The sequence below is a fragment of the Microtus oregoni genome, unplaced genomic scaffold (assembly GCF_018167655.1).
Source record: "Microtus oregoni isolate MIOR12 unplaced genomic scaffold, Mior012 000044F_ref0000062, whole genome shotgun sequence".
In the NCBI taxonomy this organism is placed as follows: domain Eukaryota; kingdom Metazoa; phylum Chordata; class Mammalia; order Rodentia; family Cricetidae; genus Microtus; species Microtus oregoni.
The window spans coordinates 2,355,609-2,463,996 of record NW_024543218.1 but is presented as its reverse complement, the minus strand read 5'-3'; the positions used below and the strand labels follow the sequence as shown (position 1 = coordinate 2,463,996).

Sequence of the window (108,388 nt, the reverse complement as noted above, 5' to 3'; positions counted from 1 at the left end):
ATGTCCTAATTTACCACAATTAAAACACCTGGCAGTTTGATGTCTCCTCATTGCTTTGGAAATCGCTTCTCCTACCCAAGATTCATCATTATAGCTAAACGTCTCAACATTCATCGTATGCTGAATCCATTCATCCATAGGTGCTGATCTAGACTTTAAAGGCCCAATTATCTTTTTGCATTCTATGTTTGCATTCTCAAAAGCTAGAGATTCAAGAAGTATTCGTCTAGCTTCTGGGTCTGTTACCCCTATGTCCAGAGCCTTAATTAATCTTTGCAAAAAGTCAATAAAGGGTTCTCTCTGTCCCTGCCTAATTCTGGTATATGATTCAACCCTTTTTGCTGGATCTTGTATCCTATTCCAAGCATTTAAAGCTGCTTGGTGACATAGACACAGTACTTCATTGTCATAAAGAGCTTGGACCTGTGGATCAGCATATTCTCCTGCACCAAGACTTTGATCTTGGGAAACCTCAATACCTTTTGCTCTTCCTTGCTGTTCCATATGTTTGGATTCTTCTCTGAAATAAATTCCAAACATCAAGGAAGGTCCATTATCTAAAACTGCAGACACTAACTGATGGAAATCATGGGGAGTAGCTCTGGCATTAGAAGCCCAAGTCCTTATCATTTCCTTTACATATGCATTGTGCAAGCCAAAATTAACAACAGCTTGCTTAATTTCTTTCAGATCATTCATTGCTATTGGCGTCCATCTAGCGTCTCTGACTCCCTTTGAGCCTTTAGAAGTTGATGCTTTTTCAGAATTAAGTATAGGGTATGTCGCTAGAACCCTGGGTAAGCCAGTTCTAATAGCTGGTGGAGGCCTTGTATCCTGTCCTTGTGCCTCCTTACTCTGTTCACCAGCTGCAATAATTTCCCCAATCTTTTCAAATCTTTTTATCATTGTCTCTCTTAAATCCTGAATCTCCTGACCTGTATATATTTCCAGTGATTTCACTGAGGTATCAATTTTTTAGTCCCCATTCTGCACCTGTGATTCCAAAGCTTTAATTTTTTCCTTCAAAGATAACATGTCCTCCTTAAACTTTTCTTGTATATCATGTAGATTCCCATCTTGGAGGTACATTCTGTCTGTTACCTTATCAAAACTTTGTGATAAAGTCTGAACGTCAAATTCAACAGCCTGAACCCTTTCAGGTAACTTTCTAATACCCTTGGATATGGAATCAATTTTGTCTGTCATAGTATCCACTTGTTCAGATAACCTCTGATTTTCAATAATTTTAATCCTGTCAATTAGTTGTTCATTATTAGTTCGTAAAGATTCTATCATTCTTAGGAGTGCCATATTCTTCTGTTCATTATTAGTACGTAAAGATTCAATCGTTCTTAGTAGTGCCATATTCTTCCTTAATGATAGAATATGGAAAAGAAAACTGAAGGCTAGTAACAAGCAAATTAAGGTATCCCCATAATCATATAAACCTTGTATGATGTAATTCATTGTATTAGTAAATATAAATTTACTATTCCATTGTATTAGTGAAAACAAAGCAGTAAAATTTGCGTTAGAAACAAAAGCTGCAATATTACCTATTATCCAGCAGGTGGCGCTGTTGCAGAGTCGCGGTGAAAACATGGTCCTGTTTCAGTGCCTTAGTAGATGTTAAAAACTGGAAAATGCAAGTTTCTCAACAAAGTAAATGTAATTAAATCAATTCCTGAGACGGAACCAGAAACCCAGAATCCAGGGGTAGAGAAGAGCAATCTGGAAGCCGCTTATGCCTCCACGTGACAGAGTCACCCTGAGGGGTTGCAGCTTTCAGCAACCACGTGCTCTGGTTCGTGCCACTTAAGAGCTGTACTTGCAAGGGAGATTTAAAAATGACTCAGAAAAGAGCAAACCACGCGGCCAGAGACTACGCGGGCCTGTGGAGTTTAAATCCACGTGGGGAGTCCAAGGCCGCTGGCGGCTGAGGAAGGGGAGGGCTCCCGCCAAGCCGAACTAGAGCCCGCCAAGCCCGCGGCCGCCAAGCTGAACTTGCGCCCGCCAAGCCTGCAGCCGCCAAGCCGAACTTGGGGCCGCCAAGCCGAACTCGCTGCTGCGAGTGGGGAAAGGAGAGGTTCTAAAACCAAACGTTGGGTGCCAAAATGAAGGCGTAAGTCACAAACAATGCCACACCAATTCGGGGTTATGATTATTAGGGTGGTATTTATTTAAAGGGGAAAAAAACTTACAGATCACTGTCCCAGGCAACAGCCCTCTTCGCAACCAGGAAAGGAGTCTAGTCGCAGGCGGAGCAGGAAGTGAAGAGAGAGAGAAGAGGGAAGTGGCCGCTTTTTTAAAGGGAGAGAAACCACGCCCCAGTGGGCTGGTACCTCAGCGGTGATAGGCTGGAGGAGTGGGAGGACCTCCCGCAACACCTGTGAGTGAATCCCTGTGATAATTGTCTTTCTGTGTCTGGGTTACCTCACACGAAATAATGTTTTCCAGCTCTATCCATTTTCCTCCAAAATTTAAGCTGTCATTATTATTTTTCTGCTGTGTAGTACTCCATTATGTAAATGTACCACATTTTCCTTATCTATTCATTGGTCAAGGGGCATGTAGGTTCTTTCCATGTTCTGGCTATGACCAACAATGCTGCTATGAACATAGTTGAGCACTTGTCCTTGTGTATGTTTGAGGATCCCTTGGTTATATAGCCAAAAGTGGTATTACTGGGTCTTGAGGAAGGTTGTTTCCTAATTTTTTGAGAAACCACCGTACTGACATCCAAAGGGGCTGTACTATCTTGCATTCCCACCAGCAATGCAGGAGTGTTGCCTTTACCCCACAACTTCTCCAGCATAAGTTGTCATCAGTGTTTTTGATCTTGGCCATTCTTACTGGTGTAAGATGGAATCTCAGAGTTGTTTTGATTTGCATTTCTCTGACAACTAAGGATGTTGACCATTTCCTTAAGTGTCTTTCAGTCATTTTATATTCCTCTACTGAGAGTTCTCTGTTTAGTTCTGTGCTCAGTTTTTAATTGGATCATTTGTTCTTTTGATGAGCAATTTCTTGAGTTCTTTGTATATTCTGGAGACTGTATGATGTGGGATTAGTGAAGATATTTTCCCATTCTGCAGGCTGTCATTTTGTCTTATTAACCATGTTCTTTGATTTACAGAAGATTTTCAGTTTCAAGAGGTCCAATTTATTAATTGTTTCTCTCATTGTCTGTGCTGCTGGGGTTATATTTAAAAAACTGGTCTCCTGTGCCATTGCTTTCAAGTGTACTTCCCACTCTCTTTTCTATGAGGTTCAGTATGGCTGGCTTTATGTTGAGGTCTTGGATCCATTTTGGACTCGAGTTTTGTGCATGGTGATAGATATGGTCTATTTTCCTTCTTCTACATGTTGATATCCAGTTATGTTAGCACCATTTCTTAAATATGCTTTCTTTTTTCCATTTGATATTTTTTGTTTCTTTGTCAAAAATCAGGTGTTTGAATATGTGTGGATTAATATCTGGGTCTTCGATTCAGTTCCATTGGTCTTCCTATCTGTTCTTATGCCAGTGCCAGACAGTTTTCAGTACTGTAGCTCCTTAGTAAAGTTTGAAGTCAGGGATTGTGATTCCTCCAGAAGTTCTTTTATTGTACAGGATTATTTTGGCTGTCCTGGGATTTTTGCTTTTCTATATGATGTTGAGTACCATTCTTTTGAGGTCTGTGAAGAATTTTGCTGAGACTTTGATGAGCATCTCATTGAATCTGTAGATTGCTCTTAGTAAAGTTGCCATTTTTACTACGTTAATTCTGCCTACCCAAGAGTATAGGAGATCTTTCCACTTTCTGGTGTCTTCTTCAATTGCTTTCATCAAGGATTCAAAGTTCCTGTCATACAAGTCTTCCACTTGTTTGGTTAGAGTTATTCTGAGATATTTTATGCTACTTGTGGTTATTTTGAAGGGTGTTATTCCTCTGATTTCTTCCCCAGACATTTTATTGTCTGTGTATAGGAGGGATACTGATTATTTTTTTTAGTTGATCTTGTTTCCTGATACATTACTGAATGAAAGTCTTTATGAGTTGTAGAAGTTCCTTGGCATAATTTTTGGGATTGCTTATGTAAACTATCATGTCATCAACAAACAGTGAGAGTTTGACTTCTTCTTTTCTAAATTGTATTCCCTTGATTTCCCATTTGTATCTTATTGTTCTGGCTAGGACCTTAAGAAATACGATGAATAGATATGGAGAGAGTGGACAATCTTTTCTTGTTCTTGATTTCTGTGGAATCACTGAGAGTTTCTCTCCATTATAGTGTGTTGTTGGCTGTTGTCTTGCTGTATATTGCCTTTATTATGTTTAGCATATTCCTTGTGTCCCTGTTCTCTCCAAGATTGTTATCATTAAGAGATGTTGTATTTTGTCTAAACCTTTTTTTGACATCTAATGAGATGATCATGTGGTTTTTATTTTTCAGTTTTTTTATATGGTGGATTATTTTGACAGATTTTCATATGTTGAACCATCCTTGCATCTCTGTTATGAAGCCAACATGATAATGCTGCCTAATGGTTCTCATGTGTTCTTGGATTTGGTTTGCCAGTATTTTATTTGGTGATTTTGCATCAATGTTCACTAGTGAGATTGGTCTGTAATTCTCTTTCTTTATAATGTCTTTCTGTAGTTGGAGTATCAGTGTAATTGTAGCCTCATAAAAAGAGTTTGGCAATTTTCCTTACTTTTCTATTGTGTGGAATAATGTGAGGAATATTGGTATTGGTTCTTTGAAAGACTTGTAGAATTCTAAGCTGAAACCCTCTGGTCCTGGGTTTTTTTTTTTGTTGGGAGACTTTATTTGACAATATCTATTTATTCAGCAATTATAGGTGTGTTTAATTTGCTTATCTGGTCTTGATTTAATTTTGGTAAGTGATATGTATCCAGAAAGTTGCCCATTTTCTTTAAGTTTTCCAATTTTGTGGAGTACAAGTTTTCAAAATATGACCTGGTGATTCTCTGTATTTCCTCTGTGTCTGCAGCTATGTCCCCCTTTCATTTCTGTTTTTGTTTATTAGATATTCTCTCTCTGCCTTTTGTTAATTTGGATAAAGGTTTGTCTATTTTGTTGTTTTCTTGAAGAACCTACTCTTTATTTCATTGATTCTTTGTTATTTTTTCTTTGTTTCAATTTTGTTGATTTCAGCTCTTAATTTGATTATGTCCTGCCATCTAGATCTCTTAGGTGAGTTTGCTTCTTTTTGTTCCAAAACTTTAAATTTTCTGTTAATTCACTAGTGTGGGATTTTTCCAGTTTCTTTATGTAGGCATTTAATTCTATGAACTTTCCTGTTAACACTTCTTTCATTGTGTCCCATAAATTTGGGTATGTTGTGTGGTCATTTTCATTAAATTTTAGGAAGTTTTAATTTCCCTGACTCATTGATGATTCAGGTTAACATTGCTTAATTTCCCTGTGTTTGTAGGTTATCTGAAATTAGTATTGCTGTTTACTTCTAGTTTAAACCATGATAGTATGAGAAAGTACATTGTAGTATTCCAATTTTTTTTTGTATTTGTTGAGGTTCGGTTTGAGTATGTGGTCAGTTTTTCTATAAGTTCCATCAGGTGCTGAGAAGAAAGTATTTTCTGTTGTTTTGAATGGAATATTATGTAGATGTATGTTAAGTCCATTTGGGTCATAATATCTGTTAGTTCTCTTATGTCTCTGTTCATTTTTTGTCTGATTGACCAGGCCAGTGATGAGAGGGGAATATTGAAGTTTTCCACTATTAGTGTGTGGAGTTTAATGTATGTTTTAAGCTTTAGAAGTGTTTCTTTTACATATCAGGGTGCCCTTGCATTTGGGGCATAGATGTTCAGTAATGAGATTTCTCTTGATGGATTTTTCCTGTGACTAGTATGAAATGACCTTCTTTGTCTCTTTTGATTGATTTTAGCTTGAATTCTATTTTGTTAGATATTAGGATAGCTACACCTGATGTTTCTTATTTCCATTTGATTGGAATCCTTTTTCCTAACCTTTACTCTGAGACAGTGTCTGTCTTTGAGGTTGAGATGTGGTTGTTTTTTGTATGCAGAAGAAAAATGGATTGTGTATTCACATGCAATCTGTTAGCCTGTGTCTTTTTATAGGTGAGTTGAGTCCATTTACATTAAGGGATATTAATGACCAGTGATTGCTATCTCCTGTTAACTTTAGTATTCATTGTTGGTGATGTTAACTTGTGCATTTTCCCCTTCTTTGGAATTTGCTACTATGTGACCATCAATTGTCTATGTTTTTGTTGGTTAAGCCAATTTTCTTCAGTTGGAGTTTTCCTTTTAGTATTTTTTGTAGGGCTGAGTTTGTAGCTAGGTACTGGTTAAATCTAGTTTTTTCATGGAATGTCTTGTTTTTTTCCTTCTATGGTAATTGAAAGTTTTATTAGGTATAGTAGTCTGGGCTGGCATTTGTGGTCTCTTAATGTCTGTATAATGTTTGATCATGACCTTCTGGCTTTCACTGTCTCCAATGAGGAGTCAGGTATAATTCTGATAGGTCTACCATTATATGGTACTTGGCCATTTTCCGTTGCAGCTCTTAATATTCCTTCTTGACTCTATATGTTAATGTTTTGATTATTATGTGTTGAAGGGACTTTTTATGGATCCAGTCTATTTGGTGTTCTGTAAACTTCTTTTATCTTCATAGGTATATATTTCTTTAAGTTGAGAAAGTTTACTTCTATGATTTTTGTTAAATATATTTTGTGTGTTTTTGAGTTGAGCTTCTTTTTCTATTTTTATTATTCTTTGATTTGGCCTTTTCATGGTGTCTCATATTTCCTGGATATTTTGGGTTAAGCTTTTGATACATTTAATATTTTATTTAACTGATGAGTTTTTTTCCTGTATTATATCTTCAGTGCTTGAGCTTCTCTCTTCCATGTCTTATATACTGTTATTCATGATTGTGTTTGTGGTTCCTGATCATTTTCTCATTATTTCTTTTTCTATAATCCCCTCAGTCTGTGTTTTTTTTATTGTCTCTATTTTAGTTTTCAAGTCTTGAATAGTTTCTTTCATATGGTTGATTGCTTTTTCTTGGATTCCTTTAAGGGATTTGATGATGTCTTCCAATTTTTTTTTTGCCTTTCCCTCCAATTCTTTGGGGGAATTTCTCATTTCCTCTTTATGAGTTACAAACTCTTGAATTTATTTTTTAGGTCACTTTCTTCTGCTTCATCTATATTTTGTTGTTCAAGTCTTGCTGTTGAAGGTTCTTTAGGTTTTCCTGGTGTTTTATTGCTTTTGTGGTGTTGCATATGGTTTTACCTTTTGTACTTTTATTCCACTCTTAGGTGCATGTTGCAGCTGTCTGAGATTCTATTGATTAATATTCTAGGTGTCCATTAATCCAAAGCTCAGATGATTGTTTTGTGGTACTATCAGTACTATAGTTCTAGTTACCCCATTGGTTATCCTGTGTTCCTAGAGATAGCTCAACATTCCTGGGCTTTGCTCTGCTCACTTGGAGTTTGCTGTCTCAGGACTACTTTGGCCTAGGTTACCAGCTTTGACCTGTTTCTGTAAATTTTGGTCTGGATTTCCTCCTGCAGAAGTCCCTGGCTTGGAGTTGGTCTTGCAAATATCTTTGCCTTTGGTCTATTGCTTCAGAATTCCCAGGCTCAAGTGCGCCCAGAACAGTAGAAGACCTGGCTCAGTCTTACTCCCTCAGAGTTCTCAGATTCACACTTGGACCTGCAGAGGTTTCAGTTTCCTGTCTATTCCCTTTGATGTCCCTGACCAAGGCCCTGAGCAACAGAGGTCCTGGATCAGCATTTTTCCCTCTAAGGTCCATGACTGACACTTGGCTCTGCAGAGATCTCTGGTTCTGCTTAATCCCTCAGAGGTCCCAGATTCAGTCTCAGAGTGGCAGAGGTCCTGGCTCAGAACCATTTCCTTGGAGGTCCTAGACTCACACCAAGACAAACAGGGGGCCTGGTCTGGCTTAGGTCTACTCCCTTGAAGGTCCCAGATTTATGTCCGGACCCTCAGTGGGCTCTGGCCCTGGTTCACTCACTCTTCAGTTACTCCCCTGTACCTGTTCCAATGGAGTTTGCTGTCTCTGTTCTACCCATTGGTTTGTAATATTATACCAAGATCAGGGAACAATAATCCTACTTTTCTAATATCTAGTCCGGCTCAATTCCAGTCCTTTTATACCTTTATGTAGTACATATATGAACATGATTATGTAGACACATTCATGGCAGCATGGTGTTCTCCCCGAGTATGAACAGAGCTGGATGAATTTCTTACAGTTTAGGCAAGACTTAGACCTCCGGGAGATGTCGCCAGAGGTTGAAGTTAGGTCTGTCAAAAATCACAAGAATCCAGACCTGTCTGGTCAGAGGACACCAAACACCCTGAACAACATTAAGCTGGGGTTCCTCTTCAACCCCACCCAACAACTGCATCTTTCAGTATTCCTGATTCATCTGAGGGGGCTTGTTCTACCTGCCATCATGTTATCATTGTGCTCTATCCTAGGTAGCTGCCCAACCTCCCTAGGGTCCCTTTCTGAGAGCTTATGAGCAGTTGGAGCTTCAGAGACACTGAGGGTCTGCACTCCCCATGCACACAAGCCTCAATGGTAGGCATCATTGATTTGGGATTCCCTTCTGTATGGTAAGAACATGCTTTATTACCACTGTTTAATAAAGAATCTTTTTTGGCTTATGGCAGGGCAGACTATAGCTAGTTTGGAAAGCTAAATTGAATGGGGGCAGAAAGAAGGCAGAGTCATGCAGATGCTATGTAGCCACCCAAGAGTCATGATGTGAAGTAAGAAACCATGACCCTCATAGTAAAATATAAAATAACAGAAATGGGTTAATTTAAGATGTAAGAACTATATAGCAATATGCCTGTGCTGTTGACAAAGTAGTGTTGTAACTAATATAGTTTTGTGTGATTATTCAAGCCTGGGAGGTCAGGAAACAAAAGTACAGTCTCTATTTACACATCATCCACACCATATGGAGTGAGGTCTGACCTCCAACAGTGGTCTGCTGTTGTGGAAAATTATTTTCACTGTGTAAAGGTGCACTACATTTTTGCTGCCTTTTTAATTATGCAAATATGTTTTACATTTTTTTCTTTTTTTATTGAGAAAAGGAAAAAAACTATCCATCTCCTCCCAGCCTCCCATTTCCCTCCCACTCCTCCCAACCTTCTCCCCCTCCCCCAAACTCCTCCCCCCTTCCTCTCCAGTCCATAGAGCAGTCAGGGTTCCCTGTCCTGTGGAAAGTCCAAGGTCCGCCCCCCTCCGTCCATGTCCAGGAAGGTGAACAACCAAACTGGCTAGGCTCCCACAAAGCAAGAACATGAAGTAGGGTCAAAACCTGGTGCCATTGTCCTTGGCTTCTCATCATCCCTCATTGTTCGCCATGTTCAGAGAGTCCAGTTTTATCCCATGTTTTTTCAGTCACAGTTGAGCTGGCCTTGGTGAGCTCACAATAGATTAGCCCCATTGTCTCAGTGGATGGGTACACCCCTCGTGGTCCTGACTTCCTTGTTCATGTTCTCCCTCCTTCCACTCCTCATTGGGACCTTGGGAGGTCAGTCCAGTGCTCCAGTGTGGGTCTCTGTCTCTATCTCCATCCATCACCAGATGAAGGTTCTATGGTGGTATGCATGATATTCGTCAGTATTGCTGTAGGATAGGGTCATTTCAGGTTCCCTATCCTCAGCTGCCCAAGGGACTAACTGGGGACATCACCATGGGATCCTGGGATCCACTCTAGGGTCAAGTCTCTTGCCAACCCTAAGGTGTCTCCCTTAACTAAGAATTGTGGTTCCGTGCTCCCTTGTCCAACCTTCCTTTTTCCCAATCCTACTGTTTCCCCAAGTTCCCCCCCTCCTTCCCTTCTCACTTTTCTCTCCCCATCTCCCCTTACCCCCATCTCACCCCACCCCCAAGAACCCAATTTTCTCCCCGGCAATTTTGTCTACTTCCCATAGCCAAGAGGATAACTATATGTTTTTCTTTGGGTTCACCTTCTTATTTAGCTTCTTTAGGTTCAACAATTGTAGTCTCTGTGACCCTTATTTATGGCTAGAAACCAATTATGAGTGAGTACATCCCATGTTCATCTTTTTGGGTCTGGGATACCTCACTCAGGATAGTGCTTTCTATTTCCATCCATTTGCATGCAAAATTCGAGAAGTCATTGTTGTTTACCGCAGCGTAGTACTCTAATGTGTATATATTCCGTACTTTCTTCATCCATTCTTCCATTGAAGGGCATCTAGGTTGTTTCCAGGTTCTGGCTATTACATATAATACTGATATGACCATAGTTGAACAAATGTTTTTGTCATATGATAGGGCATCTCTTGGGTATATTCCCAAGAGTGGTATTGCTGGGTCCAGGGGTAGGTTGATCCCGAATTTCCTGAGAAACCGAAACACTGACTTCCACAGTGGTTGCACAAGATTGCATTCCCACCAGCAATAGTGGTCCCATGTCCAATAGTGGCCTGCTGTTGTAGAAAATTATTTTCACTGTGTAAAGGTGCACTACACTTTTTGCTGCCTTTTTAATGATGCAAGCATGTTTTACATTTTATGATTAAATAAAATTAACCTGTGGTTAACAGGCAACATCAGCAACCATCTGACAGGAAGCTGTAGGGAGAAACTAAGTCTAGTGAGAGTTTTTAAGTGGGGACCGTGTAGAAAGACACTCCATTTTTCATAAATGCCAACAACAAGGACACATTAGGAACTTCTTATTCAACCTTTCTGAGCCAGCAGGAATTTCCCTCAACATTTAAATCCTGAGTTCAATAGAAGGATAAGAGATTTAGATATAGATTTACTTAGTGTCTTGTTGGGATCCCCTATCTCATATCTCTGTGAGTCTGAGGCCAGTGTCTGAGGGAACAAAATTCCTTCCTCACTGTATCCCATAGCATAAACTGCTGCTGATAAGTGTGGAGTTGCAATTGCTGTTTGGGACAGAAGCTGCTTGAGGTACAGTCAGTGTATTGAATGCAAAACATCTGTGTGGCCCTCCTGCTAGCTGACTCCAGGCCACCACAGCCCCTCAAAAGCACTCTGTCTGCCCTTTTGTGTTGGCCTCTGTCCACTGGGACTCAGTGAGGCAGGCTAGAAATAGCAAGGAAATAAAGGAGCAGGGCAAGGGATAGAAGCTGCTCTCCTTGGGGTCTAGTTGGTATATTTTCCTCACTAAGAGTCAAGAAAATTTGACACAAGTGATAAAACACGGATTTTCTGCAGAGGCAGTATGTATCATTCTAAAGATATCTCAAAGAGAATGTTCAAAATGATCAAGAACTCAAGATGGGCAATGGGGTTGTATGCCTCCAATCCCTGTATTCAGGAGGGAGAGGCACAAAGATCTCAATGAGATTGAGACCAGACTGGTCTACAAAGAAAGATTCAGGACAGCCAGAGTGGTTACACAGAGAAACCTTGTTGCCAGAATAAAAATAAATGTATAAAAACCTAACTACAAAACAATCAACAACTCTCTTTAATTAGGGCCAGAATGTCTATGTCTTGCATTTTACTGTGTTAGCATACCATAATCATCTCTAAATCTAATTAATACACCTTACAATTTCATTTAAAAAGGAAATACCTGACGATGAGGAATAAAACCTGGAAGGATGACTCAGCAGTTAAGAGCACTTACTGTTCTGCAGAGGATTCACACCCACATAGCAGATCACAACATAGACCCAGGTGACCCACTGCCCTCTTTGGCCTCCACAGACTCTGCAGAAATATGATGTGCATATATATACACACACACACACACACATATATATGTGTGTGTGTGTGTGTGTGTGTGTGTGTGTGTGTGTAGGCATAAATAAGTAATTTTTAAATTTGTATACTTCTGCTTTCAATTTGTACTAAATCTTTAAGTTTTATAAATTACATTACATTATTTTTTTATTTTTTAAGACAAGGACTTTTGTAGCCCATTGCTTGTCTGGAACTCACTATGTAGACAAGTGTCAGCCTGCCTTTGTGGTATGGGAAGTCCCTCAATATACAGTTCCTTTTATTAGTTAATGAATTGATATATAGAAAGAGTAGACAGAGTCAGAGGAGAAACCATGTAGCTGCCACCAGAGACAGATGCCTCAAACTTCGGGGATTAAAGGCATATACCACTATACCCAACTATGAATTACATCCATTGAGCTATCTGACAAATATTTAAGCATCTATTGTAAGGACACCTAAGCACAGTATCTCTCTCTATGTTGTATCTATCTTAGTTATACATACTTTTTCCCTCTATGTCTTTTTGAATTTTGGTGAAAATGGTTTTCTCTTGTATAGCCAAGGATTTAATTTTACCCAAGTGGTGGTTCCTAAGTAGAGATCTCCCCAAGGGATTGGTAGCAATGCTGGACTGAATCTCCCCCACTGTAGTTGATACACACAGAGTCCCAAGGGGAAGATACCACTGCTCATAGATATCTTCTGAGCATGCACGATTAGGGGCAGCAGTGTGGCTATGCTACTTTTTATTCAGTCTCTTACAAGATACCATCTTCCCTTACACACTTAGTGAATCGGCTTTTCTTGATCATGTGCTTATTGTTAACTAAGAAGTGGAAAGGGGGCACAGCAGAGACTCGTCTCGACCCTTCCGTCGTCCGTCTTGGGTATCGTTGCAGGATTCGGAGTACGCCCGAGGACCTCAGGAACCATGCCGAAGCCACACAGCGAAGCAGGGACTGCCTTCATTCAAACCCAGCAGCTGCATGCGGCCATGGCTGACACCTTCTTGGAACATATGTGCCGCCTGGACATTGACTCCGCACCCATCACGGCCCGCAACACTGGCATCATTTGTACCATTGGTCCTGCTTCCCGGTCTGTGGAGATGCTGAAGGAGATGATCAAGTCGGGAATGAATGTGGCTCGTCTCAATTTCTCTCATGGAACTCATGAGTACCATGCGGAAACTATCAAGAACGTGCGTGCAGCCACAGAAAGCTTCGCCTCTGATCCCATTCTATACCGGCCTGTTGCCGTGGCTCTGGACACAAAGGGGCCTGAGATCATCAAAGGGAGCGGCACTGCAGAAGTGGAGCTGAAGAAGGGAGCTACCCTGAAGATCACCCTGGACAATGCCTACATGGAAAAGTGTGACGAGAACACCCTGTGGCTGGACTATAAGAACATCTGTAAGGTGGTGGAAGTGGGCAGCAAGATCTACGTAGACGATGGGCTCATTTCACTGCAGGTGAAGGAGAAAGGCGCTGACTTCCTGATAACAGAGGTGGAGAATGGTGGTTCCTTGGGCAGCAAGAAGGGGGTGAACCTCCCCGGAGCCGCTGTGGACCTCCCTGCTGTGTCAGAAAAGGACATCCAGGACCTGAAGTTTGGGGTGGAGCAGGATGTAGACATGGTGTTTGCGTCTTTCATCCGCAAGGCAGCTGATGTGCACGAGGTTAGGAAGGTCCTGGGAGAGAAGGGCAAGAACATCAAGATCATCAGCAAAATCGAGAACCACGAAGGCGTCCGCAGGTTTGATGAGATTTTGGAGGCCAGTGATGGGATCATGGTGGCTCGTGGCGATTTGGGCATTGAGATTCCTGCAGAGAAGGTCTTCCTGGCTCAGAAGGTGATGATTGGATGATGCAACCGAGCTGGGAAGCCAGTCATCTGCGCCACACAGATGCTGGAGAGCATGATCAAGAGGCCCCGCCCCACCCGTGCTGAGGGCAGTGATGTGGCCAATGCAGTCCTAGATGGAGCAGACTGCATCATGCTGTCTGGAGAGACCGCCAAAGGGGACTACCCTCTGGAAGCCGTTCGCATGCAGCACCTGATTGCCCGTGAGGCAGAGGCTGCCATCTACCACCTGCAGTTATTCGAGGAACTCCGCCGTCTGGCGCCTATCACCAGCGACCCCACAGAAGCTGCTGCCGTGGGTGCTGTGGAGGCCTCTTTCAAGTGCTGCAGTGGGGCCATTATCGTGCTCACCAAGTCTGGCAGGAGTGCTCACCAGGTGGCCAGGTACCGCCCGCGTGCGCCCATCATTGCTGTGACGCGCAATCCCCAGACAGCTCGCCAGGCCCATTTGTACCGAGGCATCTTCCCTGTGCTGTGTAAGGATGCAGTGCAGGACGCCTGGGCTGAGGATGTAGACCTCCGTGTGAATTTGGCCATGAATGTTGGCAAGGCCCGAGGCTTCTTCAAGAAGGGAGATGTGGTCATTGTGCTGACTGGGTGGTGCCCTGGCTCTGGCTTCACCAACACCATGCGTGTAGTGCCTGTGCCTTGATGGCCCTCTGGAGCCCCTCTTCTAGCCCCTGTCCCATCCCCTCCCCCATCCCATCCATTAGGCCAGTAACGCTTGTAGTGCTCACTCTGGGCCAGAGTGTGGCGCTGGTGGGCTGGGACACCCCGGAAAATTACTGTTGCTGAAACATGGAATAGAGCCCAGCTGTCTGTCTATCATATGGCCCTACCCAAACCAGGGGTGACAGAGGAATGCAGAATTGGAAACCCTCTGGCTTTATCACAAAGGGGCAGCAACATCTCTTGTGTACTTTGCTCCTGTAGAAAGTTGTCCAGAGAACTCCCAGCCCTGGCCTGGAGTCAGGAGACAGCAAGAGTAGGGGCTTAGGGCGTGGGGCCCAGGTTCCTGTGTAGATAATAACCTCTGGCCCCCAGGCCGGACTTGCTTCCCCAACAGCTTTGGCCTCCCCCACTGCTCGTTGTGCACTTCTCAGCTGTCACTGCGGTCACACCCTGCACTCTCCACCTCCGTTCTACTGTGCAGCATCTCCAGGCCTGTTGCTATAGTGCCCACCTGAGTGTCAATAAACAGCAGCTGAAGCAAAAAAAAAAAAAAAGAAGTGGAAGGGGTAATAAATCAATATAAACTTCTTAAACAGTAATTGCGAAATGAACAGACGACCTTAAATGTCAGATCTTTTCATCCTTCTCTGCCATCACTAGGAATCTAGTTTAGGAAAAAATGAAGGGCACATCGTGGTGCATAACTATAATTCTCATACTTAGGAGACAGAGATGAAGAGATTAGAAGTTAAAGAAACTCCACAAGCACAAAGTAAGGTTGAGATCAGCCTGGAATACATGAAATACATTCACACACGCACACATCCACATGCGTGCATGCATGCACATATGCACACACACACAGAGAGACATAGAAAAAAGATATCGTTAATTCAATGATTAATATGTACAAATTTTACTTACAGCACAATATATGTTAATCCACATTACAAAAAATAATGAAAATTTGATGTGCAATTTGAAAACAATGTTTAAATAAATTTCTGTGGCATTCAATGGTGGTTTTCAACAGATATGAAAAAACATTTTAAAAGAAATATTGGATTATAGAAAATTATCATAGCTTAATCAGTGGGAGGGCAAAAGGGCAAATCATCAAATATTGCATTAGCTTCTGTCCTAATCTTATTTTATAAATTATCTCTCCCATGAAAAGTTGTAATGGCGTAAATGAATGCAGACAGATTGTAAAAATATATACAGCTTTAATGGGGAAATAGACTTACAGAACCACAGGTTCCCGCGGAGAACAGGAAAGCAGAGGGGGCGGCTGGGAGCATGCAGGCAATCTTTATAAGTAAAAAATATCCTTGGGGGACCCTGCCCCCAAGTAAAGTGATTGGCTAAGTCTCCCCTACAAAAAGTCTGTAGAAAATTCTGGAAAATTGTGGTGAGATGCTCACAGTTGCTTCCACTCTGCACAAAGATAACTACTCTTCTCTTCTCCTTTTCAATACTGTTAGATATTTCTCTCTGGTTCATGTATTGAAGAGCTACTAGGCTCCATTTCAAAGCAGCTGCCTAATTTTCGAACTCAGTAGCTGTGTGTAAGATTTTTGGTTCCTTGAAATTCATAAAGATGTCTTTAAATGTTCCTTCGCATCTTTCTTTTTATTATTTTGAGCAGTTTATGAGCAATTGGTATTGTTTCTTTAAATGCTGGGTAAATTGACCAGAAAAGTAACTGGGCTTCTGCTTTTTATTATTGCCAATTCAACCTTTTTATTGAGGATAAGTTTATTGAGGATAGTTTGCTCCCAACTGCTTTGAGGAAACAACATGCCAACAAAGCACATGGGGAAGAAACAACTTATTCCATGTTCTCGAAGCAGGAACTGACGCAGGTCCCATGGTAGGGTGCTGCTTACTGGCTTGCTCCTCAGGGCTTGTTCAATCTGATTTCTTACAGCACCCAGGGACACCAGACCCAGAATGAAACCACCCACAATGGCCTGGGCCCTTCCATATGCATCATTAATCAAGAAAATGCCCTACAGAATTGTCTTCAGTCTAGCTGATGGAGGTGCTTTCTCAATTAGGTTTCTCTACCAAGACAACTCTAGCTTGTGCCAAGCTAATGGACAATTAATCAGAACAAAGTCTACTCAGAATTTCTATTTCTTCTGGGTGGGTGAGTTTGGGTGTGTGTAACATGCATGCATACATGCATATGCATGGGTGTGATTAAATGTGTATGAATGCTGGTGTGTGTGCACTTCAAGTGTTACAGCTCCAGAAGAAAAGTGTCCTAACTTGTCAGGACGTCAGGTTTTCCCTGAAAGTGTTATAACTTTGGAGAAAAAGGTATCCTAACTTGTTGGGAAGTCCAGATATGCCTACAAGTGTTATAGACATGGAACTAAAGTATCTTAACATCTCATCCACTCATGCTGTACCTACAGCAGTAAGGGAAGGTGTTCTGGGTACATCCAGCTATAAGAAGAAAGGTATCTTGACTTGTAAGAAAGGCAGGAAATATGAACAGCTGTGGAGGGAAATATCCTGTGTATGCCTACAGCTGTGAGGAGAAAGGTATCCTGATTTATTAGGAAGTGAGGCTATACCTACAACTGTGAAGGGAAAGTATCCTGTTTACCTACAAATGTATGGAAAAAGCTGTCCTGTTGTCAGGGTGTCAGGCTATAACTGCAGCTGGGATCCAGTGTAGGATGGTCTCCCAAAAAATATGGCAAACCTGCTCTTCTCTTCGAGACAGCTGATCACTACTTTGCTCCCAATGGAGACTCACATCAGAAGCACCTTTTCCTCTCAGCTACTGCCCAAGTTGTTACTTCTGCCTCACTCTGCTAAGAGAATTCCCTGAAGAAATGTAGCAATCCACTGTGGTTATAGAAAAAAAGTTATTTCTTCAGCTATGTTCCCCTGAAGGAGCTGCCAAGCAGAGATTCTGATCTGTGCCAGCAATAGAAAATCTTCACCTAAATGATTTCAAGATTCATTAGCAGAGGAAGCCAGAAATTTGAGTGACTCTACAAGAGTGTGGAAGGGAAACTCTGAACTAAGCAGACACAGAAACTTTTCTAGGGATACTTAAGGGTAGAGTTTCTCCAGGAAGATTTTCAGGAAGGGAAGTGTTCAGGTTTCAATCTCCTTGATCTTAGACAAGCTCAGATTGGATAGACTTTATACTCAGTGATTAGCTGGTTTTATGCTCAGTTATTGATGGTTTCTCTGCTATGGGAGTGTTTAGTTTTATGTTCAGTTGGTCAGAGTCTTATTTTGTTCTAATTCCAGTGTATTCTTTGGCTCAGGATGTGTTTGCTTAGTTCTGGTTTCAGGGTTAGGGTATACTTTTTTTCACTGGTTTTGGTTTCAGGAATAGGGTCAGTTTATTTCAGTGAATCAGGACTCAGAGATAGGGTGTGTTTTTTCACTGGTTATGGTTTCAGTGTCACGGTGAGTTTATTTCACTGGCACTGTGTCTAGAGTCGGGGTGCCTTCCTTTTATTGACTCTGTTCAAAGCTAGAATGGGCTTCTTTCACTGGTTCTAGTGGGCAAGGTTGGATTTCTCTGGTTCCAGGGCCAAGGTTGGTTTCTTTCACTAATTCTTATTTTGGGGCCATAATAGGATTTTTTTTACTGGTCATTTCACTCTACATGCACCTTGACACATGTGTGGAGGTCAAAGGACAAGCTTAGATGTGGATCTTTAGCTTCCTCCTGGTTTGAGATGTGGCCTCTTAGCTGTGTTCCTCTGTTACTTATCCCAAACATCCTGGCTGACTACCTCTCAGGATCCTCCCGTGTCCATTCCCTAACTCCCTGGGCAGACACAAATTTGGGGTTATAGACATGAGAAGTACAGTCAGTTTTTTTGTTTGGGTTTTGATAACTCACTGTTATGGACACTATATTTATTTGACAAGTGCTTTGACCCATCAAGCCATGTCCACAGACCTTTTCCCCTTTTCTTTCTTGGTGAGAGGACTGAAGCTGAGTTCTCATCGTTACTAGGTAAGAACATTCCTATTGATCTATATGTCAAGCCTTATTTTCCACTTTTGGTTGGAGAAAGGCTCTAACTGATTCATTCAAGATTGCCTTATACTCACTCTGTATTCTGGGAAGGTGTTTAAGTTAGAATTCTCCTGCCTCCCAGATTAGCAGATATTGCAGATTTGTGCTGAGGCCTAAGTTTGAGAAATTTTTTATTGCTTTGATAATTTTTATAGAAAATGTTCCATTTGTCTGAGTTGTCTAAATTTTTAGACTATACCTTAAATACATAGCAGCATGTTTTAATCTTATATAATGTGATGTATAAAATATATACACTATACAAATACGTTGTAAAATGTTAAATTAAACTACTTATAAAACACATTCCTTCACATATTTGGGGTAATAGATCATTATAACTACTATTTTTACACTTTTCTTTTTTTAAATAATTTATTTTATGCATAAGGGTATTTTGCTTACAAGTAATTACCAAGTACAAGCCTGGTAACTTTGCTGGCCAAAAGAGAGCAGTGAGTTCCCCAAGACAAGTATTACAAACAGTGGTGAGTTTCCATGTGGGTGCTAGGAATTGAACCTGGATCACCTGCTAGAGCAGCCAGTGCTCTGAACTGTGGAGCCATTCCTCTAACCCTACATTTACCCATGAATTGTGGCATCTTTCTCTTTCAAAATATATTACTTATAGCCACCTTCCATCCACCTTTCTCATCACCTTTCCCAAGCTTTGAGTAACCATAATGATACCCCCAACTTCTAAGGGAACTCTTTAAACACAATATACAAGTGAAGTTAGCCAGGCGGTGGTGGTGCATGCCTTTAATCCCAGCACTTGGGAGGCAGAGGCAGGTGGATCTCTGTGAGTTCGAGACCAGCCTGGTCTATAAGAGCTAGTTCCAAAACAGGCTCCAAAACCACAGAGAAACCCTGGTAGTTTCACACAAGTGAATTCAGGTGAGATTTGTCTCTTTATGCATGTCATATTTTATTGTATAAATTTGGGAGTGTTGTCTCCCATATCTTTTCTGGTTCTAATAATGAGTCTTGTTTTCTAAAGATTTACAATATGATTACTCTTTTCAAAAGAATCATATTATGACTTTATTGGTTTTCATCATTATTTTTCTATATTCTATCATTAGATTGTCTCTAATCTTTTTCCTTGCTGCTGGTAAAGACAGGAACAGAAGTAGTATAGTTGACTTCTCCTTGCTTTTACCATCAAGAAATTTAAAATACCTCATGAATTCACTAGGTTTTAGATCCCCCAAGCCCCAATTCTATTTTCTTACATAGCATGATGTGAGTTCCCAGCTTCATATTCATGTGTTATGGGAAGAGACTCAGAATCCTTGGGCAATCTGCAATCCATACTGTACCTCTCAGTTTTCAATCCATGACTTGTGCTTTAGCCAAGGCTTCCTGTGGTCTGAGGCCTTTGGGGATCTCTAAGTACATAAACCAAAGTTTTAAGGGTCTTCTGCTCATACTTCTCAGTTCCCACAGCTCCAGCTCCAAAGGTTCAACAGGAAGGCCATATTATTTTCTCTGAGTACTGTCCCTGGAAGAGTTCTGTTGCTATGGAATTTCATGCTGAGTTCCAGGATCAACATCCAAGAAGGTCAATTAGACTGTACTAATTGGTCATTGTTTTGATGATCTTTGTAATTATACAGACATCCTGCTAAGACCCAAGCTCTCACCTGAGTGCAATCATTGTTCCTCCCAACAATATGTGACTTGGATTCCAAGAAATTCCCTGACCTTACCATAAGCAATAGAAAAGAAAATCATGTTGCTCAGTATAGGGTGTAGAATAGGCTTCAGATCACTTAGGCAGTAGGCAAAATTGAGAGTGTTGGCTTTTCTCTACCTTAAGGTTTCTTAGTAGCTGCACCAGTGGTACTTTGGAGGGGATCAGTCTACCTTCATGAGGATAGTCACTCCTTTGTAAGATACTTAGTGACCTCTGATTCTTAAACAGTGTGTACTCTATCATGCTTGCAAGTTCAAACATACTTATGTTTCAAAGTGTTTTCCATAGCCAGGCGGTGGTGGCGCTCGCCTTTAATCCCAGCACTAGGGAGGCAGAGGCAGGCGGATCTCTGTGAGTTCAAGGCCAGCCTGGTCTACAAGAGCTAGTTCCAGGACAGGAACCAAAAGCTACGGAGAAACCCTGTCTCGAAAAATAAAAAAAAAAAGTGTTTTCCAAGAAAATCCCTATGCCTGACCGAAGACATCAAACCTTATTCTCAACAAGGCAGTCAATGTGATTCACAGCAGCAGAAATGAACTGTATTTATCCACCTTGACTTGTTCCTGCATTTTCAGCTTTCTGACTTCAGTGACTTTGTTGGATTTATCTTTGATTTCTCCAGAACAAAATACAGCTTGGGATACTAGGTGTGAGGTGTGGTTCTGCCCAATAATATGTCATTTCATTTTTCACTTGTGTGATATAATTTACTGACATCTGGAAAAAGTGAATCTCAACAGAGCAAAGGCTCCATCAGATCTGGCCTGTAAGGGTATTTTATGAATTAATAATTTAAGTGGAAACACCCAGACCACTGAGCATGTTGAAACCCCTGGCTAGGCTAAGCAAGACACAAGGAGCATGCCATTAAGCAGCATTCCTCTGCTTTAGTTCCTGCTGTGATTTCCTCAATAATGGGATGTGACAGGAAAATGTAAGACAAACAAGCCCTTTCCTCCTCAAGCTGCTCTGGACATTGTGGTTGAAATAACAACAGTAGAAAACAGGCACAAGTAGAAGAGAAATCACAGTCACATTTCAAGCTGCTTAGCAACCATAACAGAAATGCAGAAAGAAGAAATAGATATAGCTTCAGTGTGTAAATAAGGTCACATTTTGTTTGCTAAGTATACTAACATTGACTGCTGAGTTTTGGAGAACAGACAGTATACAGTACTCACAGGATTTCAACTGAATCATGCTGTGTCTTCTTCCTGGTCATATAATTAAGGGCTGCATTAAAGGGCAACATGAGAAGTTCTCCTTACCTATCCACTGTTCAACAGTTGCCTAGTTTGCTTTAAGTTTTGCCAATTCTGTCTGTCTGTCTGTCTGTCTGTCTTTCTTTCTTTCTTTCTTTCTTTCGTTCTTTCTTTCTTTATTCCTTCCTCTCTTTCATTTCTTTCTTTTGTGTGTAGGTGTGAAAAATTTTCAACACATAAAAAATTGAGATAAACATACAATAAATAGTTAACATTCAATAGCTGGATAATGGGTAAAGATAAAATAAACAGCTGTGATGATTGGTTTCCAGTACATGTGACAAAAGTACCCATGAGAACAACTCAAGTACAGAAAGAGATCAGGTATTCAGTAGGTCAAGTCGATGATCAAGTCAATATAGAAACACTACTCCAACCATGGAAAGGACAACTGATGGTTTACATTTCTAAACAAAATGTAAATGATCAATGGCCCAGTTACAGGTTTCACTACATTCCTTCTTCCAGGAAGAATGCGGTTTTTGAAGTTTTTATAGAAACAGAATAAAGAACAGAATAATGACATTGTTTACATTTGGAGATCATTGTCCTCATATATTGCACAGTTGTTTATTCTCTTAGTCCTCAAGTTAGATAGGTATCGAGAATTATAAATCAACAGGCATATATGTTTGGCATCTTTATATTTAGGATAATCAGCTTTTATAGATACATAGAGATTATATTTAGTATAGATAGTATATTCTTCGACCCCTTCAAAGAGCTGTAGAAAATGGCCTTTAATTTAACCTAGAATTCCATGCCAACCAGATACAATCACTCCTGGCAACACCGCTCTACTCCCGAGAGAACATTGAGCACCAGACACTCTACTGGAAGCTTGTCTTCTTGGGCAAAATGGACTTTGGGTAAAGAAAAGCCCATACTTTGACTAATGAGAAAGATACAGACTATCCATAGATAAAACAGGATTGTCTTATCTTGCCAAGACAGGGTAGGATAGTTCTAAAAAAGTTCCTTGCCTTTGATAATGGTATGTCAGTTATGTTAGGCCTTAGCCAAAGTTGGTTGACTCAACATTGCAAACGAGACTGCCCAGGTAGTCAGTTGTCTCTGTCATTTATTGCACATTTTGGAAGTTTCTCGTTTGTACTTCCTGGTTGCTTAAGTAATATTACTTCCCTTCTCAGATCTTTGATGGAGTTGAAGATTAGATAATTGGAGTTACTCTCTACATTATTTAGACTCCTTGAAAGAGAATGTTTAGTAAAACTTTTGTTACATATTTCTTGCTTAATATTGTTTGTTATTTGTAATTTTATATTTATTATTTGTTCCTATTGTATATAATTTTATTTGGTTTGGTTCTGTCTTATTTAGAAAAAAGGGGGAGATGAAGAGGAAGCCCAACCAATCACCTTGTTTGTAGGACGTGTTCCCCTTAGGCTAATATTTACTTTTAAAACTTGCAGGTGTGCTCCCTGCCTCCTCTGGTTTCCTGTGCTTTGCTGGAACTCTGGCTTTGTAAGCTTCCCTTTTCCCCCTTATTAAAGCTGAATATTTTATCGTAAAGCTAGTCTGGTTAACTCTATAGCCCACCCACCAACACTATGGCATTTGATCCTCGTACTTTCACAAACCTCCGTTCCTATCAGTTCACTCAAATTCCACACCACTTTGTCAATGCCTGATCACCTTAACCCTATACTGACTTCAGTTTTATGTCTCTGGAAGTCCTCACAACCTGGATGTCATCTTGAGTCATCACTGCTTAGAGCTCCCAACTGAATGTTTTTCAGGCACCTGGGAAAGAGAATATGATAACATTCCTACAAGGCAGGCTTCATGCCTGCAAGTTATGATTCTCTCTTTTCAAGAGGAATGAACTCCAGCACGGTAACACCTGGTATGTGAGCTTCTAGGCACCAACTGTAACCAATTGCTTTGATTAAATGGTTAATCAACTTTTAAAAACTTTACTGTTAGTGTGTATTCTGATTACTTTTTGCACTTTCCCTCATTTGGGGGAGACTTGGGCTCTGAAATTCTTTAAGAAGAAAGCCAGTCCAGGCTCTCTCTCCTCCACAGCCGAAGGACCCAGCTGGGAACATCCCCATGAACACCTGGAATCCTCTCCATAGCCAAGTCTCCTGCCAATCCCAAAACTGATCCCAAAATCAAGATATCTTCTTCCCTGCTCCCATATCCACCCCTCCTCCTTGTCTACCCTCCCAAGCTCTCCCCAATTCTCCCATCCTTCCCCTCTCTCCCTCTCTTCTCCCCTCCCCACACCCATGCTCCCAACCCCTGCCTGACAGTCTTGTCTGCTTCCAATTTCCAGGAGGATCTATATCTGTCTTTCTTTGGGTTTACCTCATTATCCAGCCTCTCCAGGCTCCTGAACTATAGGTGCAATGTCCTCTGTTTATGGCTAGAATCCACCAATGAGTGAGTACATACCATATTCATCTCTCTGGGTCTGGGTTATCACACTCAGGACAGTGTCCTCCATTTCCATCCATGCATACAAAATTCAAGAAGCCACCATTTTTTACCACCGAGCAGCACTCCAATGTGTACATGTTTGACACCTTTTTAAAATTTTTTCCATTCAAAGATTTACACTTCCTCCCCTCCTCCCATTCCCCTCGCGCTTACCCACTCCCCCTCCTCCCTCCCTCTCTTTCCTTAAGAGAGAGCAAGGAAGCCTGATCTGTGGGAAGTCCAAGGACTAGGAAGCTTTGCATCCAAATAGACCAGGGTCCTAAATAGCCAGTACATGCAGTAGCAACAAGTCCCAGTGCCTTTATCAATTGCTTCTTAGTCAACACCCATTGTCAGCCACAGAGAGTCCAGTTTTATTGAAGACTCATTCAGTTTCAGTCCAGCTGGATTTGGTGAGTTCCCATTAGAACAGGCACACTGTCTTGGTGGTGGACAAACCTCTCACGGTCCAGATTTTCTTGCTCATCTCCCTCCTTCTGCTCTTCAATTGGACCTTGGAAGCTCAGTCCGTTGCTCTGATGAGCATCTCTGTCTCTATCTCCATCCATCACCGGGCAAAGATTCTATGGTGATATTCGAGATAATCATCCGTGTGTTAGTGGGGCAAGGCCAGTTCAGACACTCTCTCCTCTGCTGTCCAAGGACCTAGCTGGGGACATCTCCATGGACACCGGGGATCCCCTCAAGTGCCAAGTCTCTTGGCAACCCTAAAATGGCTCCCTTAATATAGATATCTGATGTAGGTGGGCCTTCTACTTTCATTGGTTAATAAAGAACCAGGAATGCAGCCTCAAGCTCTTTCTACAAATGGCACCCACGTGGATAACTGCATCCACAGAAAGCCTGAGAAAGCTTGGAAAAGAATAGAGTAAAGCATGTTTTCTTGCTGGCAGCAATTTCTTGGGTCCGTTCTGCTTCCTAGAAGCAAGCAAGCACTCTCATCTAAGAGAGGCTTCCTGACTCAGTCTTAGCTGCAAAACCCTGCAGCTTCTTTTAAAGGTTCTGCCACGAAACACTTAAATGGTGTTGATGAAAAGTTGAATACATGCTTTTCGGTTTTCAGCCATAGCATGAAAAAAAGCTGAGTTGTTTTAAAATGCCAGCTTCCTGGGCCGTGCTGCCAGGACAGACTCTGACTCTGTAAGACAGACATTCTGACTGAGTGTGATCTGTGAGCAGAATGCTGCAGCTTGCTTGCTGGCAGGGACATTGAAACGCCATAGAGTTGTAGCGGTAAACACGGCTACAGCCGGTACCTCTGAAATGATGCTGGAATGCTAAGGAATGGGCTGAATCTAGGCGGCAAAGCCATGGCTTTAATCCTCTCCTTAAGGACTCATGTAGTCAGAAAAAGACAGATATACAGTAAAGAGAGATTCAAAGACAAAGAAAACCTCTAGATGATTTACAGTGTGTTAAAAATATATGCCGGCTAAAAGTTAAAGTTCTTAAAGTAAAAAGAAAAAGAGTACTTGGGTGTGGTAGTACACACCTTTAATCCCAACACTTGTGAGGCAGAAGTAGATTGACCTCTATGACTTCAAGGTGTGGTAACACACACCTTTAATCCCAATGCCTGGGAGGCAGAGACAGACAGATCTCTGAGAGTTCAAGGACAGCCTGGTCTACAGAGTTATTCCAGGACAAAGATTTACAAAGAACCTGTCTCAAAAAGTAAAAATAAATGAAATAGAGGTTAAAAATAAAGCCACACAAAGATGGAAAATACACATATTATCTTAATACTGTATGCTATTATGCTCTCATTGAATTGTTTGAATGCTGAAGATGGAGCAACAGATGCTAAAAGATATTTGTTTATGAATCCTGCTGAACTAATCCAACATACATATTTTGAAAATACCTTGACTTCAGAATTTGGATCTAAGGAGATGATGCTTTGGAAAAAAAGATTCTTCTTTTGTTTTCACAGAGAATGACACCCTGCGGATTGCTTCTATCCCAATATGGTATGATAGACCACGCCCTCCTGAAAGGTTGCTGTGAAAACCCTCAAAAAATTACTTCAGTCAACTGCTGACTGAGATGAACCTGGCACACAGGTTACACCTTAAAAGACCTGATTAACAGTGCCCCCATTCAGCACAAAGCAGTTTGGAATGAAATAAAGTGCCCATATTCCCAAATATTGTTTATCAATATTCATTTTACATTTAAAGAGAGATATGATAGAGATATGAATAATTTGCATTGGTATGGATTTGACTTTAGTGATTTAAATGTTAGGCCAATCTTGTTATATGTATATGTATTTGTGACTTTTGACTGAGGTATTGTGATTGTGTAGTTCATGTGAAAATGTAATCTATATAGGTTGTTAATGGATAGTCATCAATAATAGTCAAGTTTGTAGTCATGTTAGATTTTCTAGATGTACATAGATATATTTTAGATAGAAATTCTTCATATCTTTTAAAGACTACAGAATATGACATTTAATGTTTTAATAACTTAGGGCTTTTCATGACAATGAAAATGGCAGCACCAATTTACTTCAAGAGGAAGATGGGCATCAAAGAGGCTCCTTATGGAGTTTGACAGCCATTTGGGCAAGAAAATGCTCTTGCCTGGACTGTTGCATGAACTGGACACAGAGAACCCTCAGAGAGAGGACAGCTGAACTTGCTTAAAGGTGAGATGGTTTTTTGGGGTTCCTGATTCATGAAAGGGTCTGTGAGACATTCTGCAGGACATAGAAGTTAGTGACTGGACTCTCTTTAAAATATTTTGATTTATGGAAATGTCTCTGGATACTATGGGCCTAAAAGCCAAAGATGGATGCCCCAATGGTCCAAAAGAACTTTGGGTGACTGTCTAGGCAGTGAGATGTCTCTGTCATTTCTAGAGTTTGGAAGTTGCTTATTTCTTGTTTGCTTAGGTAATATTATATCCTTCTGGAGTCTTTGATGAAGTTAAATAATATAAAGATAGTTATAGTTTTCCTTAGTTGTGATAAAAGATAAAGTAGATGTAAATATTGTCACTTTAATTCTTGCTTTGTAACTGCTTTGTTATATGTAATTTTGCTATGTTAAAGTTAAAGTCTTACTTTTTTGTTTAAACAGAAAAAGGGGAAATGATGTAGGTGGGCCTTCTACTTTCATTGGTTAATAAAGAAACGGCCTTGGCCCTGATAGGTCAGAAAATTAGGTAGGTGGAGTAGACAGAACAGAATGCTGGGAGAAATTGAGGCAGATGCCATGCCTCTCCTCTCCAGGTCAGTTGCAACGAAGGTCCAGCCCAAGATAGACTTAGGCTAGAATCTTCCTGGTAAGCCAAACCTCATGGTGCTACAGAGATTACTAGATATGGGTTAAAACATAATATGAGAATTAGCTAGTAGGAGGCTAGAGCTAATGGGCCAGGCAATGTTTAAAAGAATACAATTTCTGTATTATTTTTTCAGGGCATAAGCTAGCCAGGTGGCCAGGCTGCAGGAATGCAACCTGAAGCTCCTTCTACAAATATCTTCTTCCCTGCTCCTATATCTGCCCTTCCTCCATCTCTACTTCCCCACTCCCCCAAAGATCTTTCCAGTCTTTCCTTTCTCCCTTCTCTCTTTCTCTTTCCCCTTCCCAGAACCCCACCCCCATGCTTCCAACTTTTGCCTGACAATATTGTTTCATTCCAATTTCCAAGAGGATCTATCTATGGTTTTCTTTGGGTTCACCTTGTTATTAGGCTTCTCTAGGCTTGCAAACTATAGGCTTAATGTCCTTTGTTTATGGCAAGAATCTCCTAATAAGTGAGTACATACCATATTCATCTTTTTGGGTCTAGGTTATTTCACTCAGGATAATGTTTTCTATTTCCATCCATTTGCATGCAAAATTCAAGATGTCATTTTTTTTTTTTACCACTGAGTAAGTAGTACACTAATGTGTATATGTTCCACACCTTCTTTATCCTTCCTTCCATTAAAGGGAATCTAGGTTGTTTTCAGGTTTTGGTTATCACAAACAATGCCACTATGATCATTGTTGAACAAATGCCTCTGTAATATGACTGGGCATCTCCTGGGTACATTCCCAAGAGTGGTATTGAGGCAGACTGACCCCCAATCCCCTGAGAAACTGCCAAAGTGGCTGCACATGCCTTCACTCCCACCAACAATGGACAAGTGCTCCCCTTTCTCCACATCCTCCCCTGCCTTGTCCCATGGTCACACTGACAGGTATCTCGCATGTTTCCATGGTTCCTTCATCTGGGGATGGAGACAGGGACCCACATTGGAGCACTGGAGTGAGCTCCCAGGGTCCAGTTGAGGGGCTGAGGGAAGCAGAGGATGAGCAAGAAGGTCAGGGCAGAGAGGGGTTGGTCCACTCACAGAGACAATGTCCCTGATCTAATGGGAGCTCACCAATTCCATCTGGACTGGGACTGAACGAGGCTGTGGTCAGGCTGGAATCTCTGGGCATGACTGATGGTGAGGGCTGGCGGAGAAGACATTGATAATGTCACTGGGACTTGTGTTTGCTGGATGAACTGGCTTTTTGGGATTCTGGTCTATTTGGATGCTTGCGTCCTTGGGACTGGATGGATGGGGGAGGGCCTTGGACTTCCAACATGATGGGGTATCCTGGGACTGGACAGGGAGGGAGGAAGATAGGTCAGGAAGTACGGGGAGGGGGTAGGTGGAAATTTTGGAATGGAAAAATTAAAAAAAAATGAAAAATAAAATAAAAAATGTCAAACAGAAAAAAAATAAAGCCATGCTACCACTCTTTTATTTCTTCTGGGTCATCAAGGCTGTGGTAAAGAACTTAGATCAACCATTCATACCACACTGGTACTGACATGTTCATGAGACTCAGCAGTTAGAACACTGATGACTTATCCACGGGGACCAACATTGATACCCAGCACCCACAAGTGTGTGTACTTCCAGTCAGAGGTGATTAGACACTGTCTCCATGTCTACGTCTAAAGTAAACTTCATTCTTTTTGAAGATAACAGGCACACAAAGAAAACCTATTATAAATAAAGAATCACATACAGACCTTTCTGTTCAGCATTTGCATATCTTGTGCCATAAGAAACCAGAATAATGTACCACATATTCAGAACCTACAATTACATGGAGTTCTGACCAATCTGAAGTGTGGGCTAGGAATCACACTTGGGTACCAAGTACTCCTGAGACCAGTACTCCTGAGACCACTCTCCAGTTCCCATATGTCATAATGCTGAAGGAGAAGGTGTCCCAGTTTCCTTCTGTCTCTTGTCTCTTGAAAGATAACATCACCTCTAGATGGTTGTCAAAGGATCTAATAGACTGAATGTGAATGGAATTTCTATATTGCTTCTTATCTTCATTGTTAAAACAGATCTCTTTATGTGAATAAAGATAAAAAACTTGGTTAAAATAAACCTGAGTCAAGCCAGATTTGATTAGGAAAAGTCCACATAGCCAGGAATTTCAAGAGTTCATGATGGGGAACAAGTTGACCTCAAACTTACTGAGATGGGCCCCACACATACTCCTGTGTGCTATGATTATAGCCATACACCTCTAAGTCCAGCTGAAATAAGTGTTTTGAAAGCACTTATCATTGAATCAGAGAAAGAAATAAAATAAGATTTAGAGGGAGCACCATTGTTTTCATGACAAGCAATATTTCTTGAAATTCTATAATATGAAGAGTCAAATAATTTCATATGTTCTCAATAATGGGTTATTTTCATTGCATTGTTAATTCCATCCATTTTAAAATGTTTGAAGTGTGACTGTGTGAATACACCTGTAATACACCTGTGCCATGATGTGTATGTAGCACTGACAGGAAAACTAACAGGGGTCTATGATCTACTTCCACTTTGTGAGTTCTAGTGATGATACCTAAGGAACAATTTGGCTGCAAGTGACCTCAATGGCACTTCTTTGTATTGAAAAATTGTTCACAAATGAGCTCATATAGAAGTGTGCACATGGAAGCACCCAAGTGAAAATATGGGAAACAACTGTAGAAGTCTTATCGGTAACCCAGAGATAGAACTCAGGTTCTCAGAATTAGCAGCAATGAACTTTACTAAATGAGACAATTCTCTGCCATATAATTTATTTTTTAAGAAAATGTTATAAATATATATTTAGCCTTCATAATGAACAAATTAGAAATGTATGGCAGTATAAATAAGTTCATATGCAAAGATTTATTATTCAAGATATCCTGGGTCCTTATACCCTTGAATGAATTTACATTTACAATCTGAAAGACAATAATTAACTGATGTACTATTTCTTCAAATCAAATTTGATCATCACTGATATAGTTCTGTGGGAAGAAACTGTTGAATACTAGGCAAGAAACCCAATATTGATCCCAGCAGAACATCAAGCTATGGTATGAGATACACAACTGATTGCTGATTATTTTGCTTTATTATATCAATATAATATAAATGAAAATATTTTTTGAATACACACATGAGGTATTTAATGTTTCTTATAATCACACTTTTCAGTCATTGTAACATTAACATTGTTAAATTGTGTTGAGAAAACAGAACACATTGGGAGTTCATCATCTACCCTTGAACTTGTGCTCAGGTGGCAGACACATAAGCATCATGACTTCAAATGTATCTCTGAATCATTACTGACATCCAAGCCAGCATGAATTATAAGCAAAAGACCTCAAGGAATTTTGTAAAAAGATGAAAGTCAAAACCAGAAACAACAACTGACCACCCTTTCACTTCCTTCAAAATTCCTTACTTGAAAATTATGATCAGACATGTTTTAATATTTTAATAACCAATGGGTCACTTCAATGATGGGGATGTCATCTTATACATTACATCATAAAAATACCTATTACTAGGGAAAGGCACAATAGAAGCTGAACAAAAGCCATAGAAGGAATATAAAGTATAAAAAATAAATTTTAGTAAATAAAGTTGTCACAATATAGAACACTTTAGTACCTACCTCAAATGTTTCAAAATAGAAACCAAAATGCAATGATTTCCACCATTAATCTTGAGTGAACATGTTACGTAATTTACTTCTTTCAAAGTTATGATGAAAAATAATTTTTCTTCAAGCTGAAGACAACATTGATGGCTAAAGTCAATAAAAATTGTTTTCTGCTTATGAGTTTGTTCCTACTTCCAAAATTCAATGTAATATAAATAGACATTAAAATATTTATAGGACTAGAGTCATGTCTAGGTGACTAAGAAATCTTCATTCCAAGGACTCAGGTCAAATTTTTAAGAGCTACCTGTAATTTCTGCTACAAGAAGATGCAAGGTGTTAACGTTTTCAGAATACAGAATGCACATTAACATTCTATCTCTCACACACACACACATACACATGCACGTCATTACAATAAAAGCAAATTGTTTAAAAAAAATTTTCACACGTGGAAATTTTTCTCCTGTAAGCATTTATTAATGTAAAAGATGAGTCCAGGCATATTACAGCTTACTTACAGAGTTTTTCTTCATGAAGTATTGGTTCATGTAAAGAGAAATCAAATTAAAACTTGAAGTAAGAGAAATAAATCCTTCTAAGTTGGTGGTATCATTTGGGAAGATTTAGGACATGCTGCACTGCTGAAGGAAATATGTCACTGAGAGTAGGCTATGAGAATTTACATTCATACGCCAGTTCCAGTTCCAACACTCTGCTTCATGTGGAAGATTACGGCTTTGAGTTCTTAAGTTCCAGCTTTAGTGCCATGACTGACACTTTTTGTCATGGCTCTTTCAGGGTGATCCTATTATCCTCTAGAACCATGGCCTGAATTATATGCTTTTATATGTTGAAAGACATTATATCACAACCGAAAAGGAGGCAGTACACATCCATAAATATTTACACCTGAATTACATATTCCATGCAGTTGAAGAGAGTATAAAATCTAAAAGGGTTACATTATTGTTCAAATTCATTTTGCAAGTCTTAAAATTCTGGAAGGAAGGATAAGCTGACTACTGAAAGTTAGGCAACACCAACAGCTGTGAAAAGAAGTTTGCCCCCACTAGACATAGCAATTCTCTTTCTCTCTTGAGAGAGAGTCATTACAGCTGGGCTCTGCTCCATTCTTCCATGAAAGCTTCCCAGCAGAAATGTCTGTTGCTGATCTGCTCCACTCTCCTAAGGGAGTCTCCCATAAGAGATGTCCATTGCTTCTGTGCTCTTCTGGGCTAAGTGAGTTTCCAAACAGTTATGTCAACTGTATCTCAGTTCAACTCCACTAAAGATTTCCTGATCCATTCCAGTGAAAGAAGGTGTTCATATAAATCTCAGTCAAGAGATTTATTTAGGAGGGAAGAATCCAGAGTGTGAGTTCCTCTGCAAGTCTGGAAAGAGGCAGCTGCCAACTGAATGAGCATATGACTCATATAGGGCTTCTTGGAGGCAGAGCAGCTCTAAGGAGATTTAGAAGGTGAGAACTGGTGAGATTTAAATGCCTGGGCTTGAACAAGCTCAGAGATGGGCTGGATTTTGTGCTCTGGAGTTGGTTGGTTTTGAGCTCAGAGAGACAAGGGTAGATTGCATTTTTTTTGCTTTGGTTTGAGAGCCAAAGCAGATTTCTTTCAGTATCCAGATTTGATGTTTGACTGTGTTTTCAGGGTGATGTTGTATCTTTCACTAGTTCTGGAATTAGGAGCAAAGGGTTTTCCTTTGTATCTCATTTCACTACCAGGTTGCGATTTTTATCTTGGCTCTATCTCCTTCCCAAAAGACTTCATAAAATCACAAATTAGGTATTGTCCATGAGTTTCCTGGTGCAAATAAAATAAAAGCTGGTATCATAATGCTTGAACAGATTGTTGACACTATCATTTTTTACAGAATAAATACTGTTGGTTAACAGACTGTAAATGTGATGGCTTAAAATTAATTTGCAATAAGAAACCCTCAGTGTCTTCTTCAGGTACCCAAAAACTTTATCAGATTGATTACACACAAAAAGTTTTACTCCTGTAACAAGTACAAAACATTTACCACACTGTTTATTTTTTTCACTACATTATGATTATTCTCATGTTTTTGAAGACTATAATCCTTAAGTTTACAGTTTCTCTCCAGGATAGTTTGTTTCATGTATTTGGAGATTATTGTGACAACAGATTTGCGAAACAAATCCATTCACAAGTTTCTTTCCAATCTGTGTCCTTTTCTGCATTTGAAGATGAATAAGACATGAAAAGACTTTTCCAAACTCATTTCATGCATACCTTTATGCACCCATGTGTGTTCTTTGATGCCTTTGAAGAGCATTGTTTTGAGCAAAGACCTTATCACACTGATTACATTCATAGGGTTTCTCTCCAGTATGTGTTCTTTCATGTATTTGAAGAGCACTGTGTTGAGCAAAGGTCTTACCACAGTGATTACATTCATAGGGTTTCTCTCCAGTATGTATTCTCTTATGCAATTGAAGAGTATGGGCCTGTCCAAATGCCTTACCACACTGATTACATTCATAGGGGTTCTCTCCAGTGTGTGTTTGCTTATGCGATTGAAGATGATTGTGTTGTGCAAAGGCTTTACCACACTGATTACAATCATAGGGTTTCTCTCCAGTATGAGTTCTTTCATGTGTTTGAAGATGACTGTGTTGAGCAAAGGCCTTACCACACTGATTACTTTCATAGGGTTTCTCTCCAGTATGTATTCTTTTATGCAATTGAAGAGTACGGGGCTGTCCAAATGCCTTACCACACTGATTACATTCATAGGGTTTCTCACTAGTATGTGTTCTTTTATGGTATTGAAGAGTATTTTGTTGAGCAAAGGCCTTACTACAGTGATTACATTCATAAGGTTTCTCTCCAGTATGTGTTCTTTTATGCACTTTAAGATGACTGTGTTGAGCAAAGGCCTTACCACACTGACTACATTCATAGGGTTTCTAGGTAGTATGTGTTTTTTTATGCAATTGAAGAGTATGAAGCTGTCCAAAGGCCGTACCACACTGATTACATTCATAGGATTTCTCTCCAGTATGTGTTCTTTTATGCTTTTGAAGAGCACTGTGTTGAGCAAAGGCCTTACCACACTGACTACATGGATAGGGTTTCTCTCCAGTATGTGTTCTTCTATGCAATTGAAGATGATTAAGTCGTGCAAAGGCCTTACCACACTGATTACATTCATAGGGTTTCTCTCCAGTATGTGTTCTTCTATGCCTTTGGAGATCACTGTGACATGCAAAGGCCTTACCACACTGATTACATTTATAGGGTTTCTCTCCAGTATGTATTCTTTTATGCAATTGAAGAGTATGGGGCCGTCCAAATGCCTTACCACACTGATTACATTCATAGGGTTTCTCTCCAGTGTGTGTTCTTTTATGCGATTGAAGATGACCGTGTCGTGCAAAGGCTTTACCACACTGATTACATTCATAGGGTTTCTCTCCAGTATGTGTTCTTTTATGGTTTTGAAGAGTATTTTGTTGAGCAAAGGCCTTATTACACTGATTACATTCATAGGGTTTCTCTCCAGTATGTTTTCTTTTATGCTCTTTAAGATGACTGTGTTGAACAAAGGCCTTACCACACTGACTACATTTATATGGTTTCTCTCCAGTGTGTGTTCTTTTATGATATTGAAGATGATCGTGTCGTGCAAAGGCCTTACCACACTGAATACATTCATAGGGTTTCTCTCCAGTATGTGTTCTTTCATGTATTTGAAGATGACTGTGTTGAGCAAAGACCTTACCACACAGAATACATTCATAGGGTTTCTCTCCAGTGTGTGTTCTTTCATGCAATTTAAGATGACCGTGTCGTGCAAAGGCCTTACCACACTGAATACATTCATAGGGTTTCTCTCCAGTATGTGTTCTTTCATGTATTTGAAGATGACTGTGTTGAGGAAAGACCTTACCACACTGAATACATTCATAGGGTTTCTCTCCAGTATGTGTTCTTTTATGCGATTGAAGATGACCGTGTTGTGCAAAAGCTTTACCACACTGATTACATGCATAGGATTTCTCTCCAGTATGTGTTCTTTCATGTATTTGAAGATGACTGTGTTGAGCAAAGGCCTTACCACACTGATTACATTCATAGGGTTTCTCTCCAGTATGTGTTCTTTTATGCCTTTGAAGATCACTCTGATATGCAAAGGCCTTACCACAGTGATTACATTCACAGGGTTTTTTTTCAGTATGTGTTCTTGTGTTCATTTGAAAAGAACTGTGATGAGCAAAGGCTTTACAACACTGATTAGATGCATAGGATTTCTCACTATAATATCTTCTTTCATTCCTCTGAAGCTGACTATCATATGCCAAGGCTTTATCACATTGAGGATGTACTGAATATTTCTTTCCAGAATTATTTCTTTTAATCCTGCAAGTATAATTGGAACACATAAAAGTTTTACCACATTCAATACACTCATGAACCTACATATCTGTATGTATTATTTTTATAATTTAGTCTAATAGTAAACAGAATTCAGATATTAAGGTTTTATAACTTTGTTTAAACTCATGCTTTCTTCTGTAATTAAGGGTTCTTTTGCATTTTTTAAGACACTTGTCATGGTAAATTCCTTTATTATGTGGTTTAAATTTTCACCTTTACAGAAACATTTTTCAATTTGACATATTTCACATATTTGAAGACAACTGAATAACCTCAGAACAACTTTATTGCATTCTTAAACTGTCCTATACTGTAAATCATACTACATTTGCTAAGTAAACTAGGACAATAAGAAGTATTTGCACAATTCTAGAACTCATGTGGCTTCTCTGCACTGTGACTTTTTTTATCTATTAACAGTTATGTGAGAAAACCAATTTTTTATATAGTTCAATCAATTTGAGAAAGGGTACTTAACATGGGGACTAATGCTTATCTTCTAATTGTTTTTAGAGAGAGATATGCTGTGATTTTCCATATTCCCATGTGCATAGGCTTGTATTGAGAGTAATTTGTGGTATACAAGGTAAAGGAAGAATCACAAACAAAAAATTTCCACACTGAATTATCACGGTGTGACATTCTGTTCCTCATAGATGTGCAGTAGAAGTTTCTTCACAACAACTGCCACTTAACTCTAACTGCTTCTGTCACCAATCTTAATATAGTAATAAGAAGTATATGAGTAATACAAGATTTACTATGTGCTCTCGATTTATTAGAAAGTCTTGCAGATATACTTATCATCACTCCAATGTATACACATTTTGTATTATGAGTAGTAAGAAATAAATGGATTGGTAGATCTACAGAATAGCTCTCATGGTTGTATGCTTCAAATGCTGATATCTGTTTAGCCATTTCTCATAACTTCTTAATTAAAAAAAAATGCCTTGAAAATGTAATTCAACTACATGAAATTCTATATGGATTTTTCAGAAGTTAATAATCATAAATGCACTTAAAGCTGTGCTTATTCACACTGTTGCTTTTATTTAAATCTTCTAGGACACATTATCAATTTATTAGAGGATCATTATTTTCAGCATGCATAAGAAAATTACCTTTCATGTCTTCTAGAATGTTGACAATGTTCTTTACTATTATGTTCTTCCCAAATGTATCCTAAAATGCAGTACCAGAAAATGTATGTTATAATATTGAATACTATGCATCATTTAAGTAACTATTTTAACTAAACCTTAGAACCATTTTGATTTATTTACCTCATTCTTATTCTCCTTTCTAAATCAAATTATTTTTTTCTCATTTTTTTTTGTTTTTTTCGAGACAGGTTTTCTCTGTAGCTTTTGGTGCCTGTCCTGGAACTAGCTCTTGTAGACCAGGCTGGCCTCGAACTCAGAGATCTGCCTGCCTCTGCCTCCCGAGTGCTGGGATAAAAGGCGTGTGCCACCACTGCCCGGCTTAAATCAAATTATTGAAGAACATCATTAACCAAGAAAAAGCTGTCCCTTTATTTTGAAACAAGAAGGAAATTAATTTTTACCTATAGTACTGAGGTTCCTGTAGGTCTCCAGCATCACATCTTTGTAGAGATTCTTCTGGGAAGGATCCAGCAAATTCCACTCTTCCCAAGTGAAGTTGATATGCACATCATCATAGGTCACTGCCTTCTAAAATATGCCATACATGATAGTGACATGATAGTGACACCATTGTAAATGTATACTTCTTTGATAGTATAGTCATAAAATTCTGGTATTCCCTAGTCATATTCTAAGACATAGACACTCACTTTAGAAGGAAAGTGTATAGGAGAGTCATCTCTGTCATTTCTTTACTCTTTGAATGAGATATCACCTTACATGTGAAATATCTATTAGCAAAGAGAAACAAGAAAACATATCAACAGTATATAGTACACATGAGAAAATTTTATGAAGATTAACTAACTACAAATAGAAAAATAAGTTGGACAACCTGGTTGTATTGACTCATGCCTTTAAGCTCAGAACTTCAAAAGCAGAGGCGGGTATATTTTTCCCTGAGTTAAATGCCAGACAAGTCTATGCAATAAGGTCCAGGAAGGTGAAAGTACATAGTAAAACCCTGTCTTCCAGGAAGTGCTGGTGCATGCCTTTAATCCTACCAATCAGGAGGCAGAGGCAGGTTGGTCTCTGTGAGTTTGAGGACAGCCTGTACTTTGAGAGATAGTTCCAGGACAGGCTCCCAAGCTACAGAGAAACCCTGACTCAAAAATCAAATAAACAATAAACAAAAAACAAACAAACAAAAAGACACTGTCTACATTGCAAATATCAGTGAATCAAGCAAGAAAAATAGAGGAACTCAGAGGTTTTTACTGGAGTTCCTACAAAGAAATATACATTCACTCCACTTCTCTATTTATCTTCCAAACATCCGAAGTGCCCTAATTTAAATTGCAATGCCAATAACATTTTACAAACAGAGCTTTATGTTTAAACAGTTACAAATGGACAGATGAAAACATTAGCAATATAAAACTTGGGCATAAGTAATAAACACAAGCTGGGAGAGGGATGACTGAGTAGTACCTAGCTTTTGATGGTCTTGAATAGATGTGGCAGAATTGCCAGTACTTATTTGGGAATCATAACTATCCATTATTCCAAGTTCACAAATTCTGTGATCCTTTGATCATGTTGAGGACCAGGTACTCATGTGGTCCATAGTCATGCCGATACATCAAGTTGTTATATTAATTTTAAAAATGTAAAGTAAGCATAACAAGCAGGAAGAAGTTCAAGCACCTACAATTCAATGACTCTGAATTCTTAGGCAGTACTAATGTCACACCTACTGAAAGACTTCCAGACCCCAAAATGGGGGAAAAAGCTACTTCTATCATAGCCAACACAGACCAGAATACCAAAGAGCAGATAGAAACCAAGGAATAAACGTGCATCCAACAAAGACAAACAGAGATACTGGCACCTAGACCTGCAGTCACCTCAGACCCAGACACCTGACAAGAGCACAATAACATGATCAACAACAGACAGAACAATATGTCACTACCATATTCCAACTCTCCTACTACAGCACACCCTGAATATTCAAACCCAGTCAAAGTACAATTAAGTTAGATCAACTATGTAGATGTTTTATGTCCTTAAGAAAGAAGTGAATGAATTTTTTAAAAAAGCAAAGGAAGAGGCGCTTTGTTTATGAGCTACCCATCTAGCACTGAGATCTGATCTGGGCACCAGGAGAGCCATCACCAGGGTGAATGAGTTTCACCTGCAGCAGCAGCCCTAGACATGGAACTCAGACATTCCTCATCCCCCTATACTTCCTGGACTTCCTGCAGGGGCTATACTCCCCAGATACTGCCTCTCTCTTTCTATCCCACCCAGCTTGCATCCAGAACCCCCCTTCTGCCTCCCTCCCCTCTTCAGGCACATTACATCACCCAGCTCAGCCTGTTTGGGCTCTGGGTCCAAATCGTGAGGGCAACCAGGCAGACAGGAGTTCCTTTGTCTCAAGAGCCTGCCTGCAACAAGAAAGGTAGGCGCTTTGTTTACGAGCTACCCAACCAGCATGGAGATCTGATCTAGGCACCAGAAGAGCCATCACTGGAGAGTGCCATCACTGGGAAGGTACATCAGTGGGCAAGGAGACCTGGTCCTGTAAAAGAAATTCCATAGGGGAGCATTTGGAGGAAGAGATGGGCAGGTGCCAATGCAAGAATTCACCCAACAATCTGAAAAACAACATGAAACCACCAGAACCCAGTGACCTCAAAACAGGAGGACATGAACACCTTAATCAAGAAAAAGTAGAAAAAATTGACTTTATGAAAGTGATTGACACCCTTAAACAGCATGTAAAAAATGCCCTTATAGAAATGGATGAGAAGTATAACAGAAAGTTTGAAGAATTGAATAAATCAGTGAATGATACCCTAGGAAACCAAGGAAAAACAATCAAACAGATAATGGAAACAGTTCAAGACATGAAAACTGAAATGGAGGGAAGGAAGAAAACACACACAGGGCCGGATGGACATGGAAAATTTAAGTAAACAAACAGAGACTACAGAAACAAACATAGCCAACAGAATACAAGGGATAAAAGAAAGAATCATAGCTTCTGAAGATATCATAGAGAAAATAAATGCTCTGATCAAAGAAAACAGCAAGTCCAACAAACTTGCATCACAAAACATTCAGGAAATCTGGGACACAATAAAAAGATCAAACCTAAGAATAATAGGAGTAGAAGAAGGAGAAGAGTCACAGCTCAAAGGCCCAGAAAATATTTTTAATAAAATTATAGAAGAAAACTTTCCCAACCTAAGGAAAGATATACCTATGAAGGTTCAGGAAGCAAACAGAACACTGAATAGGCTGGATCAAAAAAAAAAATCCCCTCACCATATAATAATCAAAACACAAAGCAAACAGAATAAAGAAAGAATATTAAGGGCTGCTAAGGAAAAAGGCCAAGTTACTTATAAAGGTAAACCTATCAGACTTACACCTGTCTTCTCCATGGAAACCATGAAAGCCAGAAGGTCCTGGATAGATGTACTGCAAAAACTGAGAGACCATGGATGCAAGACCAGACTACTATATCCAGCCAAGCTTCCGTTCACTATAAATGGAGAAAACAAATTTTCCAGGATAAAAACAAATTTAAACAATATTTATCCACAAATCCAGCCTTACAGAAAGTAATAGAAGGAAAATCACTAACCAAGGAGTCCAACAATGACCACAATAACTCAGACATCTAGAGACCCTTCACCAGCAAAACTCAAAGAAGGAAAACACACAAACCCTACTACTAAAAAAGTGACCGGAGTTAACAACCACTAGTCATTAATATCACTTAATGTCAATGGACTCAACTCACCTATAAAAAGGCACAGGAGAAGAGATTGGATACGAAAACAGGATCCAACATTCTGTTGTTTACAAGAAACACACCTCAACCACAAAGACAGGCCCCTACTCAGAGTAAAGGGCTGGGAAAAGGCTTATCAAGCAAATGGACCTAAGAAACAAGCAGGTGTGGCCATACTAATTTCTAACAAAGTTAACTTCAAACTTAAATCAATCAGAAGAGTCATTGCCAAATTCCTTTTATGAAGCTACAGTTACTCTGATACCAAAACCACACAAGGACTCAACCAAGAAAGAGAATTACAGCCAATCTCACTCATGAACATCAACGCAAAAATCCTCAATAAAATACTGGCAAACCAAATCCAAGAATACATTAGAAAAATTATCCATTATGATCAAGTAGGCTTCTTCCCAGAGATGCAGGGCTAGTTCAACATATGGAAATCTATCAATTTTTTTTTTTGATTTTGCGAGACAGGGTTTCTCCGTAGCTTTTGGTTCCTTTCCTGGAACTAGCTCTTGTAGACCAGGCTGGCCTCGAACTCATAGAGATCCGCTTGCCTCTGCCTCCCGAGTGCTGGGATTAAAGGCATGTGCCACCCCCGCCCGGCATGTAATCCATCATATAAATAAACTGAAAGAAAAAACCATATGATCATTTCATTAGATGCTGAAAAAGCATTTGACAAAATTCAACATCCCTTTATAATAAAAGTCTTTGAGAGATTAGGGATATAAAGGTCAAACCTAAATATAATAAAAGCTATTTACACCAAGCCAACAGCTAACATCAAATTAAACAGAGAGAAACTCAAAGCCATCCCACCAAAATCAGGAACAGGACAAAGATGTCCACTCTCTCCATACCTCATCAATATAGAGCTTGCACTTTTAGCAATAGCAATAAGACATCATAATGGGATCAAGGGGATTCGAATTGGAAATGAAGAAGTTAAACTTTCATTATTTACAGATGATATGATAGTGTACTTAAGCGACCCCAAAAACTCCACCAAAGAACTCCTACAGCTGATAAACACCTTTAGTAATGTGGCAGGATACAAGATCAACTCCAAAAAATCAGCCGCCCTCCTATACACAAAGGATAAAAAAGCAGAGAGGGAAATCAGAGAAGCATCACCTTTCAAGATAGCCACAAACAGCATAAAATATCTTGGGGTAACTCGAACCAAGGAAGTGAAAGATCTATTTGACAAGAACTTTAAGGCATTGAAGAAAGAAATTGAAGAGGATACCAGAAAATGGAAGGATCTCCCTTGCTCTTGGATTGGGAGGATCAACATAGTAAAAATGGCAATTCTTCCAAAGGCAATTTATTGATTCAATGCAATCCCTGTCAAGGTCCCATCAAAATTCTTTACAGATCTTGAGAGGACAATAATCAACTTTATATGGAAAAAAAAAACGGGATAGCCAAAATAATGTTATACAATAAAGCAACTTCTAGAGGCAGAACCATCCCTGACTTTAAACTCTATTACAGAGCTACAGTAATGAAAACAGTGTGGTAGCAGCATAAAAACAGAGAAGTTGACCAATGGAATCGTATAGAAGATCCAGATTTTAACCCACAAACCTATGAACACCTCATTTTCGATAAAGGAGCTAAAAGTATACAATGGAAGAAGGAAAGCATCTTCAACAAATGGTGCTGGCAAAACTAGATGTCAATCTGCAGAAGAATGAAAATAGAACCATATCTATCACCATGAACAAAACTCAAGTCCAAATGGATCAAAGACTTCAATATCAATCTGAACACACTGAACCTGATAAAAGAGAAAGTGGAAAGTACCCTACCTCATATGGACACAGGATATCACTTCCTATGTATAACCCCAGAAGCACAGACATTACGGTAACATTATATAAATGAAACTGAGTACATTGTGTAAAGCAAAGGACACTGTCACTAAGATAAAAAGACAACCTACTGACTGGGAGAAGATCTTCACCAACCCTGCAACAGACAAACATCTGATCTCCAAAATATATAAAGAAATCAAGAAACTAGACTTTAAAATGCTAATTAACTCAATTAATAAATGGGGCATTGAACTGTATAGAGAATTCTCAACAGAAGAAGTTCAAATGGCCAAAAGACACTTAAGGTCATGCTCAACCTCCGTAGCAATCAGGGAAATGCAAATCAAAACAACTTTGAGATATCATCTTACACCTGTCAGACTGGCTAAAATAAAAAACACCAATGATAGCCTTTGCTGGAGAGGTTGTGGCGAAAGGGGTACACTCATCCATTGCTGGTGGGAATGCAATCTTGTGCAACCACTTCAGAAATCAGTGTTTCAGTTTCTCAGGAAATTCGGGATCAACCTACCCCAGGACCCAGCAATACCACTCTTGGGAATATACCTAAGAGATGCCCTCTCATATGACAAAAGCATTTGTTCAACTATGTTCATAGCAGCATTATTTGTAATAGCCAGAACCTGGAAACAACCTAGATGTCCTTCAATGGGAGAATGGATGAAGAAAGTATGGAATATATACACATTAAAGTACTACTCAGTGGTAAAAAACAATGACTTCTCGAATTATGCATGCAAATGGATGGAAATAGATAACACTATCCTGAGTGAGGTAACCCAGAACCAAAAAGATGAACATGGAATGTACTCACTCATAATTGGGTTCTAGCCATAAATAAAGGTCATTGAGTCTATAACTTGTGATCCTAAAGAAGCTAAATAAGAAGGTGAAGCCAAAGAAAAACATATAGTTATCCTCTTGGATATGGGAAGTAGACAAGATTGTCAGGCAAAAAATTGAGATCTTGGGGGTGGGGTGGGATGGGGGTAAGGGGAGATGGGGAGAGAAAAGTGAGAAGGGGAGGATGGGGGGAACTTGGGGAAACGGGGTGATTGGGATAAAGGAAGGGTGGATAGGGGAGCAGGGAAGCATATATCTTAACTAAAGGAGCCATCTTAGGGTTGGCAAGAGACTTGAACCTAGAGGGGCTCCCAGGTGCCCAGCGCAATGTCCCCAGTTAGTTACTTGGGCAGCTGAGAATAGGGAACCTGAAATGGCCTTATCCTTAGCCATTCTGATGAATATCTTGCATATCACCATAGAACCTTCATCTGGCGATGGATGGAGATAGAGACAGAGACCCACATTGGAGCACCAGAACGAGCTTCCAAGGTCCCAATGAGGAGCAGAAGGGGGGAGAACATGAGCAAGGAAATCAGGACCATGAGGGGTGCACCCATCCACTGAGACAGTGGGGCTGATCTATTGGGAGCTCACGAAGGCCAGCTGGACTATGACTGAAAAAGCATGGGATAAAACCGGACTCTCTGAACATGGCAGATGATGAGGACTGATGAGAAGCCAAGGACATTGGCACTAGGTTTTGATCCTATGTCATGTTCTTGCTTTGTGGGAGCCTAGCCAGTTTGGATGCTCTGCTTCCTAGACCTGGATGGAGGGTTGAGGACCTTGGATTTTCCATAGGGCAGGGAACCCTGACTGATCTTCAGACTGGAGAGGGAGGGGGAGAGGAGTGGGAGGGAAATGGGAGGCTGGGAGGAGGCCGAATTTTTTTTTCAATAAAAAATAAATTAAAAAAAAGAACAATTAGTAAACCATAATTTCAGTTCCCCCAATCAAACTGTAGTGATCTCAACACTGGCTTTGTATTGTTGCATGTTTTTTAAGTAGTAGCACATTCTTTGTTATGTTTTTATTTGTTGTTGTTGATTTTATTTATTCATTTATTTTTGTTTTTTTCGAGATGAGGTTTCTCTGTACCTTTGGTGTCCATCCTGGAACTAGCTCTTATAGACCAGGCTGGCCTCAAACTCACAGAGATCCACCTGCCTTTGCCTCCTGAATGCTGAGTTTAAAGGCCTGCACCACCACCGCCTGGCTGAGTTATGTTTTTTTTTAGAAGTATCATATTCTTTGAGTTTCATCCCACATCATTTCAATAGATAATGTTTACAATAAATATTATTATGAATTTCAGTTTATATGATGTAAGATCAGAGAAGTTACCTAAAATAATAGGCAATGTTATAGTGAAACTACAAGTTAAAAAACAATAAACTCAATAGATTGGAAATAAGTGATATAATAACCACCTTTGCTTTATACAATCAAAGAAACTGAATATCCCACATTAGCTGCTCGAACAGATCAGTGGCAATGCTGGGTGTGCTCTCTGGTCTTCTAGTTGGCACCTGTCTAGTACATCCCCTTCAAGTTACTTCTAAATCTCAGGTTTATTTAAAATTAGCTCTCATTTATTATATTTAAGTTAACCTTATATTGTGTGTGTCTATTGGTTATAGAAAGAGAAGATATAAAAAGAAGGATACTAGTCAGAACTAAATGTGATGATAACACCCGTTCCATTCATAGTTTGTGAGATATGTATAGTTCATTAACCTTACAAAAAAGGTTTAATGATATAGCAATTAATATTTGACAAAAATGAAATTATATATCCTATAGGAAAATACATCAGATATCTTGCAAATTTTGTTTAAGACAAAGATACATGTGTTGCGGTAGCTCATTTTGCTCCTTCAGCCAATAGCCGATGAGATACCAGACCATTGGAGCGTGGTCTCTCTCCCTTTTTTTTTTTGATTTTAAGAGACAGGGTTTCTCTGTAGCTTTTGGTTCCTGTCCTGGAACTAGCTCTTCTAGACCAGGCTGGCCTCGAACTCACAGAGATCCACCTGCTTCTACCTCCAGAGTGCTGAGATTAAAGTTGTGCACCACCACCGCCTGGCTCTCTCTCTGTTAGGAGCCAATTTCCTCCTAAAATCATTGCAGGAACCATCACCCTGGAGAGTCTGCAGAGAACCCCACACCCTTAATTGTGTTAGGAATAGTTCTATTGACAGAGCCTACCCCACACCCAAATTGGCTGTTAATGAGAGCTATCTGTTAGCGGAACCCACCCCACATTCCAAACTATCTAGGGATCTAGGTGTGTCAACTCGCGACTTCCTGGCCTACAGTGACCTGACCGAAGACAACCTCCTGCCTACGTGACCAACTCGGACCATGTGACCAACGTGAACCACGCGGCAAGATCCCAGGCCCCTGTGCCCACCCCCCCAACTCTTTACCCTATAAAAGTTGTACCCCGTCTCTAATAAACGGAGGCTTTGACAAGAATTCTCGCTTAGCCTCATTCCTCTTTCCTAGCCCATGTCTTCCAGGTGGTGCCTCTCCGGGACCCTGGAATAACAGATTGCAGGGTGGGTTACAACCCCTAGACTGAGTAGCCCACCCAAAGGCAATCGACATCTCTCCCTTTAAAAAAGCTGCCACTTCCCTCAGCTCACTCTCTGGCTTCCGGCTCTGCTTTTGGCAACTGGGCTCCCTTCCTGATTACACAGAGGGCTGTTGTCTGGGACGGTGATCTGTAAGTTTTCCCCCCTTAAATAAATATCCATTCTATTAATCATAAAAAAAGCAAAGGGAAAGATAAACGAAATTTTGGAGAATAATAATAAACCCCTTAAAGAAAGTCAAACAAGCAAACAGTTGACAGAAATGAATAACTCAGTTCAAGAAGTGAAAATTGAAATAGAAGGATGTAAAAAACCACAAGCTGAAGGAATTCTGGAGATAAAAAACTAGATAAATGAAAAGAAAAAACTGGCAAATTAAGGTGAAGTTTATCCTATCTTTGTGAGTCTAAACTTTTATATATAATTTACACACACCATAACTAAGAAAAACGTTGGGGGCTGGAGAGATGGCTCAGAGGTTAAGAGCATTGCCTGCTCTTCCAAAGGTCCTGAGTTCAATTCCCAGCAACCACATGGTAGCTCACAACCATCTGTAATGGGGTCTGGTGCCCTCTGCTGGCCTGTAGGCATACACACATAATAAATAAATATTTAAAAAAAAAGAAAGAAAAACGTTAACGATATAATTGTTTTCAACTCAATCAAAAAACCCAGGGCATAACATTAGCCTGGAAGGTCTGTGGCAGCAAAAGCAGAGCCTATTTTCCAAAGTAACAAATTTTGAAGTCAAGATAACTTTAAAGTATGTGTGGGGTTACCATAGCAGCCCCCAAATCAAATGTCTCTCTCTGCAGTCCAAAAAATTCAAAGAAAGCACAAAGTATAACCCAGACTCTGTGTGTATTTTCTATCTTTTCAAGGTCCATTAATTGTTTTACTTACTTTTTTCTTTAAGAACCTTAGAGTAAATTCCTTAAAAAACTATTTTGAATCCATGACTCGGTCTATATTTATCTTCTCTGTCTTAAGCCCATGGACATTTATCAAATAAACTATCACACCCACTCAGAGGCCTTTTTATCTGAATGTTTTTACTGTGTATCTGTAATCCTTTTCTGATGAGGAGTGTTTTTGTAATTGGAAGCTGCATTTGACTTCCATTTTTGTGCTTTTACAACCCCTCATTTTTAACTTTCTTAGGGTTTATGTGGATTTAGTTGCCAAACATTTGGTGTCCTAATGTAAATGGGGACTACACTTTCATCTTCTGGCTGCCTAGACCCAAATAATCACACATAAACTATATAATTATATCAGCATTTTAAAAATGCCTCAGGCATATTCTTAGTTAGATTTTACATGTTCAATTCATCCATTTCTATTCATCTATGTATCACCATGTAAAGTTTTGGGATATTTCACATTAAGTGAATACATGGCATCTCTTTGATCTTCCCAAATAGTGCACCTACCAGTCTGGTCTGTCTCTATAAAAAAAAAAAAGTAACAAATGCTGGAAAGTAATGAAATTGGTCTCCAACTACAATCAGGTTTTTTTTCATAATTGGGACTCCAGCAGTCCTATTTTCCTGTGCAGTGCACACTCAAAACTGTTGCTTCTATTCTGGACTGAGGTAGAAACCACTCTCCACATGCAAATCCTTTTCCGTTACCTGCAATGGATATTCAGTTTCATAACTCAAATTTATAACTTTGAAACTGTGGTAGAATCATTTAAGATTTTAAAGGTGTAAAGTAGGACAAGGTCATTACTAAGGAGAGGAGAAGACAGGGACCAAATCCTTTTATGTCAAGATAAGATAGATAGTGTAAAAAATTTTCTGAAATACTAGAAGTACAGCAGTTCAAGAATTAATATGACTTCCTAGGGAGAAATCACTCCACATGTTTGCCAGATTAATAAACAAAAAATCATTTAATAATATTCACATACATCTCTGACTAATGCTCAAAGAGGACCCAGGCTGGAATAAATTTTTGCATTTCACATATTTTCTTATCCTTATGTCTTTTAGGTTCAGGCTCCACACTCTGAACAATTTAAATAGGGGTGGAAGGCTACAAGTCTACCCACCTGGACAGATGGAATACTTACACAGTAAAGTCTTCCCAGCATTATTTCTTACATAAACCAGTGACCTTAAACAGTAAGACCATCTTCATCGACAAGATCATGAGATGTCAGACTTTTCTTCCATTTTTACAAGCTTTTCATTAGCCTCTTAAATGAGTTGATGGCCTGATTTTGGTACATTACTGTCCAGAATTACAACATGGAGATTCCGGGGGATGTGAAGGATAGGAAAAGTATAAGGCAGAAAAGATAAAAACAGGTTAGGGAAGTCTTGCACAAGCTATGTCTCATGTCAAGTAAATTTCCCAAGAAGAATAAATTTGGGAGACGCACAGAGGCAGAGCGGCGGGGCGGCCAGACGCACAGAGGCAGAGTGGCGCCACGGCCAGACGCGCAGAGGCAGAGCGGCGCCACAGCTAGACACACAGCGGTGGAGCGGCGCGGCAGCCAGACCATTCAGGAAGAGGCTTTGGGGGACCGGCGTGGCGGCAGACACAAGCAGTGGGGACAGGCGTGCGATAAGCAGAGCAGATCACCCTACTACAATTAAATCAAAAAGGTAGGCCTTTGGTTGGCCAGGTCACTGGCACACGGGGAGCCTGGTCCTGTCCTGAAGACCCTTCAGAGGGGTGAGAGGGTTCTTGGTCTGCAGCAGGAACCAGGAAACAGAGCGAGGGCATTTTGTAAGTGGAGCCCTTGGCCAGCAGGGAAACCTGATCCGGTTTTTTAAAAGACCCATTAGATAGGATCAATAGGAGGAGATGGGCAGGCGCCAAGGCAAGAATTCACCCAATAATCTGAAAAACAACATGAAAACACCAGAAACCAATGATCTTACAACAGAAGTATTTGAACAACCTAACACAGAAGAAGTGGAAAAAATTGACTTTATGAAGACAATAGAGTCCCTTAAACAACATGTAAAAAATGCCCTTATAGAAATGGATGAGAAGTATAACAAAACGTTTGAAGAAATGAGTAAATACGTACATGATACCTGGGAAACCAAGAAAAAACGATCAAACAGGCAATGGAAACAGTTCAAGAATTGAAAACTGAAATGAAGGCAAGGAAGAAAATACAAACTGAGGACCAGCTGGATATGGAAAATCTAGGTCAACAAGCAGAGGCTACAGAAACAAGCATAATCAATAGAATACAAGAGCTAGAAGAAAGAATCTCAGATGCTGAGGACACCATAGAGAAAATAAACAAACAGATCAAAGAAAACAGCAAAGACAACAAATTCTCAACACAAAACATTCAGGAAATATGGGACACAATAAAAAAAAACGTAAGAATAATAGGAATAGAAGAAGGAGAAGAGTCACAGCTCAAAGGCCCAGAAAATATTTTCAACAAAATTATGGAAGAAAACTTTCCCAACTTAAAGAAAGATATTCACTTAAATATTCAAGAAGCATACAGAACACCAAACAGACTGGATCAAAGAAAAACATCTCCTTGCCGGGCGGTGGTGGCGCACGCCTTTAATCCCAGCACTTGGGAGGCAGAGGCAGGCGGATCTCTGCGAGTTCGAGACCAGCCTGGTCTACAAGAGCTAGTTCCAGGACAGGCTCCAAAGCTACAGAGAAACCCTGTCTCGAAAAAACCAAAAAAAGAAAAACATCTCCTTGCCAATAATAATCAAAACACAAAATATACAGGTTAAAGAAAGAATATTAAGAGCTGCAAAGGAAAAAGGGCAAGTAACTTATAAAGGTAAACCTATCAGACTTACACCTGACTTCTCTATGGAAACCATGAAAGCCAGAAGGTCCTGGATAGATGTACTGCAGAAGCTAAGAGACCATGGATGCAAACCCAAACTACTATACCCAGCCAAGCTATCATTCATTATCAATGGAGAAAACAAGACATTCCAGGATAAGAACAAATTTAAACAATACGTAGCCACAAATCCAGCCCTACAGAAAGTAATAGAAGGAAAATCGCAACCCAAGGAATCCAACACTGCCAACACTGCCTACAATAACTCAGGCATCTAGTGACCCTTCACCAGCACATCTCAAAGAAGGGAGACACACAATCTCTACTACCAAAAGCAATAAGAATAACCAGAGTAAACAACCACTGGTCATTAATATCACTTAATATTAATGGGCTCAATTCACCTATAAAAAGGCACAGGCTAAAAGATTGGATATGAAAACAGGATCCAACATTCTGCTGTTTGCAAGAAACACATCTCAACCACAAAGACAGGCACCTATTCAGAGTAAAAGGTTGGGTAAAGGTGTTTCAAGCAAATGGTCCTAAGAAAAGAGCAGGTGTGGCCATACTAATTTCTAACAAAACTGACTTCAAACTAAAATCAATCAGAAGAGACCGAGAAGGTCACTTTATACTCATAACAGGAACAATTCATCAGGATGACGTCTCAATCCTGAATATCTATGCCCCCAATATAAAGCACCTACTTATGTAAAAGAAATATTACTAGAACTCAAGGCAAACATCAAACCACACACACTAGTAGTAGGAGACTTCAACACACCTCTCTCTCCAAGGGACAGGTCAATCAGACAGAAACCTAATAGAGAATTAAGAGAATTATTGGAGGTAATGAAGCAAATGGACTTAACAGACATCTATAGAACATTCCACCCAAAGAGGAAAGAATATACCTTCTTCTCTGCAGCTCATGGAACCTTCTCAAAAATTGACCACATACTCGGAAACAAAGGAAACCTCCACAGATACAAAAAAAATCAGTGTCCACCTGTGTCTTATCAGATCACCACGGATTATAGTTAGAAGGCAACAACCACGCTACCCCCAAAACACCGACAAACTCATGGAAACTGAACAGTCAACTACTGAACCACACCTGGGTCAAGGAAGAAATCAAGAAAGAAATTAAATTCTTCCTTGAATTTAATGAAAATAAAGGAAACATACTCAAACCTATGGGACAAAATGAAAGCAGTGCTAAGAGGAAAGTTCATAGCACTAAGAGCCCACTTAAAGAAAATGGAGAGTGCATACATTGGGAACTTAACAACACACCTGAAAGCTCTAGAAAAAAAAGAAGCAGACGCACCCAGGAGAAGTAGAAGACTCGAAATAATAAAACTGAGGGCTGAAATCAATAAAATAGAAACACAGAAAACAGTCCAAAGAATCAATGAAACAAAAAGCTGGTTCTTGGAGAAAATCAACAAGATTGACAAACCCCTATCCAAACTAATTAAACGACAGAGAGAGAACACGCATATAAGATCAGAAATGAAAAGGGGGACATAACCACAGAAACAGAGGAAATTCAGAGAATCATTAGATCTTACTACAAAAGCCTGTATGCCACAAAACTGGAAAATACAAAAGAAATGGACATTTTTTAAAATAAGTACGAAAGCTAAACCAAGACCAGGTGAATGATAAATAGACCGGTTTACTCACGAAGAATTAGAAGCGGTTATCAAAAATCTCCCTTTGAAAAAAAGCCCAGGACCAGATGGTTTCAATGCAGAATTCTACCAGAACTTCCAAGAAGAGCTAATACCTATACTCCTTAATGTATTTCACAATATAGAAACAGAAGAGTCATTGCCAAATTCCTTTTATGAAGCTACAGTTACCCTGATACCAAAACCACACAAAGACCCAACAAAGAAAGGGAATTACAGATCTATCTCACTCATGAACATCGACGCAAAAACTCTCAATAAAATACTGGCAAACCGAATCCAAGAACACATAAGAAAAATTATCCATTATGATCAAGTAGGCTTCATCCCAGAGATGCAGGGCTGATTCAACATACGCAAACTATCAATGTAATCCACCATATAAATAAACTGAAGGAAAAAAAAACCATATGATCATTTCATTAGATGCTGAAAAAGCATTCGACAAAATTCAACACCCCTTTATGATAAAGGTCTTGGAGAGAATAGGGATACAAGGGTCCTACCGAAATATAATAAAAACTATTTACAGCAAGCTGACAGCTAACATTAAGTTAAACGGAGAAAAACTCAAAGCCATCCCACTAAAATCAGGAACACGACAAGGATGTCCACTCTCTCCATACCTCTTCAATATAGTGCTTGAAGTTCTAGCAATAGCAATAAGACAACATAAGGAGATCAAGGGGATTCGTATTGGAAAGGAAGAAGTTAAGCTTTCGTTATTTGCAGATGATATGATAGTATACATAAGCGACCCCAAAAATTCTACCAAAGAACTCCTACAGCTGATAAACACCTTTAGTAATGTGGCAGGATACAAGATCAACTCCAAAAAATCAGTTGCCTTCCTATACACTAAGGATAAGGACGCAGAGAGGGAAATCAGAGAAGCATCACCATTCACGGTAGCCACAAATAGCATAAAGTATCATGGGGTAACTCTGACCAAGGAAGTGAAAGATCTATTTGACAAGAACTATAAGTCTTTGAAGAAAGAAATTGAAGAAGACATCAGAAAATGGAAGGACCTCCCTTGCTCTTGGATTGGGAGGATCAACATAGTAAAAATGGCAATTCTACCAAAAGCAATCTATAGATTCAATGCAATCCCCATCAAAATCCCACCAAAATTCTTCACAGATCTGGAGAAGACAATAATCAACTTTATATGGAAAAACAAAAAACCCAGGATAGCCCCAACAATCTTATACAATAAAGGATTGTCTGGAGGCATTACCATCCCTGACTTCAAACTCTATTACAGAGCCACAGTATTGAAAACAGCTTGGTATTGGCATAAAAACAGAGAAGTCGACCAATGGAATCGAATAGAAGACCCTGACTTTAACCCACAAACCTATGAACACCTGATTTTTGATAAAGGTGCTAAAAGTATACAATGGAAAAAAGAGAGCATCTTCAACAAATTGTGCTGGCAAAACTGTATGTCAATCTGTAGAAGAATGAAAATAGATCCATATCTATTACCATGTACAAAATTCAAGTCCAAATGGATTAAAGACCTCAATATCAGTCCGAACACACTGAACCTGATAGAAGAGAAAGTGGGAAGTACTCTACAGCACATGGGCACAGGAGATCGCTTCCTATGTATAACCACAGCAGCACAGACTCTAAGGGCATCATTGAATAAATGGGACCTCCTGAGACTGAGAAGCTTCTGTAAAGCAAAGGACACTGTCACTAAGACAAAAAGGCAACCCACTTACTGGGAGAAGATTTTCACCAACCCCGCAACTGACAAAGGTCTGATCTCCAAAATATATAAAGAAATCAAGAAACTGGACCGTAAAAGGCTAATCAACCCAATTATAAAATGGGGAATTGAGCTGAACAGAGAATTCTCAACAGAAGAAGTTCAAATGGCCAAAAGACACTTAAGGTCATGCTCAACTTCCTTAGCGATCAGGGAAATGCAAATCAAGACAACTTTAAGATACCATCTTACACCTGTCAGAATGGCTAAAATAAAATACACCAATGATAGCCTTTGCTGGAGAGGTTGTGGAGAAAGGGTACACTCACCCATTGCTGGTGGGAATGCAAACTGTGCAACCACTCTGGAAAGCAGTGTTTCGGTTTCTCAGGAAATTCAGGATCAACCTACCCCTGGACCCAGCAATGCCACTCTTGGGAATATACCCAAAAGAGGCCCTATCATACAACAAAAGTATATGCTCAACTATGTTCATGGCAGCATTGTTTGTAATAGCCAGAACCTGGAAACAACCTAGATGCCCTTCAACGGAAGAATGGATGAAGAAAGTATGGAATATATACATATTAGAGTATTACTCAGCAGTAAAAACAAGGACTTCTTGAATTTTGCATACAAATGGATGGAAATAGAAAACACTATCCTGAGTGAGGTAAGCCAGACCCAAAAAGAGGAACATGGGATGTACTCACTCATATTTGGTTTCTAGCCATAAATAAAGGACATTGGGCTTATAATTCATGTTCCTAGAGAAGCTAAATAAGAAGGTGAATCCAAAGACAAACACATAGGCATCCTCGTGAATATTAACCTTCATCAGGCGATGAAAGGAGACAGAGACAGAGACCCACATGGGAGCACCGGACAGAAATCTCAAGGTCCAAATCAGGAGCAGAAGGAGACAGAGCATGAGCAAGGAACTCAGGACCACAAGGGGTGCACCCACACACTGGGACAATGGGGATGTTCTATCGGGAACTCACCAAGACCAGCTGGCCTAGGTCTGAAAAAGCATGGGATAAAACCGGACTTGCTGAACATAGTGGACAATGAGGTCTACTGAGAACTCAAGAACAATGGCAATGGGTTTTTGATCCTACTGCACGTACTGGCTTTGGGGGAGCATAGGCAGTTTGGATGCTGACCTTACGAGACCTGGATAGAGATGGGCTTCCCACAGGTCAGGGAACCGTGATTGCTCTTCGAGCAGATGAGGGAGGGGGACTTGATCGGGGGAGGGGGAGGGAAATGGGAAGCAGTTGCGGGGAGGAGGCAGAAATCCTTAATAAATAAATAAATTTTAAAAAAACTAAACAATTTAATTGCATTTATGCCTACGTGTAATCAATTACACTTTCTAATAAAGTTATTAAACTAGAAAAATAAAAAAAAGAATAAATTTGGGCTAGAGAGATGGCTCAGCAGTTAACAGTATTGACTGCTCTTTGAGAGGACCTGGGTTCAATTCCCAGTACCCACGTGACAGCTCCTAAATATCTGTAAATCCAGTTTCACAAGATCTGATCCCTACACACCAACACATATAAAATAAAATAGAATAACTCATAAAATATCCAGTATTTATACTGGCTGAGAAATAACTTGGGGCTCTTTCATATTGACTTTCAGTCGGCTCAGTCTGTTTTATGTTTATGTCTTCATTTCTCTTAATCTAACATTTCCTCAGCCTCAGCATCCCTTCCCAGAGAACTCCCAGCTGAATTCTGTTGGACAGACCATATGGGGTATCCAACTATGCTTGAACAAAATTTACTGCAGTTTCTGTATGATGCTGCTTTTGATACAAGGAATTACTTTGCATAATCTGTCCATAAATTAAGAGCTTAGCTGGATAGAGCCTTACACATTAGGGCACCTTGTTAAGATTAAAATGTAAAGCAAGGGCCTTCTCCTTAGCTGTGTAAAATCCTTGAAAATCCCTCTTGCTTTCACTACTGGACAGCCATCTAAAACAACCTAGTGCTTTTTTTCCTCATCAAAAACCTAGATTTTTTTCATTCTTTTTATGTGTTTCTTTTTCACTGTAGATTTGAAGGAGTCAGCAGTAATAACCATACAGCAGAAGTAATATTTTGTCTAAGATATCAGTCCATTAATTCTTAATTCTGCCTTTGTCACTTTCTTGGGACATGGAAAGATTAAGAAAGACTGGGGGCCAAAGTGTCACACAACTGATCTCCAGCAAACTTTTTATGAAGTCTTCTAAGTTCCTTTACTTACTTACCAGGCCAAAATAAATCAATAGGGCCACAAGGAATAAAGTCAAGCTTGGGATGGAGGGACCAGAACAAGATGAGGTTATGAGAGCAATCATAATTATTATATCTTTATGAGAAACAGAAAATAATGGCAATTTCCAGGATCAATACAGTGTAGTTGCCAGGATATCATGAACTGCAAGCTATACAGGGAATAAAGGATTGTGGTCTCAGATCAAGTGTACTGTTGAACTTCCATACTTCCTTGACCACTAAGGGATTACTCAGAGAAACACAGATTAGTCTGAATGACTCACTGCTCCAGAGAGTGCATCCCTATGTCAGCAACTTAAAAAAGCACACTGTGCCCCAGGAGCCATGGACTTTAATGTGACATAACCAAGACACACATCTCTCAGGGTAGATGGGCCAATCCAACTCCTTTGTTCCCTGCAGAGTCTTTGCCCACTAAAATCCTATAACCTTGACCTCTACTGCCTGCCAACACTCCCATCTTTCAGGTCCTACAACGACAGTCAGTTAAGCTATGTAGAGTTTTCTATGACTTTTGCCATCTAAAGTCCTGTTAGCTTTAAAATTCTTCCACAGTCAATATTCCCAAGTCCATTGCAGCAACAAAACCATTTTTCTGGTACCATTTTTATTTCAACTTGCTTCTTTGTTCCTGTGATTAAATTATCTAACCTAAAGCAACTCTGGTAATGGACAGGTTGAGTTGTTACCCCTAAGTCAGAATCCACCATTGTGGGAGCTTAGGATAGGAACTCAAGTTAATCACTGGAGGCAAAACATTTGGAACCATTGTTTCTTGGTTTTCTCTTGTGCTTTGTCACTGTTTTGTGCTCAGCTAGCCCCCTTATTCAGCCCAGGCCCACTTGCTTAGAGACATTGCCAACTCAGTGGAAGAGTCTTCTTCAAACATCAATCATCAATCAATATAATCACTTTCAGACAGAAATCAGACATTCTGATCTAAGCACGCACTCAATTGATAATTCCTCAGATGACCCTAGGCTTTGTCTTGTTGACAGCTGAGGCTAATTATCACACAGAGACAATATTGTATGAGAATGTTTTAAAGAACAAAAAATATAATGTATTATTCCTGTCAATCACTTAAGCAGCATGTACCCATGAAGGTAACAACAAATGGAAAACACAGATTGCCAGAAAATGGAAAGAGATAAGGATCTAAGATCAAGAAGAGAAAACTAAAACTTTCAATCCAAAGAAACTATTCAAAACAAAAACATGATAGCAGAGGAAATATTCTGAATGCAAATTGATGAAGGTTCATTATTTTTGAAATTTTAATGATATAAATAGATTATGGTTCATAAAATCAACAAAAATGTCACCAGTGCCAAAACAAGACTCAAAGACAGACCTATGAATATACATTATGGTCCCTTAAAAAGAACTATAAGATTCTAGTCAAAATCGAACTTCAGAAAATCACTGGCCATCATTCATCCTGTACACTCCAGTTCTCTTCTTTAACAATAATAAAAAAAGGGTTTTGTAAGAAGGGCTATTCCACCAAAATTCAAAAGATTCACTTGACGCCTTCTGATATTTTTGCTTTGTGGAAATAATTTTCATGACTAAAAGGACCTCATTTTCTTATGATAAAGAAAATGATGTTTGTTAGGATCACTTACACACCATTTCATTTCGTACAATTGGTGATTGCCTCTAAGTCTGTATCAGAGTGAGGAAATATAAGCTTTTTAAATGAAATTTTAAGAGAACAGATTTTTAAAGAATCACTGTACATGTGAAGTAACTTGCTTTATTCAGACTGCTTTCTAAATCGCAAAGAATTTTGAAAACAAGGTTATTCCAACAATTTATAAGAGGAAAGCTAATTACAAAGTAACATTCACAGTGGAAACACTCAGAATGCTCATTGGGATTATGTGTTAATCACATCAACATTTAAGTAGCAAAGACTCAAATATGAAGATAGCAACAACTGGAACATATGCCAGGAAATGGAAAGATGCTGGCATCTAAGATGAAAAAAAAAAAATTCCGCACGGAAACATCCCCCAAACCTCAAACTTAAGGAACTGATGAAGTAAGAAATTTTCTGAATAAAATTGGTGAAGGTCCATCATTTTCAAGAAAGTGAATAATAAATTAGATTTCAGCTGTAGATTACAAAAAAATCATATACAGATTCACATGATATGGTTTCTGCATTTTTCACAAAGATCCATCAATCAAGAATGTGTACAATGTTTGTGAAAGAATAAAGTGTTAAAGAGAAAGAACCGTGAACAAAAGCAGAAATATGTAGTCAATTTTAAATCAAAAGATCAAAGTAAACTTAGGCAAGGAAAAGTGTGATCTTGGTCAATGCTACCCAGCGATCTTTGGTTATATGTGTACAGAAATTAAATAAACATAAACTGTTCAACTTTCACAAAGATATCTCAAAGTGATCCTTAAATTGTTGTTTCTGACCACAGATCTGTCTTCTGAGATGCAGCCACATGATATAGATGCTCTCTTTGCAAATAGAGAGGATCTCTTGTTACAGCTCTCCAGATCCTTGTGCTATCTTCTGGTTGAAGGTAAACACAGTCCCACTAATGTCCAATCACAAAACAACCTAAAAAATGATTTAAAATCTGCTTCCTGCTACATGAATTATGACGGAATTGGTAGATTGTGCCCTATCTACCTGGCTAACACAACGCACACCTGAGAAATCTCTGCACATAAGAAACTCCTTAGCCGGGCGGTGGTGGCGCACGCCTTTAATCCCAGCACTCGGGAGGCAGAGGCAGGCGGATCTCTGTGAGTTCGAGACCAGCCTGGTCTAGAAGAGCTAGTTCCAGGACAGGCTCCAAAACCACAGAGAAACCCTGTCTCGAAAAACCAAAAAAAAAAAAAAAGAAACTCCTTTTGTCCCCTGGTAAGCTTCACTGGATCACACCATTGTGGCAAGTGGCAGAATCACATTAACAGAATTCTACTCAAGTATTGCTCTACCAGTTCCTAAACAATTTGTAATCTTTAGAACAGAAACCTGAAATTGGAAAGCAATATTCAGATATTCAATAGTCTAGAAATTAGAACTTCACTTTTCTAATCTCTCTTCCCACTGCACAACAAAAGCAGTGCCCATGTGTATACTCTGGACATAGATACAACCAGCATCATATCTTTCCATTCCAGGGCTGCAGAGTCTCCCCTTCCCCACTAAATCTACACACAAGGAGGCTCAGAGAACAAGGGCCACTGTCAGCACGAACCACATGAACCAACATAACCACAGTCTGGCTCATGATCCTTCCAAATCACAGCAGAAATAACAGTTCAACAGACCTGCTCTATACACCACCCCCACTCAGCAAGGGATAGCTTGTGGTCTTCCTTAAAGGTACCTACTACAGAGGCAGAGGAGAGTCATGGAAATAACCCACAAACTATCTGCCACTAGTACTCTTGATTGTCAGTGCTTCCCAGAATTCCCTCATTGCCTAGGACCTCCCAGCTAAGACTCAAAATATTCGCAGGTTTTCTACTGGAGGATCAGACATCAAATGACTCAGACAGCACAGCCCTTCCAGTTCTGTCCTCCCAGCCCAGCAGACAGGGCCCCAGTTTAAAAACTTTCTATTTGCCGGGCAGTGGTGGCTCACGCCTTTAATTGTAGCACTTAGGAGGCAGAGGCAGGTGGATCTCTTTGAGTTCGAGACATGCCTGGTCTACAAGATCTAGTTCCAGGCCAGGCTCCAAAACCACAGAGAAACCCAGTCTTGAAAAACCAAAAACAAAAAACAAAAAAAAAACAAACTTTGTATTTAGCACACATTATTCCACTCTCCTAGAGCACACCCATCCTGTTCCTCATCCAAAGTGCAGGGCCCATTGTGTGCACATTCCATTACACACTTACTTTCCAGTGCAGCCATCACCTTGTCTGAGAGATGCGAAATTTTGGAGAAAATCATGTCAGATTCATAAAGTAATTACTCTTACTGTGTAACTGTGGTTACTTTGTAACTGTTGTCAAAATGACAGACCATGAATTAGAAAACAATCCAGGCATATTAGGACTTGAAGGCAGCAAAGAGAATGTAAATATGACATAGTTTTCATCTCAAAAATTATTTCGAAAACTTGAAACACACTTTCTGCCCATGTGCTCCAGAGACTAGGGATTTGTATTCATGCACATTAAATATGTCTCATATATTTTACTAAAGATGAATGTCCTAATGCAGAAAAGTAACAGTCCTTTTAAGCAGGGCCACAACATTTTAACTACATCTTCTATTTTAGATGAACTTCTGTAAATAGAGCAATTAGATTTAAAGATATGGTCAGTCCTTTTCCAAGATTCTTGACTGCTCTGGTCTATGGACTGCAAACAATGGTCAATCAGGACAGTCATAGAGCATCTACAATTGACTCCCTCATTCCACATAGCTAATCTCAACTTCTATTGAAGGAGGAAAGCTCTCACCCTCAGTCCAACCTTATTTTTTTCTTTCAACACAGGGTTTCTCTGTGGTTTTGGAGCCTGTCCTGGAACTAGCTCTTCTAGACCAGGCTGGTCTCGAACTCACAGAGATCCGCCTGCCTCTGCCTCCCGAGTGCTGGGATTAAAGGTGTGTGCCACCACTACCCGGCCAACTTTTTTGTTTCTGCCCTGTGTCTCCACCAGCTTCAAGTTGGTCAATGAGCTCAACTTTTGCACAGGTCTCTCTGCTTCTAAGTCCCCAACAAAAGCCAGAAAGATCAGCAGACACTCATTAACTACTCTATTTTTCTTTCTCACTTACAAATCAAGGTCAAACCTGTAAGGAGTTACAGAACTGTTTTCCCAGCACTGGCAGCAGAGGAAAGATTGATTAGGAGTTCAAAATGATTCTCAGTTACACAGCATGAGGCAAGCCTAAGCTATAGGGCACATTGCTTTACACAGAAATCAATAAGCAACATCACTTGAAAGAAATAAAATGCAAATATTAGTGACTTTGAAATGTTGGAGAACTGCCTGGCGGTGGTGGCAAGCCTTTAATCCCAGCACTAAGGAGGCAGAGGCAGGCAGATCTCTGTGAGTTCGAGGTCCACCTGGTCTACAAAGACAGTTTCAGGACAGGCTCCAAAAGCTACAGAAAAACCCTGTCTCAAAAAGCAAAAAAAAAAAAAAAGTTGGAGAACAAAAACAGAGACAAGAGCAACAATACACTTAAAGAGAATAACTGAAAATGACACCAATAAGTGATTTTTTAAATGACAAAAATACTGCACTTTTAAGATTAAATAAAACTTTCTACATTGACTTTGACAGAGTAGGACCTTCAATAAGAGAGGGGATGTCATTAATGAAAGATAGATTGATGGTGCCCATATACATATGTTGGCTGCTGAGATCAGTAACCTGACACATAAGAGTTAGTCAATGGGGGGGCTGGAGATATGGCTCAGTGGTTAAGAGCACTGATTGTTCTTCCACAGGTCCTGAGTTCAATTCCCAGCAACCACATGGTGGCTCACAACCACCTGTAATAAAATCTGGTGCCAACGTCTGGCCTGCAGAGACACATGCAGACAGAACATTGTAAACATAATAAATAAATTGAAAAAAAAAGAGTTAGTCAATGGCCTGTTTCTCAGATCTCTGAGTTGACATAACTGTGTCAAGCAAGATCAACCACATCTGCACAGGATAGTGGCCTAATTGCAAATTCAATGTTCATTGGCTCAAGATGACCTTCCCAATCTGTACACCCCCACAAATGATATGCATTCAATCACATGGGATTAAATTAATAACACATGCTGGGAAATTACAAATTCACTGAACCTACCACAATCAGACCCTTTTTCATAATGGTGGCTTCAATAGTTGATTGCCTCCACTGTTTCCCCTGCAGTGTACACAATAAACTATTCATCCTATTCTGGTCTGAAGACAGAAGGTATGCTCCATATGCACATCCTTTACAGTGACTGCATTGCATGGTCAACTACATGACTCAAATGTATAAGTCTAAATCTGTGGGTGGGCAATGGTGGCACATGCCTTTAATCCCAGCACTCGGGAGGCAGAGGAAGGCGGATATCTGTGAGTCCGAGACCAGCCTGGTCTACAGAGTTAGTTCCAGGACAGGCTCCAAAGCCATAGAGAAACCCATTCTCGAAAAAACAAAAGAAAAAAAAAACCTGTGAGGTTTTACGGTCATTTTTTATAGGAATTTTGAGAGTGTAGTATACCAAGGACACCTGAGTCAAAATAAGAATTTGTCTCAGAAACTATTTTTCTAACAGGATGGAAATGCAGCTGTTCTAGAATTAATACACCTTTCCATTGAGAAATCACATCATACACTTAGGAGATTAATAAAGAAAGACCTCTTTAATGATGGTATACATCAATCTCTGGCTAATGCTCAAAGAAGAATCAGCTAGACAGATTTCACATTTGCTGTTGTCCTTAAGCCTCCTTTAGGATTAGGCTCTAGGTTAAACTTTCAATAACTGAAATAGAAACAGACAACTTGCCAGGCTAGACATTTAGTCAGATAGGAGAGTTACAGAGCAAATACATTTCCAGCATAATTTCTTATGTACACTGGTGACCTGAATCAGCAGATCATGCTTCAGTAAAAGGGTCCTGAGTTGAAGGTCACAGGGGATGATAAGTTAGGAAAAGTAAAATGTGAAAAGTTAAAAATTTAGGGTGGGGAGGTCTTGCAGATGCCTAGTAAGCTTCCTGAGAAAAACAGCAACTTGCTGGGCATTGATGGAACATACCCTTGATGAGCCAAGGGAGATCTATGAGTTCAAGGACAGCCTGGTCTACCCAGTAAGTTCCATGATAGTCAGGACAGTCCTACAGAGAAAGACTGTTTCAAAATATTATTAAAAAGGAGTAAAAGAAGAATAGCAACTTGGATCCTTCCAGAGTGGAAATGGAAGGAAATGGGAGAATTATAAGAAGACAGTAAACAATATCATGTGAATTTGGGAGGAGGTTCGTCAGACATTTCTACTCAATTGGAACACAGGTTATCTCAAGAACTTTACTAAAGAGCACAGTGGCCTGGGGACTGATAACCATAGCTCCATATGGTGAAAGGCTTGGGTTCTTGGTCCTAAAGGAACCCCTCCACAAAGGCCTTGGCACCAGACCATTACCAGCTCTCCAAAGAATATTCCTTAGAGAAGGAGCTCTGTTTTATTATCAATACATCAGGTCTTTAGGGAAACTCACAAGACTTAGCCCCCAGGCTGTTACTAGGTCTTCTAGGAATGTCCCTGATCTCTGCCAGAGGGAATAAATAAAACCCTTGATTGATCAGGTAACTCCTTAGCAAAACAATGTTTGGCATTTCAAATATATGTCACCTGGTGTCCTATTGCCCATCTGGAAGAACTGTGCTTTTCATAAGAAGAAAACTGGAACTTTGAGCCACATCAGGCCTTAAGGTTGTTTAGGAACCTGTAATGCCTCCTTGAAAAGCTTGCTTGAGGGTTTTTTTTTTTATATGAGCATGTGCGTGGTGTCTGGTTTTAAATCAGTGGTGGCTTCTCTGTAGCAGTTTGGAGCTAAATATCTGGACAATCCAGTTGAACAAAGTGTGCCCTAGCATCCTAATCTCTAACAGCCCTGATTAAAATACATTTATCTTCTGGGTGATTTAGAGGCAGTCCTCCCCCAGCTAATTCTACTTTGTGAGACTGAACTATTTCCAAGGCATTGGAAAATTCATTATATCAGCAATTCAACTCTTCTATGTTGCAGCTTAGAAGTGCAGCGCTACCCCACAGGTGAGCTGCCTTGATACCATTCACAAGTTAAACACAAATCAAGATTTATGAAAGTACTCAATTTTGAGAAGACACTGGAGAAACTAGACCTCTCTGAGTAAGGCAAGTTAAAGTTGAGAAGAAAGATGTTTGTATACATAGCACCCTGCTCCCAATTCTCTAAGCAGATTAAGCACATAGCAATAGGTCTAGGAATTAACAGGACCACAAGGGACTTCACGAGGCAGGGAATATGGCGGCAGGTTCCCACACAGATCACGCAAGGATGCACCATGCTGTTTGCCGCACCTCACCCTCTGCTCCTCCCCATCTGGAGACAGCATTCCCTAGCTCACCATGTTGTGGTTCCCCAGATCGCAAAAGCTCTCAGATCGTCATCTCCCTGCAGCAGCAACTTCAGCACAGCACAGGAAACAACTGGCACAAGCTCCTCCACAAAGCCAAGTCTGAAGGCGGGTGCCCGGAAGAACCCTGCACTGTTTCTGACTGGCAGGTCACCTGGAAGCCTGATTGGCTGGTGCGGTCTGAGTGGCAAGAACACTCTCCACAGGGCTATAGTGTGCTTAAAGACACAGTACAGTGGTTCCTGGCCATTCCTTCCACCTGAGTCAAAGATCTTTTCTAGATTGTCCAAGCTTTGCATTTCAATAGCACTTGCCCCTTGCTCCAAAAGGAGACACTTTCACAATCTTGCACTCCATAGGAACTTTTCCTTTTTCCTCCAGGACACAGTGTGCCTAGCTAGCCTGTACTGTGCACTGTGCTGTGCTAGGTGTATGCAGGGATTTCTTGTCCTACAGGGGGATGGGTGCACAGAGTATTAACAGCTAAAGATAACTTTAAGGTCACTAAAGATGATTGTTCTGTGGCTTCATGCTGAGGTCACATGAACGTAAGGTACTTTTTACATGGTTTTCACAGGGATTTCACACAACAGAAAAGAGAAAAGGAGGAACCAGATCTTAAACAAGATGATTAGTCTTTCCCCAACTGATGGCTGGATGATGGCTCCATTGCCTAATGGGTTCTATTCCTGAAATTCAGGGCAAATTCGAGGCAAATGAATGATAATAAAAAAGTGTAGTGTTCATGAAAATTTGAATACATAGATAATAATGAAGCTAGGAATAATGTCTTCATGAGCACTATTGTTAGCCAGCACATTTCTTTCCTTGGTCAGGTAAATAAAATATACAACTGCAGTATTTAACATTCTACATGACCAGGACAGGTAGAATGAATCTCACCATTATGTAAAAAGTGAGTTTATTAGAATGTCTCACAAGCTGTAGTCCAGGTAACTTAAAAATACCTTGCTACCAATGGTAATTGGAAAAATCCAGTCCATCACTTCTCAACGTTTTGTCTAAGATCAAGTGAAGAATTCAGTAGTTTTTTCTGTCGACGAGACTGGCTATTGTGTGTGTTTTGTTTTCTGCTATAAATTGGAGTAGTGTGCTTTCAAGGCCTGGGAAGAAGAGTTTTGGGATGTTGATGGAGATTGCATAAATATATTAATTGCTTTTCGTAGGGTTGCCATTTTTATCAAGTTGATTCTACCTATCCAAGAGCATCTTTCCATTTTCTTGTATTTTCTTCAGTTTATTTCTTTAAAGATTTAAAGTTTTGTAATAATAGGTATTTCACTTCTTTGGTTACTGTTACCTGAAGATATTTTAAATTATTTGTGGCTATTGTAAATGGTGATGCTCCTCTGATTTCGTTCTTAGCTTTTTTATTTTTATATAGGAGGGCTACTGAATTTTTTGAGCTGATCTTGTATCCTGACAAATTACTGAAGGTATTTATGAGCTGTAGGAGTTCCCTGATAGAGTTTGTGGGGTCACTTATGTATACTGTCATATCATCTGTGAAAAGCAAAAGCTTAACTTCTTACTTTCCAGTTTAGATCCCCATGATCTTCTTTTGTTTTCTTTTCTCTCTAGCTAGAGTTTCAAGAACTATGTTTCCTAGGTATGGTGAGAGAGAAGAGCCTTGAATTGTTCCTAATTTTAGTGGAATCATTTTGAGTTTCTCTCCATTTAATTTGATGTTTGCCCTATGCTTTCTGTATATTTCTTTTACTATGTTAAGATACCTTCCTTGTATCTCTCATGTCTCCAAGACCTTTATCACGAAGGGGTGTTGGATTTTGTCAAATGCTTTTTCAGCATCTAATGAGATGATTATTTTTTTTCAATTTATTTATATGGTGGATTACATTGACAGACCACATGCTTCATATGTTAAACCATTCTGCATCTCTGGGATGAAACTAGGTTCATCATGGTGAATAATTTTTTTGGTGTGTTCTTCGATTCAGTTTGTCAGTATTTTATTGAATATTTTTGCATTAATGATCATGAGGGTGATTGGCATGTAATCCTTTTTGATTCTTTGTGTGGAATTAGTATCAGGGTAACTGTAACATCATAAAATGGAAATGTTTGTATGGAAATGTTCCTTCTGTTTTTATTTTGTGTAACCATTTGAGGAGTATTGTTGTTACCTCTTCTTTGAAGTTCTGGCAGAATTCTTCACTGAAACCATCCAGTCCTTGGCTTTTTTTTTAGGGGAAGGGATGCTTTTGATGTCTGCTTCTATTTACTTGAAGGTTATAGGTGTATTTGAATTGTTCACCAGGTCTTGATTTAATTTTGGTATGTGGTACCTATTCAGAAAATTGTCCATTTACCTTACATTTTCCAATTTTGTGGAATACAGGATTTGAGGTATGATGAAATGATTCTCTGGATTTCCTTAGTGTCTGTTGCTATGCCCAGTTTTTCATTTATGATTTTGTTAATTTGGATGTTCTCTCTCTGCCTTTTGGTTAAGTAGGATAACGTCCCTAAGAGTCTCTGCTTTTACATTGTGATTATGGTTAGAAGTGGATTTGTTAACTGAGCATGCTCCAGGAAAGGGAGAACTTTGCATGACCATGTTCAGACTCCATACATACTCCAAAACCACAGAGAAACCCTGTCTCAAAAAAATAAAAATAAAACAAACAGACTCCCTACATAAAATCCCCATGCTTCATTTGTTGGGGAAAACACTGTTTTGAAAACAACTCCCATGCTTTTTGTGCCTTCTGCAGGCAAGAATTTTTTTCTCATTCCTTCTGTCTTGGCTGTTGAAATGTCTATTTTTGGTAGTCAAAACTGACTACCCCTGGGATCATGTTATACACAAAGAATTGATTATACCTGAGAGATTTTACTTTAAGGTTTAGAAATCAGAAAATCCTACATTAATCCATATAATTTGAGATGATTAGACCCACCCTAACCCTCTTGGTTTCTGTGTACACTTAACCAGTGAGCCATCTCTCCAGCCCATGTTTGTGCACAGTTTTAACACTATCACTCATGAGCAGAGGTAGTGGGATTTTCTGGTTTGAGATCAATCTGACCTACAGAATGAGCTCTACAAATACACAGAAAAATCCTGTCTTGAAATCACAAAAAAAAAACTGAATTATACAAAGACTATGACCCAACTTTAATCAGTAACTCCCATTCTGCTAACAGCAGTCATATATAAAGTATTTTGATGAAGAAGCAAAGTCCTTTTTTTTTTTTTTAAATTTTTTGAGACACAGTTTCTCAGTAGCTTTTGGTTCCTGTCCTGGAACTAGCTCTTGTAGTCCAGGCTGGACTCGCCTGCCTTTGCCTCCCGAGTGAAAAGTCCTTTTTTTGCCTCTGTGCTCTAGCTCTGCTTACCAAGCTCATTCCTTTACTAGCATTAGTGCCTACTTCATTGTAATTTTGGTGAATACTTAAAACTAGCTGAGTCACAGAGCCTTGTGGACAGAACAGCTACTGGATTCAAAAGGCTGAGAAGCAAGCTATTGGATTCTTCAATTGCCATTGGTAAGCAGCTGTTCTTAAGGCACCTGAACAACAAGCTTGTCAGACATTCTAATAAGCTTGCTTTTTACGTCATGGTGAGATTTATTCTATCTGTCCTGTTCATGTAGAGAATCTTGAATACTGCAGTTGTATATTTTATTTACCTGACCAAGGAGGGAGATGTGCTGGCTAACAATAGTGCTCATAAAGACATTTTTTTCTAGCTCCATTATTCTCTATGTATTCAAATTTTCATGAACACTACTCTTTTTATTACTATTCAGTTGCCTGGAGTTTGCTTCGAATTTAAGGAATAAAACCCATAAAGCAATGGAGCCATTATCCAGCTTTCTGATGGGGGAAAGACTAATCATCTTGATTGAGACATGGGTCCTGCTTTTCTCTTTCCTTTTGTGTAAAATCCCTGTGAAAACCATGTAAAAAGTACCTACAGTTCATCTGACCTCAGAATGAAGCCACAGAACAAATATTTCATTTTGTAATTTTAAAACTCTCTTTTGTTCTTAGTATTCCAGGCATCCTTACCTCTGTGGGACAGGAATTACTCCACCCACCTAGCACAGTGCACCGTACAAGTCACATAGTGTGCTGGAAGAAAAAGGGAAAGTTCCTAGGAGTGCAAGAAGATGACATTGAGCTGGGTGGTGGTGGCACACGCCTTTATCCCAGCACTTGGTGGGGGGGGGCAGAGGCAGGCGAATCTCGGTGAGTTTGAGACCAGCCTGGTCTACAAGAGCTAGTTCCAGGACAGGCTCCAAAAACACAGAGAAACCCTGTCTCGAAAAAAAAAAAAAAAAAAGAAGATGACGTTGACTGCTTTTGTAGACAAAGGCAAGTGCTATTGAAATGCATATGGTCTCAGATCTCTGTTGGGGTAAATGGATTGGACAGGAACAAGTATTGTGTCTCTTTCAGCACACTATACCCCTATGGGCAGTGCTCTAGCCACTCAGGACTCACTAGCCAATCAGCATTCCAGATGAACTGCCAGTCAGAAGCAGTAGAGGTCTCTTAAGGGCAGCCGCCTTCAGGCCTGGCTTTGAAGAGGAGCTGGCGCCAGTGGATTCCTGTTTTGGGTGCAGTTGCTGTTGCAGAGAGACAATAAGCTGAGAACTTTGGCAAAATGGAGAAGCATAACATGGTGAGTGAGGGAATGCTGCCCCCTGATGGGGAGGAGCAGAGGGCAAAGTCCGGAAGACACTATGGTGTTACCTCCATGGGTTTGGGTGGGAACCTGCTGTCATATTCCCAGTATTGTGAAGTCCCACATGGTCCCTGCTAACTCCTGAACTAGGGGCAGGCCTCTGAATAACTTTGCTTTGTGACTTCATCTCCTTAGAGTATTGGGAGCAGTAAGCTCCAAAACTCCTTCCTAGTCAACTTCAACAGGGTTCATGCATTCATAGATACAAGTTGCCAAACTCAGAGAAGCCTCGTTTCCTCAGTATCTTCTCTATATTGACCACTTTGCATTTAAGCTTTAAATATAATCTGAATTAATATTTAAATTTGTGGAGGTTATCAAAGGCTTCTCACATGTTGTGTAGCTTTCGACTACTGTATCATAATGATGAATAGTAGAATTGGTGATACAATAGATTGACCAATGCTTAAAAAATAATTAAGTCCCATAAAGAAGAATTTATCAGAGGGAGAACTGCATCTAAAACACCCAAAACGTAAGTATATGCTAATTAGGGCTGGAAGAGATTAGAATGCCTGTTAGAATGATTGTTCACCAGGATTGTCCAGATATTTGACCCCAAACCATTTCAAAGAAGCCATCACTGATTTAAAGGTGGTGGTAGAGCACGCCTTTAATTCGAGCACTCTCGAGGCAGTGACAGGTGGATTTCTTTGAGTTCAAGGCCAGCCTGATCTCTCAAGAGTTCCAGAACAGGCTCCTCAGGTACTGAGAAACCCTATCTTGAAAAATCCCTGAGTGCTGGGATTAAAGTCGTGCACCACCACTGCCCAGCAAAGATGCTATTTTTCTTCAGAAGCTTACTCGGCATTGCATGTATCTTCTGCAACACCTCCCCACCCTATCATTTTTATCTTTTACTTGTCCAGTCCAGTCTTCCTCCTCCCTTGTGATCTTCACCTTAGAACCCTGTCAGTGAAGAATGACCTGCTGTAACAAGTCATGGGCATACTTGAGAAAATAGTCTGGGAATATTCTTGCCTAGATATTTAGACTGGCAAGTTGCCTGTTTCTATTTCAATTGTACAGAGTATAATCTGGATCATTATCCTAAGGGATACTTATGGATAACAGCATATATTGAATGCACAATCTATCTAACCTAGCTCCCCTTGAGCAATGGACAGATCAATGCATAACATCATTAAAGAGACTTTTCTTTATTAGTCTTCTAAGTCTGTGATGTGAATTCTCAGTGGGAAGACATATTAATTCTTGAAGAGATGCATTTCCATCCTGATAGAAATATTTTGCTGAGGCAACTTCTGTTACGTTGACTCAGTTGGCCTTGTTCCCTGTCTGTTGCTTTCCTGGACAGTGACCTTGAGTGTCCTCTATATTACACCATCAAAGTTCTTTTTTTGTTGTTGTTTGTTTGTTTGACTTTTGAGACAGGGTTTCTCTGTGGCTTTGGAGCCTGTTCTGTAACTCACGCTGGTAGACCATGCTGGCCTCGAACTCACAGAGATCCACCTGCCTCTGCCTCCCGAGTGCTGGGATTAAAGGCGTGCACCACCACCGTCTGGCTCACCATCAAAGTTCTTAAATAAGTGTACCAATTCACAGTTCTAAAATTATGTATTTGCCGGTCAGTGGTGGTGCATGCCTTTAAAGCAAGCACTCGGAAGGCAGAGGCAGGCAGATCTCTGTGAGACTGAAGCCAGTGTAGTCTACAACAGCTAGTTCCTGGACAGGCACCAAAGTTACAAAGATACCCTGTCTCAAACAAAACCAATAAAATAAAATAAAATAAAACAAAGCATTTGAACCATGTAGTTGACTGTGCAATGCAGTCACAGGAAAAGGGTTTGCATATGGAGCTTTTATTCTCTCCTCAGACCACAATAGGAAAAATAGATTATTGTGTGCACTGCAAGGGGCACAATGTAGGCAATCAGCCGTTGGAGACATCACTATGGAAAAGGGCCTGATTGAGGTGGCAGGAGAGGTTTGTAATTGCCCAGCATGTGTAAATTAATGTCATGTGAATGAACACAGACCAGATTGTGTGGGCGTCCACATTAGGAAGGTTATCTTGAGTCAAGTAACATTGAATTTACAATTATACAATTATCCTGCAGATATGATTGATCTTTGTTTATTGATATTTACTGAGCTCTACAATTCTCTTTGCTTCACTCCCTGCCTCTCCACTCCCCCATTCAACCCTCTCCCAAGATCCCCATGTGCCCAATTTACTCAGGAGATCTTGTCTTTTTATACTTTTTACTTCCCATATAGATTAGATGTATGTAAGTCTCTCTTAGCATCCTCATTTTTGTCTAAGATCTGGGATTGTGGTTTGTAGGCTGGCTTTCATTGCTTTATGCTTAAAAACCACCTATAAGTTAGTACATGTGATAATTGTCTTTCTGTGTCTGGATTACCTCACTTAAAATAATGTTTTCTAGCTCCATCCTTTTTCCTGCAAAATTTAAGATATCGTTATTTTTTTCTGCTGTGTAGCACTCCATTGTGTAAATGTACCACATTTTTCTTATCCATTCTTCTATGGAGGGGCATTTAGGTTGTTTCCACATTCTGGGTGTGACAAAAAAAAGCTGCTATGAAGATAGTTGAGCACATGTCCTTGTGGTACGATTGAGCATCCTTTGGTTACATACCCAAAAGTGGTATTACTGGGTCTTGAGAAAGGTTGTTTCCTAATTTTCTGAGAAATTTCCACACTGACAACCAAAGGGACTGTATCAGCTTGCATTCCCACACTGATTCTTTAAAATTCTGTTCTTTTGATAATCCAATTTAAAAGTTTTCATTTTCTCACTGTAATGCAGACTTGGATTCCATCACCAATTGTAGGACACATGGTAAGTGATCCTAACAGACATAATTTTCTTTATCACAAGAGAATGAGATGCTTTCAGTAATCAAATCTATTTTCTGTAAAGGAAAATCATCAGAAGACTTCAAGTGAATATTGTAAATTTTGGTGAAAGAGCCCTTCTCACCGAACCCATTTTCTATTATTGGTAAAGGAGAGAACAGGAGTGTACAGGGTGCGTGATGGCCAATGATTTCTAAAGAATTGATTTTGAATAGAAACTTCTTGTTCTTCTTTAAGAAACAATAATATGTGTGTGTGTGTGTGTGTAGATTTGTGTTTGTCAATGGTGTCATCTATATTATTGATTTTGTGAACCATAATTTAATTATATCATTCATTGTTTGCAAAATTGATGGACCTTCTCCAGTTTGTACTCAGAATATTTTTTTTTTGATTTTTCGAGACAGGGTTTCTCTGTAGCTTTTGGTTCCTGTCCTGGAACTAGCTCTTGTAGACCAGGCTGGCCTCGAACTCACAGAGATCTGCCTGCCTCTGCCTCCCGAGTGCTGGGATTAAAGGCGTGCGCCACCACCGCCCGGCTCAGAATATTTTTTATATTCTTTGGTGATAAACATTTTTACTTTTCTCTTCTTGATCTCAGATGCTTGCTTCTAATTATTTAATTTTATTTTTTCATTTATATTTTAACAATAAAGCTTGCTTGAAGATCATAAAGTAAACAGATTCAGAGCCGGGCGGTGGTGGCGCACGCCTTTAATCCCAGCACTCGGGAGGCAGAGGCAGGCGGATCTCTGTGAGTTCGAGACCAGCCTGGTCTACAAGAGCTAGTTCCAGGACAGGCTCCAAAACCACAGAGAAACCCTGTCTCGAAAAACCAAAAAAAAAAAAAAAAAAAAAAACAGATTCCATGGCCCGCCTTACACCCCAGGCAATACTGACACACACCTTTAATCCCAGTAGTCACACTAGTTTGTTGTAGAGTCAATGCTGGTGTCTAATATCTTTAATCCTATCACTAAGGAACTGCAGATAGGAAGTGGCATGCCTGGGCAGAGAGAGGAATATAAGGTGGTACGAGAGAGGAGCTGAGGATTGAGTGTTTTGTAGAAACAGCATTCACTCTGAGGACTTGCAGAGACAGGATACCCCATTTGGTGAGTCTAACAACATTTATCTAGAGCTTCCCTTGGAGGGAATGCTGAGGCTAAGGAAAAGTTAGATTAAGAGAAATGAAGACAGAAACATAGGTTAGACTGAGAGGATGAAAGGTCAATAGAAAGCAGCCTGAGTTTATTTCTCAGCCAGCATATATACTAAACACAGTCAAAAGGCAGATCAAAAAGCAGTACAGTCAGCTCCCCACCTCCCTGCACTGTGCTTGGAGGCAGCTCAAACCTGTGCATTATCTGATTCAGCTAAGCAGCTTCTAATCACTAACAAGGAGTGCCCCTGGCTGGCCTCCAAGCCCAAATCTTAATAGAAAAAATATGCTCTTTTAGCTGAGAAAAATGCTTTTTCTGTTGAGAAACACAGATGTTACTCATCGCCCACGAGGTTACTGTAAGAACAGCAGGCATGCTTGAACTCAAATGGAATTTTTTTTTAAAGATTTATTTTTTATGTAAACAGTGTTCTGGCTGCATGTAACCTGCATGCCAAAAGTGCACCAGATCTCACTACAGATGGTTGTGAGCCACCATGTGGTTGCTGGGAACCGAACTCAGGACCTCTGGAAAAGCAGCCAGTGCTATCAACCCCTGAGCCATCTCTCCAGCCCCTCAAATGGAATCTTTAAGTCTGAAATGACTCCAGATGGAAACTGAGTCACACGTGGGCTCCCACATTGGACTGTGAATTTCATAAAGTTAAGAACTAGTGGCTGGATGCTGTGCTTCTCTAATCTTTCAGCCTTCAGCCCTACTATATGACTACAGGATTTATGAATAAGATCAATTTGTACTACGTCTAAAATCTAATTTTAAGAAAGGCTTCTTCTTAATTCCTCTTCATGATTTTTGGTCTAAATTTTTGTCAAGTAACTTAAAATTAAGATTTTGAATTCTGTATATAAATAAAAAAAACTATGCTCCTTTAACCTCTTTTAGCTTTACTACATACAGCCATACAGCACTTAAAAGGTTTTCTACAGTAAACCATGATCATTCTTAGCAGTGACCATTAAAATCTTAAACAAGGGCTAAGGGCCCCACACCATTGATTCCTCCTAGAGTGTGGTAATGCCACTAAACTGACTACCCTCCTCCAAAGGTCAGCTTTGGGCTATAAATTATTCAGGACAGTTCCAAGATTACTATCTAAGATGGTCCTCATGCACTACACTAGCCAGGACATGAGACAATTCCACCACTTTCCCATTACACAAAGACTGGACAATTCTCCCATGAATTGAAATTATCCTAGGTTTATTTCAGGGTCTCTTATAGATGCCATTGCCCACAAACAACCAAAAATAATTTTTGAAACATGGTGCCCATATTTCCAAGAGTTTGTGTAAGCAGTTTGGACATGCATTAGGTCATGATTCATGTGTTCATTGAGGTGGAGGTGGTAACAAGATACTATGGGTAATGGTAAAAAATATAAACAAAGGAGATTATATTCAGTTGTCTTGAAAAGAAAAAGGGAAGATGTATAAATTATAGGATAAATGATAGATTACTAAATTGACTTTAAATAAAAACAACAATTTTTATTAAATATTTTACATTAGTATGGCTTTTGTATATTAATACATATTTGAGATTATTTTTGTTATATTATAGATGTTTCTAATCTTAACATATTTGTGTATACTCATGCAAATTCACGGTTATTTTTGATAAAACATACTGTAAATACATTTCTAACTCTTTTTTTTTGCATTTCTCAGTTTTCATTTTTACTGATTTCAATCACAACCCATGGGGTAGTGCTTTGCATGTTTGTGACAGGTTTTCTCCATTCAGTTAGCTCTCTCTGGGAGAGCACTCACAGAAAATTCCTGAGACATGTCTTATGAAATGCGCTAGGCATTTGTTCATTTAATCAAGTTGACAATGGAAAGTAACCATAGCAAGCGTATCTGTTATCAACTTGATAAACAAATACTTTATTCCAAAAGATAACATTGCACTCATTACATAAAAATGCCTTCAGTTTGTCTCCAATATTCCCAAAGTCTTAACATTCTAACATTGCTCAAACGTCTAAGGTCAGTGTTTCAACTGAGACTTTGACAGTTTCTTGACAGTGAGGCCTGTAAGATCAAAAACAAAGAAAGGAAGACCACCATACTGCATACTTCAAGTATATAACAGCACAGTGTAACCATCCCCAGAAGGAAGGAATAGAAGATCAAAGAAATACTGGGCCACAGTCAGGCAGAATCCCAGCCGACTCAACACCAAATGCCCGGATGTGGCACCTGGGCCTGTGATATTCTCTTCTGTGTTCCACTAGCCTTGGCTGTTCCCACAAGCACTTTCTTCAATGCTGCATCCTCTCTCTTGACTATGTGGATTGCTCCCCTCACAACGTGGTTACTCTCCATTAAGTCTTTTCTCTTTAGGAAAAACAGTTCTCATGAGCACAACAAATAATGTGTCATATTAATAACTTGAGCACTAATCCCATCAAGTTGACAATTGAAATTATCCATCACACAATAATATATATATACATATATAATTATATAAATTTAGTTATTTTTGCACTAACTGTAATTTATCTCCTTTTTTTTATTGAGAAAAGGAGAAAAAAAAACAAGTTTCCACCTCCTCCCAGCCTCCCATTTCCCTCCCCCTCCTCCCCCCCTACGCCCCCTCCTCCCACCCTTCTCCTCCTCCCCCCACTCCTTTCCCCCTCCCTCTCCAGTCCAAAGAGCAGTCAGGGTACCCTGCCCTGTGGTAAGTCCTAGGTCCTCCCACCTCCGTCCATATCTAGGAAGGTGAACATCCAAACTGGCTGGGCTCCCACAAAGCCATCACATTACGTAGGATCAAACCCCCGTGCCATTGTCCTTTGCGTCTCATCAGCCCTCATTGTTCGCCATGTTCAGAGAGTCCAGTTTTATCCCATGCATTTTCAGTCACAGTCCAGCCGGTCTTGGTGAGCTCTCAATAGATCAGCTCCACTGTCTCAGTGGGTGGGTGCACTGAGAGGGTCACGGAGAGGCACTACCTGGAAGATATGAGCTAGGAAAGCGGAAGGAGGCTAAGCGAGAGTTCTTGTCAAAGCCTCCATTTATTAGAGACGGGGTACAACTTTTATAGGGTAAAGAGTTGGGGGATGGGCACAGGGGCCTGGGCTCTTGCCGCGTGGTTCATGTTGGTCACATGGTCCGAGTTGGTCACGTAGGCAGGAGGTTGTCTTAGGTCAGATCACTGTAGGCCAAGAAGTCACGAGTTGACACACCTAGCTCCCTAGATAGTTTGGAATGTGGGGTGGGTTCCGCTAACAGATAGCTCTCCATAAACAGCCAATTTGGGTGTGGGGTAGGCTCTGTCAATAGAAGGATTCCTAACACAATTAAGGGTGTGGGGGTCTCTGCAGACTCCCCAGGGTGATGGTTCCTGTAATGATTTTAGGAGGAAATTGGCTCCTAACAATATCATTTCTTTTAATGGGAAAAGGAAAATGGTTTGTTTTTTATGCTGGGTCATGTTTTGTGTAGTAAAGAAGAAATTCTTTAGTCAATATTGTAATCTTTGTATTTCAATGTTAAGATTTCCTTGTTTGTATTATACTAAATCAATGATTTTGAGAAAAAAAGAAATCAACAATTTTCTGAATAGGTATCACATACCATAATTAGATCAAGACCAGGTGAATAATTTAGATCAACCTATAACCTGCAAGGAAAGAGAAGTCATTCCAACCAAAAAAAGTCCAAGGCCAGAGAGTGTCAGTGCAGAATTCCATCAGAACTAAGACCCAATAGCAATACTCCTCAAAGGGTTCCACATAATAGAAACAGAAGGAACATTGCCAGACCCCTTTTATGGTGCTACAGTTACCCCTATACCAAAACTATGCAAAGATTCAACCAAGAGAGAATTATAGACCCATCTCACTGATGAACATACATTCAAAAAATACTCAATAAAATACTAGGAAAGAAAATCCAAAAACACACCAAAAAATCATCTACCATGATGAAGTCAGCTTCATCTCAGAGATACAAGAATGGTTCAACATACAAAAATCTATTAAGAATCCTGCCCTCTTTAAGTTCTTTCCTGACATCCTTAAGTAGTGAATGACAATATGACAATATAAGCCAAATTAATCCTGTTCTCCCACTAGAACTCCTGATTGCTAAGGCTTCCCAGAATCCCTCCTTGGCTAGGGCCACCCAGCTGGGACTCACAATATTAGCAGCTTCTCTACTGGAGGATCAGAGACCAAATGACTCAGACAGTACAATCCATCCAGTTCTGCCCTCCCAGCCCAGCAGACAGGGCCCCTGTTTAAAAGATTGTATTTAGTATACATTATTCCACTACCCTAGAGCACATCCTGTTCCACATCCAAAGTACAGGATCCTTTGTTGCACATTCCATTGCACACTCACTTTACAGTGCATCCATCCCATTGCATCAGAAGTGGGAAATCCTGCAGACTAACACAGGCCACATTCATAAAGTAACTCCTGTTACTGTGTAACTGTGGTTACTTTGTAACTGTTGCTAAAGAAAAACATACCATGAATTAGAAAACAATCCAGGCATATTTGGGTTTGAAGGCAACAAGGAAAATGTAAGTATAATGTGGATTTCATCTCTAAAATTATTTTGAAAACTTGAAATAGACTTTATGGCCATGTGCTCCAGAGACTAGGGATTTGTATTAGAGCACATTAAAGATTTCTCATACATTTTCTCAAAAGATGAACATCTTAATGCAGAAATATAACAGTCCTGTTAAGCAGGGCCACAACCTTTTACCCAGATTTTGTATTTTAGCTGAGCTACTGTAAATATAGCAATGTGGTTTAAAGATAATGTCAGTTTCTTTCCCAGATTCTTGATTGCCTTGGTCTGTGGACTGAAAACAATTGTCAATCTGAACATTCATGAAATATCTACAATTGACTACCTGATTCCACATAGCTAATCTCAACTACTGTTGACGGAAGAAAGCTTTCACCCTCAGTACAACTTCTCCCATTGTGCCCTGTGTCTCCAGCAGCTTCAAAATTGGTCAATGAGCTCACCTCTTGCACAGGTTCCTTTTCTTCTAAGTCCCCATAAAAACTAGAAAGATTAGCAGACACTCAGTAACTACTCTACATTTCTTCTTCATTGACAAGTCAAGGCCAAGCCTATAAGAAGTTGCAGGACTGTTTTCCCAGCACTGGGGAGCAGAGGAAAGATTAGGTGTTCAAAATGATTCTCAATTATGTAGTATGAGGCAAGCCTAAACTAGAGGAGACATTGTTCTCCACAGAAATCAATAATTAACATCACTTGAGAGACATAAAATGCAACTATTAATAACTTTGAAACATTGGAGAACAGAAATAGAGACAAGTGCAGCAATACACTTAATGAAAACATCTGAAAATAATACCAATAAGAGCCGGGCGATGGTGGCGCATGCCTTTAATCCCAGCACTCGGGAGGCAGAGGCAGGCGGATCTCTGTGAGTTCAAGACCAGCCTGGTCTACAGAGCTAGTTCCAGGACAGGCTCCAAAGCCACAGAGAAACCCTGTCTCGAAAAACCAAAAAAAAAAAATACCAATAAGAGATTTTAAAATGATAAAAATATTGCACTCTTGAGATTAAATAAAACTTTCTATATTGACTTTGAAACAGAGTTGGCCTTTGTATAGGAGAGGGAATGTCATTAATAAGAGATAGATTAATGGTTTCTATATACATATGTTGGCTACTGAGATCTGTAACCTGACACATAAAGTTAGTTAATGACCTGTTTCTCAAATCTCTAAGCAGACAAAACTGTGTCAAGCAAGATCAACCATGTCTGCATAGAATTGTTGCCTAATTGCCTTTCCTGGAACTAGCTCCTGTAGACCAGGCTGGCCTTGAATTTACAGCCAGCCTTTGCCTCCCTAGTGCTGGGATTAAAGGCCTGTGCCACCTCTGCCCAGCCAGGAACATCTTCATAATGGTGGCTCTAATAGTTGATTGCCTCCACTGTTTCCCCTGCAGTGTACACAATAAACTATTCATCCTATTGTGGTCTGAAGACATAAGGAATGCTCCATATGCACCATATGCAAATCCTTTCCCTGCAACTGCAATGCACAGTCAACTACATGACACAAATGCATAATTTTAAAACTGTGAGATTTTTTTTTTTTTTTTTTTAGGAATTTTGTGGTTTTTTTTTTTTTCTCTTTTGGATTTTTCAAGACAGGGTTTCTCCATAGCTTTTGGTTTTGAAAGTCTAATGTACAGGACAGCAAGGTCATTGCCCTGGACAGCAGCAGACCTAGGGCACCTGAGTCAACATAAGAGAACTTCTCTCGGGGGCTGGAGAGATGGCTCAGTGGTTAAGAGCATTGCCTGCTCTTCCAAAGGTCCTGAGTTCAATTCCCAGAAACCACATGGTGGCTCACAACCATCTGGAATGAGGTCTGGTGCCCTCTTCTGGCCTACAGACATACACACAGACAGAATATTGTATACATAATAAATAAAAAAAAAGAGAACTTCTCTCAGAAACTATTTTCTAACAGGATGGAAATGCAGCTGTTCTAGAACTAATATCCCTTTCCATTGAGAAATAACTTTACACACTAGGAGATTAATAAAGAAAAACCTCTTTAATGATGGTAGACATCAATCTCTAGCTAACGCTCAAAGAGGTGCCAGCTAGACAGATTCCACATTTGCAGTTCACCTTAAGTGTCCTTTAGGTTCAGGCTCTGGGTTACACTTTGAACAATTGAAATAGAAACAGGCAACTTGCCAGGCTAGACATTTAGGCAGATAGGAGAGTTACAGAGCAAAGATATTATCAAGATAATTTCTTCATTAAACTGGTAACCATAATCAGCAGGTGATTCCTTCAGTGACAGGGTCCTGAGGTGAAGGTCACAGGGATGAGAAGGATAGGAAAACCAAATTGTAAAAAAGATAAAAAGCTAGGGTAGGGAGGTCTTGCAGATGCCTAGAAAGCTTCCTAGGAAAAATTGCATTTTTCTGGGCATTGGTGGCACACACCCTTGCTGGGCCAAGTAATCTCTGTGAGTTCAAGGATAGCCTCTTCTACCCAGTGAGTTCCAGAATAGTCTGGACACTCCTACAGAGAAACCTTGTCTCAAAAGAATTTTAAAATGGAGAATAGCATCTTGTATACTTCCAAGGGAGAAATGAAAGAAATTAGAGAATGATAAGTACAAATTATCACATGAATTTAGGAGGAGGCTACTCAAGCAAATCTATACAATGGGAACACAGGGTATCTCAAGAACTTTACTACGAGCAGAGTGGCCATGGGACTGATAACTATAGCTCCATATGGTGGGAAGAGTTAGGTTCTTAGAATCTTTTTTTTTTTTTTTTTGGATTTTTCGAGACAGGGTTTCTCTGTAGCTTTCAGTTCCTGTCCTGAAACTAGCTCTTGTAGACCAGGCTGGCCTCAAACTCACAGAGATCTGCCTTGTCTCTGCCTCCCAAGTGAGGTTCTTAGAATCTGAAGCCACCCCTCCACAAAGGCTTTGGCACCAGAACATTACCAGCTCCCCTAAGCATATTCCTGGTTTTAGAAAAGGAGCTGTGTTTTATTATCAGTAGATCAGATACTTAGGGAAACTCACAAGGCTAAGGCCCCGGGCTATTACTAGGTCTGCCAGGATTGTTCCTCCTTCCTCAAGGGGACATAAAAGAAAACCCTTGATTGTTCAGGTTACTCCTCCACACAACAATGTTTTGGATTTCATTTATATGTCACCTGGTGTCATATTGCCCATCTGGAAGAACTGTGCTTTTCTCAAATAGAAAACTGGAACTTTATATCACACCAGGCTTTAAAATAGCTTAGGAACCTGTCATGCCTCCTTTAAAAGCTTGTTAGAGGTTGTTTTTTGATATGGGGATGTGCCTTGTGTCTGGTTTTAAGTCAGTGGTGGCTTCTTTGTAATTTTTTGGAGCCAAATATCTGGACAATCCGATTGAACAATGTGTACCCTAGCATCCTAATCTCTAGTAGCCCTGATTAAAATACATTTAACTTTTGGGTGATTTAGAGGCAGTCCTCCCTCAGCTAATTCTACTTTGTGAGACTGAACTATTTCCAAGGCATTGGAAAATCCTTTATATCAGCAACTCAACTCTTCTATGTTGCAGCTTAGAAGTGCAGTGCTACCCAACAGGTGAGATGCCTTGATACCGTCCACAAGTTAAACACAAATGGAGATTGTATGTAAAGGTTAAATGCAAAGTGCTCAATTTCAAGAAGATACTGGAGAAACTAGGTCTCTGAGTATGGCATATTGAAGTTGACAAGAAAGATGTTTGTACACACAGCACCCTGCTCCCAATTCTCTAAGCGGATTAAACCCACAGCACAAAGTTATTCAGAGGCCTGTTCCTTAAATCTAGGAATTAACAAAGACCACATGGGACTTTACAACACAGGGAATATGGCAGCAGGTTCCCACACTGATCCCAGGAGGATGCACCATGCCATCTCCTGCACCTCACCCTCTGCTCCTCCCCATCTGGAGACAGCATTCCACCCCACCACCCCCCCCCCTCGCTCACCATGTTATTGTTTCCCAGCTCGCCAAAGCTCTCAGGTCATCAACTTCTTCCAGCAGCAGCAATTTCACTGCAGCACATGAAACCACTGGGAACAGCTCCTCGGCAAAGCCAAGTCTGAACGTGGCTGCCTGGAAGAACCCTGCACTGCCTATGACTGGCAGGTCACCTGGAGGGTCTGATTGGCTCGTGCAGTCTGAGTGACAAGGACACTGTCCACAGGGCTGTAGTGTGCTTAAAGACTCTGCAGAGTGATTCCTGACCATTTCTCCCACCCCATTCAAAGATCGTTTCTACATAGGCCAAGGTAAGCATTTCAATAGCACTTGTCCTAGGCTACAAAAGCAGACAATGTCACAATCCTGCACTCCACAGGAACTTTCCCTTTTTCCTCCAGGACCCAGTGTGGCTAGCTGGCTTGTACTGTGCATTGTGCTTATCTAGGTGGGTGTAGTGATTTCCTGTCCCAGAGGGAAAAAGGTGTTCAGAATATTAACAGCTAAGAGAATTTTAAGGTAACAAAAAAAGATAATTGTCATGGTGTTAAAAGTGTGCACTGCCACCAAGCAGTTAAAGATGGTCATATCATCTCAAATTCTACAGATTAATGGAGGTTTTTCCCATTTCAAAATCGTTAAGTAAAATCTCTCTCAGGTATAATCAATTCCCTGATAGAGTGCATGGCGTCACTTATGTATACTAATATATCATCTGTGAATAGCAAAAGCTTGATTTCTTCCTTTCCAGTTTGATTTCCCATGATCTTCTTTTGTTTTCTCTTTGCTCTAGCTAGAGCTTCAAGGACTAAGTTTACTAGGTATGGTGAGAGAGGACAGTCTTGTATTGTTCCTTATCTTAGTGGGCTCATTTTGAGTTTGTCCCCATTTTTTTAATGTTTGCTGTAGGCTTTCTGTCCATTCCTTTCATTATGTTAAGATACCTTTCTTGTATCCCTGATCTCTCCAAGACCTTTATCATGAAGGGGTGTTGAACTTTGTCAAATGCTTCTCAGCATTTAATGAGATGATTATATTTTTTCTTCCAATTTATTTATATGGTGGATTACATTGACAGACTTTCATATGTTAAACTATTCTGCATCTCTAGGATGAAGCCAATTTCATCATGGTGAATAATTTTTTTGGTGTATTCCTAGATTCAGTTTGTCAGTATTTCACTGAATAATTTTGCATTAATGATCATGAGGGAGACTGATATGTAATTCTTTTTTTGATATTTTGTGTGGGATTAGTATCAGGGTAACTGTAACATCATAAAATGGAAATGTTTGTATGGAAATGTTCATTCTGTTTTTAATTTGTGTAACAATTTGAGGAGTACAGCTGTTTCCTCTTCTTTGAAGTTCTGGTAGAATTCTTTACTGAAACCATCAAGTCCAGGGATTTTTTTTAGAGGTGGGGTTGGAAGAAGGCATTTGATGTCTACTTCTATTAACTTGAAGGTTACAGCTGTATTTAAATTGTTCACTGTGTATTGATTTAATGTTGGTATGTGGTACCTATTCAGAAAATTGTCCATTCACTTTACATTTTCCAATTTTGTGGAATACAGGATTTGAGGTATGATGAAATGATTCTCTGGATTTTCTCAGTATCTGTTGCTCCACCCACCTTTTCATTTTTGATTTTGTTAATTTGGATGTTCTCTCTCTGCCTTTTGACTAAGTTGGATAAGGGTTTGTCCAGCTTCTTGATTTTCTTTTTCATAGAATCAGTTTTTTTTTTACATGGATTCTTTATAGTCTTTTCCTTGTTTCTATTTTATCGACTTCACCCGCAAATTTGATTATTTCCTGTCATCTACTCATCCAGGGTGAGTCTGCTTCTTTTGTTCTGGAGCTTTCAGTTGTGCTGTTGACCCACTAGTGTGAGATTTCCCCACTTTCTTTATGCAGGCACTTAGTGCTATGAACTTTCTTCACAGCACTGCTTTCATAGAGTCCCATAGGTCTGGGTTTGTGGTGCCTTCATTTTCATTGTATTCTAGAAAGTCTTTAATTTCTTTCCTTCATTCTTCTCTGACCCATTGTTGATTCAGCTGAGCACTATTCACTTTCCAAGGGTTTGTAGATTTCTGTGATTAGTGTTGTTGAATTCTAACTTTAAAACATGGTGATCTGATAAGACACAGGTGCTTATTACAATTGTTTGTGTCTGTTGAGGTTTGCTTTATCACCATGTATGGGGTCAATTTTAGAGAAGGTCCATGAGGTGCTGAGAAGAATTCATATTCTTTTGTGTTTGGGAGGAATGTTCTCTAGATGTCTGTTAAGTCCAATTGAGTCCTGACATCTATTAGTTATCTTATTTCTCTGTTAAGTTTCTGTGTGGTTAAGCTGGAAGTGGTGGCGCACTCCTTTAATCTCAGCACACGGGAGGCAGAGGCAGGCGGATCACTGGGAGTTTGAGGCCAGCCTGGTCTACAAGAGCTAATTCCAGGACAGGTTCCAAAGCTACAGAGAAACCCTGTCTCAAAAAAAAAAAAAAAAAACCAAAAACAAAAAAAAGTTTCTGTGTGGTTGACCTTTTCACTGCGGAAAGTGGCCTTTAACATCTCCTACTATTTATGTGTAGAATTTGACTGCAATTTAAGCATTAGCACTGTTTCTTTTACATATGTATGTCCTCTTGTATTTCGGGCATAGATGTTCAGGATTGAGATTTAGTCTTCATGGATTTTTTCCTGTGACGACTATGAAGTGTACTTCCCCATCTCTTCTGATTGATTTTAGTTTGAAGGCTCTATTTTGTTAGATATTAGGATAGCTATACCTGCTTGTTTCTTAGGTTCATTTAATTGAAAATCTTTTCCCAACCATTTACTCTGAGGCACTGTCTGTCCTTGAGGTTGAAGTGTGTTTCTTATATACAGCAGAAGGATATATTCTGCTTTTATATCCATTCTCTTAGCCTGTGTGTCTTTTTATAGTTGAATTGAGTCCAATAATATTTGGAGATATTAATAACCAGTGATTGATAATCACTATTATTTTTGGTGGTAATGCTTGTGTTTCCTTTCTTTGGGGTTTGCTGATAGGGAGTTATCTGTTGCTTTTTTGGGGGTACAATTAGTTTTCTCAAGTTGGAGTTTTTCTTATTTCCTTTTTTATGCTAGATTTGTGAGTAATTATTGTTTAAATCTGGGTTTATATGGAATATTATGTTTTCTCCATCGATGGTCATTTAAAGATTTACTGGGGCTAATTGTCTGTGTTCCATCCATGGTCTCTTCATGTCTACAGCAAATTTGTCCACGACCTTCTAGCTTTCATGGTTTCACTTAAGAATTCAGGTGTAACTCTGATAGGTTTGCTTTAATATTACTTGCTCTTTTTCTTTTGCAGGTCTCAGTATTCACTCTTTCTTCTGTATGCTCTGCATTTTGATTATTTATTTTTTAAAATATTTATTTATTTATTATGTATACAATATTCTTTCTACATGTATGCCTGCAGGCCAGAAGAGGGCACCAGACCTCGATACAGATGGTTGTGAGCCACCATGTGGTTGCTGGGAATTGAACTCATGACCTTTGGAAGAGCAGGCAGTGCTCTTAACTGCTGAGCCATCTCTCCAGCCCTGCATTTTGATTATTATATGGTGAGGGGACTTGTTTTTGTTCCCATCTATTTGGTGTTCTGTAAGCTTCTTCTACTTTCATAGTGATATACTTCTCTAGGTTGGGAAAGTTTTCTTCAACAATTATGCTGAATATGGATTCTGTGCCTTTGAGCTGGAGATCTTTTCCTTCTTCTATCCCTGTTATTCTTAGGTTTGAATTTTCATGATGTCCCTGATTTCCTGGATCTTTTGCATTAAAAATTTGTTGAATTGAAAATTCTCTTTGACCAATGAATCTATTGGTTCTTTAGTACCTTCAACTACTGATATTCTTCCTTTCCCCTCTTCTATTTTGTTAGTTATGTATGTTATGTATGTTGTTCCCATTTGTTTAAATGGATTTTCCATTTATAGAATTCCCCTTATTTGTGTTTTCTTTATTGCCTTTATTTCAGTTTTCAAGTCTTAAGTGTTTCCACTCTTTGTTTCATATGTTTGATTCTTTTATCTTGGTTTTCTTTAAGATATTTGTTGATTTCTTCCAATTTTTTTGTTTGCCTTTTCCTCCATTTCCTTAAATTAATTTTTTATTTCCTCTTTAAATCTGTCCATCATCCTCTTAAAGTTATGTTTAAAATTATTTCTCTCAGCCTCCTCTGGGTTAGGCTGGTCAAGTCTTCCTGTAGTATTTCTATTGGGTTCTGGTGATACCATGTTGCTTTTTAGGTTGTTGAATAAGCTCTTCCATTGGTACCTACCCATCTCTTCCTCAAATTTTTGCTAACAGAGTCTTTGCCTCTTGGTACAATCATTGCAGTTACTGTCTGTGTCTTTGGGAGCTGTTTTTACGTGCTCTGTACTGACACTGTTTGTGTCTTATGGAGTGACGGGGGACTCTTTTGGCCTTCTGTCTTGGTCCACTGTCTTGGTCTTCTCTCTTGATATTCTCTGTGCACTAACAGTCTATGCTTCAGAGTTCCTCTGAAGCCATGTGGGATAGAGGTTTTGGGGCCAGAGTAGGACTTCTAGCTTGAAGCCTCCTACTCTGAGAATTTTGGAACAGCCAAACTGCTGGAAGCTTGTCTTCTGACTGGCTGGATAACCAGAACCTTACTGTACTTAGAGTGGGGTATCAAGCTGGGTGGGTGTTCACTTACCTCTTTGTCTGCTGTGTGCAGTAGCAGCCTGTGCTTGCAAGTTCCTCTTAGGTCACAGGAGATATGATGGTTTCGGGGGTGGATTGGGACTTGTAGCTTACAGGCTGCAATAGAGAGGGTGGTGGATTTGGAGCATCCTACCTGTAGGAATCTTACCAGCTGGCTGACTAGAGAAGCTGATGCAGGTAGGGGAGGGCCCAGGGTTTTGTATGGAGCCAAGGGCCTAGAGAGTGAGTGCCTAGTGGGGTGGGTGCTTACCCACCTCTTGTTCCGCTCTGTGTCCTCTCAGCCTGTGCTTTAGAGTTCCTCTGCCCACCAGCCCCACATATTTCTCTCTCTAGTACAGCTATTGGCTATTAAGCTCTATAGTTGATTAATCAGGTGTTTTAGGCAGGCACAGTAATACAGCTTTATATAGTTAAACAAATGAAAAAAAATGAATGCAATACATCTTTGCATCATTAAACAAATATTCCACAGCATAAATTCATGTAACACATCTTAAAATCATATTCCATTACATGAATTAATTCATCACATACTCAATGTTGACTCAATTCCTGATTTATTGATTTAGTCACTAGAACAAGGTCAGGAAGACCACAGATGCTCTCCCTTATCACCTGACCACGCAGCTATTCTCCTGCCCTGGAATAGACCAATCACTGCTAGTAACCCTTTGAATAAGCCAATCCAATAAGGTGGAAAACAACCTACAGGTTCCCCCCTTGTGTCTGTGGTTTTTTTGATTTAAAAAATGGACTGTAACAGCTATCAGATGTCCTTCATATCCTGAACTTGAAGGGTCCTGTCATGACAGAATAAAAATCCTCTTGCTTTTGAATCAATTGAGGCTTTGTGAGTAGTGTCTGGAGCAACCCCTCCCTGATGATTGGACTTCTAGTCCAACATTTTGATGCATTGGTCAGGAATTGAGTTGCTTCTGGACTCAATCCAGGCACAGTTGGAGGTAACATCGAGCGCTCTTATTGTCTTTGTCTGTCTGCTTTGTTTCTGTGATTATTGTAGTCTGTGTTTGTTGTTATTTTGAGTCTGTAGTGCTGCAGAGCTTCTGAAATTGTACCTATGTAGGGCCAGTATCTGTACTGGAGGACACTCCAGTAATCTGTAAATCTGGGGAATGCTCCAGTAATCTGTAAATCTGGAGGACACTCCAGTATCCAAAGGGGCTAAGAGTGACCAGGTCACTCCTCTAGTTCCCAAGAGGTAGGGCTTTTTGCCACTCACTTCCTCTGAATCTGTAGTGCTGTGCAGTTTCTGATTTTGAGTTTGGTTTGGCTTTTTGTGTCTTTGTTTTTATGTCGTGTCTTTGTTTTTGTATATCTGTTTGTATTCGAGTCTAAATCTGGTACGATGGGGCAGTGAGAACCACCTCTCTGACCTTAACTCTGACTTGACAGAAAAGCTGTAGACCAAGCTGTGGAAATCCGAAAGAAATACTGGCAAGTGGTCTGCTTCCTGGAATGGCCCACTTTTTTTTGGGAGGGGGGATTTTTCGAGACAGAGTTTCTCTGTACCTTTTGGTTCCTTGTCCTGGAACTAGCGCTTATAGACCAGGCTGGCCTCGAACTCACAGAGATCCACTTCTGTCTGCCTCCCGAGTGCTGGGATTAAAGGCGTGTGCCACTGCTGCCCGGCTGGAATGGCCCACTTTTGATGTGGGCTGGCCACAGGGTGGGACGTTCAATCTAGATACTATTTTGCAGGTAAAAGAAAAAGTCTTCCAGCCTTACCCTTATGGCCACCCGGACCAGGTTCCCTATATTGTCACCTGGGAGAACTTGTCCAGAGAACTCCCCTACTCTGGGTCAAACCATTTCATTACAGAGCACAGTGAGGGCACCAAGGCTGCCTTCCCTCTGACTTTGATAACAGCAGTTTGCCCCTCCCCCGTCTCTTTTCCCTGCAGGCGGCCCACAAGCCAGCAGGGTCCAAACTGGTGCTAATTCCTCCCCACAGGACCCAGTAAGCCTGGGGGCTGTTTCTCTGGGGTCAGATACCCTATTAGAAAGCTAAAGTCTTGTAAAGAGCCTGGACCTTTTCACTTTGGCAGCAGATAGAAAGATTGCAAATAAGTATCCCTGTGGCTTTTGGTAAACCACAAATGTGGATTCAGGAGCAACAGGTAGTAGGGCAAGCCAACATCAGAAGGGCCTCCCAGCCCTGTGACATCTTTCTTCTAGGGATGCTCTGTTCTGGTCATCACGTGCTGTGTTCAGGGTAAAGCTTCAGGTTTAAAAATTGGGGAAAGTTGAGCTAAGTCACTTTAAAAAATGTGCTTATAAAAAACTACAGATTGTTGGTTTCTATATTTCTTACTAAACAGTGTGTACAGAAAAAAGTAAATTCCCAGCTCTGTTAGATGGACAGAACTACACTGTCTTCAAGAACTATTGCTGTAAAAGCCATGTAAACAGCCCAGCTGAGCTTCTAAGCCACCCATGTGCCCATGTTCAGATCTGAATTTAACATTTGACTGCTCGCAATACTTGTGATGAGGTGGGGACCCCGAGTTGCCCCACATGGTGACGATTCTCATTCATTATTGATATAAAAAAGGTACATTTTCAGTTGTTTTCAGATTCTGTCTATGAGAAAATAATGTAAAATAGGCCCAAAAGGGATATTGCTGAGTTTTGAGGTAATATGTTACCTAATTCTGAAAATTCATCATACTAATGTTCAAAGTAGCTGTATCAGTTTGCATTTTTACCAAAAATGGAGGAATTTTATTCCACATTCTTTTATTTTTTTTTTCTTTTTTGGATTTTCGAGACAGGGTTTCTCCATAGCTTTTTGGTTTCTGTACTGGAACTAGTTCTTGTAGACTAGGCTGGTCTCAAACTCATAGAGATCCGCCTGCTTCTGCCTCCTGAGTGCTGGGATTAAAGGCGTGCACCACCACCGCCCAGCTATTCCACATTCTTTTTTTTTTTTTTTTTTTTTTTTTGGTTTTTCGAGACAGGGTTTCTCTGTGGTTTTGGAGCCTGTCCTGGAACTAGCTCTTGTAGACCAGGCTGGTCTCGAACTCACAGAGATCCGCCTGCCTCTGCCTCCCGAGTGCTAGGATTAAAGGCCTGCGCCACCACCGCCCGGCTTCTAATTAATTCTTAAAGGGAGAAAATGACAATCAAAATGCCGGGTTCATGGCAAATCTCAGGGGCAAGGCACCCCACTAATTTGGCCAAGGTAAAACAGGTTCTTCAGGGGCAAGTTAAAATCTGTGTTTCTTAAATGTTCACTGGAGGTTTACAGGCATTTTACCCAACCTCTAAAGGTCAGCAGGCAGTGGTAGCCATGGCCTTCATAGGACAGTCAGCATCAGATATAAGGAGAAAGTTACAGCAAGTAGATAGGTTGCAAGATTATAGCTTGCAGAATTTGGGGAGACAGAGAAAATGTTAAACGAGAGACAGAGAAAATGTAGCGAAAGAGAGAGAGGAGGGAAGTGAAAGAGAAAGGCGGGAGGCAGAGAAAAGAAAAAAAAACAGAGGGATCATAAGCAAGAAAGAAATTTGACTAGAAAAAAAAGACAGGACTCAGACAGATAGGGAGCCTGGGCAACAGAAGATCAAAGACAAATGAAGATGGACAGAGGCACTCCTTGGAAAAAGGCCAATGTGCTTATGGCAAGAAAAAGGAATTAGATTCCTCTATAGATTTTCTAAGGGACACAGGGACTGACCACTCTGTGCTAAAACAACTGTTGAACAAAATGGACACCTTACGAACTATAAATTTGGGACAAGAACAAATAAATGACTCATTCCTCCCTGATCACCCCTAAATGTATTATCAAAGCCTTTTGTTGACCAAACGAGGGACTTTGCTTTCCCTGCTGTTTTCAGATCTGTAGGAGATGCAGGCTGCTTGTCTGCCTCAACCTCCACCACACCCTCCTCACGAGGATGACCACCTCCCCCTGCCACACCACCAGAGAACTCCTTGCCTCCTCGCAAGTGCCTTGGTGCCATGCTTGTCCTAAAGCCTGCATGAGCCCTGGCTGCTCACCCTGCAGTCTCGCTCCCCTGACCCATGTCAGACTGTGATAGAGCACTCCCAATGCTACCACAGGTGCCCTCCTGCACTGGGCTGCTGCTCCTGTGCCCTGCTCACACCGATGGACTATGGATCCTACCAGCATCTGCAGAAAGGACATGTGACTGGCAGAATGGCAGACTGAGCTGTGCCAGGCAGAGCCGGAAATGATGGCGAAGCTTGCCAGTGGCACAAGGCTGGGGGTCTGAGCCAAGCAGGTATACAAGACTGAAGGTAAGCGGAAGGCAGGGGCAGCAATGGTGGACAGGAAGCAAATGATCTGGGCCAGTAATCTCCCTGTAGGGACATTGGCCCGACCAGAAAGCAGAACTTGTGGCTTTGATACAAGCTCTACAGATGGTAGAGGGAATGTCTACGCTGACGGCAGGTATGCTTTTGCCACTACCCACATACATGGAGCAATATACAGACAAAGAGGACTGTTGACATCTGCGGAAATTATTTTGAGCCTCCTCGAGGCCACACAGTTGCCAAAGAAGATAGCCATCATACATTGACCATTACTGGGATCGCCAATGTAATGGCTAAGAAGATCATAAAAGAAATCTTCCCGAGGTTTGGAATGCCCAAGGTAATCATGTCCAATAATAGACCTGCCTTTGCTGCCCAGGTAGATCAGGGTGTGGCCAAGACATTGGGCATCAATTGAAAATTGTGCTTACCAACCCCAAAGGTCATGTCAGATAGATAAGATAAATAAAATTCTAAAAGAAAATTTTTACAAATTAACAAAAATTGGCCCTAGAGACTGGCAAAATGACTGGATAGACCTCCATCCCTCTGTCCTGTTCTGGCTTCAAAACACTCCTGGGCTATTTAAACTCACCACTTATGAGATCCTATGTGAGGGCTGCCACTGCTCACTAAGGCAAATGAGGTATATAATCCTGATGCTGTTTTCCCAGACTGTTATCTGCCCACCTAAAGCCCTCCTGATCATCCAAGCCCAGTGTGGAAGCCTCTGGCTGCTGGCTACCAGTCCAGACACCCAGAGATCATCCATTGGTGATTCCATATATGTCTGGAGCCATCAGTCCCAGAGCCTTAAACCTTCCTGGAAGGGACCCTACACCATACTCCTTATGACAACCACTGCTCTCAAAGTAGATGACATTGTGATTTGGATCAACACATCTCACATAATGCTGACACCTCCACAGGACGACTCAGGACCCTCCAGATAAAAGCTTCAGCACACCCAAAGCTAAACTAAGAACTCTTAAAAAAATACCAAATGAACTCTCCCAGGACTCTTCCCTACATGTAGACATTATGACTGATATATTTGTTTGGGGGGAGGGGATGTAAGCAAACTTGACAAGCTGGGGGGAGCTGAACTAGCCCCCTCCTGCAGGGGCCCTAAGCACCACACCAAGCCCTAAGGCCCTGCCATTTCCCAGCTCCCGCCCTAAAAACCCCAGCTAGATTCTTTCGAGTCCCAGGTCTGTAGAAAATACCAACTCCTGACGTTCATTTGTGAACAACTCAATATTACCCAAGTTTTAGTACTGACTCAACAATATCAGGCTCTCAAGAGAGACGTCAGAAAATCCCAAGATTGGGATTTGACAAAACAAGAGAAGGGAATGAAAGATTCTAAATGCATTTCTAAGCCCCCTCAACCCTAAGACATTCTTCTAAAACCTTACACTCACTCTTGGAAATGGGACAGTCTCCCCCCCACACACACTTGCTGGACTGCTTATCTTCCTATGTCCTTGTTAATAATCTCCAAACATAACTCCACTCTCGGAATTGAGGCAAAGACAACCCACAGATGGTGACTCAGTTCCTGATGTGTTGATTTAGTCCCTAGAACAAGGTCAGGAAGACCACAGAGATGCTCTCCCTTATCACCTGACCACGCAGCTATTCTCCTGCCCTGGAATAGACCAATCACTGCTAGTAACCCTTTGAATAAGCCAATCCAATAAGGTGGAAAACAATCTACAGGTTCCCCCCTTGTGTCTGTGGCTTTTTGCTTTAAAAGATGGACTGTATCAGGTATCAGAGGTCCTTCATATCTCGAACTTGAAGGGTCCTGTCATGACAGAATAAAAATCCTCTTGCTTTTATATCAATTGAGGCTTTGTGAGTGGTGTCTGGAGCAACTCCTCCCTAATGATTGGGCTTCTAGTCCAACAGAGTATAAATTGAAAAATTAGAAACTAAAAGTTTAAAAATTTAATTGACTAAAAGTTACAGTATATTAGTTAGGGTTCTCTAGAGTCATAGACTTATGGACCAAATCCCTCTCCATTCATCTATCTATCTATCTATCTATCTATCTATCTGTCTGTCTGTCTGTCTGCCTTTCTGTCTGTCTGTCTATCTATCTACCTACCTATCTACCATCTATCTATCTATCTATCTATCTATCTATCTATCTATCTACCTACCTATCTATCTATCATCTGTGATCATATGAAGATTTTTGGGGGAATAACTTTCAGAGTGCAGTCCAAAAATGGCTGTCAGTGAAAGGAAGGTTCAGGAATCTACCTCAGACCAACAAGACCGGGTTTCTCAGCTGTTTTGTGTATATGCTGGAATCTCAAAGAAGTAGACTTCAATGACAATGAAGGAATACCTGTGCTGATGAGGTAAGGGAATGCAGAGATGTTGAAGACCCCATGACTATACAGGAAATGCACATGTGACAGAGCACTAGGCAGATCCACAGGAAGTGAATACATCCACCCAAACATGGAACAAGCTATTTTGCTGAGCTGCGGAAACACTTCTCTTTTGGAAAAGTCACTGTCGTACCTTTCTGTGTTAACTTTGTGGAGCCATGATTCTTCCCGAAACACCTCAGCAGTGTGACTTCTGCAGCGCAATGGTGTGACCTTGCTTCCCCACACCAGTGGGCTTTAGAGTGATAACATTCAATCCTTTTTCTAACAGTCAAATTGACATTTGTCAGTCCCACAAATTTACCCTCTAACAGACCACATAGAAATTTCTATAGAATGCAGGCATTGAGCAGTAAGACAGCATGCCCCACCTTTACTAAAAAACAAATCTGGGCAGTCCCAAAACTGGTTATCACAAAGAGATTAGATAAGGAGAATGGGTGAATCCAGGATTTAGGCAAGTTTATTAACTTTATCTAATGGTTTGGAATGTCAGGTATTCCCCTTGACTGCTAGCTCTTTCTTTCTTGGCTCAGGTCACCTGTTCAGGAGTACTGCTTTGTCTGGTTCTACCTGATTTTGTCATTCTGATATGCCTATTATCATTGTTATTGCTTGGGGAATATTCCAACTGTGTCTGTAAAGACTAGAAACCTCATGGAGACCAGCCCTTACTCTTACTCTTCTTCTCCTCACTACTTCTACTTCTTCCACTTACTCTCCTTCCTTCTCCTTTTCCTTCCTCTTAGTCTCTTCCCCTTGTTCCCCTTCCCCTTGATTCCCTTCCCCTTCCCCTTCTCCTTCTTTCCCTTCCCCTTCACCTCCTCCTTCTTCTTCTTTTCTTTTCTTTTTTTTCCCTTCTTCACTTTATTTCTCTCCCCTTACATGAAAAATAAAGAAGATGCAGTGGTAATGTACTTCAGTTTAACTTTTACACTCAGATACTTGCCTGTTGTACACATCCAATTCTAAGCATTCTGGGGGTACTGAGGCTGGCACTCAAGGCTCCCTGGTAGAGAGAAATAATACCCCATCTTTCTTCTTCCATTGTCCTTCCAGCATGGTGTGACACAAATTGAAGTTGTGCCTTCTAGCTTCAAGGTCTAGATCAACGTTGAGTGTCATTCATCCTTACTATTTGGATCATTGGCCTGTGGTCCTCCTCCCTTAAGGTACAGATCACAACTGTGCCCTCCAGTTTTGAATTGTAGTTCATTCCCGATATAATACAGTTGAAAACCAAGAACAACTGTCATAATCAATTCATTGTCAACATGACATACAATCATATCACCTTATTAATTTCCAAATGAAAATCAATAACCGGGTTGTAATTATGACTAAACATAACATAATTATGTCAAATACAAGTGATTATATATTTAGAATATTGGCAAGGTCTCATGGAGGATATCATTCTAGTATCTCAAAGTTCTGATAACCACAAATATTCTCTTAATTGATGTTGCAACATATGATAAGGAAATTTAAAAGACATAGAAATAACTTTACAAATACATTGTCAACAAAATACAACAGAAGCACTCATATCAGTTAAAGTTCTCATTGCTGCAATAGTCACGTGACTTTAGATGGTATTTAGAGCTGCCACACTCTGCTGCCCATTCTGTATTTCTCCCGACCTCTGCAAGCACTTCACAAGGTCTTGGGTCTTTTCCTAGAGAAGTGACCCATGCCTTCATTCCTGATGGGCATGTGAAGTTTGTCATACTTACTGGATTATACTGCTTTTGTTTCTCATTTGTTTTAATGGCAAGCCCTGGTATGACAGGGGGATGCCCTGAAAGATCTACTGCATTCTGGACATATTATCTTTCTTGTCTCTATTGTGAAGAGCAATCCAATTTCCCCATGCTAATCTGGATATATCACCTTGCCTAAAGTTGTTATTCTTTCTCTAGTCTGTTGGTTTAAGAGCATTTGAAGCCCAAATGTCCTTTTCACAGAGGAAGTTTTCCAGTGTAGTCAACCTGCCAGTAGGTTGGTGGCTGGTCACTCTAGTAATGGTGTCATACATGGGGCTAAGTTTTGGTCTGTGCTAATGCGTAATATGGCAACTCAGCAAAACTGTAGCCAAGTCAGCCATGATGAGTTCAAGTCCATGTTCTTGAACCCATGCCTATCTCCCATTTTGGCAATGTGGCCACTATGGTCATGGGCCCATTGGACACTGACATGAATAAATGGGAAAAGAGGCTGATTGTACATGGAAGAGTCAATGTGTCTCAATGAGTTTTGAACTCCTCAGCTGAATGAACATTTTGATCAGCATTTATAAGGAATGCAAAGGTCTTTATACTCCTTTCCCTTTCACAGAGATTCTTCACATTCTCCTTCCTCAGATGTCTTCAATCACCAATTTTCTAATCATGCTCTTTACTAATCTCTCAGCATCCAGTCAAACCACTGGATAAAGTCCATCAATCAGTTCATTGCTAGTTGTAGATTAGACCATCTCTCCTTCCAAATAAACCACATTCAAATGTGTATTGTTTGATTTTCTGCCCACTGGGAACATTTCCTTTCACAAGCATCTTTCAGGATTGTCTCAGCCAGGGATTGTAATCCTGCAGCTGTCTAATTCTGAGTGGTTCCTGCATGATGTATTGAACCATCAGCCAGGGCCTAGTCATCTCTTTCTCATTCAACCAATCATAGGGAATAGACTATAGGTGTATTATTGACAACAGAATGCATAGTAACAGGAGTAGAAACCATTGGAAGTGAACCTTCCTTGTGTCATGAACCTTCCTTGTGTCTTCAGGACCTCCTTGGTCCTGATCTGTAATATACCACTTCCATTTGATAGCAGGTTGCAGCTGTATATGTCCTACTTTGTAACTTGATAGATCCAGAAATACCCAGCTCATGATGGGCATTTCACATCACCTGATAAGGTGGTGACTATAATGATTTAAGCCACATATATTTGATACTCCTAGGTTCTAGGGGTCATGTAGGGACAGACAGGCCCTCAGGCACCCAGGGATGTTAAAGGCTCCCTCCTGCATGATCCACATATTACTCAGCTAAGCCCTTCTCTACTTGCATGAGCCCTATCATCTGCATATGATGTAGCCTTGTCAACCCCTGTGTGCATACACCAGACAGCTTGTAAAAGCTGGATGAGCCATCTTCCCAGGCCTGTGCACATCCCTTCTAATACACTCCTAAGAGTATTCGTTGTGTGCTCTGTTTCCTTCATGTTAAGAAAAAAATCCTAGCCCATAGTCCAATTAGGTAAAATGAATCCAAATCAAAATGCTTACCATTTTATTAAGTACAGAGCCCTCTGATGACCGATCCCATGTTGGGAGACAGGACGAGGGGGGGGGAGCGAGAAGGAGGAGCCCATGCAAACTGGGAACTAAGTGTTTCTCCTCTAGGATCACACCTAAATACACTGTTGGAGAGGTCCTGACCCCTCACTGAGGGGGTTGTACCTGGAATGCTGAAATTTGTAGTCCAGGCTAATGCAACTCCTCATCCAGAGGGTGCGGTGATGAATGTCAGAGCCTTGGGCTATGTTCCAGACTTAACATTTCTCACTTGTGCCAAGTAATTTCGGTGACCTACCGTCAAATGTTCGGTTTTTCCCAGTGAATTGAATTAATAATATGTGCTTGCATATTTGAGTATATTTATTTAGCAAATGCTTTTCTGGGCAGCAGCGACAGATATTTGGAATGAATTTAAGAGGTAATATTGTTCCAATTCTCCAGTTCTCCTTTTTTGGATGTTATTCAGGTTTCTTATTTTCCTGGGTTGTGTAAATTTTTGTAGACTGTGTAGTGGCTGTGGTCTTCCACCTAGTCAGCCTTCTCAGAGATTAATAGAGATCATTATAACTGTTCCTCCAGAAGCACTGTATACAGGGCTGTTAGGTGACTTTTCCTTGATGTTTTCTGGTTTTGTGTTCTCTATTTTTTTGTGTTTGTGAAAATTATGGTGTTGGTAAAGTTATCTTTTAGAATAAGCATCAAGATTGATAGTCGACTTTTCACAGTGTCATCTACTTGAATTTCAAGCAAGACCTTATGGTACAGTATGAACATGCCAGAGGCATTTCTTTCCGTCATTTGTCTAATTTACATTTGTTCCTACATGATTTTGATTTAAGAATGTCCCTAAATGTCTCTGCTTTTACATTGTGATTATGGTTAGAAGTGGACTTGTTAACTGAGCATGCTTAAGGAAAGGGAGATGATACATGAGCATGTTCAGACTCCCTACATAAAATCTCCACGCTTCATTTGTTGAGGAACAATACTGTTTTGAAAACAACTCCAAGCTGGACGGTGGTGGCTCACGCCTTTAATCCCAGCATTTGGGAGGCAGAGGCAGGCGGATCTCTGTGAATTCGAGACTAGCCTGGTCTACAAGAGCTAGTTCCAGGACAGGCTCCAAAGCCACAGAGAAACCCTGTCTCAGAAAACCAAAAAAACAAAACAAAAAAAAAAAACCCAACAACTTCCACACTCTTTGTGCCTCCTGCAGGCAAGAATTTTTTTTTTTTAATCATTTTTTCTGTCTCGGTTGTTGAAATGTCTGGCTATTTTTGGTAGTTAAAACTGACTACCTCTGGGATTATCTGATACACAAAGAATTGATTATACCTGAGAGAGATTTTACTTAAAGGTTTTTGAAATGGGAAAATCCTCCATTAGTCTGTATAATTTGAGATGATAGGACTCACTTTAAGCTGCTTGGTGTTTGTTCACAATTAACCAGTGAGCCATCTCTCCCACCCACGTCTGTGCACAGTCCTATCACCATCACTCTTGAGCAGAGGTAGTGGGATTTTCTAGTTTGAGACCAGTCTGGCCTACAGAATGAGTTGTACAACCACACAGAAAAATCCTGTCTTGAAATCACACACACAAAAACAACTGAATCCAACAAAGACTATGGCCCAACTTAATCAGCATCTTACATTCTGGTAGCAGCAGTCACATATAAAGTATTTTGAAGAAGAAAAGTATCTTTTTTGCCTCTGTGCTCTAGCTCTGGCTACCAAGCTCATTCCTTTACTAGTATTAGAGCCTACTGCATTGTAATTTTGATGAATACTTAAAACCAGCTGAGTCACAGAGCCTTGTGGGCAGAACAACTACAAGATTCTTCACATGACCTTAGACAAAAGGCTGAGAAGCAAGCTATTGGATTCTTCAATTGCTTTTGGTAGGCAGCTATTCTTAAGTTACCTGGACAACAGCTTGTGAGACATTCTAATAAGCCCACTTTTTACATACATGTTGAGATTCATTGTATCAGTCCTGTTGATGTAGAGAATCTTGAATACTCCAGTTGTATATTTTATTCACCTGACTATGGAGGGAGATGTGCTGGCTAACAACAGTGCTCATGAAGACATTCTTTCTAGCTCCATTATTCTCTACATATTCAAATTTCTATGTCCACTACTCTTTTTATTATTATTCATTTGCCCGGAGTTTGCTTCGAATTCAAGGAACAAAACCCATAAAGCAATGGAACAATTATCCAGCTTTCTGATGGGGGAAAGACCAATCATCTAGATCGAGATCTGGTTTCTGCTTTTCTCTTTCCTGTTGTATAAAATCCCTGTGAAAACCATGTAAAAAGTAACTTCAGTTCATCTGACCTCAGAATGAAGACAGAGAACAAATATTTCATTTTGTAACTTTAAAACTCTCTTTAATTGTTAGTATTCTAGGCATCCTTACCTCTGTCGAAGAGGAAATTACACCACCCACCTAGCACAGTGTACCATACAAGTCACATAGTGTGCTGGAAGAAAAAGGGAACGTTCCTAGGAGTGCAAAAAGATGACATTGATTGCTTTAGTAGCCTTGGGAAAGTGCTATTGAAATATATATATTCTCAGATCTGGAGAAGTTCTCTATTAGGGGGAATGGATTGCACAGGAACCAGTATTCTGTCTCTTTAAGCACACTATATCCCGATGGGAGGTACTCTTGTCACTCAGGACTCACTATCCAATCATGTTCTCCAGGTGACCTGCCAGTCAGAAGCAGTGCAGGCCTCTTCCTGGCAGCCATCTTCAGTCTTGGCTTTGGAGAGGAGCTTGTGCCAGTGGATTCCTGTTCCCGGGTGCAGTTGCTGTTGCAGGGAGACGATGCGCTGAGAACTTTGGCAAAATGGAGAAGCACAACATGGTGAGTGAGGGAATGCTGTCTCCTGATGTGGAGGAGCAGAGGGTGAGGTGCGGAAAACACTATAGTGTTTTCTCCATGGGTCTGGGTGGGAACCTGTCGCCATATTCCCTGTATGTGAACTTCCTCATGGTCCCTGCTAACTCCTGAACCTAGGGGCAGGCCTCTGAATAACTTTGTTCTGTGGCTTCATCTCCTTAGAGTATTGGGAGCAGGAAGTTGTGTGTAAATACACTTTCCTAGTCAAGTTCAATACGGTTCATGCATTCATGGCCAAGTTGCCAAACTCAGAGAAGCCTAGATTCTCCAATATCTTCTCGACATCTAGCACTTTGCATTTAAGATTTAAATATAATCTGAATTTATATTTAAATTTGTGGAGGTTATCAAAGGCATCTCACGTGTTGTGTAGCTTTCCACTACTGTACCAAAATGTTGAAGAGTAGAATTGGTGATACAATAGATTGACCAATGCTTAAAAAATAATTAGTCTCACAAAGTAGAATTTAGCAGAGGGAGAACTGCATCTAAAACACCAGACTTTAAGTATATGCTAATTAGGCCTGGTAGAGATTAGAATGCCCAGGTATACACTGTTCAGATTGTTCAGATATTTGACTCCAAACTATTTCAAAGAAGCCAGCACTGATTTCAAAATAAAAAGTCGTTGCCAGGCAGTGGTGGTGCACGCCTTTAATTCCAGCACTCTGGAGGCAGAGGCTGGTGAATTTCTTTGAGTTCAAGGCCAGTCTGGTCTACAGGAGTTCCAGGACAGGCTCCAAATCTACTGAGAAATCCCCATCTCGAAAAATCCCTGAGTGCAGGGATTAAAGGAGTGCCCCACCACTGCCCAACTAAGATGCTATTTTTCTTCAGAATCTTACTAGGTATGGGATATATCTTCTGCAACATCTCCCCACCCTATCTTTTTTATCTTTTACTCGTCCAGTCCAGTTTTTCTCCTCTCTCATGATCTTCACCTTAGAACCCTGTTAGTTAAGAATGACCTGCTGTAACATGTCATTGGCATACTTAAGAGAATATTCTGAGAATACTTTTGCCTAAATATTTAGACTGACAAGTTGCCTGTTTCTATTTCAATTGTTCAAACTATAATCTGGATCATTATCTTAAGGGATACTTATGGATAACGGCATATATTGAATGCAAAATCTGTCTAACCTAGCTCCCCTTGAGCATTGGACAGAGATCATTAAAGAGACTTTTCTTTATTAATCTTCTAAATGTGTTTTGTGATTTCTCAGTAGAAAGTCATATTAATTCTAGAAGAGCTGCATTTCCATCCCAATAGAAATATTGTTTCTGAGACAACTTCTGTTGTGTTGACTCAGGTGGCCTTGGTCCCTGTCTGTTGCTTTCCTGGGCAACCTTGAGTGTCCTCTATATTACGCCTTCAAAGTTCTTAAATGACTGTACCAGTTCCAGTATTAAAATTATGTATTTGCCTGGCAGTAGTGGTGCACACAGAGTCTACAAGAACTAGTTCCTGGACATGCACCAAAGCTACAGCGATACCCTGTCTCAAAACCAATACATTAAAATAAAATAAAATAAAATAAAATAAAATAAATTAATGTATTTGAGCCATGTAGTTGACTGCCAACACAGTCACAGGAAAAGGATTTGCATATGGAGCATTTCTTCTGTCCTCAGACCACAATAGGAAGAATAGATTATTGCGTGCACTTCAGGGGGCACAGCATAGGCAATCAGCTGTTGGAGCCACCACTATGAAAAAGGGCCTGACCGTGGTAGCAGGAGAGGTTTGTAATTACCCAGCATGTGTAAATTAATGTCATGTGAAGGAACACAGACCAGATTGTATGGGTGTCCAGATTAGGAAGGTTATCTTGAGTCAAGGAACATTGAATTTGCAATTAGGGAACCATCCTCTGCAGATATGATCGATATTTTTTTTAATTGAAATTTACTGATCTCTACAATTTTCAATGCTTCACTTCCTCCCTCTCCACTCCCATCTTCAACCCTCTCCCAAGGTCCCCATGTACCCAATTTACTCAGGAGATCTTGTCTTTTTATACTTTATACTTCCCATGTAGATTAAGACTGTATGTAAGTCTCTCTTAGCCTACTCTTTTTTAAAGTCAATATAGAAAATTTTATTTAATCTCAAAAGTGCATTTTTTGGTGTATTGAGAGAGGCTTTCTCTGTAGCTTTGGAGCCTGTCCTGGAACTAGCTCTTGTAGACCAGGCTGACCTCAAACTCACAAAGATACGCCTGCTTCTGCTTCTGAGTGCTGGGATTAAAAGCGTGTACCACCACTGTCCAGCTAAAAGTGCATTATTATCATCACTTTAAAAATCACTTTTTGGCATAAGTTTCAAATACTTTCTTTAAGTTTATTGCTTCTCTTATCTCTATTTGTTTCTGTTCTCCATTGTTTCTAAGTCATTGAGAGTTTCATTTCATTTCTTTCAAGTTATGTTGATTTCTATGTAGAACAATGTCGCCTATACTTTAGGCTTGCCTCTTGCTATGTAATTGAGAATTATTTTGAACATCTAATCATGCCTCTGTTGCCGGTTCTGGGAAGACAGTCCTGCAACTCCTTCCAGGTTTGTCCTTCTCTAGTCAGTGAGAAAGAAAAACAGAGCAGTTAATGAGTGTCTGCTAATCATTCTGGCTTTTATTGGGGACTTAGAAATGAAGAGGGATTTTTATAAGAGTTGAACTCATTGACAAACTTTGAAGCTGGTGGAGACAGTGCAGGAAGTGAGAGGTGGGCCTGAGGGTGAGAGCTTTCCTCCTTCAACTGAGATTACTTACATGGAATCAGGTAGCCCTGATTGATCAGTTGCGATGCTGTATTATTATCGTGATTGACCATTGTTTGCAGTTCACAGACAATGGCAATCTGGGTGTGGGGCTGACCCTAATTGCAATATTACAATAGTTCATCCAAAATAGATGATCTGGGTAAAATATTGTGTCCCTGCTTAATAGGACTGTTACTTTTCTGGATTCAGACCTTCATCTTTAGGGAAAATACATGACAAATATTTATTGTGCTCTAATACAAATCCCTAGTCTCTGGAGGACATGGCTTTTAGCCTATTTCAACTTTTCAAAATAATTTTTGAGATTAAAACTACATCATATTCACATTGTCTTTGCTCCCTCCAAGCCCTAACATGATCCAGATTGTTTTCTACTTCATGGTTTGTTTTTCTTTAACAACAGTTACAAAGTAACCACAGTTATACAGGAACAGTGATTACTTTATGAATGTGACCTGTGCTTGTCTTCAGGATTTCCCATCTCTGACGCAATGGGATGGCTGCACTGGAAAGTGAGTGTGCAATGCAATGTGCACACAGAGGACCCTGTGCTTTGGAAACAGGATGTGGTGTAGGAGAGTCGAATTATGTGTTAAATACAAACTTTCTAAACTAGGGCACTGTATGCTGGGCTGGGAGGGCAGAACTGGAAGGAATTTGCTGTCTGAGTCATTTGATCTCTGATCCTCCTATAGAGGAGCTGCTAATAATGTGAGGCCCATATAGGTGGCCCTAGCCTGTGAGGAATTCTGGGAAGGGTTAGCAATCGGGAGTACTAGTAGCAGACACTTTGTGGGTTCTTTCCATGATTCTATTCTGCCTCTGCAGTAGGAGTAGTAAGGAAGATCACAAGCTATACCGTGGTGATTGTTGGGCAATCAGGCCTATTGAACTGTCATTTCTGCTGTGCCTTGGACTGATCATGAGGCAGACTGTAGTTATGTTGGTCCATGTGGTTCATGTTGGCAGTATCCCTTGTCCTCTGAGTCTCCCTGTATATGAATTTATTGGGGCAGGGGAGTCTCTGGAAATTCAGGATATGATGGTGATTGTCTATTTTACACACATGGACACTGCTCTTTGTGTGCAATGGGAAGAGAGATTAGAAAACTGAAGGTCTAGATTCCAGAAGTTCTCAACATTGCATTCCAATTTCAGATTTGTGTTATAAAGATTACAAATAGTTTAGGAACTGGTAGGAAATGATGATATTGATCTTCTAGTAATGCATGATTAGAAGGCTTTTAATGTGATGCTGCCACTAGCTGCAATGGTGTGATCCAGTGAAGCTTGTTCCAGGGAACAAAGGAGTTTCTGATCTGCAGAGATTTCTCAGGTGTGTATTGTGTTGGGCAGGTAGATGGAGCGTAATTCACACCTCCGGCCATAATCCATGTAGGAGAAAATAAATTTTAAATCATTTTTCTTTTTTTCATAAACAGCTTTCCTCATGACACATTATTTAAAAAAAAACACATCTCTTGTAATTGAGGTTAATAAATAAACAAAATGCAGATCCCACCTCCTTATTCCCAATTCTTCCCATTCCCTCCAAATAAAAGGGAAAAATGTAAACAAAAATAAAACAAAACAACAACACCTGATAAACAACAACAAAAACCACAGTGCAAAACTTCCCAAAACATAGTAGTGTATTTCCCCAGGGGTAAGTGGAATTTACACTGAATCCACTGTGAGTGAGTTCTTCCCGCTACAAAAATCTGCAAAGAAAGACACTCAAGACAGAAAAATAAACAAAACGCCACCAAAAAAATGCAGCAGACAAACTGGAGAGGCAGGAGCCCCAAGGAAAGAAGGGTAGCCTGTTCCTTGACCTGGTAAATCAGGAACAGGCTGGGACTCCAAAAGGCAGAAAGAAGATGAGGGAAGGAAACAAGCTGAACAGATTGGTGCCCTCCAGAGCTCTAGGTAAAAAAAGGCTTCCTACCATCCGTGCCCACCTACCCTTGGGCATGCTCAAAGAGAGTGAAGTGGAGCAGGAAAATAGGGAGCAGGTTGCACATTTGAGAAGTGTCCATATCGAATCTCCATAGGGAATATGTCAATCCTGTCTTACTCCCTGGGCCTGCCCTACTGCCCAGAGCAGGTTCCTCCTCAGTTAGTTATGAGATTCTCCCCCTTCCACAGTATATCTTTTGTATTTATTTTTATTTATTTATATTTATTTATGTATTTATTTATTATTATGTATACAATATTGTGTCTGTGTGTATGTCTGCAGGCCAAAAGAGGGCACCAGACCGCTTTACAAGTGGTTGTGAGCCACCATGTGGTTGCCGGGAACTGAACTCAGGACCTTTGGAAGAGCAGGCAATGCTCTTAACCCCTGAACCATCTCTCCAGCCCAGTATATCTTTTTTTTTAACTTTTTTTTATTGAGAAAAGAGAAAAAAAAAACAAATTTCCTCCTCCTCCCAGCCTTCCATTTCCTTCCCCCTCCTCCCACCCTTCTCCCCCTCCCGCCACTCCTCTCCCCCTCCCTCTCCAGCCCAAAGAGCAGTCAGATTTCCCTGCCCTGTGGTAAGTCCTAGGTCCTCCCCCCTCCGTGCATTTCTAGGAAGGTGAACATCCAAACTGGCTAGGCTCCCACAAAGCCAGCACATTACGTAGGTTCAAAACCCCGTGCCATTGTCCTTAGGTTCTCATCAGCCCTCATTGTTGGCCATGCTCAGAGAGTCCAGTTTTATCCCATGCTTTTTCAGTCACAGTCCAGCTGGCCTTGGAGAGCTCCCAATAGATCAGCTCCACTGTCTCAGTGGGTGGGTGCTCCCCTCGTGGTCCCGACTTCTTTGCTCATGTTCTCCCTCCTTCTGCTCCTCATCGGGACCTTGGGAGCTCAGTCCAGTGCTCCAGTGTGGGTCTCTGTCTCTGCCTCCATCCATCACCAGATGAAGGTTCTATGATGATATGCAAGATATTCGTCAGTATTGCTCTAGGATAGGGTCATTTCAGGTTCCCCATCCCCAGCTGCCCAAGGAACTAACTGGGGACCTCGGCTTGGGTATCTGGGAGCCACTCTAGGTTCAAGTCTCTTGCCAACCCTAAGGTGGCTCCCTTAACTAAGAACCGTGCTTCCGTGCTCCCCCATCCAACCTTCCTTCATCCCAATCCTCCCCCTTTCCCAAGCTCTCCCCCTCTCCCCCCCTCTCTCCCCATCTCCGCTTACCCCCATCCCACCCCACCCCCAAGATCTCAATTTTCTCCCCGGCAATTTTGTCTACTTCCCATAGCCAAGAGGACAACTATATGCTTTTCCTTTGGTTCACCTTCTTACTTAGCTTCTTTGGGATCACCAAGTGTAGACTCCGTGACCCTTGTTTATGGCTAGAAACCAATTATGAGTGAGTACATCCCATGTTCATCTTTTTGGCTCTGGGATACCTCACTCAGGATAGTGTTTTCTATTTCCATCCATTTGCATGCAAAATTCGAGAAGTCATTGTTTTTTACCGCAGCATAGTACTCTAATGTGTAGATATTCCACACTTTCTTCATCCATTCTTCCATTGAAGGGCATCTAGGTTGTTTCCAGGTTCTGGCTATTACAAATAATACTGCTATGAACATAGTTGAACAAATGCTCTTGTCATGTGATAGAGCATCTCTTGGGTATATTCCCAGGAGTGGTATTGCTGAGTCCAGGGGTAAGTTGATCCCGAATTTCCTGAGAAACCGAAACACCGATTTCCAAAGTGGTTGCACAAGATTGCATTCCCACCAGCAATGGATGAGTGTTCCCCTTCCTCCACAGCCTCTCCAGCAAAGGCTATCATTGGAGATTTTTATTTTAGACATTCTGACAGGTGTAAGATGATATCTCAAAGTTGTTTTTATTTGCATTTCCCTGATTGCTAAGGAGGTTGAGCATGACCTTAAGTGTCTTTTGGCCATTTGAACTTCCTCTGCTGAGAATTCTCTGTTCAGTTCAGTGCCCCATTTTTTAATTGGGTTAATTAGCATTTTAAAGTCTAGTTTCCTGAGTTCTCTATATATTTTGGAGATCAGACCTTTGTCTGTTTCGGGGTTGGTGAAGATCTTCTCCCAGTCAGTAGGTTGCCTATTTGTCTTGGTGACAGTGTCCTTTGCTTTACAGAAGCTTCTCAGTTTTAGTAGGTCCCATTTATTCAATGTTGCCCTTAAAGTCTGTGCTGTTGGGGTTACACATAGGAAGCGATCTCCTGTGCCCATCTCCTGTAGGGTACTTCCCACTTTCTCTTCTATCAGGTTCACTGTGTTCTGACTGATAGTGAGGTCTTTAATCCATTTGGACTTGAGTTTTGTGCATGGTGATAGATATGGGTCTATTTTCATTCTTCTACAGGTTGACATCCAGTTATGCCAGCACCATTTGTTAAAAATGCTTTCTTTCTTCCATTGTATACTTTTGGCTCCTTTATCAAAAATGAGGTGTTCATAGGTTTGTGGGTTAAAATTCGGGTCTTCTATACGATTCCATTGGTCGACTTCTCTGTTTTTATGCCAGTACCACACTGTTTTCATCATTGTAGCTCTGTAATAGAGTTTGAAGTCAGGGATGGTAATGCCTCCAGACAGTCCTTTATTGTATAGGATTGTTTTGGCTATCCTGGGTTTTTTGTTTTTCCAAATAAAGTTGATTATTGTCCTCTCAAGATCTGTGAAGAATTTTGATGGGACCCTGATGGGGATTGCATTGAATCTATAAATTGCCTTTGGTAGAATTGCCATTTTTAGTATGTTGATCCTCCCAATCCAAGAGCAAGGAAGGTCCTTCCATTTTCTGGTATACTCCTCAATTTCTTTCTTCAATGCCTTAAAGTTCTTGTCAAATAGATCTTTCACTTCCTTGGTTAGAGTTACCCCAAGATATTTTATGCTGTTTGTGGCTATTGTGAAAGGTGAAGCTTCTCTGATTTCCCTCTCTGCTTCCATATCCTTTGTGTATAAGAGGGCGACTGATTTTTTGGAGTTGATCTTGTATCCTGCCACATTACTAAAGGTGTTTATCAGCTGTAAAAGTTCTTTGGTGGAGTTTTTGGGGTCGCTTATGTACACTATCATATCATCTGCAAATAACGAAAGTTTAACTTCTTCCTTTCCAATTCGAATCCCTTTGATCCCCTTATGTTGTCTTATTGCTATTGCTAGAACTTCAAGTACTATATTGAAGACGTATGGCGAGAGTGGACAGCCTTGTCGTGTTCCTGAATTTAGTGGGATGGATTTAAGTTTCTCTCCATTTAATTTGATGTTAGCTGTCGGCTTGCTGTATATAGCTTTTATTATATTTAGGTATGACCCTTGTATCCCTAGTCTCTCCAATACTTTTATCATAACGGGATGTTGAATTTTGTCAAATGCTTTTTCAGCATCTAATGAAATGATCATATGGTTTTTTTCTTTCAGTTTATTTATATGCTGGATTACATTGATAGATTTTCGTATGTTGAACCAGCCCTGCATCCCTGGGATGAAGCCTACTTGATCATAATGGATAATTTTCCTAACGTGTTCTTGGATTCGGTTTGCCAGTATTTTGTTGAGGATTTTTGCATCGATGTTCATGAGTGAGATTGGTCTATAATTTTCTTTCTTGGTTGAGTCTTTGTGTGGTTTTGGTATCAGAGTAACTGTAGCTTCATAAAAGGAATTTTGCAATGACTCTTCTGTTTCTATATTGTGAAATACATTAAGGAATATAGGTATTACCTCTTCTTGGAAGTTCTGGTAGAATTCCGCATTGAAACCATCTGGTCCTGGGCTTTTTTTGGTAGGGAGGTTTTTGATAACCTCTTCTAATTCTTCGCGACTAACAGGTCTATTTAGATTGTTCACCTGGTCCTGGTTTAACTTTGGTATATGGTATTTATCTAAAAAAGTGTGCATTTCCTTTACATTTTCCAGTTTTGTGGCATATAGGCTTTTGTAGTAAGATCTAATGATTCTCTGAATTTCCTCTGTGTCTGTGGTTATGTCCCCCTTTTCATTTCTGATCTTATTAATTTGCAAATTCTCTCTCTGCCGTTTGATTAGTTTGGATAGGGGTTTATCAATCTTGTTGATTTTCTCCAGAAACCAGCTTTTTGTTTCATTGATTCTTTGGATTGTTTTCTGTGTTTCTATTTTGTTGATTTCAGCCCTCAGTTTGATTATTTCCAGTCTTCTACTCCTCCTAGGTGAGTCTGCTTCTTTTTTTTCTAGAGCTTTCAGTTGGGCTGTTAAGCCTCCAATGTGAGCTTTCTCTGTTTTCTTTAAGTGGGCACTTAGTGCTATGAACTTTCCTCTTAGCACTGCTTTCATAGTGTCCCATAAGTTTAAGTATGTTGTTTCTTTATTTTCATTGAATTCAAGGAAGACTTTAATTTCTTTCTTAATTTCTTCCTTAATCCAGGTATGGTTCAGTAGTTGACTGTTCAGTTTCCATGAGTTTGTAGGCTTTCTGGGGGTAGCATTGTTGTTGAATTCTAACTTTAATCCATGGTGATCTGATAAGACACAGGTGGTTATTAATATTTTTTTGTAACTGTGGATGTTTGCTTTGTTAACGACTATGTGGTCGATTTTTGAGAAGGTTCCATGAGCTGCAGAGAAGAAGGTATATTCTTTCCTATTTGGGTGGAATGTTCTATAGATGTCTGTTACGTCCATTTGATTCATTACCTCCATTAATTCTCTTATTTCTCTGTTAGGTTTCTCTCTGTTTGACCTGTCCATTGGTGAGAGAGGAGTGTTGAAGTCTCCTACTATTAGTGTGTGCGGTTTGATGGCTGCCTTGAGTTTTAGCAATGTTTCTTTTATGTACGTGGGTGCTTTTAAATTAGGGGCATAGATGTTCAGAATTGAGACTTCATCCTGCTGAACTGTTCCTGTTATGAGTATAAAATGCCCCTCTCCATCTCTTCTGATTGATTTAAGTTTGAAGTCAACTTTGTTAGAGATATGTATGGCCACACCTGCTTGTTTCTTAGGTCCATTTGCTTGATAAGCCTTTTTCCAGCCCTTTACTCTGAGTAGGTGCCTGTCTTTGTGGTTGAGGTGTGTTTCTTGTAAACAGCAGAATGTTGGATCCTGTTTTCGTATCCAATCTCTTAGCCTGTGCCTTTTAATAGGTGAGTTGAGTCCATTGACATTAAGTGATATTAATGACCAGTGGATGTTAACTCCGGTCATTTTTTTAGTCGTAGAGTTTGTGTGTTTCCCTTCTTTGATTTGTGTTGGTGAAGGGTCTCTAGATGTCTGAGTTATTGTGGTCATTGTTGGACTCCTTGGTTAGTGATTTTCCTTCTATTACTTTCTGTAAGGCTGGATTTGTGGCTGCGTATTGTTTGAATTTGTTTTTATCCTGGAAAATTTTATTTTCTCCATTTATAGTGAACGAAAGCTTGGCTGGGTATAGTAATCTGGGCTTGCATCCATGGTCTCTTAGTTTCTGAAGTACATCTATCCAGGACCTTCTGGCTTTCATGGTTTCCATGGAGAAGTCAGGTGTAAGTCTGATAGGTTTACCTTTATAAGTAATTTGGCCTTTTTCCTTTGCAGCTCTTAATATTCTTTCCTTATTCTGTATGCTTTGTGTTTTGATAATTATATGGCGAGGGGATGTTCTTTTTTAATCCAGCCTATTCAGTGTTCTGTATGCTTCTTGAACCTTCATATGTATATCTTTCTTTAGGTTGGGAAAGT

At 40.2% G+C, this 108,388-nt stretch overlaps 2 pseudogenes; one reads left to right on the top strand and one right to left on the bottom strand.

The window, feature by feature from the left end:
- Nucleotides 1-12,632: 12,632 nt before the first annotated feature.
- LOC121434643 lies at nt 12,633-14,317 on the top strand (annotated as a pseudogene).
- An 18,711-nt stretch (nt 14,318-33,028) lies between these two features.
- On the bottom strand, nt 33,029-80,520 carry LOC121434664 (annotated as a pseudogene).
- Nucleotides 80,521-108,388: the final 27,868 nt, after the last annotated feature.